A 144179-nucleotide genomic window follows, 5' to 3' on the forward strand; every position below is an offset into this window, starting at 1 on the left:
CGGAACCCGTTGATTACAAGGCGACGACACTACCACTGCGCCATCGGGGAGGCCCGAATATGTTTTAAGTTCTATTATTATGACGCAAGTGGTGTTCCCAGGGTCTTTTTACGGTCCCCATTTTGTCATCTTTTCCTTCCTTTGACGTTTTTTCTTAGATATACTGGGCCAAAAGGGGGTTATGTCTACCATCCATCCCCCCCTTCGCACTGGGCACGCCATTGAATGACACTTTATTACTTAAATATTAATGTACATACTCGTTCTGCTGAAATGATTCTGATTCCTCCGCGTAATTTTTATCTCCAAACTGATATATCTTTCCTTTGTGATGGATAAAATTAAGGAAATAGGTTGGTATCACTTTCTGTTGTTTCAGAGATTTTCAAAGTGATCTTGTGTGGATTCTTGCATTTGCAGTTGTGGAAAGCGCGTGGGATAGTGTGAGTGTTTGTTGCTTCGTGTTTTGTGCTGTGAATTTATCGGAATGAACGCGTATTTAGGAACGGTTGATGTGAAGTGCGGGTGTATTATTGAGCAATTGAAAAATGCTTCGTTTAGCTCGAGAGAGATAAGTGTTAAAATGAAAATCGTGGAAGGGGGTCGACCAACACCAAGAGTTTGAAATTTATTGTGGTGAGTACATCGTCTATGCATGTGTTTCTTTGCTTTGAAATGATTTTTTTATTGTTTGTGTTTAACTTTTTATTTAGTGTTTAAGGTACTCCAATGCGGTTTTTAGGGTGCCCAAAAATACTAAATTACATCATGCAGCGTAAAATAAACAAATGATTCCCATTTTTTTTAATCTAAATCGGTTTGGTCACCGTTTGACCATATTCAATAATAATGAACAAATAAAGGTACTAATAAGTAAGTAAGAAATTCCGTCCACCTTTAGTCGTATGCGGAAAGTTCGCATATGCAAAACGTTTAATATCATATGAATAACGTTACCTGGATTTTTTTAAAAAGTAAATGTGACGTTTGCGGATCATATGGTTTATTTTTAGTACAGTCACTTTATTACGATATTTTGACAAATCCAGCGACTGGGTAAATGAGGCTATAAACCTTGAATCTTTCCCCTCGGCATGTCGTTGTACTACATGTTTTGTTGTACTGAAACATTGCTTGCCTCCTTCGTAAGACTACGCTACGCTACTGCTCTGCAGTAGTCACTTCATCAAATCAAATGAAGATATTTTACGTGTTTCGAAAATTGTAATTGTTTAACGCACATGTGTTGACTAAATTTAAAAGTTGGAACTATTTATAATCATAATATAACGCATTTGCCTTTTTGGTTGTTGATAAGCGCGCTCTCCATGGGCGTCGGTAGGTCGGTCGACCCCTCCTCCCCCTCCCCATCTTGGAAATTAGTATGCTTCATTCCAAGTTGCAAAAAAGCATGAAGTTTGTTATTTTTATTGTTAATAACAGAAATAAAGTTCATTTGGTCAGTATTTGAACAGAGTAATCAATGTAAAATATGTATTAGATCGAAAATATGAGTGAAAAATACAGGAACAATGTTATATTTTCATATTCTACAATTTAACCCAAAGAATAAATATGGTTCCACAGTTCTCAGAATTCGAAAAATTAAAATTTTAGATGACGTCACACAATATATACTTTGCGAGTATTTTTTCTAACTTCTAAAGTCCTTTCTTGAACGACACTTGCAAAAGTTAATAACAAAATACAATAACTGTGCATTTCAGTATAGTAACTATGAAATGTAAAAGTATTAATGGAATATAGTTGTGCTGGATATTCAATCGGCTTGTGGATCGAATAGCATGATAATAATAAACAACAACAATAATAACAAAATTCGAATAAAATTTATTTAATTAGGTATATATTATTAGAGTATAACAATAATTTTAACCGTAGTATTTATTATTATTTCTTTTACTGTTTGTAATCGAAGTGTTTCAATGTTTATAATTAATGTAAGCTTCATTTCAACCTGGAGAAGTCTTCAAAAACGAAACTGATGGTAGAAGATCAACATTGCCTTGGAAAATATTAGTATTGTCCCTTATATCTGCATCCAAAGGATACGGGAAATTGCCAATGTTTTCTATGTACTTTTGTTTCTCTATATCACTCAAAAATTTCAAGTGATCCATTTTGTTTCCGATCTTTTATAAGAAAATAAGCTCGGTGAGGATCTGTATTCCACTTGTTTACATTGGAAAATTCGCCAAACCGGAAGTTCTTTCCCCGCCATCAATAATCGAATTGTCTGATCGATAATTTTTTGTTTACCCTTCATAATCACTTCATCAAAACGCCAAACAAATGTTTCCCTATTTTGACCGTTTTTAATTAAAATTGCCACACCTGTACAGCATGATTCACAGGACAAGGAGTGGTAGTAGAGAGCGCATCTTTATTAATATTGAAAATTCTCTGTAGTTTTAGGCAGCGGCGGCTCTAAGGGGAGAGCCGCCGTGCCATGGCTCTACCCTCAGAAAAAGAAAAAGCACTTGCTTTGCCAAAATATAGTTAAATTAATACATTTACGAACGAGGAGATTCGAATCTCGTAAGCGGCCGCCTCAATTCCTGCGCCGCATCCCCAACTGGTCTCTGACTTGCTCTGGGCCAGCATAGTCTGGCCTGTGCGCAGAGGCATGCGCGGAGGCATGAAAAAGTCTCCGCAGGAAACGAACGATGAGGTGGTAGTCCTTTGGTTATTTGTCTATGGTGGTAGTCCCCTTTTCGGCTGGCACGACGCGAGAGCTTTCGCATTGTGTTGACATAGTTGCAAACTTCATACAGAAGTGACTAATCCTGACCGATTTTAATACTCGTTGGAGAAGTAATTCGCGAGAAAGATACTTTCCTGCTTACTTGGGAACAACAAAGTTAATATCTTCCCAAATGTATATAACCATTTAGATAGATGCGTCTAAAGAGCCATCCAGACTTTTTTGTTATCGATTTCTTTCTTAAGAAAAGATAGATCCCTTGCTCTCACGCATACAGACACTCGCGTGTTGCAACTGACGTTGACAATATTGAAGACACTTTCTGTACAAAAGAATTGTCTAAATATCAAAGGATATTCGCATCACCAGGGGATTTTTTACTTTAATGTTTGTAAAAAATCACACGAAAAATCTATCAGTATAAGAATTTCTCTTGGAGATATCATTCAATTTCTTGCATTGAATTTTAAAAATTGTAGATCTACAGTTCATTTAGCAGATAATCATATTTCAGTTGTTAGTAACACCGATTGTTGATGTACCGTCTGCCGTGCTGGGGTTGCAAATTATAAACAAAGCAAGGCGAGAATACCGTGTTCGACTTTGTGTCTCTAATTGTTCAGTGTTTTTCTTTTTAGTGAAGTGAAAGTGTCCGATGGTGTGTGAAAGGAAGGGTAGAGTAAAGATGAGTCAGATTAGAGCATTATTACATATACCGTTCTCCAAGGTACACTACTGTTCACAAGCTTTTTTCTTTCCCATTTGAAAATTACTCTTAAGGTGCGAGCATTTATCGAGTGGGTCACTTGTAAATATCTATCTATGTATAAAACGAGGAGAGTGACACGTGAATGACGGAACATCTTAAAATACATCTGCTGATGTTCCTCACAACTGACTCATTTAATTTCAGTGGTTTTCTTCTTGAGAACATTAACGGTGTGTTTTATCACACAACAATTTTCAATTTTAGCACTTGTTGTAAACATCGAGGCTTAGCAGCAACTAAAAAATGGTCAATACTATACTCTTTCCAAAAAAGGAGGACATTTACCGATTTCTAAGAAATCCGCCCGGACGCCGAACAGACACCTAAAAGGAGGACATGTCCGGATAAAAGAGGACGTCTGGTCACCCTACCTTGGCTAATCGTGAAGATAAGGATGAGTGAACACTCACAAAGAACACCGATGCCCAGGCCGAGATTCGAACCCGTGATCCCTGGCGTAGTAGCATGCTGTGCGGAGGTCGACCAGAGTTCCTAGGAAATAAATGCGACTATTAAAATTTCGACGCCTATCACCTTCGCCATTTCTTTGATATTTTTAAATAGAATTGACGTTTAAATCTGGCGTGGGACAGCCAAGTTGTTTAACTTTTAATTTAATATCGTATAGTACACTTCTGTTCACAAAAAATGTGGCACACTCGTTTTTGTTGAAGTCCAGCTTCTTGGCCGGAAGTACATACGAAGTAAGTGTTCGTAAAGCAGCAGTGTTGCTTGCTACCAATCAATTTAACCATATGCAGGGAATTTTGTGTCTCTCAGACTCAAAGAAAAGGACTAACGGAAAGATTGCAGCGTAAATATTTCATGCACAAGCATTACTTGTATTCTGTCAGCAATGTGCACAGCACACAAACACTATCTGATGAAGCGTATTGCTTTCAAATTAATGTAATTAGCGAGAAGCGACATCAAAAGTTTCGAGCTGGACAGGAAAAGATGCAATCTTAAGGATAAATTAGTCGAATAGCTTGGTTTCTTCCCCGTGGCTAAGCTCAAATCCTAGGTTCGACCTCCGTGTCTCCAAAATATTATTTCTTACCAAATGGGTGCTACATAATGTATTTTATTCTCGTCACACCAATTCCAGTCTGAAACTTTGTTATTGTTTGCGTGCTAATAAGAAAATATGTATTGAAGCTATTACTCGTTCAGAGAACGTGACTGTTACTCGAGACTACTTGAAATTGAGATTTTTTAGTTGCTGTTAAGCCTCGATATTTACAAGTGCTAAAATTGAAAATTGTTGTGTGATAAAACACACCGTTAATGTTCTCAAGAAGAAAACCACTGAAATTAAATGAGTCAGTTGTGAGGAACATCAGCAGATGTATTTTAAGATGTTCCGTCATTCACGTGTCACTCTCCTCGTTTTATACATAGATAGATATTTACAAGTGACCCACTCGATAAATGCTCGCACCTTAAGAGTAATTTTCAAATGGGAAAGAAAAAAGCTTGTGAACAGTAGTGTACCTTGGAGAACGGTATATGTAATAATGCTCTAATCTGACTCATCTTTACTCTACCCTTCCTTTCACACACCATCGGACACTTTCACTTCACTAAAAAGAAAAACACTGAACAATTAGAGACACAAAGTCGAACACGGTATTCTCGCCTTGCTTTGTTTATAATTTGCAACCCCAGCACGGCAGACGGTACATCAACAATCTGTGTTACTAACAACTGAAATATGATTATCTGCTAAATGAACTGTAGATCTACAATTTTTAAAATTCAATGCAAGAAATTGAATGATATCTCCAAGAGAAATTCTTATACTGATAGATTTTTCGTGTGATTTTTTACAAACATTAAAGTAAAAAATCCCCTGGTGATGCGAATATCCTTTGATATTTAGACAATTCTTTTGTACAGAAAGTGTCTTCAATATTGTCAACGTCAGTTGCAACACGCGAGTGTCTGTATGCGTGAGAGCAAGGGATCTATCTTTTCTTAAGAAAGAAATCGATAACAAAAAAGTCTGGATGGCTCTTTAGACGCATCTATCTAAATGGTTATATACATTTGGGAAGATATTAACTTTGTTGTTCCCAAGTAAGCAGGAAAGTATCTTTCTCGCGAATTACTTCTCCAACGAGTATTAAAATCGGTCAGGATTAGTCACTTCTGTATGAAGTTTGCAACTATGTCAACACAATGCCAAAGCTCTCGCGTCGTGCCAGCCGAAAAGGGGGCTACCACCGATTATTATTTTATGTATACGGATAAAAGTAGTCAAACTACTTTCGGAGGTATGCGCTTATGCCCTGGTACCTGAAAATTAACCCAGGGCGTGAGTTCCGTGAATTTTTTACGGATTCCCCCGCTTTTCTTTGATTCATCCTTGATTTCCATTTTTTTTATTACAATAATTCACTGTGACATTGGCAAGAATGTCCCAGTGTGAAGAACCAAATTTGTTCGGTTTTCCTGAACAAAGTTGGTTTCACATCATTCTACAAGGTAAGAAGATTAAGATAAAGGTTAGAAGTAGTAGGAAGTAAATAAGTGTTAGTGTTTAACATTAATATTATTTATGATCACAGATACGAAATTACATAAGTGTGTAGTTGGGTGGGTAATGTTTTCTTAGGATAAGTTTTATTGTGTGTCGTGTGCATTAGTGTTGATGGATGAGATGAGGAATAGACATTAACACGATTCTATGAATGTTAAGCAGGGTCTATGTTCTAGTATGTTATGTTTGAGATAGTGAGAGTATTATTGGCTTTGAGATGTACCTATTAATAGTAGGAAGAGATATGAAAGAACGAGTGGTACCTGATGCAAGGAGAGTTGCGGGAGACCAGCAAGAGTTGGTCGGACTGGGATGAACATCGGTACGACGGTTGGTACCCGGGACATCATCAGGAAGGAAAGAAGTAGGGAGGGATTTCCTGGGAAGTATCGGGTACATTAGTACGTTCGGTAGTGGAAATATAGAGAATTGTCAAGAATCAGTGAGAGAAGTTTGCAGTGTGTTTAGTAACGAGAATAAAGAAGGGGGTGTAAGATTACAGTTTAAAAAAGAAACGAAAAAGAAAAATCTGGGTTAAATTCGGTTGGTTCCTGGGTCGAGTCCTTGCAGTGTTATCCTTTGCCTTTCTCCGGGGAGGCGTAACCTTTTTTCGTTTTGGCGTATCACTGTCTTGTGTATTAGTGTCTCCTTCTTGATGTTCCTGTGGGAGGTTCTGCTTCATTATCCTCTTGGTGATCTTAGTCCTAAGGAGGGATGTCCTGTTGTTGAGTTTGTCGAAGGTGGATTCTTTGTGATCTTCTGGGGGGTATATTACATTCCGGAGGTAGGGGTTGAATGGGGAGGTGAGTAATGCCGGATTTGAAGAGGGAATGTTCCTCTTTCGGCACCAGGTTCGTTAAGTCGTTTAGTAACGTAAAGTGCTCGGGATTTCTTATTAACTGGTGCGTGTTGAAGTTTGGTAGCTTTTGTCTTAAATCTTCGATTTGTTTGTTTGATGTCTGGCAAAAGAAGGCCTTATGTTCTGGTGTGTCCGTCTCGGTTTTACATTTCAGGCATTTATCAGTCTGTCTGAGGTTGTGCTTATTTAGGTGTTGACCGTAGGGACCGTGTCCCGTTAGAAAATGTATGAGACCTCTCGTGGGATGGAAATGGTCCATCGAAAGTCGTTCTTTTATGTTTGGAAGGAAGCTGTGAAGTCTCCTTCCTTGCGTAGCTTGTGTCCATTCCTGTTGCCAGACTCTAAGCAAGTGGTTGTAAATTTCTGGTACCGTGGCAGGGCGTATTCCAATTAGTTTATAGATTTCGTCCTCTTGTCCATTTCTAAAGTAATATTTTGATGCTCTAGTTTTAATAACGATTTCAATAGGCTGTAGGCCCGCAATCATGAGAAGAGCCAGGGTTGAGGTTGTTCTGAATGCACCCGTGAGGCGAAGTATCACTTTGCGTTGTGAAGATCTCAATCTGTATTTAATGTACTGTTTACTGGTTTCTATGGCTCACAGGGGCGAGCCATAGGAAATAATAGAATTATATATGGTAATGAGATATGTTTTTATGTGTGATAGTGGAAGGTTGTAGTTTGCGGAACTCAATGTGGCTAGACTGTTTATAGTTGTTTCGGCCTGGGTTGATGCCAGGGCTATGTGTCTGTTAAAAAACATCTTCTCTTGAAGAGTAATACCAAGGTATTTAGCTTCTCTTACTCTTTTTAAGTTTCTTTCTCTGAGTTTGATTTGAGGGTTTCTTTGTAACTTCCCCTTAAGGATAATATAATGAGTCTTTTCCGAAGCTATTTTGAGTTTAGCATGATCACACCAATTGGATAGCATATTGATTGCAGTAGATGCTTTATCTTCGATTTCCCTTCTTGAGTTACCGGAAGTGAGTATGATAATGTCATCCGCATAAGCTATGATCTGGTCTATGTCTGGATGGTCTTGTAGTTTCATAAGCGCAGGCTCCAAGTTAGTATTCCAAAGCTCGGGTCCCAGAATGGAACCCTGAGGACAACCTTTTGACGTGATCTTACTCATTTGTAGATCCGGATCTTTGATGCTAACTTTTCTGTTAGAGAAATAACTTTTCAGAAGTAGGAAGAGTGTACCTGGGCAGTTCATATTTTTAAGTGTTTGAAAAAGGCTGGGCCACCGCAAGTTGTCAAATGCCCCGGCGATGTCCAACATAATTCCAACCATGCACTTGTTTGGAGTGTTTTGTGTTGTAGACGATAGCAGGCGTAATGCCACCATAGACAAATAACCAAAGGACTACCACCTCATCGCTCGTTTCCTGCGAAGACTTTTTCATGCCTCCGCGCATGCCTCTGCGCACAGGCCAGACTATGCTGGCCCAGAGCAAGTCAGAGAACAGCTGGGGATGCGGCGCAGGAATTGAGGCGGCCGTAAGCTCGAACGCTTACGAGATTCGAATCTCCTCGTTCGTAAATGTATTAATTTAACTATATTTTGGCAAAGCAAGTGCTTTTTCTTTTTCTGAGGGTAGAGCCATGGCACGGCGGCTCTCCCCTTAGAGCCGCCGCTGCCTAAAACTACAGAGAATTTTCAATATTAATAAAGATGCGCTCTCTACTACCACTCCTTGTCCTGTGAATCATGCTGTACAGGTATGGCAATTTTAATTAAAAACGGTCAAAATAGGGAAACATTTGTTTGGCGTTTTGATGAAGTGATTATGAAGGGTAAACAAAAAATTATCGATCAGACAATTCGATTATTGATGGCGGGGAAAGAACTTCCGGTTTGGCGAATTTTCCAATGTAAACAAGTGGAATACAGATCCTCACCGAGCTTATTTTCTTATAAAAGATCGGAAACAAAATGGATCACTTGAAATTTTTGAGTGATATAGAGAAACAAAAGTACCTAGAAAACATTGGCAATTTCCCGGATCCTTTGGATGCAGATATAAGGGACAATACTAATATTTTCCAAGGCAATGTTGATCTTCTACCATCAGTTTCGTTTTTGAAGACTTTTCCAGGTTGAAATGAAACTTACATTAATTATAAACATTGAAACATTTCGATTACAAACAGTAAAAGAAACAATAATAAATACTACGGATAAATTATTGTTATACACTAATAATATATACCTAATTAAATAAATTTTATTCGAATTTTGTTATTATTGTTGTTGTTTACTATTATCATGCTATTCGATCCACAAGCCGAGTGAATATCCAGCACAACTATTTTCCATTAATACTTTTACATTTCATAGTTACTATACTGAAATGCACAGTTACTGTATTTTGTTATTAACTTTTGCAAGTGTCGTTCAAGAAAGGACTTTAGAAGTTAAAAAAATACTCGCAAAGTATATATTGTGTGACGTCATCTAAAATCTTAATTTTTCGAATTCTGAGAACTGTGGAACCATATTTATTCTTTGGATTAAATTGTAGAATATGAAAATATAACATTGTTCCTGTATTTTTCACTCATATTTTCGATCTAATACATATTTTACATTGATTAATCTGTTCAAATACTAACCAAATGAACTTTATTTCTGTTATTAACAATAACTAACTAACTCCCTAGCCTTCTTCAACCCGAAGGTTCATGGCTGCAGCAACACAGGCCTTCCATCTTTCCCTATCTTGAGCAAGTTCTATATACTCTTTTCCATCCCTACCGATTTCCTTTAGGTCCATCTCAACGTTGTCCCTCCATCCTCGCTTTGGCCATCCTACAGGTCTCTTACCATCAGGTTTCCCAACAAGAATCCTGTAAACTCCTCTTTCCTCTCCCATTCGTGCCACATGGCCTGCCCACCTAAGTCTTCTTGATTTAATTATTCTAATAATATCTGGACATGAATACAAATTATGCAGTTCTAAATTATGTAACCTTCTCCACTCACCTGTCTCCTCATCCCTTTTAGGTCCAAAGATTTCCCTAAGAATTTTATTTTCAAATACTCTCAATTTATCTTACTCTTTCAATGTAAGGGACCAAGTTTCACATCCATATAATACTACAGGCAAAATTACTGTTTTGTATATTTTAACTTTTAGTTTCTTAGATATTAAACGAGAAGACAAAAGTTTATGAAGAGAGAAGTAACATGCATTTCCTGAATTAAGCCTACTTTTTATTTCCTCTTTAATATAATTTTCATTTGTTAATATTACTCCTAAATATTTGAATTTGGAAACTGGTTCAAACGAGTTGTTATCAATAATTAGATTTTGATGATTACCTAACACTTGGTTTCGGCCTGTAAGCATATATTTAGTTTTCTCTTTGTTAACTTCCAAACCTATCTCTTTAGCAGTTTTGAAAAATATTTTAGCATTATTCTTAAATATATTCACATCATCCCCCAGTAAGTCTACATCATCTGCATATGCTAACAATTGAGTCACACCATTTAATTTTAGTCCTTCTTTAGTTTCTTTTACCTTCCTAACAGCATATTCTAAGGCAAAATTAAAGAGCAATGGAGATAATGCATCTCCTTGTTTTAACCCATCATGAATTGTAAATTTGTCAGACATATTAATACCCACACGAATTTTACTTTCTGTTTCACTGGTGCATACTTTTATCATACTAACAAGCTTCTTAGGTATTCCAAACTCTACTAATATATATTATATAATTTATCTCTTTTGACCGAATCATATGCTTTTTTGAAATCAATGAATAGTTGATGGACATTTTGATTATATTCCCACTTTTTTTCAAGTGTCTGTCTGATGTGAAAAATTTGATCTGTAGTTCATCTGTTACGTTTAAATCCACATTGATAATCACCTATAATTTCATTAGCATATGGGGTTAGTCTTGTTAAAAGAATGTTAGATAATATTTTATATGTTGTTGAGAGTAGAGAAATTCCACGGTAATTATTGCTGTTAATTTTATCACCTTTTTTAAACACAGGAACAATTATGTAATCTTTCCACTGTTGAGGGATTTCTTCTTTATTCCATATTAAACAAATTAATTTATGAATTTGACATATTAATGAATTTCCACCATATTTAATTAACTCAGCTGGTATTAAATAACAAACTTCCTGCTTTTTTGCAACTTGAAATGAAGCATGTCAATTTCCAAGATGGGGGGGGGGGGAGGAGGGGTCGACTGACCTACCGACGCCCATGGAGAGCGCGCTTATCAACAACCAAAAAGGCAAATGCGTTATATTATGATTATAAATAGTTCCAACTTTTAAATTAAGTCAACACATGTGCGTTAAACAATTACAATTTTCGAAACACGTAAAATATCTTCATTTGATTTGATGAAGTGCCTACTACAGAGCCTACTCCCTCGTGCCTTTGCCTTTGCTTTTATAGTATATTCAGCGAATGAAAATATCTAGCACCTGGTCTAGATCTGATCATTTGTGGATATCCCTTTCAGATTTGTGCTGCATGGATGTGTGTGTGTAACTACATGCACATTCATTTAGGATCATACCACAATAGCAATTGAGTAGTTCTTACATGGGTAAATTAGATTTATATTGGCGTAATGTTTACATGCCATCATAAGAAAGACTGTTTTAAGGAAATGGAAAAAGACCGATAGAGAATGGGGAGAGACAGAGAGAAGGAAAGAGAAGAGAAACAGAGGAAACAGATAAAGTAAAAGAACTAAAAGATGCAAGACAACACTCACACACACACACACACACACACACACACACACACATATATATATACAGGGTGTTTCTAAAGGTCGTTTACAACGCTTGGGAGGTGATTCCTCACATGAAAACAAGCAAAAAGTCTAAGTTCCAGTTTTACGACTGAGGCTTCGTTTCCGAGATAGGAGCCTCGCAAAAGGTGGCAAAGTGAACGTCACACCTGACTGGGACGAATACTATAACAGATAGAGAGGCGGTTCCAAGGGAATCATAAAGGAATCGTATGTGCTCAGTCCGGAAGTCACTATGAAAAGTTCACTGCACGCATGCGCAATGGAGTCCTCAAAGGAATTGGGGATTTCCAGCAAGAACAATACATGGAAAGGGTATGTAACACAGCAAGAAGGACCGTGACAATGAGAAATGCGTTCAAGACAACACATCCCGACCTCAAACATCAAAACATGAGCACCGAACACAAAATCCGAAAAGTTGAGCACGGTTGCATACCCCAGTTACACGCGAGGAATGAACGAATCATGTCATGTGGCATACGAGAGACACATTACTCCACCAGGAGGAGGGAAAGAAAAACACAATATCAGATGATTGCGACAACGTGTATTTTTACACGCGACAACTACGTAATATCCCCCCCCACACACACACGCACAACAAACAACAAATGCTACAATGTCTTACGCACAGACAGTCCGTGTCACTGTACACCAACTGAAGATGTCACTTTCACCACACAAAGGGGGTGGGGAGCAATACCAAGAATGTTCTCACTGAGATTTGCCGAGGGCAATAATCACAGACGATTTTCAAAATGTCTGCCGTTTACTTCTACGCAGAGATGACAGCGACGAATCAAGGATTGTCGAGTACGAGCAAACAAGCCAAGTGTATCTGCTACCGTTACGGCGGCGACGTTGATGCGAGCAACGAGGTCCTCAGCTGATGTGACAGGTGTGTTGTATACGAGGGTTTTCATTTCTCCCCAGATGAAAAAACGAGAGGGTTAAGATCTGGCGACCTCGGTGGCCAAGGCACAGGCTCATCCCTACCAATGAACCTATTGCGAAACACGTCATGCAGGAAGTGTCGTACATTAGAATCGAAATGAGCTGGTGCACCATCGTGTTGGTACCACATTTCTTGCCGCAGTGCCAAAGGTACGGTCTCCAACAGTTCAGGCAGAACCTCACTAAGAAATGCATGATACGTGCGACCATTCAGGCAAACAGGGAGAATGTATGGTCCAATTAAATGATCATGTACTATCCCGCACCACACATTCACTGAAAACCTGTGCTGGTGATGGGCCACAAAAAGTGCATGTGGGTTGTCAAATTCCCAGACATGACTCTTTCTACTATTGAAGACATCCATCCTGGTGAAAATGGCTTCATCTGTCCACAATACGTTTGCCCCGAAGTGAGGGTTTGTGCTGATGCTGATGCAACAACCATTGGCAAAACTCCATACGAGGGCGAAAGTCACGAGGTAACAGTTCTTGTACTTTCTGCAGTTTAAAAGGGTGCATTCCTTCCTCTGACAACACTCGCCAAATATTCACATGAGACGTGTTTCGTGCCCGAGCGAGCACTCGCGTACTGGTGCCAGGATGTTATGCGACCGCTGTTGACACATCTTCTGCAAACTGATGTGTGCGTACACTTCGGGGTCTTCCAACTTCTTGCCGCGGTGGTAACACTGACCCTGTTTCACGCAGTCGACTGTCCACTACCTGAAAGAAGGTGTGAGACGGTAAACGTCTATGTGGAAAGCGTTCTCCATAAAGACGCCTTGCCTCACGGCTATTACCACGTGCCTCCCCATACATGAGATGCATGTCTGCTAGCTGCTGGGTCGTATACGCAGCCATCTGTGTAATAGGGAGCTGGAACTGCAAAGTATTGTTTTTGTTTAACACTGGCACACTGCACAAATTGGCCGTATCACCCTACGAACACCACAGACCAAATGTTGCGATACTTGACTTGCCCACTCCACCACGTCAACTTCTTTCAATACAACATACTAGTACTCTTCAATGCGTATGACAACCTAGAGCGAACTGCTGATCATATCCAAGCACCTGCAACACGACTGGAACGACTGCCGGAGAGAACCAACCCTTCGAGCTCCTCTCGCGGGAACAGCAGTTATGAAGGTCAAACGTAGACTAGGAGAGCCAGACTTGCCTGTGCAGCGCTTCCAAAACTGGTCTCTTTTACGTCACAATGATCGCGTGCGAACACTTTTGGTATTGCTCCCCACCCCCTTTGTGTGGTGAAAGTGACATCTTCAGTTGGTGTACAGTGACACGGACTGTCTGTGCGTAAGATATTGTAGCATTTGTTGTTTGTTGTGTGTGTGTGTGGGGGGGATATTACGTAGTTGTCGCGTGTAAAAATACACGTTGTCGCAATCATCTGATATTGTGTTTTTCTTTCCCTCCTCCTGGTGGAGTAATGTGTCTCTCGTATGCCACATGACATGATTCGTTCATTCCTCGCGTGTAACTGGGGTATGCAACCGTGCTCAACTTTTCGGATTTTGTGTTCGGTGCTCATGTTTTGATGTTTGAGGTCGGGATGTGTTGTCTTGAACGCATTTCTCATTGTCACGGTCCTTCTTGCTGCGTTACATACCCTTTCCATGTATTGTTCTTGCTGGAAATCCCCAATTCCTTTGAGGACTCCATTGCGCATGCGTGCAGTGAACTTTTCATAGTGACTTCCGGACTGAGCACATACGATTCCTTTATGATTCCCTTGGAACCGCCTCTCTATCTGTTATAGTATTCGTCCCAGTCAGGTGTGACGTTCACTTTGCCACCTTTTGCGAGGCTCCTATCTCGGAAACGAAGCCTCAGTCGTAAAACTGGAACTTAGACTTTTTGCTTGTTTTCATGTGAGGAATCACCTCCCAAGCGTTGTAAACGACCTTTAGAAACACCCTGTATATATACAGATGGGGACAAAATAATACGAACACCTGAGAAATTAGAGAAAATCTTTATTAATATGGGGTTGGACCACCCTGTGACTGAAGTACACTTTGTATGCGATGTGGGATGGATGCATAGAGGTCATGCACAATGTTTAAGGGAATATGGAGCCATTCTTTCTCCAGAGCAGTCTCCAATTCCAAAAGTATGGCTGGAAGCAGACTTCGAGCATGCAGTTTGGACTCCAAATATCCCCACAAATGGTCTATAATGACAAATCAGGAGACTGTGGGGGCCATTCAAGATATCCTACTTCATCGTCATGTTCTTCGAACCGTGTTTGGACAGACCCAGCAGTGTGGATAGGAGCGTTGTCGTCTTGAAAAAGCAGCCGCTCCCCAGGAAATAAAGTCTGGACAAAAGGATGGAGATGATCCCCCAGAATGCCCCGATAGTGATTGGCGTTGATCGTCCCATGCAGAAAAACAAGTGGTCCCACACTATCGCATCCCATACCATAATGGACCCACCTCCATGTTTACAGTCTGCAAGATGCAGTCTGGATGAAACTCATCTCGGGGCGTTCTCCACACATAAACACACCCGGTGGTCTGAAATAACGTGAATGTTAATTCATTAGACCAGATGACTTGTTGCCACTGATGTGGGGACCAACTTCTCTGAGCTCTGCACCATTGGCGTCGCTTGACAGCATTACGTGATTTCACCAATGGCTTACAAATTGCCACTCTGCCAGGAATGTTTGCAGCATGGAGTTTCCTTTTGATAGTTTTGGTTGAACTGGGGTCCTGGAGATGCCTGTTCATTTCAGATGTTATCTCGGATAACGATTGCTTGTGCTTTCGGACCACTATGCGCTTCAACACCCTCCTATCCTGAGCAGCAAGCTTTGTCTGTCATCCACTGTTGTGCTTTGAAGACGCCATCTTACTTTGTGGTGTGTATGCTGTCATAACGGCTGATACTGTGCTCTTTGCACACCCCACAAGGTTTGCGGTTTCCGTCACCGTGCCTCCAGCTGAACGTGCTCCAACAATCATGTCTCTTTGGAACTCTGTCAGGTCTGACATTGCAGTGTCTCTTGAGAGCGTACAATAGACGAATGCACCACCAATGACTGCTGTTGACAGACTAATACCTTCCCCTTCACGGCCACTAGGTGGCAGACTTCAGTGCCAGGTGGTGCTGCTATATTGCCGGTGTGAAATGTGACATACTTTTCCACAGGTGTTCGTATTATTTTGTCCCCCATCTGTATATATATATATATATATATATATATATAGAGAGAGAGAGAGAGAGAGAGAGAGAGAGAGATATATATAGATAGATAGATAGAGGAAAAAGATAAATAGGAAAGTGCGCGCGAGAGAGAAAGAAATAGAGATCGAAGCCAAAAGAAAGAGAGACAGAAAGAGGCATAGAAGAGAGAGAGAGAAGGAAGAGGAACAGAAGAATATCTATAGAAAGAATAAAGAAGAAACACATAGAATGTTAAGGAACATATAGAAAAAAGAGATGAAGTAAACACGAAAAAAGATACAAGGAGAGAATAGAGACAAAAGATTTACAAATAAAAGTGAGGAAGGAAGACGAGTTAGGCAATTTTTCCTAATTCCAAGGGGACGCACATGAATTCTTACGATGAACGCAATAACAAACCAAGTTGAAGAGCCTCGGAACCAGAATATATAATGGTTTCATTTGTAAGTCCACTATGTGCACAGACAGGCTAATCGGAACTGGACCTACAGTTTAAAGTGGGACCCGAATCAACACATGCCTGCAGCTGCAGGTGTTAACCTGGCGACTACATTACAATGTGATGACATATCACCAGAGCGTATAGAAGGAATAGTGTGCGCACTCCCTGAGTTGCCGTGGTCCACCGCCTAGAAGGCAGTGGTGACGTTTGAGACGGCGCGGAAGATGCTCGCGTTGCTTACATAACTAACTACATAAGAAACAAAAATGCATGTTACTTACGTTTGGAGAAGAGCTCAGCAGCTGGATTGTTTCGAGAATTTCAGAGATGATTTTGCTGTCTTCGAGGCACTTAATTCCTTTCTTATCCCCTTGGTGCGGAAGAAATATCGACATTTGAATTGAATTGAATTGACTTTATTGCTGGGCGAGGTTCAGCTGTTGCTGGTCTACAGATAGTGAAATACTCGTTTAGGTAGCGTACGCATCACATGATCTTCACAGCATCCTAATTGCGATGTTTTTACAGCAATTATATTTAAATTGTCCAAACACTCAAAAAATATATCACCCCATAAACTATTAGCACATGATAATTTTTCTGCAACAACTTCTTCCACTCGTAACAGCACATCATAAACACTTTTCGATGCATAGGTAAGGTATTTACAGCCGTCGCCCGAACCATAGTCTTGGATTAGCGCGTAAGTGAGGCAGGTACATTAGTTGGTTCCCCGTGCAGAAAAGTTGTACACAGTTTACAATCCGTCACTTTTGAAATATACCACACTATGTATCCTGCCAAATGATAAACCAAGTATTCTTTACCAACACTTTGATCATTTAAGTTCGGTATGTTGTTTTCCCAGTCCAGTACTTGAATTTCATCTTCAACAATGGACATTTTTTCCCTTATTTTATTTTCAGCTTGCTTCTTCACCGAAAGATTTTTATTTTCTGTTGATCTTGCCAGAGTTCGCATTTGATTAACAAAAGACGTCAGAGGAGATTCAGTCCTGTATTCACAGATTCTGTCCGAAAATAAAGCAAGTTTTGCTGGTACGTAAATTGATTGCAGCATATGTAAGCGCAGAAAATCCACAGTGGAGGGATGATCATCACAAGTGAACGACCGCAATATACCAAAATGCAAAATGGCGTTCTAGGGGATCTTGATTACATTTTCCTGTCAAAACGTACTTGTAATTGTTCTTCCACAAATATTCGGACACTTCTAAACTACTTTCTAAAGTCACTCTCTTAAGGACTCTAGCGTTTTTTCTGAAGCAAAGAAATTTCGATTATCTCTAAGGACAGAATTCCATTTTATTAAAGTTGTATGTGCTTCTGATCCTTTATATAGTGCCTGTGCAGGAGTGAATTAATTTAATACGTCAACCAGACCGTTTAGGTCCCTTGTGAATTTTCCGTTGTTTCACTGTCTTCTAACCGCTCTGCATTAATACTCCGATAAAATTTTATTCCATTAGCCACAGATCTGCTGAACATCTGCAGTGCGAGTCTTACATTCATTCGTTGGAATGAATTGTAATCCAAATGAGCAGAGGTCACTTTGTAGCAAGCTTTCATACCGGAAAATTCAGTAGATGAATCATGTTCATACACTTTTCTGTAAAATGAATAATCAACAATATCGCCATTATAGTACACCTGCACTTTATCATGGAAGTTATTCCTTATGCATTTAAATATGTGATGCGTCTGAAAATGCCCAAAGCTTTCTACTGGAGTCATCTGCATTAGGTATAGAGCACTTAAGATTGTTTCTGTTTCCGGAAATTCCTAAGCATTTCCATAACTTTTTGTTAGATTGGCTACCTTCAGATGTAAAACCAATAATTCTGACCCCTGCTTTTTCCGAATGTATGATAACCTGGATAAGTACTATTTTTGTGAGAATGTCACCAGGGGTGGCATTCCTGCTATGGGTCCTCCTCCGGGTTAAGGCGTTCACTCGTCTTGAGATCGTTCGCTGCGGGACGGCGTAGGTTCGAATCCGGCTCTGGTCGGAATTTATTCGGCCTACGTATAGTGCCGGTAGCAACCCACCATCGTGAGGAAATTGGGGAGCTTCGAATGAGTGAGCGTAATCCGGTCCCGGAAACCTACTATAACGGCTGGGGATACGTCGGGCTGACCCCTCAACTATTCCAATACTGGTTGGAGATCTCCACGCTTAGAGGTGACGAAGGAAAGCCTGGGAGGGAGACCGGCAGTCGGTAGGTAAGCCAAGGCCCTTCAGGGCAGTTGATCAAAGGATTATTATTATTATGGGTTGAATCCAATTATACAGAAAAGGAACAAACATAAAAACTAGAGCATGATTTGCTAAGTGATTCTTGCTTTCGTCTGGAGTAAGATTTCCTAAATCAACAAAGCCGTCTATTTTTAAGGAATTAGAGTTAAACTGAATTGCTTCCCTAAGTTTAACTTCATCAAAAATCAGCATTCCGCTACGCTCATTCTCATTCTTTTCACTAAAAAAATGTGTTATAGCGTCGATGGCATGGGAATTTACGCCATAAGGACATTTAAGACCCTTCACCAATTTTCTCAAGTGAGCTTCAGAAGACAAAGGTAGCAATTCGTAATGCAAACAGTGTCTATACTCCTTGGGGGACTTAATTTTTAAAAGAAGAGAATCCAGTATAAACTCAGAACTGTATCTCTATTCCTGTCTTACTTTTCAGTTGGCATTTCTTTAAGATTGTATCAATTACAATTTTTTGATTTTTGCTAAAAGACGCGAACTGTTTTGATTGTGTGACCGTTGCCTTTAATTTAGCATCTTCAACGCCTTTTTCAAGCAAATTTATTTTAGCCTGTGCGTCCTTTAGTTCATTCTGCGTTCTAATTAAATTGCGTTTCTGATTCTTTAAGTTTTTTTCTTTAGCAATGCTATTGTATTGCTAGCATCCGCAGTGCGAAGCAAATCATCCTCTACTGATAAGCTTAATGATACATTGCGACGAGTACTTACTTCATTATCTATCATCTGTTCGTAAGGATTGCCTTTTCATGGGAGATTTTCGGTTCTTAACTGTCTTAGAGAGGTATTTGGGCAGATTAGGAAATATATGAGGAACTGCTTCTGGTTTCAATTTCCAACTTTGTCGTGGAATTTCTAATGTTTCGCCATCCACTACGAACGAATCCACTTTCACTAAAAGGTCAGTGTAAAAATGAATATCACACACATAGCAATTATGACTTAGTTTTTTATCTTTTCTAGGGATGGCACACTCCCATTTTGAGAAACCATTACTGTCTTTAGGTGGCGTAAAAAAATGTCTACTACCCGAAGAACAGAGATCATATCCAGATCTACAGCCGGGTACGAAACACGTAGGCATCTTGTAGTTTTCGCTCGCTGCTGTCTCAAACACAATAATAATGCGTTGAACACAACAGAAACTAGTCACAACGACCTTAAACTAACGACCCTAAACTGAATAACGTAACAACGTTGTCATTAATAAAAGTACACAATGTTATTCTAGCACAACAAAACACAACGCACTACATAAAGCGCGGCCGCACTGCGAGCAGAAGACGCTCGTCGCAAGCGAAGGTGCTGCCATTGTTTCGGTGGGGCACCGCTCTATTCACTTGGCTTACGGGAAGAAACCCGAGTGTATGCTACCGGGAAGGCTTGGCATCCCTTCAGGACGTCCACGGATCGGGAGTTCGTTATTTCGTGTAGTTAAATGGATAAAGAATTAGTAAGTTGTAAGTTATGAGAATGGATGCCTCGGTATAAGGATTTTGTTTTGCAGAAGAGTCTGTGCTAACCAGGGCTATCGAATATACAGAAATGAGTTTTTGACAAGATAGGAAATGTTCTAATTTGTTAATAACAGAAAATAAGACTTCCATGTTTTCTTGGCCATGCAAACGAGCTAAACTTGTCAACAAAGCTCTAATTAGGCAAGAGGTTGGGGAAACTTCATGTTTCATGTTAAAAGTTTGATCAGAAAGAAATATGAAATATTTTTCAAGTGTTGTGTGTGAAGCTGATGAGTGATTCCTGGGTGTTCTAGTGGAAGTTAGTACGAAAATAAAAACTAGAAAAACAAGGAAATGAAGGAATTCTAAGAGTGGCATCAGATGTCACGTAAGTTGCATTTAGATCTGGTAATCATTACAGGAGAGAGATGTGATTCTCTAATTAACGAAGTAGCACATCCACAATTCTCTCACAGAAACAAGTGTGGGAGGCAGAGACGGCGCCAGAAACGGTTGACCGGGTGGGCAGAAGCTGTATCTGTATATTGATAGATTAATGTGGGCAGGTATAAATGTAAGGCCAAATATATACATATGCATGTAAAGACACATATATGTACGACATACATACATATGTATCCCCTTTAATTTCACACTCCCGATATCCCTTCACTTCTTTTCCCTTTCCTTTCATTCTTCTGTTTTACTCCCTAATGCCTTCTTATATCTTTCTTTCTCAGCTTGTTTCCTCTTTCTCCCTTTCATTTCTCTCGTTCCATTCGTTTCTCTTAACTGCCATGCACACACACACATCACATGTGTGTGTGTGTGTTTTTGGTGTCTTTCCTCTTTCTCTTCTAATCTATTCTCGCATCATGTTTCACTTCTTTGTCTCCAATGGACACAATTATTTCAAGGAAGTGTTTGTGTGTGCGCAGCCATACATTCTAATCATATTCTTTCCTTCATGTCAATGTAGTGAAATAAATGTGAATTGGTTGCATCACATTTTGTACTTCAAGTGCAAAAATACAAGGCACATACCTGCTCCACTTTATATATTAGGCGACAGTGATAGAAATTGTGATGGTAGACAATGGTGAAGGATTAAATTACTTTTTCGTAATTAAATGCATGCTCCTGATCATATTATTTTCATCATATGAGTTCTTGACTGAAACTTGGGGGTTAATTATCACTTTTCTTGGCTTACAAGGTTATTACAACTAACAAATGTAACTGAATGTTTGCAGTAACGGCTATCGGGTGCCAAAACTTGGGGGCAGGGACAGTTTACTTTCTTGGTAGAAAAGTCTAGTGCGGGTGCAACAAGTGGCAAAATGTGGCGGGGGGATTCCTCCTCGCTCCTCCTAATCGCCGCCACTGGATATTTGGATTAAAATTAATATCTTATTGGGAATGTAAACACACACACGGAAAAACCAATTCTTTGTTCATTCTGCATAAAGTATCCCCAGGCTTCAGGCTTATGAAACGCTATTTTGACAAAATATCGCTCAAAAGTAAAAATCAAGTAACATTGAAAAATCTGTTAGCCAAGTTGTTATTCGTTTTCTAAAGTAAGTCTTCGTTACTCATGCGGGAGAAGTGATGCACGTATGGTTAGATAAACACATGCACTGAGGTAACAAATAGTTTACATTTTGTAGAATGTGATTTTGGACACAAGGAATAATCGAAATTGATCACCATACCCGGTAATTCATCTCTCTTTCACAGATGACTTGGGTTGTATGGCACAACCTTCCCGAAAGCGCTCATATTTCAACCTCTATCCTGCGCAGTACACCCTGGAAACTTTAATCTTGCAGGTGAACGAATCTCTGGCGCCTGGAACCACAGTCAAAATAATAATTTGTGGGGGGTTGTATTTTCAGTGTCTGCGTGTATTTGTTTTCGCCCTTCGTCACTTTCACCTAATCACCATTGAACCTCATTGTCGCCATTAGCCAAATTAGCAGAAAAGTGACTTCACATAGAACAAATCAGTCGAATCAGCAACAACTTACTCTTCCAAAAGTGGAGTTTCATTAGTTCATACCACTTCGAAAGTTGAGGTGGTAGTTTCAATTTCACAGTGTTTCATTGTAGGATCAAGGCAGCTAACTCCGTGAACAATAACGTTGTTTTCCGAAACTCTCAAATATTTGTCTCTGGCAATACACCCTCTTAAATGAACGCATTTTCTGTGGTGATGAAATGACACGTTTCCTGTGAATTCTTTCACATGGCCATACCATGGTACACATTTTCACATGGCCGTATCTTCGTTCCTATGTGCAGTAGATGCATGAGACCAACGGCGTTGTGTTTCTCTGCGTGTGCTCTTTTATATTATGCATGTTATTGTATATCGTTCCGTTTAAAAAAAATATGACTTTGCTCCAGATGCCCCATTTGTCGATATTTTTCGACCCACTCCATACCTCCGATTTACGAGCCCCATTTGATGTTATTGTTTCCCGCAAACCTCACATCGCTACTGTTTCTATAGACACACACACACAGGGTGTTTCCGGGCTGATGATTCAAACTTTCAGGGATGATGGAGAAGAGCACATGTATCAATTTGAGATAAGGAACCGTGGTCCGGAAACGACTTAGTCTAAAGTTATAAGCGAAAATCGGTGTATGAAGATGTAATACTTTCATTACCTGCACAAGTTTCACAAGCTGCTACATTCACAACAGTTGTTCAAAGTGGCGTCTCCAAGCTTCGCTGCAGGCATGACATCGTCGCACAAAGTTCTGGCGTACCCGTTGGAACAACCCCGGAGTCGTTCGAACAATGCTACAGGCAGCGAGAATTTTTGCCAGGAGATCCTCTTCAGTCTACTATAGGTGACAGAACTTTGTGCGACGCCACTTTGAACATCTGTTATGAATGTAGCAGCTCGTGAAACTTGTGCAGGTAATGAAGGTATTCCTTGTGCATCTTCATACACCGATTTTCGCTTATAACTTTCGACTAAGTCGGACGTCTGGTAACCCTAGCAATGGTGGAAGATACCCAATATCCTTAACTTACCGTAATGAGAAGGAAGTCTCAGTAGGTTAGGTCCGGAGACCTTGCGGTCCACTTTCAAAACGCCTTATCGTCAGGCCCAACACGCAAGACGCCTATTGTTGTGCAGTTGTCATTTTCACACTGTCTTTTGCGCAGGCTCTAATATTACGTCTTGCGTGGAGCACTAGCGGTGAAAATCGAAAACTTGTGCGTTTACCCTACGTACATATGTGTTTGTTTTTACAGAGATGATCGCGTTAACAACAGACATGCTTGATGGCGGGAATAGGATTATCGTTTAGATGCCATCCGCATAACCAGACCATTTGTAAGGTGATCAAACAAAAATCTGGACGGTTTTCTTTATTCTACGAGCTGTATCGTCATAAACACAAATGCAGTCATTCGTAATCGGGTGAATCATTTGAATTACACTGTACAACAGAATAATTTTGACACTCCAAATTCGTGCGCCCACTCTAAATGTGGCACTGCTTATGATAGTAGCTATTACGCTACGACGCCAGGTGTCTCGAGTTCGGATCTCGGCCTGGTCATGGGTTTTCTTGGTGATTGTTTTCATAAATTTTATAATTCATCGTCGCGATTAGCCAAAAGAGGCGGATAAGCGACGCTAAATAACAAAAATCCATGAAGACAGATCTCCACTATCACCCCATTCACTTTCTTCCAAACAATTTCGCACAAGAATTTGCAGCATGTAGGCCTGATAGGTTCGCGAAGAATTCAGTAACAATACTTGGAAGAGAAAACGTCAATGTACACACATACCTTTCTATAGCAAGATTTCTTGTCACCTCAAAATCAATCGATAAAATTTCCTATCTCTTTCGTGTTTTACGTAGCAATGGTGCGATATCGTGTGATGGATTAGTGAAGCTCAATGTAATCTTATCTGTAGATGGAGTTAACACAAGCTATGCTTTTCGAATCCTTGTTTTTCACTTATGGACTACGTTCATTTATTATAGTTTTGTTCTCAACGCACCGGGAAGTGGTTAAATAGGATTGTAAATACTGTAAGTTGAATAGACAAGTTTAGATCTATTAGTGTGGGGCGTGTCAAAGTAGCATTATAATTCTTAGGGAACTTGAAAAATCTCAAATTGTGAATCACTACTTCTTAGTGTTCTTGCAAACGCATAAATGCAAAGCTAAGTTATATTGGAACTGAATGTTGATTTCAATAGTCTGTTTCATTTGTGGACAGTGGGTGGAAAGTAAGAGCTTTAGTCTGCCCGATAATTGTCCGTTCTCAGCTGTCGTGGTTAACCCAACGACACAAATGTGAGACGTAAAAGTAACCACGTAAGTAGACAATCCGTTAGATTATTAACTACGTTCTTTTACCTTGAAGAAATAAATTGAAGCATTTTAAGGAAGGTTCTGATATCTGATAACGTTTTGTTTCGTGGTTAACGTTTATAAATACTCGATATTGTTTAAGTTTTCAACATTTCACATAGTTTTGTGACTTTCTTATTTCGGTCTTATTCTTTGCAACCAACCTCCGTTTGTTATTTTTACAGTGGTGGATATGAGTCTCTCCCCAATATTCTTGTGGATTAATAAATGTATGTCTCCGTTTTTTGTTCATTGAATTTTGTGGAACGATTACCTTGGTTTATTACTGTAGAAATTTGTTCTATCGCAAACAATTAGGTCATCAAATTGAATGTATCTAACGATAATGGTCCAGGATTCAAACACAGAGCACTTCGCTTTACTGTTCATCATGCTAACGCCATCATACTGTATGTCACTTCAGGCCACAATCTCAACTAAATCTATTCTAGACTATTTTAACGTGCCGTGTATTTCTATTAAAACAATTAGTGTTGGCAAAAAGTTGTTGTCGTTGTTGAGTTGGTGTTTTAAGTCCACTTTATGCACAGTAAGGCTAATCGGGACTGAACCTACAGTTTAAAGTGCGATCCGAAAGACTGTGCAATGCGTATCTATCTCAACGTGAATCGAACCAGGAGCCCCTTCATTTCATTACAAGGTGATAACTAACTAACTAACTAACTATCTATCTAGCCTTCTTAAACCCGAAGGTTCATGGCTGCAGCAACACAGGCCTTCCATCTGTCCCTATCTTGAGCAAGATCTATATACTCTTTTCCATCCCTACCGATTTCCTTTAGGTCCATCTCAACGTTGTCCCTCCATCCTCGCCTTGGCCTTCCTACAGGTCTCTTACCATCAGGTTTCCCAACAAGAATTCTGTAAACTCCTCTTTCCCTCCCATTCGTGCCACATGGCCTGCCCACCTAAGCCTTCTTGATTTAATTATTCTAATAATATCTGGACATGAATACAAATTATGCAGTTCTAAATTATGTAACCTTCGCCACTCACCTGTCTCCTCATCCCTTTTAGGTCCAAAGATTTTCCTAAGGATCTTATTTTCAAATACTCTCAATTTATCTTCCTATTTCAATGTAAGGGACCAAGTTTCACACCCATATAATACTACAGGCAAAATTACTGTTTTGTATATTTTAATTTTTAGTTTCTTAGATATTAAACGAGAAGACAAAAGTTTATGAAGAGAGAAATAACATGCATTTCCTGAATTACGCCTGCTTTTTATTTCCTCTATAATATAATTTTCACTTGTTAATGTTACTCCTAAGAATTTGAATTTGGAAACTGGTTCAAATGAGTTGTTATCAATAATTAGATTTTGATTATTACCTAACACTTGGTTTCGGTCTGTAAGCATATATTTAGTTTTCTCTTTGTTAACTTCCAAACCTATCTCTTTAGCAGTTTTGAAAAATATTTTAACATTATTCTCAATTGTATTTATATCATCCCCTAATAAGTCTACATCATCTGCATATGCTAACAACTGAGTCATACCATTTAATTTTAGTCCTTCGTTAGTTTCTTTTACCTTCCTAACAGCATATTCTAAGGCAAAATTAAAGAACAATGGAGATAATGCATCTCATTGTTTTAACCCATCATGAATTGTAAATTTGTCAGACATATTAATACCCACACGAATTTTACTTTCTGTTTCACTGTTATCATACTAACAAGCTTCTTAGGTATTCCAAACTCTACTAATATATTATATAATTTATCTCTTTTGACCGAATCATATGCTTTTTTGCAATCAAAGAATAGCTGATTGACATTTTGATTATATTCCCACTTTTTTTCAAGTGTCTGTCTAATGTGAAAAATTTGATCTGTAGTTGATCTGTTACGTTTAAATCCACATTGATAATCACCTATAATTTCATTAGCATATGGGGTTAGTCTTGTTAAAAGAATGTTAGAAAATATTTTATATGTTGTTGAGAGTAGAGAAATTCCACGGTAATTATTGCAGTTCATTTTATCACCTTTTTTAAACACAGGAACAATTATGGATTCTTTCCACTGTTGAGGGATTTCTTCTTTATTCCATATTAAACAAATTAATTTATGAATTTGACATATTAACGAATTTCCACCATATTTAATTAACTCAGCTGGTATTAAATCAATGCCAGGTGCTTTGTTATTCTTTAGCCTAATTTATCTTGGAAGCCCTAAATTGTGTTTTTGGACTTGTAGAGCATCTAAATGTGAAAGAAATGCCTAGGAATATCGAATCATTTCCCTGAAATATTTTGCAAAAGATTAACGAAGAAATCTCAAGATAACTGGTTCCAAGTGTTTCAAACCGAGATATCTTGCGGAGGAATAAATAATTTAATTAGGTTATGAAAGTGGATTAAACCGAGAACCACTGAGGCAAGACGCACACCGGATCCGACAAGACACGACGCGACGCGACGCAACGAAACACGACGGGACACAAAGCGACACGACGAGTCACTTCGCTTCCGACAAAACGATACAAATGAAAGTGGGCTTGATTATTTTAATTCCAACCATGGCAGTGTTCCATGGTAACTTTACAAATTGTTAACAAAAATGAAGTTGGGAAATGTGTACCCATACAGTACACAAATGTCGAAAAAACATCAATTGGATATCCCTTGGATATTCGTGTTGGAAATTCTGGATATCCAATAGATATCCAGGGATATCCAAAACACATCCACTGGATGTCCCCTGGATATCCATTTGTCTGCATACGTGATATCCAGGGGATATCCAGAAATGGATATGTTATGGACGTTCCCGGATCAATTCTCGACATGTTTTGCACATCAAGTGCAACGTTATCTCGACATTATGTATTGATTTGGACATTTTTGTACGTACTTTGGACATACATTTTTAAAACTACATTTGGATCTTATCTGGACATAATTTAGATATGAAAAGAACATTTTTTAACGAGTAAAAATTCGATATCAGGTTACTTCGCTATGAATTATTCAGGTGGATGGTTCTAGTTAAATACATGATCGAGCCAGTAGTTCACAATGGTCCTGTCTAGTTCGTTGCACTTTTTGACACAAGGTGTAGTGCAGGTGTATTCTGGTGTCAGGCGGGTGCAAAGAAACCGTGTACGTACAATGAAGTAGACTATCGTTCATTTGATTGGTTAGCACGTACCACGTGACTATACATCACACTGTACACCCACTGTGCGAACTAAGCTGCTTGCTTTTTTGGGGGGGGGGATGCCCACTCAGTGGCGAATTTGTGATTTCATTTCGGGAGGGAGATTTTTTTTTTACATATTTGTGTATGTTACCAGTCAGTAAACTAAACTAGTGCCTTGCGATACTTTAGAAAATTGGTTCTAACCTATGTCATCAGATCTTATGATAACATTTACACGTAATTTAGAAACAGTATAATTACATTCTAAGAAAACTCAAACGAACACACAAAAAGAGATGTCAAATTCGTAACACCGAAAACTTGACTAAATGTCTTTTGCCAAGTTCAAACTTAATGACCATCTAATCTACATACAAGTTTCTTGTGAACACTTTTGTAAAATATCAGCACTCTGCCATGAAAAGGCAGGAGCGGCGCCGGAAATTTTGTACCGGGTGGGCAGAAGCTCCATATTGATAGATTAGGGTGGGCAGTATATATGTGTATGTATCTACTCCTCTTTTACACTCCCGATTTTCCTCTTACTTCCATTCCCTTTCCTTTTCTTGTTGTTCTCATTATTCTTTTTTAATTGATTCTCGCATCTTGTCCCACTTCCTTTCGCTTTGTCTCTGAGATGGACACAATTATTTCAAGGAAGTGTTTACCCATGCGCAGCCATGTATTCTAATCACATTCTTTCATGCTTGTTAACAGGGTGGTATTTGTAGGGGTGATGGGGGTTATTTCCCCCCTCTGGGTACTTGTTTCACCCCCTCTGCTTGATAAATTTTATCCATGGGGGAATGATGTTATATGATATAAAGTCATTATCTCATGCTGTCCCTAGACAGTCAGTAGAATCCCCCCCCCTGGAAATTTCTTAAATACTACACTGCATGTTAATACAGTGAAATAAATGTGAATTAGGTTTAAGCTTGTGTTGCAAATACAAGGCACATACTTGATTTTATGTATTCGGCGACAGTGATAGAAAGTGCGATGGTAGACAATCGTGAAGTTTATTGTAATTTAAATGAATGTTCCTGAGGATAGTATTTTCATCGTATGAGTTTTTGACTGAAAGAGATTTCTTACTCCTTGGGGGTCACTATTCTTAGCTTACAAGGTTTGTACAACTGACAAATCTATCTGAATTGTTGTAGTAGCAGCGATTGGGTGCCAACATTTAAGGGTGAAGGACAATATACTTTTCTTGGTAGAAAAGGCTTAGCATAAATAGGCCATAGTGCGGGGGCGAAAAGTGGCAAAATGTGGCGGGGGAAACTGCATCCCCACTTACTGCTCCTCCTAATCGCCGCCACTGAATGTTTGGTTTAAAATGAACGTCTTATTAGGATTGATTCAAAACACACACGGAAAATCAATTCTTTGTTCATTGTACATGAAGTATTCCTAGGCTAAAGAAAGACTATTTTGACAAAACATCACAAAATGGGGCTTGGAAGTTGAAGAACTATACATTGCCAAAAAAAGACCTATAAAAAGACCTAAAAATATAAAAAAAAGGACCTAAAAAGGAAAAAAGGACGTATAAATGTGATCCAAATTAATTAATAATTTCAGTTTTAATTACATATACATATTTAATGAATAAAAATTACAAAATTCTGGTGGTATGGAACACACAGTGCGAAAAAACTGAAAGCTTCAAAACAAGAGAAAGTTGCCACTTACAGCGCGACCTTCCAGACAAGTTACGGTTAAAGGACCTTGTACCGTACCTGCTTCAGTCGTCCAAAAATGTTTTTCTCTCGTTTCAGGGATGGTTCAAATATATTTCTTTCTTTCTTTCTTTTTATTTCTTTACTACAGAAAGGATGATTCGAATTTAGAATGGGCAGTAAAAACGTAGTCGAAAGAAGGTGAAGTTGCAAAAAAAAGCCGTTAAGACCTTTAAAAAGGCTAAAAAAGGACCAATAAAGCAAAAAAGGACAAATAAAACCCACCTTTTTCTGGCCTACAATGACCAAAAAATGAACATATATTATGTTGGGCTTCGGACACTAGGAAAAAAAAGGATTTTTCCTCAACTTCGGAGCCCTACTCATAAGTAATAAACAAGTAAGATTGAAAAATCTATTCAGAATTGAAGAGATTAATAGCTAAGTTGCTATTCGTTTTCTGTACTGCCATGTTACTAATGCGGGAGAAGCAATGCACGTATGGTTACAGGAACATATTTTTTGAGGTAACAAAATGATTTAGGACACAAGGAATTCATCGAAGTTGATCACCGCAGCAGTAATAATTCATCTATTTTCATAGATGACTTGGGTTGTATAGCGTGACCATTTCGAACACACTAGAATGTCAACCTCTATCCTGTGCAGAATACCACGGAAACTGTTTTCTTTCAGGGCAACGTCCCGGAGTGTAATATTATTTTTAAAGTAACATTAAGTTTATGAGCGACATAAGTAAGAAATAATTTAGACATTCCCATATCTGGGATTCTTGGCCTGCTTTAACGTTAAGTTTTCAATAAATAAAGTATTTCCAAAAAGAATAGACTGAGCGAGATAGCAATTTAATTTCCTATGAACCGGCCTCCGTGGTGAAGTGGTTAGCATATCGTGCTACAACGCCACAGCTCCCGGGTTCGAATCCTGGCCTGGACAAGGGTGTTCTATGTGAGTGTCTCTTCGTCAATTTTATCAGTCATCCTCATCGTCGCGATTAGCCAAAAGTGACAGAAAAGCAACGCTAAGTAACAAAAGTCAAATTAAATAATTTTGGATGACATGAAAAGAATAATTAATTCATTGTGTTGTTCTCGAAATTCTAAAGCGTCACATTTTATTTCAGTGTTAAATCTTATATCCATATAATATCTCAACTCTATGGTGCAACAGCCTCTAAGGGCCAGGGCCTACCAGAACGACTTTTTCATTGGGTGACGCGTGGTCAGAGCATGGAGTCCCATTGCCGCTGTTTACTGGCTTTCGATCCCGGAACCCGCAGCTTCTTTTCAAGTAGCTCTCCAATTGTCCTAACGACGCTGGGTCAACGTCAAAATTTTGGGACTCTAACCCGGAATCGAAGGCGGGACCGCCCGCACCAAAAACGAGAGCGCTACCATTTTTTAAAAAAGGAAAGCCCCTAAACGACAGCTTCCCCCGTCACTCTCTATCTCTCATATCATTTTTCACTCAATTCTCTATGTCATTTCTTTCAAGACTGACAACACAAACGGGACCCCTGGCGTCGTAGCGCAGTGTGCTAACCACTCCGCCACGGAGGTCGACTTAACAATTTGACGCAGGAGCCATAATCATCAACCTTGCCAAATATATTTTTCGAAATTTGGTTACGTCAGGTTTAAAGCCCACCTTATTGAATAACGTCGATCAATTTAGGTCAAAATCAAATCTTTATCAGTGCCCATGTATCTTCTTTCTCTATGATGGAACAACTCTTAAACAGGCCTGGATTTAGGGGAGCTTGAGGCGGGGATCTTCGGATCTCCATCTGCTAAAGGTGCGTAAGGGGTGTCATTTTGAGTAGGCACCCAAAAGTCAATGTTGCAGGCCAACGAAGCTCTGGAGTCTGGGCCTACGGCCAGTATAAGCATCTGTAAGGCTGTGTGTTGTCCTTACTATGTATTGAGAGCCACTTTACAGCCTCAGCTTTTAACGTAGCTAAGGAGGTTTTAGTCATCAGAGACGTGTGTTGTCTTTTGACCAAGTTCATTATATCACCTTTCATCTTCATCTTCGCGATTTGCTTAAAGTGGTAGAAAAGCAAAGTTAAATAAAACAAATCGATCAATCAACTTTTCATCGGTAACAAATTTAAATTGAGATTATTTATACATAAAATATACTATTAATTAAAATGTGTATTCTAGAGCAGCATTACAATGCTGTAACAGAATGTATATTATTATATTCAAAGCACATAAATTATTTTTTAAATGTTTTTTCTCTCTTACGAACGCTATTGTATTCTGTGTGCCATAGCAATTATACTCACCGTACCTCAGAGTAGCAGATTGTAAATTTCCCTTAGAAAAGAGAAATGAATGTCAAATCTGCATTTCGAAACTTTTGAGCAGAGATTTGTCACTGATATTAGACATTGGTCTTGTTGTAGAGGAGTACGAACGCCTGAAAATTGATGATATTTTTGTCTGTAAATCCTTATTGGGTGGGGGTGTTGCTCTCTACGCGCAAATAAGGTAAAAACGGAGAATAGTAACATTTGCTACAAGGGTGGGGACGCGAGTTCTATTCTTGCCCTGAAAGAACACATCTCCATTTGCGACTCTGTACAGCACTGATTACAAGTTAATACTGCAAGTTGGGTTACTACAGTGCGTCCATTTCGATCTTCAGCCGAGAGATCGGGAGAAGCGTGGCGGGCGGCGCTGACGGAGATGCCGACATTTGCGGCCTGTAATGCTCGCTTATTTTTATAGACATATGCAGACATTTATATAAATATTGCAAAACGAGCACTAACCTGTGTTATAAGAGTTGTTCAAACTGATGTCCACCTACATTCACACATTCCTGGCATCGTTTGATGATATTTTGATTCACACGCAAAAGTTCTTCTTCCGTAATTCTTCCAATTTCTGCCCTTATATTGTATTTTAGTTCGTCGATGCTATGAGGGTTATTTCGGTAGACTCTATTTTTCAAGGTTCCCCACAAATAATAGTCACATACGGTAAGATCTGGCGAACGTGAAGACCATAAACCTCTATAAATTATTCTGTCATCAAACACCTCCCTTATAGCGTCTAAAGAATCAGCGGCGGTATGGGCTGTGGCCGAATCTTGTTGAAAATACCCATATTGTCTCTCATTATCTGATAACAACTGAAACAAAGTGCCAAGTGTGTAGACCTTCCGGGAGAATACGTTGAATAGCCTGAAACTTTCGTGCCTGTAGCTAAAGTTCTTCTGGGTCGGTCCGAGAACTTATCAGCCCCCCTCGTAACGTAAACCTTGCGGCTGGCATTCCAATCGTCTCACTGACACAACACACATACACACTGCAATAACACAAACAAGAATAACACTCTTGCGCACAGTACGAAATTAATACGCTCTTGGTTTACATCTGCTCGCCACTATATTCACAGCTCTGTCTTCATCTAGTCGCGAAGGAACAAAAAACTCGAGCTCGGAGATTTCGGATTGCAAGGAAGCTCACGAAAACCATTGACTTAACGGTTTCGTCTGCAGCGTAATCTTGATAGAGTGTTGCACATTCGAAACCTCCAAACGATCCCCATCGACACAAAACTCTTTCAAGGATATAAACTTAAGCAGGACGTTACTGGTCAAAGCTATGAATAAAATGTTTATTATCTGTGGCTCTTAACATCGTTTCTAAAGCTTATTTTTTGTGTATATAAGGGCAGAACTTGGATGAATTACAGATGATGAATTCTAACACAGGTTAGTGCTCGTTTTGCAATATTTATATAAATATCTGGATATGTCCATAAAAATAAGCGGGCATTACAGGCCGCAAATGTCGGCATCTCCGTCAGCGCCGCCCGCCACGCTTCTCCCGATCTCTCGGCTGAAGATCGAAATGGACGCACGGTATTTTGCAATACTTAGAATAACAACCAAATAATCATGTCCATTTCCCCTATAATATTTCGAACGTCTCTTCTGTGCGTGTAGCCATTTACCAACGCCTATCTATATCTAGTGTTTTTTGTTGATTTTATTCTGGGAACAAAGGCTCGATATTCTTCAACTTGATTTTATTGTGTTCACCACACGAACTGATGAGTGTACGCAACGAGAGCCAAGAAGGAGGGGGGTTGCTCCTTTTATTTGTAACTCTTTTGTCTGTTACTTTACTTGTATCTTTCTTCTAGCATTCGTTCCATTTCTCAGTTTTAGTACCTATTCCTTCGTGTTTACTTCCTCTCTTACCAATTTTCTGTCAGTCTCTTTCTTCTTTATTGTTTCCCTCTGTAGATCTTCAGCTATTTGTCTACCTTCTCCCTCTCTTTCTACCTATTTTATTTTCTTTCTTCCTCTCTTCCCTTTTCTATTGTATTTCTTTCTCTCTCTCTCTCTCTTTCTCTGACATCTTTATTTCTATCTCCCCCTCTCGCTTCTCTTTCAGTTTTTCTCTTCTTCTCATTCCTATTTCTCTCTCTCATTCTTTTTCCTATTTCTTTCTGTCATTCTCATTCCTATTTCTCTCTCTCATTCGCTTTCCCATTTCCTATTTCTCTCTCTCATTCGCTTTCCAATTTCCTATTTCCCTCTCTCTTTCTTTCTGCATGTGTATATTGTCAGGCTTTCTTTTTTATCTTTCTTTGTCTCCTATTTATGCTTGCCTTTTCTTTTCTTTTCTCTCTCTCACCCTCTCTCTGTCTAGCACTTTTATAATTATTTTCCTTTCTCTCATTCTCTACCGCTTATTTCAATCAACTCACTTTTTTAATGCTTCTTTCTTATGATAACATGTAAACATGATGTCGATGTATCCAAGGGGCGACTTAAAGGCTGGGCGACTGGCCGGGGCGTTCCCTTTGAGTAGACAAAAATTAATTGAAGTTACTACTGCATAACATAATAAGTATATTTCAAAATCATGTAGCAATTTAAGCTAAGAGATTACTCTGATGTTTATCATTATGTAGGCCTAGTATTAAATAAATACATACCAAAAATAATACATTCTTTAACAATAATATATAAGTTTTTTAAAACATAAGGCAATTATTTTCCCTCGGTAAAACCGTAAATATATAACATGATAATGTTTTTCTATTGTTCAGGGGGTTGGAAGGTTAGGGGGGCATGCTGGAAATTAAGGGATTGGCAGGTTAGAAATTAGGGTGGGCGCCAAAATCCAGCTCGCCCGCGTATAAATTTTATCTTGAGCCTAGGGATGCAGCTTTTCGGTTTTGGCAGCCTCCTTGAAAACATTTCTGCGGGTGTCCATGTAAAAAGTACTCAAAATATTATGTTAGGTTCATAAATGAATGTGCATTCATGCAGTTACACGCGCGCACACACACAGACACATATTTCTTTCGTTAAAAGAAAATTTTATTAGTTTTTGATCTCACCTATAGAAAGGTGCCGGTACGGCGGAGCGTTGCGTACCACCAGAAAAAGCACTATATATATATATATATATATATATATATATATATATATATATATATATATATATATATATATATATATATATCTTACCATATATGCCGGCCCCTGTGGCGGAGTGGTTAGCACATCGCGCTACGACGCCAGGGGTCCCGGGTTCGAATCCTGGCCTGGGCATGGATATTTGTGAGTGTCCATTCATCAATTTCATCGTATCATCACTCATCCCCAGCTTCGTAAATTAGCCAAAAGTGGCACAAAAGGCGAAGTAAAATCAAGCAAATCAAATCAAATCACAAAATATTACCATATATATATATATATATATATATATATATATATATATATATATATATATATGGTAATAATTATACTCAATATACTATTTATAAGTTGCATGTATCAAATAAGGCATACCCCCACCCCTACCGCCGTCCTGAGGTCATCTTTGGAACAATACAGAACGTTTCCGGTAATGCTATAAGCTCCTAGCACCTGGAGGGTCGGGCAGTAGCAACATTCAATGTCAGTCGCGCGTTAGTCGGTGTGCAGACAATTAACCCGGTGACGAGCAAGAAAGAGCAACTCCCTTCTTCTTTGCAAGGTACGTGTATTTGTTTTCAAATGCATGCTAAAATGAAGTATTTTGTGCTTTAAATATCATTACAGGTAGTGTGCGTTTTGAGTTGCTGGTGTCAGTTTTGCAAAATACATTTCTTTGGGAAAAAAAACCAGTCGTACATGCGCTGCAAACACACTGTAACTATGAGGTTTCTAATTAGGCCCAGCGCCAGTGGGTCTTATTAAGGACAGACAATCTATCAAGAGACTAGTAGAAGTAACCGTTCTTGTCATTGTGACATCTTTGAGACAGAAGTGCTGAGATGAGACTTAAAAATTGAAAAAATACCTAGGTATGTTCATGAAGAATGTTTGGGTCTAAGAAGCAAATACATCTTTGAGACAGAAGTGCTGATATGAGACTTAAAAATTGAAAAAATACCTAGGTATGTTCATGAAGAATGTTTGGGTCTAAGAAGCAAAGACAAATTTTCAAACCTCATGTTACTCATGTAAACTGTTTTACATGAGTGACGTGAAGTTTGTAAACTGCTTAGTTTACAATGCATTCATGTAAAGCAATAAGACATTTTATGTTTAGGTTGAAATTTTTAGATTTTCTTGTGTTGTTTCACGGCAATCTATGTTTCAGAAAGTTAAAATATAATGTGTTTTTTGTTTAAAGATCTTTTTACACAGTATTATTTGAGTAACAAAACAATTCACTGCAGCTATGCTATTTACGTTATACAAATGTAAATATTTTCACTTTATAGTAAGATGTTGGGGTATATTTTAATATTCTTTCAACTTGTATCAACTCAGAAAATTACAAAAAATTACCAAAAGTTAGGTTGGCTTTACTTGGTTTATGTACCTTACACACACTCAGGAGCACACCCCCACATCACACGCACACACACTCACACACAGAGAGTGAGCTTCCCCGATGACGTAGTGGTAATGCAGTCGCCTTGTAATCAAGGGACCACGGGTTCGATACCCGGTGGAGGCACATGGCACAATGGTCCGGATCCCACTTTAAATTGTAGGTCCAGTCCCGATTAGCCTTTCTGTGCATAAAGTGGACTTAAACAACAATTCAATCAATCTCTCTCTCTCTTTCTCTCCTTCTTTCTCTCTCTAAATTAAAACCAACTTTAAACTGTAGGTCCAGTCCCGATTAGCCTATCTGTGCATAAAGTGGACTCAAAGCAAAACACAAACACTCAAACACACGCGCGCACGCATATTAGGAGGTCGGGGATTTCCTCTAATTTCCGCAGTGTTCGCCACTGATCGTGATAATGATTAAACCTGACACCACTAGGGATCGTTTGTATTCCTTCTCTAGATAACACCAGCCATTCATGGTGTCAATCTCATGATACAACGTTGGCAATGCAAAGCCAGCCGGAAGTCAGAAATTAGGAACTGACGATATGGTATACGGAATAAAATATTTTCACTGCTGCTTCCATATACTTTTTGTAATTAAATTATACAATATTTGTGTATAGGTGTTTCCAAATTCGTGAATGACCTGTCACTGATATTAGGCATGCGTGGGCATTCACACAGCTTTGGCGAACTTCGTAATCATAACATTGATTGAGTGATTGATTGATTTGGTCTATTTTACTTCGCATTTCTGCCACTTTTGGCTATTGCGAAGATGAGGATGAGTGAGTATATGCTAAAAGTGATGAAGGGACACACAAGGAACACCCCTGCTCAGGCTGGGATTCGAACCCGGGACCCCTGGCATCGTATCGCGGTGTCATAACCACTCTGCTACTGTAAAAGTAGATAGAACCACAATGTTCAACATTTAATGTATATTATGTTTGTCTTTAATTCATAGTACTATTATTATAACAACTAACAATCTTCCCATTTCGTGTTTAGAGCTGAAAAAGTTACACTGCCAAGGAATTAGTTGGAACAAAAATGCATAAAAGGTGTAGCCTCGAGATTGTGTATAATCACGCCAGATATTAGATATGCAGCAATATTAATCGATATATGTATGATTGTTTAACTCATTAAAATGCGCCGGCCCCCGTGGCGGAGTCGTTAGCAAATCGCGCTACGGCGCAAGGGGTCCCGGGTTCGAATTACCACTCTGCCGCGGGGGCCAGCACTTGATAGTGCATATCGAAGTCTTGTATACCATGTGGCACGTTATATACAATACTAAGTTTGGTTCTCGCTCTCGGTGAGAGCCAACAATTGTTATCACGTGGCCAATGGACCTCTCATGAACTGTAAGAACTAGAAATATGCATGACTCAGTCCGCTACCTCAATCAAACACTTCAAAGAAAAGATCATACTATACCTACTGAAAAAATAACGATTAAGTCACTTCTCATATGGCTAAACCTCCAAAATATACATACACCCGCCTGACATCACGATACATGCGTATTGTGTACACTTTTCTTTTTCTTTCGACACGATTTTGAATTTTGTATATGTGTGTGTGTGTGAATTGGTATGTGTGCTTCTATTTTTTATTTTTTTTCCTCATGTATCTAATTTATTCTAAACCATTTTGTTTAATGCTTTTCACATGTAATCCTACTATGTAATACCTGCCCTGAGTTAGGTGGTAGAGCAGCCCTAGACTGAACCTCGCTCAGTAGAAAATAAAAAGACTATGCTATTCTATTCTATAAGTATGGAAACCTAACATATCCTCTGATATACATTATCACATGCGCACTATACATTTGTAATGCAACTTTAGGACATTTCTTTATATCCTGCTGCCAGCTCACTCAAAATAATTTATAGGGAATATCACAATTGCGCATTTTCATGTCGAGCTAGAATTTCGTTTATGAATAGAAGAGTCGCTGACTTGGCGACTTGAGTTATGAAAGCCTGTAACTTTTCAGAACGTTCTTGTAGAGTCAAGATAAATTTAGTACTGATACGGAATTATCGAAACCCGCGTTGAAATTCCTATAATAACGGGTGATCTTTCGATTTGAACGGATGATTAAAACTTTATTTCAGCAGATAACTTCGACTTACAAATACACATTGTCAGGCATTCTTGCAAGTTTGACAAAGTATATTTCGTGTTTTGAAGATCACATCACGCAAGTGGTTGCCGTCATTCTTGGAGCGTTTCCGCAGTCGAACCACGAAGCTAACCTGCAAAACTTTCTGCAACATAGCGTCAAGAAAAGCAGCTATTTCATCGCAGGCGTTGACCTCCCGTTCCTTGGTTGTTGCTTTCCGCATTTCGAAGACTCGAGACTTCAGGTACCCCCAGAGGAAGAAGTCGGGAGCTGTCAGATCTGGGGAACGTTCCGGCCAAGCCACGCCGCCAAATCGGAAGATGAGGTGTCCTAAAAGCCACTGTCGTCTGGAAAGGAGTACGGATTGAGGTTCCCGGGTGTACTGATTCCACACCTTACACCTTCTGGTTCGCTACACTTTTTAACTCTCTCTGCAATTGTGCGTCTAGTTGGTTACACGGTGCAACACCAACTCGTCAACTTCGTTGATTTGGTGCCAGGTAGTGTATTTGGTGTCTACACCGTTTGCATTACGTTCTGGAGCGGTGTAATGTGTGGTGTATGGTCACGCGGTTGGTCACGTTGCTAACTAATGAAATGAACGTTTAAAGTAGCAGACAGGCATTTGTTGAATCTTCTGAACTTGAACACCGATATCCGTCTACGTGGTTGAACGTCATTTCCTTTCAATAGCCTGACACCGAGATACACCTCCACTACACCTAGTTCCAAAAAGTGCAGCGAACTATACGGGACTTATCTTCGGGCTTCCTGGTTCAATCATCGGGGGTTTTCGGTTTTCCAGAATCGGCAAATCTGTTTGTTGACTGGCCCGGGCAACCAAAAGTGTTCTCCTTTGAATGGATACCCTACCACGGTCGATGTTTATCTGTGCCCTGATGGTTCAGGGCAGGCCCGTAGCCAGGCATGGGCCAGGGGGGGGGGGGGCTGAGCCCCCATGGAACTGCCGTCAGCCCCCCTGGCACCGCCTTCAGCCTCCTTGATATTAGGCAAAACTATTTTCTGTAATTTGCAGTGAAGAGTGAAAATGTAGACAGCAGATATTATTTTGCTCACAACTTTGGCGAAGGATAAATTCACCGAACATGAACAACAGCTAATACATTTGTTCATCTTATTTATAAGAAGAAGTATAAGTAGCGGCAAGTATTTAGAAGATTTTCTTCTCTAGAAGGTTCTTTCACAGGGCAGCTTCTTTATCTGTACGTTCGCTGCCCCTGTTGCAACCTCCCTTTTAGACAGAAATGTGTGACTTTGTGATGACATCATGCAAATTCCCTCCGCATCTGCGTCAAAGGTCAACAGCTCCCATGTTTTGGAAACGAAGGGGAGTTTCATTGCTTCCGCCGGAGGTCGAATGTACTGTAGGCACTATGATTGAATATTGTGCATTTTTTCTTGTGTGATATAGATATCTGTATCATCAAAGTAGTATGGAGTGTGCAGTGAGGGATGTTGTCAGTAGCAGTCAACACTTCAGTCAGTATTTGTATGATATTTCTAAAATTCATATAACTTAATGACCCCACACACACATAATTTACATTCATTTAATACTGTTAAACTTTTGAAAATTGGACGTGGTTTACAAAGCCCCCCCCGGTGATCAATTCTAGCTACGGGCCTGGTTCAGGGTCGTCGTTGAGACGCCATATCACGTACGGACAATGAAGTTAGTAATAAGTTGTGTTTTATACAGCGTATATTGATACACTTGTAGGTTTAATTGTATCTTCTATCTTCTGCAAATATGCTGTATAAAGAAACAATCTGCCGGAGTACTAAGTGAGGTGAGTGTACTAGGCGGAAAGCGCGTTATGTCGCTACTATAGGCTTGGTTTTAATGAACATCTAGACCGTGGGAACACAGTTTTGCTCTTATCTACCAGTAAAGGATATAGATTGTAGGAATTTTAGTGCGTGTTTCTAGGAGCTTCTCACATCAAAGTTAATTATTCTTCAAGGAACGCCTAAATACAGTGAATACAAAAATAATTGGTGATAAATCCAAATGTTCTGTATAAGCGCATGCTGTATTTCCATAAATATTACATTATTTTGGAGATAATGCGATACAGAGATGCAAAAGCGCATCACCTCCTTAAAGTCCACTTTATGAACAGGGGACTTAGAGTTTGAAGTGAGATCCGAATCACTGTGCAATGTGCCTCGCCGGGTATCGAACCCGGGTCTTCTTGACTACAGGACGACGACGTTACCACTACGCCATCGGGGAGGACCTCAAAGGTGCTTGACTCATGGTGTCTTCACAGAAGGTTGAGTAGTGGTGCTTCTTTGTATTTCTTCCCCCTTCATTAATTTCATCCAGGTTATTAACTTAAAAGCCGACGAGAAATAAGTACAATATAAAGTCTTTTATTTTCTTTCTTTCTAGTGAGAGCAACGCCACTGTGATCACAATGCAGTCACCACACAGCCTTTCGAAGAGCAACCTGTTGCAAGACGATGAAAACCCACGTGAATCCAAGATAACGTTATCCTTTGCTGTTCTCACCACATTTGAGTTCCTCTCAATATTCTTAATGGGAACCGTCGCCTACTTCTTGAGGTAAGTGTGAAACTAACATTTGGAAATAGTGAGTTTCTTTGCATTCCTTATTTATCCTTCCCACTAATGACTGGGCAAATAACATCACTGTAATTCTAATACCAGTAAGAAAGTTTTGTAAGTCGGCACCAATGGATGGACGGTTAGTGTATAACAATGAAATGGCTATTTACGCAGATAAAAGAGAGCCAGTAGCCAAAATTTTATTTCGGGGGGGGCTCATATTTTATCAGCAATCGCCATCTAAAGAGGGGTTTATCTAGAATATTCCATCTGGGGGATTGCAAGTTCATATTAGGAGGTGTAATTGTACATTTAGAGCTTAAATGACCATCGATTGGGCCTTTATGAAAGATTTTAAGGGGTGTTGGGTAAATTGCGGGGGTGTTAGGGGGTGTTGGGTGTGTGTGGATAAATCAATGCTAAAGGCGAAAAAGTGGTGGATAGAAGTAATAATGTTGAATTTCTCAATATATTACAACTTAATATGTAAGATGTTTAATCCTACTAAGGAAGTAAAATTAATTACCACTATACACTATTTAAATTAGTTATTTCTAGGATTTCGGAAGGGGAGCTTCAGTCCCACGTGCCTGAAAGAGAGGTTAAATCCTAGTTATTGTTTAAGGAAGACAACGGTTCTGAACTATCTCACCCTAAAGAGCAGTTCAACATGCTGCTCTTATGGTTTGACCTGTAAACGCTGTGCCGTACAAGAAGCTAATAAGTTAATCGTTTCATGATTGTAGTTGCAGGCGTGGCCATGCATGTATATGAGCATCACATGAAGGTTTCCTTTGCTGTAGGGAGCCACGGTGATGCCTGCAGAAAGCCTGAAAGAAGTTATTGCCGAGAGAAGAAGCAAAAATCCCAAATTTCATCCCCCATTTTCAATTGGGCTTTTTTGGTTTCAAAACTTATTCCATTCACATTCTTATTTCCGAAAACTAGTGAAAACTCATACTTATTATATGTTCCGTCTAAAACACGATTAGAATGCTTTAATGATGATGATGATAATAATAATATATAGTATTTATTTAAGTGAGGAGCACGATTTGACAACCAGGTATGTACATCACAATGTCAAAATTGGTCATACAAAATTACAGAATTGAATACATAATTATAAAATAATACAGTGGATCCTATAATCCTATACATTATCTTAAATTCAAATGGTAGGTTTCAACAATTTCAGTTACTAAACCTCTGGCCTTATTTAGACATGTAAGAATTGAGATTTTCCCTTTGCAATATCTGATAATTTTATAATATATATTATTAAAAGAAAAATCACTGTCTATTTGGAAAGTTAAGATCTTCTGTACAAAATTTATCCTTTTCATTTTTCTTCTTTCTTCTAAGTTAAACATATTCAACTGTTTTAACCATTCAGTGTAATGTTGGTCATAGTATGTTTTTTTTTAAAACTTTGTGCATAATAACCTGATCGAAAGTTTTTGAACCGACTCAACTTTTTGAAGGTGACTGGTGGCTGTCAGAAACCATAATTCATTAGCATATTCAAGAATAGGACGAACTATCGTTTTATACAGGTATATTAAGGTATCTTCTTTTTGAAAAACTCTCCATGAGAAAAATATATAACCACGCATCTTCTTTGCTCTTTTGCAAGTTTCTGAAATGTGCTCATCAAATATGAGAGAGGAGTCTATTAATATTCCTAAGTCTTTATGGCTGTCGCACACTTGGATTTTATTTTGATAAACATGTAATGAACTTTCTTAGCACATCTTAAAACTTTACAGTTTTTCAAGTTAATTTCCATTTCATTAATCTTGCACCAATATGTCATTCTATCGAGATCACCCTGAAGTTGAACGACATAATAATAATAATAATAATATAATAATGATAATAATGGCGACAAAACTTATCTTGCCGACCTCGTTGGTAAAGCGCACTACGACGGGTTCGAATTCCAGTCTGGGCATGGATGTTCTTTGTGAGTGTCCCTTCATCAATTTCATCAAATAATTACTCATCCCCAACTTCACGATTAGTCAAAAGCGGCTGAAAATCGAAGCAAAGTAAATCAAATCAATCAATCAATCAAAAATTCTGTTCTGAGTGTGTAGGTGTTCGAAATCCAAAATTCTTGAAAATAATATTCTACTATTACCCATCTTGTGGCTGTTTCGTAAAAGTAGAAGCATACGGATTGATTCAAAAGTGTTCTATTTTCCACACATTTGAAATTAACTACGGTACTGATTAAGCCGTTTCTGCTGTGAAAATTTCATCATAATTTATACTTAAAGAAGTTTTCAATGAAAGTGATAACGATGAAATGCTGCGGATAAGAGCAACATTCGGGAACATAGGTAAGTTTAACCAACAGATTCATCGGAATGTTTCCTAGAAATGCATGAAAATGTTATTGGTATAATTGGCAAGTTCGATAATGGGCATTTCCGATAAAGTATTTTGTCGTGTGGGATACTAGTTATCTGACTGCTGAACAATATATATGGCATGTGGAAGAATTTGACCCTGATTGATAACAGAGCTATTCAACTTCTACAATGACACTCTGTTTCGGTTATTTCATATTTTTCTTTTTTAGACCTTATATTGAGAGTTATATTTTACATAGGATTAATTATTCATACTAAGTTACATTTTATCTCTAAAAATCCTTATATCTCGGAGGGGATGGGGTGGGGTGGGGTTACATAAATAGTTATTGAATTTGCATGAAGTTGGAACTGAGCTACCTTTTTCATTATATTGCAGGTTTACTGACTATTTTCCCATCTTCAATGACGACATCAACTGCATGGATCAAAGTATTAATTATGAACTTATTCCTGAAAGGGGAACTTACACGGTAACAGATGAGATATTCTACAGTGTTCTCATCATGGTTCCTGTTGGTTCTGTAAGTATTTTAACAATATAAACACTGCACATTTTTCTGCGTTGTAGGAAGTAACAGTCATATTTTTTACTTTAATTGATTTATTTCTTTGCAGTAACTTGTAATCCAATTAACAGTTACTTGTCGGTTTCACCTTTTAAAAACATAGGTAACTGGCAGAAAAATGGGAAAATAGATTTTAGCTTCTCTTAAGGCAAAATGAGAAAGTTGATTTAAATAAGTTAAAACTCTGTAGCTGTTGGAAACCTTAGTTTAAAAGTAATTACTAAATATTCACATTTTTTCTCTCAAGAAAAGCAATTTCATTTTTTATTGTACTTTAAGTTGTGGTTCTGAAGCTGCTTTCCTTTCGAGAAAACTGATTTTTTCTTACCACATGCCAACTCATGTTTATTTTATAATTATTTAATTTAATATAATTTACCAATAAAACCTGTGTCCCAATGATTGTCTTGGCCAAGCAGCTGTGTGTCTAAGTAAGTTACAAGTATTAAGCGCCTTGTGTCGCTTGGAAGTGAACCCTCAGTAATCAATGCAACCATTCGAACCAAAGGGACATATTTATACAGCTGCACGTGTAGCTTGTCGCTTGCGTGTCGCTCGGACTGGGCCGTTTTCTCAGTAGACGTGCATCGTGTCGTTGTCTCGGTCTATTGTTCGCGGATGGGCGAACAACAGACTTGCTCGTAGACTGAAAGTGGTCCTGTCGCTTGTCGCTTTTCTCTTCGGTGTGAACCCCCGCTGTTGCTTGTCGCTTCGGTCTGAAATCCACCTAAGGCTACAAGAACGTAATGCTGTCCTCACCACCTCAATATAATTTCAGCTTACGAAACAAATTTTTATATTGTAAATAATAGCATTAACATCAATGCGAGTTGACCAGTTTCCTAAAAGAAACGCCAGTGCAAGAAAAAAAAATCGCAAAATATAGGACTAAGTACTAAAAAAAGTAAGGCATAGCCCACTTGTCGTCCTCCACTGGTCCCATTGATGTAACGTTGTGTTTATTCTTTCTCCCATGGATATAATATGTACTGTACCGGTGAATTCAAAATTGATTTGAAACACACATCATTAATGTGAATTATTACATTTTTAGTATTCCGCTTTAATAAGAGGGTAGTTTTTAGAAGAGTTTGTATATTTTGCATGTGAGTCGGATTTGTACAAACAAAGGTTAATCGCTACGATAAGCATGGATGAAGCAGATTAAAACTACCGCGTTTTATCCGGGATTCTACCCAATAATTTCTGCTTGCGATTCGGTAAACACTATATTAAGAAAACGGGCAACATTTGTTTTATTTTCCCCTTGCTAGTCTTACAAAGAACAATACATTTTATGTATATATTCGTGGTCTGCAGAAGAATACCAAAACAATAGGTTAATTGTGCAAATTATTATACAAGACAGTTCCTTTACGAAAGTATTCAAAACATTTCTATGGCGCAGCTAACAGCACGATTAGTCATTTCGGAAACAATAGACATTGAATCTGAAGCCGTGGCACTGACAACAATGTGAATCATGTTTCCTGCAGAGTGCATAAGCAAAATAATTTTATTTCTGTTTTGGCTATTTTACGTCGCTTCCGTTAATTCAGACAATGAGGATGAATAATGATATTATGACATTGTGACGGCACCTGCATGGTGGACTAGGATCCGAACCTGAAACCTCTGACCCCGTAGCGCGTTCCACTGTGTTTGTCCCATTATCCATTTCATTAGTTCATCATCACCATAATTAATAATAAAAATATATTTATTCTTCGGACGAGGTTCAGCACATACTGTTCTCCCACCCCTTGTCAGGATACAGTTTATAATTTGCATATACTTCCTACAAACAGTATAAATGTATAATTATAAAATAAAAAATAAGACAGAAAGAACAATAATAAACAACTTGGCAGTTAGACAAACCACCTCTAAACATTACCTACTATACGGTGCTACATTGAAGTATAGGATTCTTTATAATAATAATAATATTAATAATAATAATAATTATGGACGTGAAGTTTTCATTTTATTTTTCCTTAAATTTCAATGTTATTTTTTACTGGAATTCGATATTATTTTTCGCGTTTTAAGGCGAAATTCGTGTTATTAATTTAAAATCGATGTTATTTTTACATGCATTTTTACTGTTCCTTCTTTGCTTAAGATTTTCACATTGTTTTAGTTCTGGAAAATTGAGATAAATTTTAGTTTTAATGACAAAAAATGATGGCTTAGCTTTGTGATAAATGACCAAATTGCTTCCATTTGGAAAACTATTTCATCTCATTAGCCACTAAATATGAAATCTTTATTGAATGATAACACCCAAATCTTTGAACACAATCATACATCACAGTTCCCTAACATTGCCAAAAAAATCCCTCTATGACCTCAAAATACCGTTTTGTGTACACACACATACACGCCTCCTCCCCCCCTTCGAAATACAACAGGTGCTTATCTCTGAATATTTTCCGTTCCATAGAAATTTACCTTCTGGAAAGATCCCCCCGAGCGAATTCTATCTATGTATTTCAGGACGAGGTTAAACACTATCAGTCATGTCTGCGCCAAACTGACTGCTACACTGTAAAAAATGGCCGTAACTTTACATTGATTACTCCTTAAAACTCACAGGTTATTCACCGTAGATTCATTCTACAGAATTTTCCCCGTAAATAAGAGAACGTTCAAAGCAGTGAATCCAACTTCTCTTTCACAAATACTGTATGCAATAACAAAGAAATGTATAAACACATTATTTAAATGTTATAAAACATTTATCTGTGCCGTGAATAGTTATGATTAATCCTAAAACGTATAAACAGGTTAATAAATACGCTCTTAAAAGTTGCTACTCAAACTAAAGTGGGTTGGTGCTACTGCTGTGAAAGAAATCTCTTTTGAATCGAACTATCACCAGCTAGACTACAAATGACAGAATAGCGCTTCAGGTAGATCTTTTTGAACAGAAGAAGTGTTATCCCCAGTTTATATTGCATATTTCGCGGTGTTTATCGCGTTAAAGTGTAAAATTCGGTGTTATTCTGAAAAATGGCAGAATTCGCGTTATTTCGAGATTCCGAAACACCGAAAACTTGCCTACTTTACCTACCCAAATACATTTTAAACACTTTATTTTGGTTTCCTCAACTTTTCGGTCTTATCGTTAAAACGAAAACTTTACGTCCCTAATAATAATATATTCATTTATTTCTGTTCAGCGGGTGAGGTTCAGTATATTGATCTTCATTGTTACGGTTAAACGTATAGGTAGAAAGCTGATGTAAAGTAATAGAGACATAAATAGAAGCAATAGAAATGTAAATAGAAACATAAAAATTGCTTTCATTCTTCATTTTGGCACTTCCTCTTTCTCACAGAATTTTCTTACAGCACGACTCACTGAGAAAGCATTCCTAGAAAATTGTATGTAAGCATGGCCGTATATATACTGAAATAAAGTGTGCGGTTCAACGTATAGCAGTTTAAGGATAATTACAATTAATTGTAATTAATTATTATAAATAATAAATTATAACCAACAACCAATACATTTTTATACACAATTTAGATTCAAATATTGCCTTGATGTACAGTCACCGGCAATAAAAATGGGACACCTAGATCCTGAAATACCCGCCTCTCTGCATGGAGTTATGTGTGTTGCCTAACTGCGGGGCGATAGCTGAAAAGTTACTATTAGCTTATCGCCTTAAAGTTAGGAAACACACACAACACCTTGCAGGGAATCCGGTATTTCAGGATCTAGGTGTCCCATTTTTATTGCCAGTGACTGTACATTTTATTAGACTATAGGTAGGTAAAGTTTCCCTTGCTTGCTTGATTGATTTGTTTGATTTTACTTCGCTTTTCTGCCACTTTTGGCTAATCGCGAAGATGGAGATGAGTGATAATATGATGAGATTGGTGAAGGGACACTTAGAAAGAACACCCATGCCAAGGCCAGGATTCAAACCCTGGACCACTGACGCCGTAGCGCCCTGTAATAAAGAGTTTCCCTTACATATTGCACCGTGCCATGAAGGAACATTCATGAGGGATTTGAGGGTGGGCTCCCATACATTCTCGATTGCGGTAATTTAGGAGTTGATGTAATCAGCACCATGTTCCGGCCGATTTTTTATCCCCATGGTTGCCCAACCCGAGAATCGAACCTAGGTCTCCCACGTGGCAGCCAGACGCCCTACTGACTAGACCACCACGGTTCTCACATTTATTATAATAACAGCAACAATATTATCTTTACACTTAACTTTATTATAATTGGGCTTTTATTTTCAAAATCTTACTTTGTGTGCCATGTTAATAACTTTCAAAATCTTTTCAACCAATGTAGTGGTATGATCAATTTTGAGCTTTGTTTGTTTGATTATACAATTAGTGCAAAATTGTTACTAAACCAATAGGAGGGATTAAACCCTTCCCTTATATATTGCCATGTGTGTAAGCATTTTTCTTATCAATCCATTAATAAAATGTCCAAATCTCACGATATGCACAGTTTAAAGTGTAATCCGAAGTTTGAAACTGTGACCTAAATCGAACTCGGCTATTTACAGTGCTACTTTGTATTTTAAAGTTATTTTTGCTTTTTAAGGTTCATAATGATGATGATCAGCGGCAGCAATTTTGCCACTTTTGCTCCACACTATGGCCTTTTTTCTACCACGAATCGAAAGGGTACAAAGAACTTTCTGGGGGAGCACTTGATGTTCCCCCACTTCTGCCACCCAATCGTCGCTACTAATGCTGCTCATTAATACAGGATCATCCATGTGTTGAAATCGATTTGAGCCCAAACCCCTATTTTCTCAGTAGGCTACTTTATCTAGTTGGTCATTGCTGTTACTTGTATTCCACCATTCATATTGCCTCTGTATAAAATATCTTTACTTATACATAGTCCCTTTCTCAAGACACACAAGTATCAACCTCCCTTCCACATAGTACACCCCGGACTGCATTTTGCAGACTAAAGAGGCTCTGGTGTCTGAACTTACGGCCAGTATAATCATCCCTGGGGCTCATGTTGCGTGCTGTCCTTGTGTGTTTGTGATTGTCCTTTAATCCATTTAATCTTATCACCACTCATTCTCATCTTTGCGATTAGCCAAAGTGGCAGAAAAGCGCAGTAAAATAAACTAAATCAATCAATTCTTACAGTCACGGACACTTCTGGGTTATGGGCTACGTCGCCATGGGCCCTGTGTTCGAGTCTCAGCCTGGGTGTTCTTTGTGATTGCCCATACATTTCATCACACCACACATCGTCGCGATTAGCCAAAAGTGGCAGACAAGCGACGCTAAATGACAAATCAAGTCATTGTTGCAACCCATAAGGGTCTGTGGCTGTTCATTAAGATCTTTCAGGAACTGATTATAATATACTTTCTAATATTGTTCTTGTTTCCTTACATGAATTGTTCCCATGAAGATTTTGCTGCTGGAAACGTTTCGTGGTCTGTTCATTCCACGTGAAGAAAAGATACTTGTTGGTCCATACGATATTCGTCTACATACACCTGTCCGTCGAGTCATACGCTTCATTGGTAAGTTCGAATTTCATTGTTCTTTCCTAAGTGTATCTGATCTCTATGATACTGATAGGAATGACGGAAGAGGCGCCCAATTTTACAGTGCAACCTGACAAGCTTTCTCAAAAGAAAGGTGGAGGCACATGGTGGTTCGGATCCCACTTTAAACTGTAGGTCCAGTCCAGATTAGCCTCAATGTGCATAAAGTGGACTTAAAACACCAAATCAACCAACCAATCAAAAGAAAGGTTGATTGATTGATGGACTTGCTTTATTTTACTTCGCTCTTTGTGCCACTTTTGGCTAATTTGCGAAGATGGGATGAGTGATGACATAATGAAATTGATGAATGGACACTCACCCGGGATTCCAACCCGGGACCCCTAGCGCGATATGCTAACCACTCCGCCACGGGGGCCGGCTCAAAAGAAATGGAGGGAGCGAGAACAGAGAATTCCAGTGCACACCTCCTTCTGATCATAAGCTACAAAATCGATTTACATTCACATGTACGTAGATTATCTAGGTAGATTAATTCCTTATTTTTTTCTCAACTTGACAGCTTGTTAGACGCTCTTGATTTTATCTGATAAGATTATAAATTATAACAGGTTATTTGTCGTGGCATAATTTTAAAGTACGGTACGAACCATTGGAGTGCATCCGCTATCTGGTTGGTTGGAACAACCTTGATAAAATTTCAGTCGGAAAAAGAAATATTTCATCTCACGTTTTTTCTGATTCCGTAATGATGAGTAAAAACAACAGGGGCGTATCTAGGATGGGTCAAGACTCCCGAAAATCCAATTTCTACATACATTTAGTGAAATTTTAGGCGTACTGATGGAGAAATAGAACTCACATTTCACCCAAGTTAAGGACAGCAGAATCTAAACAAAATTCATACGACTCTTCTTAAACTAAAACTTTCACTACACATATGTTTGCGAACTGAATGCACACATATTCACAAATGTTTGATAGCTGTTTACAAGAATTACGTCTCACGGATTTATCTCTTTATGTGCAACATTTATTTACACTTCTACCCTTCTCCGTACATACATCATTCCATAACAAATCCAATATCACCTGCTCCCGGTTGCCTTTTGCCCCATATCACAGAGAATTGCACTTATCAAGACTTGACTCTACGAGCGCACTATTTAGCACAGCGCTAACCTGGCCCCGCAGTTTATCACGCAGAGGTCCCCAAACTCCGGCGCTCACTCTGTGTGTATTTCTATGCATCCATAAAAACGGCCTCACTCCATCGGGCCTTGTATCGAAGTCTCTGCGAGCCGGGGGATTCTGAGATGTGAGAGACCGTAACAAGTTGGAACCGGTATTTATACCTCCGACAAATGACCCGCCCCCCAACCACCGGGGCAAGATCCTATTGTTACATTTCAAACGGGGAAGCCGTTGAGGGAACACAAACGTTGGCTTCCCCGACTACCGGACAAAAAGCAACCTAGTCAGAGCACGTACACAGAAATACACTTTTACATACATAGCCTATTTCCCTTTTTGCAGCTGTGTGCGTAAAAGCCACACAGCATAGCATATGAAACACTGTTGATCTAATAATAGAATGAACTTCTGCACTCTTACGAAAATATATTAGGATATACAAACATTTTAATATTAGAGGCCAACTCTCACCTCCCCCACCTTGCCCCCCGTGCATGCCTATGCTCCCAACGTATAGAATTATGTTTTAGTCAGTGGCGTCTCGTCCCTTGGGGCTTCCGGGGATTAGCCCCTAAAGAAAAACGGACGTATTCACGTAATTATCAATCACCATAACGCATAACTATCACGCAGTCTTTTAAAAGGCGATTTTTACCCACGTAAATTCATCGTCTGTTGCAATGGATACGACAGCGCTCCTAGCGGCATTCATGTCAATTATCGTTTTCCGGGGCACGTCGCAAAGGAAGGCGTGGCCTACACCCCCCTACGCTACAGTGAAGCTAACAGAGAGAGGAGGGGAGAGGCAATAGATTTGAGTGCTGATTCGGGGCTACTTCCGTTGCGTCGCGTTCGATCTTGCGTGTTGTTCTGTAGTGTTTTGGTGGCTTTCATTCGCTATGTTTGAGTGAGTTTGGCAGGGTTGATGTTCGAACACAAATTGATGAAGGACATAGGCTGTCAATTACAAGAGACAATGAATTTGTCCGGGAAAATAGGCATATATTAAATAGAATTATCGATTGCTTAAAATTCTGTGGTCTACATGAACTTGCTCTACGAGGACATAATGAAAGAGAACAATCTTTAAACACAGGCATCTTCCCCGATTTATTATCCCTTCATAGAAGAGGGAAAACTAAAGAGGGAACTTCGTGTTCTTTATTGTAGTGAAGAGTTGAAAAACATAAACTCTATCAGTACATTGCATTAATTTTTTATTTAAAATTATTTAGAGGGTACCTTTTCAGAAACAGTAAAAATGACAAACATAGTTTTAATAACTCCAGTGGCAACAGCTGAATCTGAACGATGTTTCAGCACATTGAAGCGTATTAAAACCTGCTTAAGAAATGCAATGGTACAAGACAGACCAAATGCCTTGGCACTTGCTTACAATAGAGATAGAATACATTTCAAACATAGAGGGCTTCAACGAAAAAGTAATAACAAAATTTGCTGAGCAGAAGAACAGGAGTCAACGTTCGTAGAAAGGTATGTTTCACAACAATACCTGTTTTTTTTTTTAATCAAGTGAATTGTCATTATATTTTAAATTCTTTTAAAAAATAAGTCCAGTTTTGTAGTTTAGAAGAAGATAAATACCCGTTTTTTTGTAATTCATGAAATTTACCATTACATTTTAAATTCTTTCAAAAACGTAAGTCCAGTTTTGTAGTCTAGAAGAAAAAAAATACCTTTTTTTGTAATTCATGTGAATTGTCATTATATTTTTAATTCTTTAAAAAATAAGCCCCGGCCAAATTTGAGGCCACGAGACGCCACTGGTTTTAGTCCACACCCATACCACTAGTTTCTAAGGGAAATTTCAAAATCAAATTTACCATCAGTCTTAAATGAATTCTCTTAACATTTGCACATCCCTTTAAAATAGTATTTGTCCGATGTAGCATCTTGCCTTAACATGTAATGATGTGTGTATTTATTACACTCTCTCTCTCGCTTCTCTTTCTTTCTCTCTCTCTCTCTCGCTCTCCCTCTCTTTTATTTTCTTATTTCTCACTCTCTCTTTCACTTTCCTATCTCTCTCTCTCTCTGTCTGTTTGTTGTCTCGCTTCTTTATTTATCTTTATTTGCTTCTCGTTTGTTTCCCTTCTCCTTCTCTCTATCTCTCTCTCACTTTCTCTCTCTCTCTCTCTCTCTCTCTCTCTCTCTGTGGCTTCCTTAATTCTCTTCTTTTCTATTATTTTCTACCGCTTCTTGCTTCGTTCTCTTTTCCATAACATTTATTTCTTATTGACTGATTAAGTTTACTTTACTTCGCTTTTCTGCCACTTTTGACTAATTGCGAAGGTGAGGATGAACGGTAATAAGATGAGATGGATGAGAGAACAATCACAAACATATAGTTTGGCGGTTTAGTGTTTATCTTATATTTATAGCTATTTTCAGTTCTTACGGCGGGCGCTCTAGAAGCTGTCAGGGGAAGTGGGGAGCGGGGAAGCAACCAATCCAGCGCGATAAGAAACGCAGCAGCCAGTAGAACGAGGTTTCGCGTAGTACTTTTTTCTGCCGCGTCGTGTCTCTTGGCGCCACCGCTGTTGTCTGGTTGGCCTGCGGCGTAATCCCCGCTCCCCACTTCCCCTGCTAGCTTCTAGAGCGCCCGCCGTAAGAACTGAAAAGAGCTATAGTGGCCGATGATTGATTGATTGATCGACTTGCTTTATTTTACTTATTTTATTGTGCCACTTGTGGCTAACTTGCAAAGATGAGGACGAGTGATAACATGATGAAATTGATGAATGGACACACAAACATCCACGCCCAGGCTGGAATTCAAACCCGGGACCACTGGTGTCGTAGCGCGATGTGCTAACCACTCCGCCACGCGGGCCGTAGTGGCCGATGAGATGAAATAGTTTTCTAAATGCAAGAAATTTGGTAATTTCTCACAAAGGTAAGCCTTAAATTTATTTTATTGTCAATGGAACTAAACTTTGTCTCAATTTACCAGAATTAAAGCAATGTGAAAATCTTGAGCATAAAAGGAACAGTAAAAACGCATGTAAAATTAACACGGAATTTAAGGGAAAATGAAAACTTCACGTCCCTATATATATATATATATATATATATATATATATATATATATATATATATATATATATATATATATATATATATATATATATATATATATATATATAGGGTCAAGTGCCCATATTTCGGATACTTAATTTCAAATTAGATTTTCAGTACCTAAATGTAAACAAAATAAGCCATAAATGTAAGAAATACTTGGTATATTTTATGAAACAAAGAATTGTATGCATATTTTTAGCCTGACAAAAAGGTTGCCTAATGTCGGATAGGGCATTTCCTAATTTCGGATAGGGTTACTAATGAGTATTTGGAAAGGGTGCACAATTTCGGATAGTCGAAATTAGGTACCCGTGTAGCATCCGAAATTAGGAAACCCAGTCGCATATTCAATATGGCAATTCTGTGCGTTCCCCCTCTGAAATAATGTGACTGAAACTACGTAATAATGTTTGCTGAATCTCTCAAGATTATATAAAATTTAGACAGAAGTGAGTAAATACTAATCTTCTAGTTGTAGGCCTTAAGTTTGGATGGTGAAATATTACATCAAAACTCCGGAAAATTGGCACTATCTGCACTTCGGCGCTGCTGTTCTAAGGTGGAAATTTCTTGGTATCCGAAATATGGGCACTTGACCCTATATATATATATATATATATATATATATATAATATATTGATTTATTTCAGCTGTGTTTACTGCGGGTCTGTTTGCTACTGCCATTCTCATTGATGTCCTGAAGCTGCTCGTAGGTCGACCTCGTCCCTATTATGCGACTGAGTTCTGTCCGCTTGAAGATGGGTCCTTCCTGAACAGGACATACGAAGAACGCATCGGTCGACTCTCTTTCCCGTCCTTCCACGCAGCCACCTCGGCGTACTCTGCGATCTTCACCGCGTTTTACGTCCACTTCATGTTGGAGATGCGAGGCAGTTACGTAGTGAGACCAATTCTCGTTACCATCCTCATAATTCTCGCTTTCTTGGCAGGATGCCACCGTCTCATGACGCACGAAAATCGGCAGGAGGATGTTGTAGTGGGGTATCTTTTTGGACTCGCTGTTGCTATTTACCAGGTGACATACAGAAATTCTGACTTCTTAGTAAATAAGATTTAGTTAAAATCCTAAAGTGATGACCAATTCTACCCCCTAACATGGCCTTTCTTCACAATTAATAAAGAATTTATTGTAAACCTTTGTCTGAAGGAGACCCTGTTAAAGGGTTGAAACGTTACGTTTAAGTGTCTTATTTTACAATAAATTTAAGGGCCTCTCCGATAGCGCAGTGGTAGCGTCGTCACCTTGTAATCAAGGGGTCACGGGTTTGATACTCGGTGGAGGCACATAGTGGTTCGGATCCCACTTTAAACTGTAGGTCCAGTCCCGATTAGCCTTACTGTGCATAAAGTGGACTTAAAACACCAACTCAATCAATTTACAATAAATTTTGCCTTGATCAGCATTTTAGTGTTTTATTGAACATGCAAACAAGGTTAATAGTGTAAGATTTATACTATAAGTAGAGTTGAGCCGTGTAAATTTGAACTGCTACCGATGCTTCAAAATTGTAACAATCAGAAGTTCAAAATATTGATTAATATTAGTGGATGAATATTTTAATCCAATTATAAGCATCAATTTACCAGAGTTTAGCGTTAAAATATTTTAAAAATTGCAACGGAATACAAAAATACCTGTTATGTAATCACAGAATATATTTTATTTAACATAATATTGGTATATAATAAATGGAAATTTCGAATGTTGCATAACTACCAGGTTAATTATACTTCCCGAAAATGTCGCGCATCATTTTTGCGAACCCCGCGAACGATGAAAAGGTCGGAAAATTATCGGCCGGTATCAGTAAATAAAATCCTACCTATACTTTCCGCTACCGATACATCGGCCTCGGCATCGGTTTCGGCTCAGCCCTAATTATAAGTTTGAGTTTTGAGTTTTTGTTTTAAGTCCACTTTATGCACAGAAAGGCTAATTGGGACTGGACCTACAGTTTAAAGTGGGATCGGAACTACTATGTGGCTCCACCGGGTATCGAACCCGGGACCCCTAATTATAAGTGAAATAAATGTTGCTGAATGCGGCAGTAGTCGATTCCGCTTTTAAACTGCTCGCAATTAAGAGCGAGTTATACAATTTATCATTAATAAACGTAATTTGACTGTGCCTCCAAGCATGTTTTTATTATTATTATTATTATTATTATTATTATTATCATTAATGTATCTTATGTGTAGTTTATAGAGTCCAAATCTTAGATTTTCATTACGGGGATGATTTTTCCCCTCCAGACTTTTCTCTCAAAAATATTTTTTTTTAACTTTTGGTCTTTTTCTTATGGTTTCAGAGAGGAAGAAAAGTCAAACGTGTAACAACAGTATAATGTAGTTTTCAGTAAATGAAAATTGGGTGAACTCCATAAATACATAAAACACAAACACAAACACAAACACAAACACACACACACACACACACACACTAGTATTTGTGAAGATTAAATTCAGGGCAGTATTTAAAATTTCGTATCAGGTGGTTGATAGTGTACATAACGATATCAACTCAATTATATTACAATCTTCTTCTTATTATTATTATTATTGAGATGACGAGCATTAGGCAGTGGCTTTTAATTTGCCTTCAGCATTACATATAAGTTACATATTAATTTTTTAATTTTTTTTTAAAGGAATTGAGACGTTTATACCGCCCCTGTTTCCTCTTTTATCTCATGGTGAGAAGATGAAAAATGTAACACTTATACATTCAAAATAAGAAGTCATTCTTTCCTTCAGTTATCTCAGTAAAACAAAGAATGATTGATTGATTGATGAGTTGGTGTTTTAAGTCCACTTTATGCACAGTAAGGCTAATCGGGACTGGACCTACAGTTTAAAGTGAGATCCGAACCACCATGTGCCTCCACCGGGTATCGAACACCCGGGGCCCCTTGATAAAACAAGGAATGCTTGAGAAGTATACATTGTGGCAAAATGGAAGGATTTTACTATTTTTATGTTATATTCATTCAGTGCAATGCCCAAGATTTCTGAAAGGGTGGTTACGCATACATTATATATATATATATATATTAGTCAGCCGTCATTTTGTCTCCCTTTGACCTCTTTCCTAAGGACTACTGGGCCAAAGGGGGAATATAATACCCAACTTTCCTTAGGCACGCCACTGTATGCACTGATGGCAATTAATTACTTGTCCCTTCTTCACAATATAGCGGGTACTACTATAATATAGTTTAAATACGAAATCACCTATCAAATTCTTCTAAACAGAATTGAATAAATAAAAGGGGATGAAATCAATTTATGTATTTATGTATTTACTATTCGTACTTATTCGTATTTACTATTTATGTATTCGTACTCTTTTCTTCGTTCCAGTGTGTGATCAACTGTGAACGATTCGAAGAGCGAGAACCAGAGATTGTGACTGTGACTTCGAGCATGAACATGAGCAATAACATCCAAAGCATTTCGATTCCTCGAGTCAATTCCACTACCTCGTTTTCTCAAGCTGTAAATACAGGATTGCAAGTTCCGACAATAGACAAAAGGCTACAACCGATAAATGCTTATGGCAACAACTATAATAGTCGTTGAGAATTCGCCGATATTTCTGTGAAGTGCATAAACGCTAGACAAGACTGCAATTCCAAATGCACTTTCTTGTGTAAACTTCTTTGTGATTCAATTGGATTAAATTGTGCTTTGAAAATCTGAAAGTTTGGTAATGAAGCAATACAAAGAATTGCGCATGTATACAAGATTACTTCAGCAGATAAAATTTTGCTAAGAATTATTTGTATTTATGTATTTTATGTTGTGGGCTGTATACAATTTTCACGCAGAGCAGCGAACAATGTAACCGTGAAGTAAAATAAAGACCATACCATTTAAAAACAATGTTAAACTTGATATACAGTTTATTTTGATACTGAACGCAATATTTGTATTTGTGATTTGATTATTTCAAATCTTAAAAAGAAAAAAATAGGTTAATTGTGAAGATGAGGATGAACGGCGAATTGATGAAGTAGGCTTTATCAAGGGCACCCGCAGGGAGGGGCCAGGGGGGCACTGCCCCCCTGAGATTTCTGGAATGAGTTAATGTAATTCGAATGGTGAAATTGTAGAGATATGTTATTAAAAAAATGTTGTTTTCTGTGACTTACATGTCGTAAATTACAGCAACTATTATTTATAATTATTATTATTATTATTATTATTATATGAAGTAGAGTTACATTTAAGCTTACAGTCTATTTTATACTGATTTTTATCTAACTATAAAAAACAGCTTTTTGTCTGTATACAGTTATGCAAATTGTATATAGATATACAGAATATGGAAATTACAAATGTATGCTTTTTTATTTTATTAAATTTTTTGGGTGCGCCAGCACTGAGGCTATTTTGCACCAGTCACACTATATGGGGTCCAGCCCCTTATCATAACAAAAATATATGCGTGTCTGAAAACTAAAATTTCCTTACCTTGGTTAAAAACTGAGGCTAAAAAGAGCGCTCAGCACAAATAAGGACAAAACACAAGACGACACAGAATTATACTGGCCATGGTGCCAGTCGCCAGAACATCGTTAGTCTGCAGTCCAGGGTGTACTACGTGGAAGTGAGGTTGACTATTGGGTGCTCTACGTGGAAGAAGCACCCCTTACACCCCAAAAATATATGTAATTAAAAAAAAAAAACATTAGAGGAGAAGGTCTAAATATGGGCGAAGGTTTAAATATGGGTTTTGGAGTTATCAGCGCTCCCGAGTGATGCAGCCTGGCAGAGGCTATGGGAACTGGTTATCTGTCAAGGACAAAGGTTGCGGCGCCAATTTGCAAGAGAAAGTGGTGGTTAGTTTCGGCCTTGGACGCTGTTATAGAATTGCGACCTCCGAAAACTCAACGTTTTCTGAATTCTCATCTGCTTTGCATAGGTTATGATATTAGCGGTACATAAAACAAATGTGAGCTTTTATAATGCCATGATTTGTTTGTGAAATATGTACCACACAGAGCGAAAATAAACCGAAGAAGAAAAATGGCGTGATGGTTTAAATATGGGCTATGTTTTTCTAAATTTCGATTTTTCCCATTCCGCGTGATTTTCAAAACAACAGATTATTCATAAATATGAATTTTATAATGTTTTAGCGATAAATGACTGTTTTTTAAATTTTAATTGCTTTTTGTGATATTGCCAATAGTAGCCCATATTTAGACCGCAATTTTGAAATACTACATCATTTTACCATTTTTTGGAAATTGCTTTTTTTAAAAAAAAACGTAGACCTTCTGTAATTTAACATGCTATTACATTTAAGTATATATTTCATAGATATACATTTTAAAGGCAGGTGCTTGATATATTAATTTTTTCCTCCGAAAATGACAATATAAAAAGGGGGGCCCATATTTAGACCTTTTCCTCTAATAGTAGGCTAGTAGTAGTAGTAGTAGTAGTAGTAGTAGTAGTAGTAGTAGTAGTAGTAGTAGTAGTAGTAGTAATAATAATAATAATAATCGTTTATTTTTTAAGTGTTGAGCACAGTATGAAACCTAATACAGCACTAAGTCAAATACAAAAGTACAAAGTTACACGAATAAAATACATAAGCTGTAGAAAAACATAACATAAAAAGTTTGCACATTTACACTTCAAGTTACAGTTTTCAACGAGATCTATTATATCTCTGATACTAATAATTGTTTATTGTTATATAGTATTGTGCAATTAACTGTGTATTGTTCTAATAATAATAATAATAATAATAATAATAATAATATTTATTTAAGTGATGATAACGATTAAACAACCAGGTATATCACTATGTCAAAATTGGTTCTACAAAATTAAAAAATTGAATACATAATTATAAAATAAAACAGTGGATCATACAATCTTATACATAAAAATAAATTCAAATTGTAGGTTTCAACAAGGTCAACAAGGTCTAATAACAAAAGTAATAATAACAAAAATAATAGCAACAATAAAAGCAGCAATAATAAAATAATAATAATCATAATAATAAAAGTTGCTATGACCCTGGCCCCTCCCTCTGAGAAAGAATCCTGCGGGCGCCCTTGGTACTCTGTGCTATACTTCACCATCTCTATTTATCAGTGCAGTAGCCTATATCAGGGGTTTCCAAACATTTTCGTTTCACGGCGCCCTTTGTGTTTCAAGATTTTTCCGCGGCGCCAAAGTCAGAATTTAGGTCTATCTAACACTTGCAACGTTCTGTTAGTGTGATTAGGTTGCTTGTCTTAAGTTTTTACATGTAAGAAGTACTAAATAAGCACATATTTGGAACAATTATATACGGTAATTGATTGAATTTCAGTGAAAATATTGGAACATTTCGCAACAACCATCCAGCCACAGCCCATGGCGCTGCGGTGCACAATTTGAGAACCACTGGCTTATATGGTTTTAATTGACACACTTTAATGCACTGTTTCCTTACTGCATCATAGTTATTTATGAAGTAGCAATAATTATGTATGATTTGTGGCAAACACTAATTATGAAGGGTAAAGAATCTCGTAATTAAAAGAAAACAATATGTCAAAAATATAATTCGTTCCATTTTAATGAAATGGAATGGATGAGAACAAACACAGTGAAACAACCATACCTTAACCACGGATCTAAGACCCTAATACAAATAATTGTAGCCAAGGGTGTCCGCAGAGGGGAGCAGGGGCACTTCCCCTCTCATGAGATACCTGGAAAGGTACTTTATATAATTCGAATGATGAATCCCGGGTTGGAATCCCGGCCTGGGAGTTTGTGAGTGTCCATTCATCAATTTCATCACATTATCACTCATCCCCATCTTCGCAATTAACCAAAAGTGGCAGAAAAGCGAAGTAAAATAAACTATATCAATCAATCAATAAATCAATCGAATGATGAAATTGTAGTGTGAAACGTGGACGAGGTGAATTATGAAAGACAGCAGATTAAGTGCCTATGCAAATTATACTATAGTTGTGGGGATGCTTTATGAGAATTTTCTTAACTGGGGGAAAGCATCACTCGACGTTTACCCCACTTTGAGCACTGCTACCTCCCTGAGAAAAAATCTTGCGTGCGGCCTTGATTGTAGCCGACTTCCGTGCTTGTAGCTTGTGATTGTAGCCGAACCAGGATCCCCGGGTTCGAATTGCATCATGGTTGTTCTTTGTGAGTGTCCCTTTATCAATTTCATCCAATCATCACTCATCCTCACCGTCGCGAATAGCCAAAAGTGGCATAAAAGCGACGCTAAGAAACAAAAAATCAACAATTAATTGCAAGATAAAAGAAAAATGAAGGTACCATGTCATTTTGTACTCCTTCTGCTTTATTGATTCATTGACTGATTTGGTTTATTTAACTTCGCTTTTCTGCCACTTTTGGCTTTCTGTTTTATTATGTAGTATATAATGTCCAATTTTTCATTGCAATCAGAACGTCAAGAACAGACGGTGTCCAATATTAGGTTCGCAAATAGGAAGACTTATTTCGAATTTTGATGATTTGGTGTTAATGAAAATTAGATTGCAGCTTATGAACAGTACACCATTGGACGGAAGTTTGACCACAGAGAGTAAATACTCTCTGGTTGAACTACGTTATCATTTAAGCACCACTGTTACATAAATAGGAATCTGTAGACTGCCATGGAAATTAAAATAGGTAATAAACTAATAACTAGACCTCGGATTTTAGGTTTTTTACCTATTTTTACCTTTGAAGGTAAGTAAGAAATATAAAGTTATGTAAGCATTTAATTTAAGAACTCAACAACTGATGAAGTTTTATAGTACCTAAAATAAACTATTTTGCTTGTTACAACCTATTGTAGGTTTATGCGCCTAAGTTAATCTTTTTTAGGTATATATATATTTTTTAGGTTTTACAGAATTTTTATATCTCATAGAGGTATTTGGTGACGAAACAATTCAATGACTGGCGTGTTTCAAACATGTTTTCTGTCGATTTCCCTCCCTCCAAGTCTATGATGGACTTTCAAAGCTCCAAACAAAACATCTGACGCCACTGTTACACTTTATGCCCTCGCACTATGAACTCTTAATGCTAAGCCTTGTCTACTAAGAGAAATTATACTGTCCTTGCCCCTCCCTCTCCCAATTTTGGCACCCAATCGCCTTTACTGCCTGCACAGTCCAAAGTGCAAACTTCTGATCCGTGTGGTTTTACTAACTTTCGCGTCAATTCGGTCCTTTTGTGACATTCACTCCTTGCAAAGTAACGCAGCAGCATTCAAATTTGCACTACTGACCATGTTTCTGTTGAAATATAATTTTTGAGCACATAAAATGATCCTCCTAACAGACAAAAGGCAGAGTTTGATTGTGGATAAAATGAAAAAAAGATTCAGGGTGGTCACTAGGACCATGATAAAATTCAAGAGTATAAGCAGATGCTTTCTCTATTCCAACCTTACGTATGACAGACTCTCACCACTCACACACACAAATATATTAACATTATAAAGGGTCTGTTTGATTCCAATGCACCCCAAAATTTACCTAATCAACTTCAAGATATCTTATTTTGCAATAATCTTCCGTCTGTCAGACAGATTTTTCTGCAAAAGACACTAACCACGTAAACAGAGTGAGAATATTCTGTTATATTTTCCATGTAACTTTATTTTTCTTCCTCGACAAAAATAAAGCTAAACTGAGAGAAACTTGCCTCAGGGCATTTATAAGTATGTATAAATGTTATGGTATTTGGATTAATAAAAGTTGCAATTTTTCACTTCTACGGAGGAAAAAATGGAATAGAGAAAACATCTGCTCGTACACTTTTTTCATGTTTTACCAAAATTCACGCGTAATTCACAGAGCCAATAACACAGGTCGACGTGGGTTCTGTGGTTTTGAAAGTAAGGGGTTTTCTTTACTAATTTGGCACCCCTGAACACGAAAATGACATCAGTTTTTTTCCATCACCTACAATTTTCTCTGCACAGCTACCCCCTCCCAACCTACTGTAGGCTATTTACCACAAGCAACTGGCTGCAAATTCTACGTTACAGTAGAGCGTATGATGTGCATCGGAGTAGGAGAGAGTGGCCTAAGAGGGAAAACCTGCTAGCGGGATCGAAGAACATCGTGAATGAGCATTTGGTTGACCCACAACACATTTTATTGCCTCCATTGCACATAAAATTAGGACTCATGAAGTAATATGTGAAAGCTTTGGACAAAACAGGAAACTGTTTCCAATACCTGTGTAGGCGATTCCCAAATCTTTCAACTGCAAAGTTGAAAGAAGGGATATTTGTTGGACCGGATATACGTAAGTTGATGTCTGATGAAGAATTCGAAAGTACAATGACGGAAATAGAACAGCATGCTTGGAGAAGTTTCAAGAATGTTGTGGATCATTTTCTAGGCCAGAATAGGCACCCTGAATACAAAGAAATAGTGGAAGATATGTTACAGACATTTAAATAGTTAGGATGCAAGGTAGCTTGAAATTACATTATCTAATGTCACGCCTAGACAATTTTCCATATAATTTGGCTGATACATCTGAGGAACATGGTGAACGGTTCCATCAGGAGCTTAAAACTCTCGAACATCGATATCAAGGTCGTTGGGGAATAAACATGATGTCTGACTATTCGCGATTAAAATTACCACCTGAGCGCTAGTGTCGCTTCCAATATGGCCGCTCTAAGTAGGATAGATCTTTGTTTACATTCAGCAGTAGTACAAAAGAGCAGCGTGTTGTCATGACTGGTATGGTAGAAAACGTTTAAATTACGCATTATTTTTAAATATTGCGAATGCGATGTGAATTCCAGGTACTCTAACAAACGTGAAGCTGTACTGAGAACGAAGCATTTAATTATGATAGGCAAAAAATAACACGAAAAATGCAGACGAAACTATGTATACGCACTGGTTGTCCAAAGCAGTGCTGTATCATCTGCACGTCATGTAACTGGGGTTCTCGGAAATTATTTGAAAATAAAGGAATTGAAATTGACCTGTACTTGAAAAGCTGGGACAGGAGAAAATTGCGAACATATTGTTGCAGTTCTTTCTCGAAAGAGAAAGGCTGGTTTAATAATAATAATAATCACGATTTCATGACCAGGCTATACTCACTGAAAAAGGACATCGTACTGAATGAAACAGTAACATTAGCATGTCCATTTTTTTCTGGTTACATTTGACATTAATTCATTCTCAAACTATTTTCATCTTCCCTCTTAATCGAGTTGCACCTGTTCCAAATTTCACACATACGTAACACCGGTAATACATGGACGCATTGGGTAAGACGCTTCATGATTTTTCGAAAAAAAAAGAAGCTTTATATATAAAGTACAATTTAAAACTTTACTTTCATGGAAATATATATTTATCTCTCGAAAAATAAAGTAAGCAGACTCGTGCATTCTTCGTAATTTCCTTGCCGAATTACAGTGTTATATCCCCCATACCAATCTTCTGTCAATTACGTTTTCCCTGATTTATTAACAAATTTCATTTTGTTGATTCCAAGGGGTGGAAACACATGAAAACTTTTAATTTGTTCTGACGCATAAAACTATTTAGAGCAAAAAAAAAAAAAAAACCTGAACAGTAGACCTTACTCTCTCGCATATTCACCATGCTTTAAACGACTTCAACACAACGTATCCTACTTAGAGTACTTCCTGAAAACCCCGGCAGATGGCATATCGGTTAATTTTAATCGCGAATTGCTGGTGTATCACACGTAAAGGAGAAGTGACACACTAAAGAAAATGCATCAGGTGTTCACTCACTGGCAAACGGCAACAAACGTAATACCTCCGCCTGGTAAGTTTCGAACTTCTCATTGTGTATATTGTGTTGTCTTCGGAGGCGGCCCTGCGTTGGACCAATCCTCTACATATAGCCTAGTCTATATCTCCCTATTTTAGCTTCTTGTAATATTATATGTCTCTCATGTTGCCTTTTTAACGTTTTAACTGTACCATTGTGCCTCCATCTTCATGTACTTGCGTTCCGATTTCATTTGGTACAGATTATGATGATGATTGTGCAAAAATCTGACGTCATGTAGAGAAACAGGCATCATTTTCGTGATCAGCACACTAGATTTATTCGGAAAATCACATTTTTATGCAGACCCCAGACAAAAAATCTAAATTTGTCGGCCTGTGTAATTCACACATAATTCCCAGCAGTGGGGGTTGGCAGCTAGTATGATGGGTAGTGCCAACGTGATCAAGAAATCGAAAAATTTTTGCTAGCATATGTCATAGAAATCTAATGAAAGAGGTAATTTTAATGGAACTTTGTTTACTAAAATTGCAGACAAAAATTCAGAATTCCTAAGATTGGTTTATTTTACTTCGCATTTGTACTACTTTTGGCTAATCGCGAAGATAAGGATGAGTGAAAACTCACAAAGAACACCGATGCCCAGGCCGAGATTCGAACCCGCAATCCCTGGCGTCGTATCATGCTGTGCGGAGGTCGACCAGAGTTTCTAGGAAATAAATGCGACTATTAAAATCTCGACGCCTGTCACCTTTACCACTTTTTTTTGTTAATAGAATTGATGTTTAAATCTGGCGTGGGACGGCCAAGTTGTTTAACTTTTTCTTTAGTATCGTATAATACCTTGGAAAACGGTGTATGTAATAATGCTCTAATCTGATTCATCTTCACTCACTACCCTTCCTTTCACACACCATCGGACACTTTCACGTCACTAAAAAGAAAGACACTGAACAATTAAAGACACCGAGTGGATCACGGTATTCTCGCCTTGCTTTGTTTATAATTTGCAACCCCAGTACGGCAGACGGTACTAACAACTGAAATATGATTATCTGCTAAATGAACTGTAGATATACAATTTTTAGAATTCAATGCAAGAAATTGAATTATATCTCCAAGTGAAATTCTTATACTGATAGATTTTCCGTGTGATTTTTTACAAATATTAAAGTAAAAAAATCCCCTGGTGATGCGAATTCCCTTTGATATTTAGGCAATTCTTTTGTACAGAAAATGTCTTCAATGTTGTCAACGTCAGTTGCAACACATGAGTCATGAGTGTCTGTGTGCGTGAGAGCAAGGGATCTATCTTTTCTTAAGGAAGAAATCGATAACAAAAAAGTCTGGATGGCTTTTTAGACGCATCTATCTAAATGGTTATACAAATTTGGGGAAGATATTACGTTCGTTCTTGCCAAGTATGCAAGTATGTATATTAACTTTGTTGTTCCCAAGTAGGCAGGAAAATATCTTTCTCGCGAATTACATCTCCAACGAGTATTACAAATCGGTCAGGATTAATCACTTCTCTGTGAAGTTTGCAACTATATCAACACAATGCGAAAGCTCTCGCGTCGTGCCATCCGAAAAGGGGCACGGCTGGTTGTCTTATGGCTACCACTGGGCTACCACCTCCTCTCTCGTTAACTGCGGAGACGTTTTCATGCCTCCGCGCATGCCTCTGCGCACAGGCCAGACTATGCTGGCCCAGAGCAAGTGAGAGAACAGCTGGGGATGAGGCGCAGGAATTGAGGCGGCCGTAAGCTCGAACACTTACGAGATTCGAATCTCCTCGTTCGTAAATGTATTAATTTAACTATATTTTGGCAAAGCAAGTGCTTTTTCTTTTTCTGAGGGTAGAGCCATGGCACGGCGGCTCTCTCCTTAGAGCCGCCACTGATTCCCAGAGCAATTAATTCACGTATAATTCTCGGAATTCCAAGTGAGTAGCCACCATGATATTGTGCACCAAATTATACATACGTAATTCCTTTTTCATATCAGCAAGTAACTGCACAAACATAGTATTATATACACAAATACTACTACTATATACAGGGTGTTTCTGTGACCGTGTTACAGACTTGCAGGGATGATGGAAGGGAACAAACGCAACAAAATGAAATAGGGAACCCTGGTCCGGAAATTCCCCAGACAAAAGTTACAAGTCGAAACCTTCGAAGGGCAGGCAACCACGCACAACGCGGAGGGTAACCATAAACGAAAGGGGAAAGAATCCACCGCGCATGCCCTGGAGTCGGTATCTTTTACCGACACTATTAACTGGACCAGTGTACACTGTGTTTCTGAGAGACATCCTACCCGAGCTATTGGAACATGTCCCACTGCTCGTTCGTTGGTTTCAGCATGATGGGGCCCCAGCCCACTTCGTAGCTGGTGCTCGGGATATTCTGACGCAGATCTTCCCACAGCGATGGATAGGGAGAGGCGAGCCCGTTGCTTGGCCTGCCCGTTCACCTGAGCTGACCCCACTTGATTTTTTTTGTGGGGTCATGTCAAAAGTGTTGTCTACGAGACACCTGTGAGTAATGTAGAGGAACTCTTGGCAAGAATCCTTGCAGCCTGTGATCTGGTCCGAACGACTCATGGGATATTAGAGCGGATGCGACAAAGCTTATTGCGACGCTGTCATGCCTGTATCGACGCAGGGGGCGTCACCTTGAACAACTGCTGTAATGATGGCTGCATTACTACTCATTAAAGCCACTACAGTGATTCTTCTGTGTTTGTTTTCCACTTCCCCAGAGCACATGGCACAGTGGTTCCCACTTTAAAAATGTATGTCCAGTCCCGATTAGCCTTTCTGTGCATAAAGTGGACTTAAAAACAACAAAATCAATCAATCGATCAATCCACTTCCTCAGACATCTTTTTGGTTCTCCTCCGCGTTGTGCGTGGTTGCCTGTCCTTCGAAAATTTTGGCTTGTAACTTTTGACAGATTTAAAATTTCAAAAATGCTTAAATGCTGCGATTATGAAGTAAAACGTGACTAATTTCATATATGTTTGACCTTCATGGCATTATAATGGCTATTTTTCGCGATCCGCTTGCAACGCTCCACTCTCAACACTCGTTCTAGCATCTCTTTTCAATGCCTTTCCCGGCCGGACGCCGAGCAGGTTCGGCGTACAGGACTCCTATATTCCTTGCTGCCTTTATGGAGGAAAAGCTTCCATTTCTACAGCACGCGCGTAAATAGGCTCTCTTACGCCGGAGTACGAGAGGTCTACCGTGATTGGTTCATGTGACCCTTCCTGCCTTCTGAAGCAGACCACAGCGGCAGAATTCCTACCCGGTTCTTCGCTCTTCGCGCTCATGCAACTCGTGCTGTGTGATGCTACAATACGCAATATTGACTGACGTAACTTTACCAATCTCAAATATACTGCTTCTTAATGGCCACTGCATTGTATAATTTATCGCACGAACAGCGATGTGTATTAGAAACAAAAGGATCAACACAGTTTTTGTCAAATAAGTTGGTGAAGTCCTCGTGATAGAAATTCAGCCTGTGGCTGCTCTACCACTTAACCCGCAAAACTATTATTTTTTATTGTATTTTTTTCGTTATTATCTACTTTACTTTTACTTAGTCGATCCTCTTCTACCGTCAGGTGTAGAGGTTTTGCAAAGAGCACTCCATCCTTCTCGGTCCCTGGCTAACATTTTTGCCCTGTTGGTATCCAATCCTCTTCTCCTCAAAACTTCTTCCATCCAGCCGTCCCAGGTCTGCCTTGGTCTTCCCTTTGGTCTCTTTCCATCTACTTTAGCTTGCCATATCTTTTTAGGTATCCTTTCTTCACTCATTCTGTGAACATGACCAAACCACCTCAACTGCGACGCTTCTATTTGTTGTTGTAAAGGTTGGGTCTTAAGGCTCATTCGAATTGTCTGATTCCTTACTCTATCTCGTTTTGTTTTTCCTTCTATTTTTCTTAGGTATCTCATTTCAGTTGCTTGAAGTTTGCTAGAATAATTAGTTGTTAGTGGCCATGATTCACACCCGTAAATTAGTGTAGGTGCATAAGTTGTTTTGTAAACTGTCAACTTTGTTTTCTTCGTAATTTCCTTTTTATTTATGAAGTTTCTATTTAGAGCATGATATAATCTTCCTGCTGCAGCAATTCTATTATTTACTTCTTCATCTATTTTCCCACTGCTGCTTATTATAGACCCTAAATACTTGAACTTTGTTACTTGTTCCAAGCTCTCACCTCCTATCTTAATGGTATGAGTTCCATGTTCACTACTTATTATCATTGTTTTTGTTTTACTGGTGTTAATTCTCATATTTACCTATTGTAGTTCTCTGTTCCATATATCTAAATTATATTGTAAGTCCTTTTCAGTTTTAGCAAATAAAACGAGATCGTCTGCAAAAGCTAGTTCTGATATTTGTACAGGTCTCATGAGCCAATTCCCAACAGTAAAGGGTTTAATTTTTCTTTTGCAAGTTTTTGTAATTTCATCAATTAAAATTATGAACAGAAGTGGACTTAAAATGCAGCCTTGTCTTACTCCAGTTGATGTATAAAATTCATCGGATTTTATGTTACTTGTACGGATGTAGTTACAACAGTTATTGTAAAAGCTCTGTATGCTAGCGATCAGGTTATCATTCACTTTTCTTCTTTGCAGCACTTCCCATAATTTAATCCAAGGTACCCTGTCAAATGCTTTTTCCAAATCTATGAAACACATATGAATTTCTTTATTATATTCTATCACTTTTCCTGATATTTGTCTTAGTGTAAAAATTAAGTCCTGGCAGCTTCGATTTGGTCTAAATCCACTTTGGCTTTCTTCTAGTTGGTGTTCAATTTCTTGCCTGAGTCTGTATTCCAATATTCTTGCATAGATTTTACCTGGGACACTCAACAATGAAATTCCTCTGTGATTTGAACATAATCGGTTGTCTCCTTTTTTGAATATTGGTGTGATCACTGCAATTCTCCAGTCTTTTGGTGTCTTTTTGTATTTCCAAGCAAGGTTAATAGTATGGAGTAATAATTTCTTTCCTGTACTTCCCATATATTTAACCATTTCTGGTGTAATCCTGTCATGACCTGCAGCTTTACCGATTTTTACCTTTTTAATGGCATTATTAAGTTCTTCTTCCTTAATTGTGTCATCTTCTTCCAATATAACTTCTAGAGTTGTTTCATCAGCTTGTTCCTCCATATTTGTACCTTCTAACAATTCCTTCCACCGATTCATAACTTCTGTTCCTTCTGTTAACATTTTCCCATTTTTATCTTTGATGAATTTCAGTGGACATTCTTTATCTTTCCTCATATTTTTTAACACTTTATAAAACAGTTTCTTGTTTTCTTTATAATTATTTTCCATAAATTTACCAAATTCTTCCCATGCTTCTTTCTTTGCAAGAATGAACATTTCTTTAGTACGTTGTCTTTCCAATTTGTATTTTTGGTAGTCTTCTTTGTCTTTTGTTGTTAAATATTTATGCCATGCTCGTTTCTTTTGTTTCACTTGTTCTCTTACTTCCTCTGTCCACCATGGGGTTCTCTTCTTCTTTATTCCTATTCTGTATGTGCCACATACTTCCTTTGTTGCATCTAGCACTATTTTCTTGAAATTCATCCAACTTTCTTCCAAATCTATTGTATCCCTTCATGTCCCTAGCTTTTCTATTTTATCCTTGACTTTCTCTTTATAGATATCCTGATATTTCTTCTCCTTCAACTTATAACTTTTGAGAGATTCTGACACATGCTTTTTCTTTGTCTTAAGATTCTTTTCTTTAACTTGTGTTACTAATTTCATTATAAGAAGATAGTGGTCACTGCCAATTTCCGGGCCTCTCCAAACTCTTGCATCTCTTACATATTTCATTTGGTGTCTGTTTATAATTATGTAGTCGATTATTGATTTTTCGTTCTTAGAGGGTTCAGCTCTTGTATATAGGTGTATCTTTTTATGGTCGAATTTTGTATTTGTAATTATAAGATCATTTGCAATACAAAGATTTATCAGTCTTTGTCCATTGTCTGAACAGTGTTCTTCGCCGTATTTGCCAATAACCATCTCAGCCTCTTCTGGATTGTTGCCTACTCTTGCATTAAGATCTCCCAGAATGATGATATTTCCTATTGTGATATCATCTATGGTACTCTGGAGTTCTTCATAAAAAGTCTCTCTTTTCTCAACTGTTTCATCTTCGTTAGGTCCATACACTATTATTAAATTCCTTTCATGGTTATCGTCGTTGATGGATCCTATCATAATTCTTTCGTTAATAGCTGTCCAGTTGGTTATGTTTTTAATATTATCCTTATGAATGATACAACCTACTCCTGCTCTTGCCCTCTCAGATCTTGGTACTCCACTATATATTAGCATATATCCATCCTCTAATGTTATACATCCCTGTCCTTTCTTCTTAGTTTCTGTTACTGCCAAGTATTTCACTCCTGTCTTTTTCATTTCAGAGACAATTTCTACCTCTTTTCCATTTAAACTCCTTACATTCCAAGTTCCATATATCATTGTCCTTTTCTTTCACCAGTTCGTCGTCAAATGTTTCCGTCCGGGGATAGCTCTTTGATTACTTTTAACGAGATAAATTTTTCCAGGGTGGGGGTGTTGGCCCCACGCCCAACCCCCAACCCCCAACCTGGGGGACCAGGATTTTCTTTCAGGGTTTACTCCCTTAGCCTTTGGGTCAACACCCTTTCCTCAAGGCAGAGGACTTTTGGTTCTTCCGCCTCCTTCGCCGTTGAGATCAGTGTTGCCAATCTCCGAATGCAGGATTTCCCTTTTACCCGTGTAAAATTTCCCTTTTTCGACCTTAATTTCCCTCGATCTGAAGCTGTATCGATCTGATACATCTGAAGCTGTATCTTTGTATTACTATAACTGTTAATCAGGACCGTATATAAGGGGGTTTAGTGGGTTCAAACCCCCTATTGAATAAAATACTAGAAACTGATCATAGTTTCATAATATAATTATCCTAAAATAAACATTTGAATTTTAAAATAAGGCCGAGTCTGCTGCCACGCACATGTCAGCAGTAAGAATAAGCGTCAAATTTGCTGCTGCCACGTAATTCGTCTGCTAAGATGATGTTACAAATCTTAAGAACAGATTAAGACGAGATAAATGCAAGTTTATGATTAGTGGGAATGAATGTACAGGTAATTTAGAACCCTTATCTTTAGAAAACATTTAGCGATATTATTTTAATGCTAACAGAACTTAACCTAACTACGAAAGCATTTAGGTTTATTATTAGAAGAATGCTGAGGGACCTAATCTTAAAACATTTTTGTGAAAGTAATCGCTACAACTTCACAGTATGTGTTACAGACGTAATTGCATACATAGCATGATGAAATCACGATAAAACAAAGACCGAGTCTGCTGCCACGCGCATCTTTTTTGAGGTTCCAGCAGAAAAAGAACGTGGCAGCAGACACTGCCTTAAAAATAAAACACTCATGTATTGAATAAATCCCCGAACAAAAAAAAAAATCGTCTGGGGCGCAATGATTGTCGGACTTTGAAACCCACCCATTCTCAAAGCTTAGCTAGGGGCCTGCTGTTAATATTTTTCTTTTGACGCCTGTTTTGCTTGAGGAACAAACTTTATTATAATTATTATTATTAAATATTTATGAAAATCATAAAAGTGTGAAGTAATGGGCAGACTCAATACGAATTTTTTTCACATGTTTCCCAGATATCTTTTCATCCGCAGATAAATCCCCACGACGTTTTCTAACCTTTTTGGGAGTTGCAGGTAGCTTCCTATCAGTCACCTCTTCCATTCTCCTTTCAACGACACAGGACACACGAAGTCACACACACAGCCACTAAGACACGTTCTGAAATGATGGATGGAACAAGGAAAGAAGTTGAAAATCGCGTCCCAAATTCTTTCCAGGTGCAGCGCGGCTCGTGCCTTGAGGCCTTTCTAGGAAACACTACAAATATAAGACTGACCGGTCAAGGTCATCTATAACAGGGAGAAAGAAAGCTTACTGAAAAGTGTCACTGTTGCTAACTATTCATTTGGAAAAAGTACACGCTGAAAAAATATTTTCGAACTTTTTAAAAGAATGAAACGAAAATGTGAGTTTAAATTTCCCTGGTTTTTAGCTATTTTTCATTAAATTTCCCTTTTCCCTTTTCACCCTTAAATTTCCCTGTGCCGAGGGAAATTTCCCTGCTTTTGGCATCACTGGTTGAGATGTATATGCATCTTCATCCGTCGTCAGAGCCGTTGACCGATTGGTTGCTTCTTTGTCTGGCTCCTCCCCTCTAGTCTGTCTGGCATGGGTGACCCTACCGGTAGCTGTGCTACCGCCAGTATAGCCCAGGGGGTGCTATTCCGGCTTCCCGCGCTACGGCGGCACGTGAAGGTCTTCTGCTAGAGTGACGTCAAAAAGGGGATCCCTCAGCTGCGGGCCGCTTAATAACATGTAAAATCATACAAGTTTATCGCCTCATAGAGGCGATTATAACTCTTGGGAAGCAATGTTTATAACATGTAGTTCTTCTTCACTGCTTTCCCGTGCCTTCTCAAGTTAACTGAGGATGGCAAACGAACAAATTCATGCTGAATTCAGCAAAAAGGGAATCAATGTCTTTGGTTCTTTAACACTATTTGTCTACACTTCTACACGCAGCAATAAAGTTGGTTGGTTGGTTGATTGGTTGATTGGTTGATTTGGTGTTTTAAGTCCACTTTATGCACAGTAAGGCTAATCGGGACTGGGCCTACAGGTTAAAGTGGAATCCGAACCACCATGTGCCTTCACCGGGTATCGACCCGGAGACCCCTTGATTACGAGACACAGCAATGAAGTTAAATGATTATTAGATGAGAGTCTCATCTTGAGACGAGCACAATAGAGAACACCCGAAAAATCCTAAAGTGAAACAATTTGAAATGCCTGTGTGTGCTGGAGAGGGGGGGGGTAGAGTCTCATGCAAATAGTTTACTAATTTAATTAATTATAGCGTGGACATAACTGCAACAGGATCGAGAGAGTAAGATTGAACGGAAAGAATTAAATAAGTCCCTCTACATGTATACGAACGGGTCTCCATGACAGCATAACGCTTTAGGAAGCCAGAGGCCCCAGTTTGAACCATAGTAAGGCATATAGCAATGTTTGTCTCATTCTCCACTCATTAGTTCATCATTCATCCTCATAGTAGCGATCAACCCAGTAGAAATTCGTCTTTAAATGAACGACACATACAGACGTATTGATTTATTATTATTTCGTTTTTCTGCTTCTTCTGGCTAATCGCGAAGATGAGGATGAATCGTGATAAGATGAGGCGGATGAAGGGACAATCATAAACATGTAAGGACAACACAATGGCCACGAGTCCAGACGCCAGAGCCTCGCTAGTCACTAGTATGTAAAATGCAGTGGTATGAGTCCTGTCGAGTTGCATCCACGGGAAGCTCCAAAATTTCGGTGTTGTGTGCGTGTCAATAAAACTATTATTATTATCAAGTTACAGTTACGCAATAATAAACGTCTAAGCCGTATGAATGCAAATATTGCCATCAGTTTCAATAATACGAATGTCTATAACAGTATCCTTCTTATTTAATTTTTATTTAACACGTAGTGGTTTTTTTTTTATATACGGAAGAAACATGCATCAAATTATGTCAATATATTCTACATATATTCAGGTAGTGTTGTATTTTAAAAATTTCCAGCAGTAGAATTTCAGCAACTTCTTTGCAGGGGCGACTTATTGTTGAGAAGAATCAATTGAAGTTACTGCTGCATAACATAATAAGTACGAGTATATTGCAAAATCATAGAGAAAATGTAGTGGGCGGAGGATGTCTATGCAATTTATCCTAGTGGGGGAATTGTCCAAAACCTTTCCCTCTTTGAGCACTGCTGCCTCTCCTGTGAAAACATCTTGCGGTCGTCCTTGTCAAATTGCGTCATTACGAGGCAAATATTATTTTTGGGTTGCTTTCCTGTAACTTTTACCTAATTGGAAGGCGAGGATGAGTAATGAATAGATTAAATATATGGACACCAGCAAAGGGACACAATGTCCAGGCGGGACTCGAGCCTTAAACCTTCGCTGGGTAGCGAGATCGTTACTGAACCAATTAACGTTCTCATCTATTTCTATGTTGAGGGCCTCCCGGATGGCGTAGTGGTGGCGTCATCGCCTTATAATCGAGGGATCCCGGGTTCGGTACCCGGTGGAGGCACGTAGTGGTTCGGATCCCACTTTAAACTGTAGGTACAATTAGCCTCAATGTACATAAACTGGACTTAAAACGCCAATTCAATCAATCTGTTTTATTATTTCACGTCGCTTTTTGACATATAGAGCAAACTAGGGCAATGAAATAAAAATGAAAGATGAAATAGATAAGACACACAATGATACACACCCATGCCTCAACCAAGGTTCGCTTTTGAGTTCATAGAGCGTTACGCTAGCGATTCCTCCAGATAAGGGATATACGATAGACGATTTGACGTACACCGAGGGGGTTCATACCTGCAGTTGGGAACATTCAAATGGAAAGTAATTGCTTCCAGTTTCCGAAAGCGACATGGCTTTCATTGTTCGGTATAAGCCAACTTCGAGGCACAGATTTCTCCCAGATGTCAGAAAAATCTGCAGGTCCAGTAGTAGCGATCCGGTATTCGTTTACAGAAGTGCTTGTGCTGTTTGTCTTCAATATTAAAGCGAGTAATTTTAGGTCGTATTACGTGTATTCGGTGTCTGTACCATGAATAAGCGTGCCAAAGGTAAACATTCTTGTGCTGTTGCAGAGTGTACCAATTGGGGCTGTAAGGAATCTGGCACCACATCTATTTCTATTTTGAGGGCCTCCCCGATGGCGTAGTGGTGGCGTCATCGCCTTATAATCGAGGGATTCCGGTTCGAAACCCGGTGGAGGCACGTAGTGGTTCGGATATGGAAAAAGTTATTCAATTTGAGATTGTGTTTGCATCCTTCCATGGGTCAACTGTTTCCAAGCAACATAAAGTTATGGATACTCTAAAGACAGTCAAAATTTCCTGAAGTTAACGAAAAGATTATTTCCCTGTATGTCAGAACAAGAACTTTTATTAGAATTCGACATTTGAATAAACTAATGAAACTCAAGTCCATGGAAGCAAGTGCAGCGAGAAAAAGACGACAGTGGGTAGCATCGTCTTCAAAATCATAAGTCTCCAGGAAGGGTAAGTTGTAATGAATTTTTATTCTTACTGATATTTATTTCCGCCTCAGCCTCTATCGTATAGTGATTAACAAATCACATTGCTAAACCAAGACAGAGGCCAGGCCTATTGTTCATGTATTTGTTATTTGACGTCGCTTTTTTACCACTTTTGGTTAATCGCGGCGATGAGTGTTGATCACATAAAATTGATGAAAGGGCAGGTACAAAGAACATCAATGACCACGACGTGACTCCAAGTCGGGAACTTCAGTGATGGGATTCAAAGTCGAACACGCGGTTGACCAGATTCGCCATCGAGCTGGCACGAGTTTCCTTGAATTTATTAAGGGATTACGCTTTCCCACGACATTGCATTTTATCCATTTATTATTTATTTATTAATTTCTAAAAAACATATTTTGATGTTACGGTATTTTAAACACAAATCAGTTTAGGTAGAATATTTCTGCAATTTTACCATAGTGTAAACTTTAATGTAAGCGAAAGCATGTTTGCATCACTAGCTAAAGATTTTCACATCTACAAAAAAAAAAATATCCAAAACCCATTTCCACCTCACTCAAGGATTATGTTAATTCAATTCAAATTGTACGCGGGTTCAGGGCCATGAATCTAACCTTTACTGAAAAGAATGAGATTGGTTCATAGAATGTATCGCCGAAAATCAATTTCGCTGATATCCCGTTGTCGCTGTTCTATTTTCATTAGATACGAGCTCCAATTACCATTTTAATCCTTCGTTTTAAAAGTTATTCAAACACAAAAATAGTTATCGGGGGTCATTTTAAAGTTGTTTTTTTTTACTTCATTACTGTCTTCATTTGATTTTTTATTTTCTAAGAATTTCGACGGGCTGCAGCCCCTTAAGCCCCACCCTGCGTACACCAGTGCTTGCCACACTCATCTAGCCCATCAAATTTATCATTTCATCATTCATTTTTAATGTTGCTGTTACCCTAAATACGTAGAAAAACGACGTCATATAACAACAGCGACAGCGACATCCTATGTATACTAGATATATAAATTATAATGAACAAATTATTAATAACAAACATCTGTGAAAATTTGAAGGTATGAAGGATAATAAGTATTAGTGTGGTAGCGAAATATTTAATACGTAAAATTGTATTTATTTACCCATACGCAACTTCAGATTTCAATGTAGGGGCGATATAAGAGGATAGTCGTGATTACTTTTTGTTTGATTTGTATAACGCCATTTATTGTAATTACATGCTGTAAACTTCTTCATATTATTGCCTAGGTCTTATTCCTTGCGTTTTTCTTATTATTCTGCTGCAAATGGTTAATTGAACCAAGATATGGACAATTAAAAATGAAAATATTTCCCGTAAGCTTCCATTGCTACGCGAGCCACGCCTCTTGACAGATCCCCTTGGTCACGTCAGAGCTCGTTGCGGCTTCTGGCCAATGGGAGAGCTCCGTGTCTCGGAATGCTCTTCCTAAAATACTTCTATATTCCTTGAGTATAGCCTAGAGGATCTTTAGAGCACGCAAGCCCCACCACCAGCGACAAGGTCATGCAACCACTATACCGCGTTTGGTAGAACCTGTCCCGCTTCCCGCGCTAGGGAGCGCTCAACAGTTTCCGTGCTGGGGAAAGTCAAAGCCAGGCAGCCAATTAAAATACGCAACGTCGCAACAGCGTCTACGTAAACGCCTCTCTTCTGGCTTTCATTCGCTCCTCGCTGCCCAGCAGACGATTTTTTTCCTCGTTTCTCATTCACACCGAAACTGTTGAGCGCTCCCTAGCGCGGGAAGCGGGACAGGTTCTACCAAACGCGGTTTTTTTTTTTTTTTTTTATAGGTGGGGTCGTTATTATCTAACTACTTAATATTGTGTGAATGGAAATGTTTAGCATTCATTTGAAAACTCTTAACATCGAATGGTCTCTGGAGAAAATTATTTTAAAATGTTTATCAGCATTCTCAAGATGTAATAAACAGTGGTCTGAATTACTAATCGGCACTGTTACGTCAGTAGAGTGTACGATATTTGGATTATCCACTCTGCTTTTCACAGTGCGCCAAGACGACAGAGGTCCCTGGTTCGAATCCCGGCGTGAGCACGGGTGTTCTTTGTCAGTGTCCCTTCATCAATATCATCACTCATATTCATATTCGCAATTAACCAAAAGTGGTAGAAAAGCGAAGTAAAATAAACCAAATCAATCAGTAGTTGGATCGCCCACAACAATGACATCTACTGTTGTGCAGAAGCGCTTGTGATTCAGGTAGGTTTTTAATGACTTGCGTCATGCAGAAAGATATAAAAAAAGGTATAGAACACCAGAGTTCAAAACATCTGTGGCATAGTGAGGCATCTAATTTTCTAGCTAAAACATGCAATGATGATGTTTTATTGAAAACCCAGCTTACTTCAGGCAAATAATACCTGTGGCGACTAATACCATAAGTAAATTATTAAGCAAGAAAGGGCCGACTCTTCCTTCGGACTTGGCGTTCCCACCCGAAATGTCAATACTACGCCACTGATAAATAGTATCCTGAGAGACAAACCACAAGTGTCGCTTGGAAGCGAGCAGTTGGTAATCAATGCAGCCTTTCGAACCGTAGGGACACAAGCTCTGACTACACCGTTTCCTCAAGGAGATTTTAGACCAAAGCGACACGCGACAAACGATACAGGGATTTCACACCGAAGCGACACGGATCCCTCTGTCCAAGGCAACTTTCATACCGAAGCGACACGCGACACATGTCACTTGGAAACGAGCCAATCAAGAACAGGGGCAAGGAAGATTTATTTTTCAAGGGGGGCAAACAAGGTACATTTTCCTCAATAATAGTGTTGTTCCCTCAAAAAACATTGCTTAAATTTGAATTTATCATATTCATGCTATAATTAACACATATTATTGTGGCTATAATGAAATTATATGTGAAAAATATATAATTTTTGGTTGACTTTCATTTTCCAGCCCCCCCCCATTCCGGACGCCCATGCGCATGCGCGAACAACACACCACGGCAACACATTGCAAGCTATTGAGGGAAAGGGCCCAGTATGAGCAACACGTGTGGCTTATCGTGTTGCCTAGATCTGTTGTTGTAACATGCGGTTTATCGTGTCGCGATCTGTTTTTCGCACAATTAGCAGAAAACGCTTGCTAATATCTAGACTGAAGACACCATGTCGCTTGTCACTTAGTTGGGAACTCCCCCTGTAGCGCGTCGTTTCGGTCTCAGCACCCTTCCTTTAAGGAGCTTTCAGACCGATGTAACAAGTAGCACGCGAATACGACATATGAACGTGTCGTTTGCTGTTTTGGACCCTCATGCGCAATGAATGCTATTTTACAGTCTGGAAGTGACTGTGTCACTAGTCACATCAGTGTGAACATCCCGTGTCGCTTGTCCCATTGGTCTGAAAGTTTACTTACACTCAAGTCGATGGCACAAAGGAAGTTTTGTAGGTTTCCCATTGTCGTTTCATGCAATCATCATTATCATCATCGCCGCGATTAATTTAAAGCGGAAGAAAAGAGACAGTAAATATTAAAAATACAAATGCTTCCGTGTGTGTATCTTTAAAAGAAATGATGATGATGATAATAATAATGAACCTAATTCATACAGAACAATTTAGTTACCAAGAGCATTCCACGCGTATTTTTTCTCCCGTATTATTAATGAAAGTATAACGATAACAGGACGTGGTCGACTGTCTAGAATGTTCGTTAATATCTTCGTGACCACTGTACCAAATATCACAGCAATTATCACATTCATAGAAATGCTTCATGTAAAAGAATCAGACGTTGCAGCGAAAACTCCACTTACTTCCATTATAAGCAGACGAATGCCATGCAGCTGTACCGACACCAGCGCCTCTAGCGGTATCATATTCGAGTGGAACCAACCAGTGATCCCTATCTCGTCTCCAATTCTCGAATCGCGTAATTCACAGGCGAGACACTGGAGACTGTGAAAATCTCTCTACGTAGTTCAGAAACCTCTCACGAGATGGCATAGTACGAAACTACGACAATTGAATAACATCAGGCAGTGAATTTTTCTGTGGGAGTTACTAATGTAACAACATAACGACAACTACGCAGCGTTATCTTAGCGGCAGCAAAATATTAATATCAATAAAACTTATTCTCTATATCTTACCTCAGTATTGAGTAGATTTGGACGTCTGAACTTATTCGCAAACATCAACGCCATCTGGTGAGTTTCTGGTAAGTTTACAGCTGATTGTTTACAATTACCACATGTTTGCTGTATCTGTTAGGGGATAAGAAGTTCGGTTCGAACAGCAAATTAATTACAGCAAATACAATAGTGACATTAACTTCAGGGTATACTACATGCTTATATGATTAAATGAATGCTTTTCACCTGCTTTGAAAAAGACATTTTGGAAACTATCAAATAAGCAAGGTAAGTCTTAAACTATGTTGCAATAACATGTGAACCTAGTTAAAATGATAAAACTCAGATGTTACAACGTGGTAAAGTCACATACGTTATCTAGATTACAGCGAAGTTTATGATAACTTGTGCATGAGATAAGCTCCACATGAACTTGAATGTTAAAATAAAGTAATTAACAGAAGATGAATTTAGAAAATTAATCAATCAATTATGGTTAACTAGCGACCCGGTTACGGTTTTCCCGCGTTATATTATATTTATATGTTTATTAGACGATATAAATCGTCGGAATCAATGATCCAAAACTAAATCGTCAAATTCAAGCTACGTTGGCAAGGTAGAATGAATGAGTTACACATAATTACGAAGCATTCATATAACAATTAGGAAGAATGAGTTTAGAATAATATCATTACGTATCAGAAACTAGAATTCATGAGAATATTCATTAGTCCGTTTATATAGATCTCTGCAAAAAAATATGCAATGCACACAGCGCCATCTGTTGATTTTCCCCTTAGAGGTTAGAGCTCCACAATGGTGTGTGGAGCTACAGGTGCATAACTAGTTTTACGACCCCAAATTTTAACTGTTTGCCTAACCTAACCTAACCTTACCGAGAATGGTCAGTATCGGTAACTGTTCCGATTGTTTTATGATTTCTCCTAGCACAAAGACTAATTATCGTAGAATTTTGGAAATCATTGTCACACGAAATTTGAACCTTCCTGAAAGTAATGAGCACTGTTTGGACTCGAAAAAAGTTATTTATGTTGAAAAAAACAACTTGAAAATTACCTTACGCACTTCTCATGGACAAGATATTCTCCGTCGACAGGCAACAGTAAATATCGTGGAAACATGGGAATGAATGTAGAAGTAAATCAGAACCTTAGTAGAATGCATTTAGGGACTTTAATGCTAGGAGAAACAAACCTAACCTGCCTAACCTAACCACAAAAGCATATATTGAAGAAAATCTTAAGTAATCGCTAAAACTCCGCAGTATGTGTTAAATGACGTATATCGAAATTGAAGCATGTAAAAATTGCATGATGAAATCGCAATAACACAAAAGGAACTTGGGCCATTTTCTGGCTTGTAAAGTTCCTGTCTGTCTAATGGCATCTTCCATGAAATGTGAAAATATACATGAGTGGTTAATTTGCAATCATTTGAAAGTCATTGCTATACTATACCCTGTCCCATATATCTCTTGAACAAGGCCACTCATAGTGTCAAAGAAGGGGAGAAAATTGAGTGGGCAGAGCAAAGCAGTACTTGCTGCTGTGAAGGCTGGTAACTGTAGTCATTCCCCCCCCCTCCACATCCTCCACTCAATCGAGTTTTCTTTCATGTGTTCATTGGTGGGGCCGTCTCGTGTTAACTACTTGCGCAGAGACTTCTTTTCATTTGCCTGCTCCAGAGATAGATGGGACAGGGTATGTAGATCATCTGTAAGGTGGGTAGACCAAATATTGTTGCTTTGCTAGGGTTGTCCACTACAAACAAAAGAAATGCCCTCGCCAAGAAGCTCTTGTGCGTGGCTTGATAAATGTTTGTGAACTGCTAGTTCACGAAAAGTTCCCAGAGCAAAGTGCTGAGAAGTTTAAGCAGGGAGTGTCAATTGGTCCATAGACATAGGTCCCGACTCCATGGAGCTTGGGGGGCTCGAGCCCCACAATGTTATCGATGTTGGGGCAGAGCCCCCCAAATAATTTTGCTTAAGAGAATATAATGTATTATTTTGCTTCTCTTGTAAAGTTTACTCTGAATTGTGCCACATGAACGTAACTTTAAATACACATTTGAAATGTTCTAGAGCATCAACTTTGGGAGGGCTATGACCAGAGACAGCAAAACACACAACTTATTACTATATATTAAGTATATAATTATGAGTATTGTTAACATTTTTACTAAAAAGAGTTTCAAAAGAAGATGTGCATGAACTAGGAGAGTGATGGGACGTTCGGGCTACAAATGGCTCTCACATGACATTCAGAACAAGATCATTGATATATCAGGGAGATCTGTTTTGCGCTCCGTGGTAGCAGATATTAAAAGTTGGGAATATTTTGCTATTATGGTTGACAAAACTTGTGACATATCCATCCGTGAACAATTGACATTTTGCATTCGAACTGTAAATGAAAATTTTAATATTTTTGAAGAATTCCTGGGCATTTACGAAATTCCAAAACTTAAAAAAGGAAGGGAGTGAGTCATTCATTAATTTATTTCAGTGATCAGAGCCCCCCCAATAATTTTGACAGGTCGGCGCCCCTGTCCATAGATGCACCAAGACCAGCACTGGGTGCTTTTTAATCATAATGACCACATTGCCTGCAGTTATTTCGGAAAGTATCCACATTGCTCTGTGGAAACAAAAGAGGTCAGAAATGTCAAATACAAGAGCTAATGGAGAATTTTGAATGTTATTTTTTGGATTCATGAGCCCAAAATCTATAAAGAAACCCCACTTTTGTTTTTGTACAAAACAAAAACTTAAAATTTATTGATCAGTGTTAACTTTCTGCTTTTCAACTCTAAACTGATATCATCCAATGATTTAAGGGATGGCGTGTGGTCAGCACGATGTACCCCCAGTCATTGTTGTAGGTTTTCTATGACCAGGTTACGTGACTCATTCATAATGCCCCAATGTCCTCATGATGGTGGGCATTATATCAGGAAAAGTTGTTACACTTCCCCTCGGAGACTTGAAGCTGTTCGCATAGTCGAAGCCCAAAGTTTGTGCCTTAGACCACACAGCCATGGTGCGGGACTCATCATCATCATCCTTTGCTGTTTTCCTGCCTCTGGCTGGGTCGCCATAGAAGTCAAGGCTCTCCATTTTTCCCTGGTCTTCCACCACTCCTCTCTTTCCACGATGTTCCAATCTTGTCCTCTTCTCCTAACACTCTCCGCTATCTGCTCTTTCCACCGACATCTTGGTCTCTCCCTCGGCCATATTCCCACTCCCTGTGCATAGTGAGCTATTACTGGTAGTCTTTCTGCATCCATCCTCTTCATGTGTCCGAACCATCTCATCTGTGCCTGATCTATCCTGTCCTGAAGCTTCACCACCCCCACTGTCTGTTGGATCTCCTCATTCCTTATTCTATCGCTTCTAGTTTTCCCCAATATACTCCTTAGAAATTTAATCACCACTGCCTGCTTCTTTCTTTTGTCTCTCTATGTCATTGTCCAAGTCTCTGCTCCATACATAATTATTGGCACATAGTATGTGTTATATATTACCTTCTTGCATTTTATAGGTACATCCCTGTTCCATATTAATCTTCGAACACTTTGTCCACCAGACATTTGGCCTCTTCTGTTTACCTCCTCGTCTATTCTTCCACTTTTCTCAATTATGCTTTGTAGATATTTGCAGGGCAGCCATTAGGGGTGTGCAACGCGTGCCACCACACAGGGTCTTGTGCTTCGAGATATTTAATATTATTGACCGTTGTATTCACATTCATTTCTCATGAAAAATTGATCCCATTAGATTGATTGATTGATTTGGTGTTTTAAGTCTACTTTATGCACAGTAAGGCTAATCGGGACTGGACCTACAGTCCGAACCACTTGTGCCACCACCGGGTATCAAACATGGGACCCTTTGTGATCACATTAGAATAGATAAAATAAAAGAGAAGAAGCTACATTACGAACACAGCTTTATTTGCAGTCATACTATAGAAAAGGAAACCGAAATAAAAAACGGGAACAGTGAGCCTGCTGTGAAAATAAAAATTTCAGCACTAACAGTGGAGTTCCTTGTTTGTGGTCCCAACTTTGTACCGATTCTCTGTCATAAACTCTATTGTTCGATAGAGTGCAGGCATCCTTGTGATTTGTTGCGTTGAAACAGAGCTCCCAGGCCCCAAATTTGAGGATGGGGAATTTACCTTGTCAGTAAATTGAGAACAGATGTCAAGATGAAGATAGACCATGACAGGGAAACTTGCCCCGGTCGGCATTTTGCCGTTTGTGTGAACCGATCCCCAGCTAAATGGAAATAAAGATTTGGAGATACTTTTATTTCTACTTTCTTGAAACCCAAGGAAGGGGCGGGATTTGCAGATATCGTGAATTTTACCACTATGCCAATGATCCAAAAAAGGCTAACCCTCGGGTGGTATTTGAAGAGTGGATGAGGGTGAATTGCCCCTTTGGTTTCTCTATCCCCCTGTGGTCAAAGTTGACCTAATTTCCACCCACTTCAGGAGAAAGTAGATGTCGAAGAACCTTGTCCTGTGGTTGCTAATGTTTTGCTCTTAGGGGAGAAAATGTTTGTTCTAATGTTTATAATGTCCCAATGCTTCAGGAGCAGTTAACTGAAATTACTTACATTGGAAATTTTTCAAATAGCACAATGGGCTCTCCTCCCTTGCCAGATTATTGACAGAAACTTATGTGGCATCAAAATTTGACTTTCATTATGGGATTGACCAGGGCGCAGACAGAGGTGGGCTGTAATGGTGAGGACCGCATTATCAAATTCGTGTATTTGGGGGTAATTTGTTTTTTTAAAATAATATAAAATTCAACAGTATACATTCTATCTTAAATATATGTAATATTGTAATATGTAAAAAAAAGTTTACAAGTTGGCACCATGCTGCAATATGTGCAATGAGGTGGGGGAGAGGGGAATCAGAATGTATGTCCTTAGTAATCCATTTACTTTAGCTGGTTTCAAGTCACTTTTACTACCAGGTGCAAACATATTTAGTTCGTTAGGTGAACGGAATGATGATTGCAGGGGAAGGCAGATCAATTAAAGTGTAAAGCTAAGTGATTTCAGTTATGAAATAGTTATGCTGTCTTAATTAAATGCTTTATGAGGATTATGACATGATGTGGGTGAACGCCATTGGCCTTGGGTAGGAGGGTATGGCGACCCCTGGGATTGACGACGTGTAGGATACATTTTATCTGAGAGGTAATCTACATTGTGCTCTCTAAAACAATTTCCCTCACTTATATCATACCAAATATTTATACTTCCACGACACACATGTAAAGAATACAATTTGTAGTAGAATGTGTTAGGTAGGGAATTTTGTTTGAGTCTTGGGGTAGTTGGGGGGTATTCTTTGCATAAACAAAGGGACCTAGCTGGGGAATACCCCATTCTCTCGCACCCCCCCCCCCCTCCTCACTGCACCTAGAGCATTGGTAAAGATTTAAGTAACACACAAATATTTATATTCGTATATGGATATATACATACGTACGCAGGCTGTGAATGAATTTTCTTGATAAAGTTTTGTTGATGTAAAGTCGATGAGGTTTCATTTCGACTTTACGACTCCTCAAAAATCGGCATTTTTATCGTATATGTTTGCAGTCACGAATCACATTTTCTACCGGAAAACTACAAAATCTTTAGTATGCTATGGATAGATAGGAAAGTGTCACCCTCAGCATATTAATATAACCTAGCGAGTCACTAAAGAACGATAAGCAACAGTACGTGAATTGAGCAAAAGTTAAAATCAGGAATGTCCTGCCAGCACAATCCCGCTTCCATAGAGTACTAATATGTCTATGTTGGTAAAGGTAAAGTTCCCGTGCATATAGCACCGTGGGCCTCCCCCATGGTGCAGTGGTAGCGTCATTGCCTTGTAATCAAGGGGTCCCGGGTTTGATACCCGGTGGAGGCACAAGTGGTTCGGATCCCACTTTAAACTGTAGGTCCAGTCCCGATTAGCCTTACTGTGCATAAAGTGGACTTAAAACAGCAACTCAAAACAGCATATAGCACCGTGTCATGAAGGCACAATTAGGAGATGTGGGGGTAGGCTCTTACACATTTCCGATCTCAGCCATTTTGGAGGTGATGTGATCAGCACAATGCTACAGCTGCCTTTAGCCCAGGGGTTGCCCCAGGGGTACTCATCTATTTCAGTTTGGGGAGCGGCTTTATGCGGGGACAAGGCCAGAAAAATTCCAACCTTACCCTGGTAATCAAAACCCGGTCTCTCACGTGGCAGTCAGATGCTCTACCGACTACACTACCGTGGCTCTTATGCAACGTTGAATCTCTAGTGCATGGCTACATATATACAGAGAAAAATGTGTTTCTTTCGAGAGCTGATAGAAGACTGAAAAAGGTCCTGAAGTAGCAAGAAGTTATTAATTACAGAAAGTTATTTGTCTTCATGTTCTCAACATGCTGCCAAATTTCGTTGGCGGCTCAAGGGAAATCCTTGTGTTGAAGGTGGGGTAATAATTATGGAATATTAATAACCATGTTGATTTTAGTGTAGAATTTTACGAGGAATTGAAGGTGTATATGGGTATAGTTCGCACAGGGCCTTGTGCTTCCTAACGGCAGCCCTGGATGTTTGAAGCTCTCCACTACCCCCAATTCTTCAGTGTCCATATTTATTCTTGGTTTGCTGCCCTGTTCTCCCATATTACTAAGTCATCTCTTCCTCTCCTATCTTCTTCCCCATCTCTTCGTTAATTGCACCCATTGTTATTATGAAGAGCAGTGGGGAAAGAGCACTTCCTTGTTTTAGTCCATTACTTATACCGAACCACTCCGTTCTTCCCACTGGTGTCTTCACACAGCTCTGGTTGGCTTTGTATGTTCTTTGCACTCTACACACTATCTATTCCTCGACTCCTTCCTCTCTTAGAGCCTTCCAAATCTTTGTTCTGTCCATGCTATTGTATGCCTTTTCTGTATCTAGGAATGCAATAATCAAATCATTTCCGTACTCGTAGTGCCTTTCCTGCATTTGCCTGATGGTGGGTGAATATCAGGTCTACTGTTGATCTGCCTCTTCTAAATCCATACTGTTCCTCTCTCATGTTCAGATCTGTTACTTCCCTTATTCTTTTCTCTAATATTTTCTCATACACCTTTGCTGAGTAGCACATAAGTGTTATTCCTCTGTAAGGAATATGTGATGTAAAAGTAAATTATATTTTAAGTTCACTTTAGGTTGAGATGAGCTAATTGGAACTGGACTTTGAGTTTAAAGTGGGCTCGTAACCACTGTGCAATGTGATTTTAACATTCTTTCCTCTCTTGATTGGTTTGAAATTTCCTTTTCCTAATTTTTTTAATGGTATTGAAATGTAGAAGTTTACATATAGGTAGATTGCACAAAGGTGCATAAAATATTTTCATTTAGTTGTTTGTGAAAGGGGTGGCAACGTAGATGCAAATGATTTATGTGGATTTATTTTCCATCAATATCTGGTGGAGACACATAGTGGTTTGGATCCCACTTTAAACTGTAGGTCCAGTTCCGATTAGCCTGTCTGTGCTTGGAGAGGACTTAAAATAAAATAAAAAATGATAACCTGCAAACAAACTAACAGTACAACAGTACAAGAAATAGTTTGTAAATACTATGATTGAATATTTTTTTGTTTACAGGAGAAACATGGCTTCTATCATAAGACCTTTTTTGATGTGCCAAGGGAAAGCTGAACTTTTTGGAAGCTGGATGAAGAGGGTAAACTATTTACTCAAAACACAGTTTCAGTGAGATGGAGAAATATGCACTTTTAGACTGAAGGCAATAAATAAAATCTGTATTGTGTTAGGATGAACTCATGATTTTGTTATTTTGCTGATACTGAGAAATTACTGACATAAAATTTGCCGATAATCGTCACACTACAGATCCAATATGAAATTGTAAATGTGCCATGAAGATCCTGAATTGTTTGTTTGCCTCCTTAATTAATAGCTGTAACCAGGTGTAGTTAACGGTTTTTGCTGCAGAAAAGAAACTTCATATGTTGGCAATTACCTGATGAAATAAGAGTGTATGATTTATACCTTAAAATTCATAAAAATGTTAAATATAAGAATTTTGCACTAAATGAAAAGGTATTTGTAGATACATCAGATCTGTAGGCAATTTGACTATTAAACTGATGCTCCAGTATGCTTGTACTGACCAATACTAATAGCAGTGGTGTCGCGTGGAGTACATCCTTGGGTGTTCACAGCCAGCCTAAAATCAGATAAAATCTACACCCTTTCTTTGTATGAGTTAATAACAATTGTAATTTCTTTTCCATAAATATGTAATTGGTAATTATCCATACTTGTTACTTGAACCAAAATTAATATTATTTTCTGCTAACAGTGTGTTCGTCTTCTTTCGTTTTGACTCATCTACATTATCTAAAGGTTAGCAACACATTTTAACTATCAATGTAAGTGTAAATCTGCTCATTTTGGTGACAATGTTTTAAAGCCTAAAACCTTTGCCATACAAGGTTTTGGGTACATGTCAACTATTTGCAATGGAGTTGTTGAGCAGGTTGGCAGTCTTAATTTTTGGTTAAATGTATTGCAAGAGAAAGGTATTAGGCTAAAACATCAAAGATCTTAGGAATTACTATAACTATGCAAACAGTGCTTGCATTATATCTTAACTACTGCATACTTTTCCCCAATACAGAAGCTAAACGAAAGGAAAAATAAAATACTTTGCACTTCCTCCGCTATCGACATTCTCTGAACAGTTGCTGTCATCTGTTGACAGTGTTCTTTCGGAAGGGGCATGTGCTCCGATTTTCAGTTTTCTCCCTTGGTTCTTTCGGCTTCTTCGGTAGAGCTACAGCGGATGGAGTTCACAGCACCAGATGTGCTCCGGGCTCTCGCTGCCTAATCTGGTGAGCTTTTCTTGTCAACAGTCGGGGAAAATTGAAGCATTGTGAAGACTTTATGAATGAAAAAAACTTCTGCTTTGTAAAATTAGTATATTGAAATGTAGTGTTTTATTGTGCAGAAAAGAAAACAAATCGAAAATTTTCCGTTTTTGGTTGTGGGTGCGTGTGCTCCGTGAACTCCCTTCAGGCGATGCCTCTGACTAATAGTGTTGTGGAACTTTGTGCATTTTGTTCCTGTAACTATAGTATGGTGATATTATTTTTTGAGAAATCCTGATTGTTAGGAGATTAATCAGTATGTTATCTCTCTTTATCAGTAGATGTTTGGGAAGTGTTTATATATAGTACATTTATGTGGTTATTTTGTGCCATTTTCCACTTCTTTAGTTAATTGCGATGCTAAATAAACAATAAAACACCAATGCCATGGATTGGTTCCAAAGGTTGACTTTCACATATGATTTAGCACTCAATACACTATGCCTTCAAGACATCTAAGTCTCTACTTTCTCCCATGTTTCAAGTTTTTCCTGTAGGATTTATCTACAGAAATGAATATTTGACCCTGTTGGTATTAGGATTTCCTTCACCATATAGACAATCTTTTCTTAAAATAATGACTAAATCAATTGCTCCTTATTGGTGAAAAATTTCTTTAATCTAGAGGATAATCATTTGAATGAGGAACCTATTTTACTGTTCATGGTTATCGGTAAAGACTTCATTTATGTTGCAAATGGACAACATTTCTAATGTGATAGAAGTGTTAATGCTGTCTTTTCAGGTAACATGTCAGCAGATCCGCCACTTAAATCTTCTTGAGTATCAGAGCAAATGTCTTCTTCAAGATAATGGTGTTAATGTGCAGAAGTTTGTTGTTGTGGGAGACATGCAGGAGGCTAAGTCTGTAACCCAGAAGTTTCGTAAGTATTAGAACTACTTTATTTTCCCCTTTGTGAAGTGGCATAATATAGTGATGAAATTTCATGTCATTAACTTCGGATCTTCCACTGAATGAAACTTGGTGTGAAGGTTTGCATCTTAAAAGGAACCGAATGGCTTAAACTCACAAAGGAAAGAACTATGAACAATTTTAAACTGCAATGTTAAAATACTTCAATGTAATTTGTATCTAGAGTCCAGTGTAGTTGGCACTCTCACCTTCGATACATGCAGTTCCGGGTGCGATCCCTACTAGAAGCAACATTCTTGTGTTGAGTTTGAGATGTTCACTTTATACACAGGTAGGCTAATTGGGACTGCACCTAGTTTAACCCTCCATCATCCGCATCCTCATAGCAGCACAAATAACCCACGCGCGGCACTCAGTGCCGCCTCATCAAAACCAATGTTATTTACGTGAATTATTGATGCAAATCAAGCTTGAATTACACTAGCACTTACTGGAAATCAGGGAAAATATACATGAATGCAAACACGGCCATTTCGGACATTTTTATTAGCTATTAGAAGACAAGTAAACAAAAATGACAGTGTCTCATACAATTACAAGCTTAGACTCTTGAAGCAAATGCATTAAAATATTATCCTAAAAGTAATTAAAACTTTTCCATATAATGAAGGCACTAAAAAGTGAACTCACCATTCACAAAAATATCAAAGTATTTTCCACAAATTTTCAAAGTATTTTTCAAAAAAATTCAACATATTTTTTTCAAATTTTTTAACGTATTTTTCAAAACGAATTGAAATCATACAACTTATATGGGCTTAGAAACAAATTATTTGTTCCAAAATTCTCTGTCAATATCTCTCCGACTCTCAGAAAAAACAACCGAATGTAGAAAACACACCTCGAAGAAACTTACAAATATTTTTAAAATGTTAAAATTTCAATTTGTTTCTTGTACTCTTATGAGGTATACCCAAGAAAAGACATACTGACTCAAATATAAGGAACCGAACGTTGTCACTTTTCAATATCGTTATTTTGATAACTCCAACATTTCGTGTGGGTACTGCAACAGTTTCTGCATACAAATAATTTGCATTCCGAGCAGCGTACATTGGTTTTATTCTTCTTATTTCTGCCAAATTCATGGCTGGCCTGCTGTGATTTAAGTTAGGAAATGTCCCGCGCGCGATACTGAGTCCCACCAAAGGGGGACCGGTCACTTGAGGGGTGTGTAATCAACTGAAAGAACGACAGAAAAAAGGTGCCAATGACTATATGTTTTTGGGGAAATAGTGAAGTTACCTGGTGCTTTCCTGACCATTATTGCGCTGGTAAGGAAAATAATTCAAAATTCTCAACACACAGGTTACAGAGGGTTAAAGTGGGATCTGAACCATTGTGTGTCTCCACCTGGTATCAAACCTGGGACCCCTTGATTACCTAATCTTACAAGGTGACAAAACTACTGCGCTATCGGGGTGGCCCCATTTTTTTTGTTGTCTCAGTATTTTGAGGAAAATCGAGGGACTGCTTGAAAAGAAGAAGCAGACTTCTGCTTAGAAATCCAGAAAACAGCTGTGATGGAGCTTGATATGGTAACGCATATCATCCAAGGAAAAGCTGCCTGGCAAGCCTTGGTGCTTGAAGAGATGTTGTGCCATGATGCTTATTTTTCTTGCTAGTTTAATTTAGTTTAGTTTGTATCAGGGTTTGATCATCATGATTTTTTTTGTTTATTATTGATGTAAAGATAAACCCCCTTCCTCCAGGGCTGTAGCAAAGATTTTTTTTCTTTTGTGGAGCTCAACTTTCGAGGAAAAAGAGTATTATTTTGGAATATTGTTGTAATGTAATATGTACATTAATCATGAGTACGGTATTTAACATAAGAGTAGAACTTGGATTTTACATTTTCCCACATTGTACATTCAATATTTAAGGTCCCAACATAGCAAAATGTTATAAAAGTTTCCTCGATTTTTCATTTTCTGATGGAGGCTCATATTGGTTCAGATCCCACTTTAGACTGTAGGTCCAGTCTCGATTAGCCTTACTGTGCACAAAGTGGACCCAAAACACAAAATCAATCAATTTTACATTTTCCTGAAAAACATATAATCGCGGTTCCACTGCCAGATTATTAAAAACATTTAACTCACGTAGCAGAAATTTTACAATTTTTAAGTTGTTTTTTTTGTATGTCTCAAATGTGGTGGTAGGAAAATCATGTAAACTACTACATTTGCATTCTTTTGCAACTTAATATTCTTGAATATGTTTTGGGCATGTAATTATATCCACTTATAACAAATGATTAACATTTGATGTTAATGTATGTGTGTGTGTGAGAGAGAGAGATACAGAATGAATGAATGTTCACTGTCTGAGACTTCAGTGTGCAAATCAAATGTGTATTTGCATGAAAGTATAATTCACCTTTGGTGTAAGCAGTTCTGGGTTCGATTCCTGGTGAGAGCTCAAAACTTTCGATGACAACATTGTGGGGACAATTTGGAAGCTATTTGCAAGAAGTAGTGGACTCTGGTCTGTAAAGCCAGATAAAAGCAGAGATAAGACTCGATGCCCTGAATACAGGCCTTGCCCTGGAGTTTAGTGTAGTAGCATACTTATCCTTGAGATATTGGGTCACCTTCCCAAGCTAACAAAGTGAAGGTCTTTTTCATTCGTTTCAAGATTGTTTGTCAAAATAATGTCAGGGATACAGTAAACAACAAAATAAGAACACACACATCAGATTTGATCTTGTGTTAAATGTAACAGCCGGTAATTATCATCATGGCTTATTTGTCACTTATGCAATGTGAGAAAAGATTAGACTAAAAATTGTATTTGGCATAAAATACTCGCAAATATAAGAGAAACCAATTGTTTACACAATGACAAATACTGGGATGAAATTTGGGAAAGCTATCCTGGAAAAGTTAGGGTGGCCATCTTGTGACTAAACAAGCTCCTGTTTCACTCTTGGCACATGGAGAATTAATTAACAGAGAAATTAATGAAACAAATGCAGAAAGATATTACAGGGGACAGTGGTTTGATCTAGTGACCATGCTTCAACCATTAAAATCCAGCTTGTAAAGTTGCCAGCTAAAAGCATGGCCATGAAATTAGGTGGGTGGCAGATGTTCAAGCTGGTGCCATATCGGAGCACAATCACAAGTGTTCGGAGGTTTAAGAGAATGAAAGATGTTGTTGTAGAGTTGGTCTTTGTAATCCATGTGATACAAACTGACTGTATTTGCTCGAAAGGTCAGGGGTGACACAAAAGTACCCTGGAGAGAGGTTGGTCTGATGCTCGCACTAGGCAATGCAGCTTGGTTGACGTTGCCACACAGTGTGCGAGAACCAGTGACTTTTGTTCCACTCTCGATTTGCTTTTCCCATATGTGGCACCAGCGCAATTGTGCCCAGCTGCCTATTTTCATGGCCGTGTGTTTAGGTGGCTGAGCACATTGTGTATCCAACTCACAATCTCACTAGTGAAGGATCCAGGTTTGAGTCCTGGTCTAGACATGAGTGTTTCTTTTGTGAAATCCCATCCTCTTCTGTGAGAGTTGCACAAAATTTGACAAATGCAAAGGGTTTTGCCCCTCAGAAGTTTAGTTTATCTCGAAACATATGTAAGGGAATAAAGGACTGAGACACAGATATTTTGATTATTTAATGGTATGTCATGAGTAAAGCATGAGAAGGAAATATTGTACCAGTAGTTAAACATTATTACTAATGGTTCTAGCAAATCACAAGGAAGCTGCTTCTAGAAAGGAGTTATGTGGTAAGTAAGTATAGCTTAGATCAAAGATATAAATAATTTCATCCCATCATAAAAGTTTGTTGCATACAAGCTTGCTTTTATTCACTATCCATTGTTCACGAGAATGAGCTTTCATTTCACCAAATTATACAAATGTAAATGATGGCATGACAATGTTTGGCATGGGTTTCTGCACTAAAGTAATGCATAATTATCAATAAGCAATTGATTGTGTTTTAAGATGCAAAAATATTGTGTAGCATTTATGTAATGGTCACTTACTGTAACTCTTTACTATGTTAGAGGGCCTCCCCGATGTCGTTGCCTTGTAATCAAGGGGTCCCGGGTTCGTTACCTGGTGGAGGCACATAGTGGTTCGGATCCCACTTTAAACTGTAGGTCCAGTCCCGATTAGCCTTACTGTGCATAAAGTGGACTTAAAACACCAAATCAATCCAATCCAATTTACTATGTTAGAATCCAAATATTATACATATTGTTGCTGGTGGTTGAACAGCATCTAAATAATATCCCAATATATTATTTAAGACATTAACCTGTTCATAAACTAAAGAAAGGGAAATAATAACATTGTTTTATTTTATTGTAGCAATTTCAGAAACATACAGTTTTTGAATGACTAAAACCTGGAAATTTCTTCATAAGTGAAAACAGTAGTCCGATTCATCATGTTACCTTCCTAAAACAACTCACTCCATTTCTACTGGACCTTATACAAGGTGACACATGTTGTATCTACCAATTTGAGTTGGCAACCTTGCCAGAATGCATGTGCGCATGTGTGGCATACCTTCGCCTGTGTATAGTTTTGAGTTAGGCTATTAGTATACCATGGAGTATTGGCCAGTGCAGACACGTTGTGAACAGAGTCACCGTGAAATATGCGCTATTTCACAGAACATGTTGAGATGTGCATCACGAAAGCCTTCCTGCATTACCTCGAACAGTGCATCCAAGGATGAGGAGGACATTTAGAGGACATTATTATTTTAAAGGTGGACTGAAGTCTGTATTGTCCATATTATACACTGTGTGTATATTTTTATTTCATAACCATGTAAAGTTACTACAAACACTCACCATCTTTCCATTGTCATTTGAAGTTGGTAGATACAATATGTGCCACCCTGTATATGATAATTCATTCTTGCAGCACACACCTTTGTTTGTATGCTGTAGCTGTTGGACTTCAACCTGCAACTGGTAGCTTCAAGTTCTTTACTCCGAGAAGAATAATTTTTTGTGTCCTCTTACAGGTGTATGATTTCACACACTCCCCATCACTTTATTGAATATATACGCACACTGATTGCAGCCCACAAGCCTGTTGCTTCTGAAAAACCGATGCATTGTCTCCACTGCTGTAAGTTTATGCACATAACTCATCTAGTAATGCTCTTGTGCAATCCTGAATGTGATTATGTATGAGAATGTGCATAAAATAATAGCACAAGCATGTGATTTACATTCCCGTTCAGACCACTGTGTAATTGTGAATTTTACTGCACTTATTAACAGAAATGTTTGATTTGAATTCAGTTGTGCATCAAGCTTTAAGTAAAAGTTGTCACCTTGCTGTCGGTTATGTTATGTATTGTAGAAACGTTTACCATTAATGTTACATTTTTCGAAATTTATTTCTAATGTAATATGGTTGTTATTTTGCAGAAGTGGATGAATATGTGATAAAAGCACAGGTTTTAGCCGGTGGACGAGGGCTTGGCCATTTTGACAATGGCTTCAAAGGTGGTGTTCACATTACAAAGGAGTAAGTACTATTTTTTCTTTGTTTCAATTACCAAGTACCTGAAATTTTTCTTCTAATACTTGACTTTGTCATCAGATTTATGTCTCTAATTTTTATACCAACTTTTAAAGTGAGTTATGAGGAAATAAACATCCTAACACACAATACTAGAAATCACAACTGGGTTTCTCAACACAGAAATCAAGCCTTTCCATGTTTATCTGTTGATCAACCACTCTTCCTGTGTTATATTTGGATCCTGCTCTTTTCTCATAGTCTTCTCTGCCTGATCTTTGCACCAGCATCTTGATCTTCCATGTGGCATTTCCCCCCATTCTCTCTCTCCCTCTGCATTGACTGACAGAAACATTACTGGAAGACTTTCTTATGTCATCCACCATATATCCAATCCACTTTAACCATAACAGGTGTGATCTGTCCTGCATGTTTGACCTTTCCTAATCACATGGTGGTTAACCCTTATAATCAAGGTGGGCTTCTGATGGGAACATGTACAATGGCTCGGTTCCTACTTTATACTCTGTCTGGCAAACAAATGAAAACAAGTCCTCTGTGCAAGTAGAACTTGAGAGGGGAAGTGTGACTGCAGCTACCAGCCATTTGCTGCAGTGTGTACTGCTTTGCTCTGCCCACTCAATTTCTCCTCTTCTCTACCATTATGTATGGCATTGCTAAGAGATTCCCGAGAGTGTAGATCTGGTCCCAATTAGGCTAATCATAAAATGTGCTCAAAATAAACTTTGCCGAAGTTTTTGAACATGCATTATCATTAGGGCCTGGGACTTTATGTCTTATAAAACTGTAAAATATGTATGTAATTATGTCATAGAAATTGGAAAATATGTCATGAAAAATTACAAATATGTCAGAAAAATGCAGAAATATTCCCAGTAAAGTCAAAAATATGTACAACAGTACTCTCGAATTTCTCCCATACCTGATAGAGTAGAGTAGGGGCTGTAATGTACCAAATGTTATTTTCACTTTTGACTGATTTTTGTGAAAAGCGAAAAAGGCAAAGAAATGAGAACGAAACTTCTTTACTTCCCATGCAACAATGAGAGAGAACATTTTTCCTCAATAATGTTTGCATGGCTATCAGTTGTTGGTGGGATAAAAAGAAGTGGGGTATTATTGTTCCTCTGTAATTTCCATATCCTGCCATCGACAATATGAACTATCCATTGTGCTAAAGTTACAAAGAAAAAATTATGAAATAACTGATTATGTGTGAGAGAATTACGAAATTATACAGAAATATGTCTTATTACAACAAAATTGAAGAAATATGTTGTAAAAATGCGAAATTGGTGAAATATGTCAAAATATGCTTTGTCAAGTTTGTCTATTTCAACTGATTTTCATCAGATATGTAAAGATCTCACCCCAATATTAAATCCAAAGCCAAATGAAAAATATGTTATAACTTAAAGTATTGTTGATATATTTTCCAAGTACAAAAATTTTAAGCATTTTTATGGACTGGAAAAATATTTTGGCCCACTCATTTCCTTGTACCAATTCCATAGCAAAAATGGCCCTTAAAGCTGATTTAAAGAATCTTTTGTCAAACGTTGCTTTAGATGGGGAACAAATGGCAATCACAGCATGCAAGATCACAACAGTTTGATGGGTATAAGAAACCATATCTTATTTGAATGTTCTCTGCATATCTCGGGCAGTTTCTTTTTGGAAGAATTTCTCATTTATAAAAACAGAGAATGCTTTGAATGAATAGTTTTTAATTTTCTAATTTTGTGACTCTTTTGATGAACCAATTCTTCTTCAGGTCATCAAATGTTACTTCAATAATAGAGAAAATGGTAGGACATCGCCTTATAACAAAACAAACTCCTAAGGAAGGAATTAAAGTCAACAAAGTGATGGTGGCAGAATCTGTGGACATTATAAGGGAGACATATCTTTGTATATTAATGGACAGGTTAGTGAGGGTTTTCCTTTCTTTTCTATTAGTGAAACTATGTAATTTTAAATTTAAAAGAGATGTAAATTGTTTTTTCTATATAATGCACAATTTTGTGAAATAAATCTTCATGATGTTAACTTTATAATATTATGTCGCTTAGAAAGTGCAGCGCAAAATTGCAGCTGATCCTAGAAAAAAGACAAGGAAAGAACATTCAGCATATGCATGCACAGTATAATTCATGGTGTATTTCACACCTTGAAGATAGTTAATGAGAGAGATGCAGGGAGAGGATTTTACTTGAGCAGCAATAGTTCACAAATGATGCTATATAGGGTGCGGAATTGAGATATCCTTCACTCGAGCAAATAATGCTCAAACAGGCAAAAAGAGCAGTATACACTCGAAGCCTAGTAGTATGCATATAACCGTAATTTGTCTGTGGGAGTGGGCCCTGAAATTGTAACTAAAGTGAACATACTAATCATCTCCTTGTTAAAAATGTAGTGTAGTCTATCGTACCAATACACAGTCATATATGAAAATGAAATAGATGATTGTGGGCTGAAACTACAGAAGTGGATATATTATATATATATGTCTCTACGATTATTGTTGCGTTAAAACAATATTCCATTGTATATGCTCAAGCGTAGCACACTTGATGGTGGGAGACTCAAAATGAGTACGTACCAACAAAAGTGGTTCGTCGCAGTACTCTAATAGTTAACCCTTCGTAACCTGCACGGCGCACTGAGTGCCGCCTTTTTTAAAGTTTTGAATAAGTGCAATAATGGTTGGGAAAGCACTAGGTAACCTATCTACACTATTCCAATGAAAAACATAGAAGCGGTCGCTACTTTTTTCTGGCGTTCTTTCAGTTGCTTACACGCCTCAGAAGTGACCGCTCTCCCTTTGGTTGCACTCGGTACTGCGTGCAAGAACATTTTCTACCTTAAATCATAGCACACCAGCCATGAATTTTGCAGAAATAAGAAAAATAAATCTAGGCTATGTTGTTCGGAATGAAAATTATATATATGCAGAAACCACTGCAGTACCCATACGGAAGGTCAAGAGTTGTCAAAATAACTATATTGAAAAGTGACATTAGTTTCTTTTATTTGAGTCAGCATGTCGTTTTTTATGTATATCTGGTAAAGTATGAGAAACATATTGAAATTTGAACATTTTAAATTTTTTTGCAAGTTTCTTTGAGTTGTGTTTTACACATTTGATTTCTTTCTCTCAGAGTCTGTAAGATTTTGACTGAGAATTTTGGAACAAATAGTTCCTTTCTAAGCCCATATAAGTTGTATGATTTCAATTCGTTTTGAAAAATACAATAAAACTTTTTGAAAAATACGTTGAAAATCGTGTAAATGGTGAGTTCATTTTTTATGTCCTTCATTACATGGTAAAGTTCTAATAATTTTTAGAATAATATTTTGGTTCATTTCCTTCAAGAGCATAAACTTATAATTTTATGAGATACTTTCTCTCATTTAATTTTTTTTAATAGCTAATAAAAATGTCCAAAATGGACATGTTTCCATTCCAATATATTTCACCTGATTTCAAGTTATTGGTAGTGTAATTCAACAATGATTTGCATCAATAATTCATGCTAATAACATTAGCCTTGGTATGCAGCACTAAGTGCCGCACGTGAGAGATTTGTGATGATATGGGGATGCAGATGGATTTTTTAGATTTTCTAACTGTTTGAAAATAAATTACATTGCTCTCTAGGGTGTTCCCAATATTTCTGTATTACTTTTGTTCATAAAAACATAAATGTAATGTAATTAGGAGGTAAAATGCACTTGGTGGGCATATCAGGCACAATCTTTGAATGCATCTCATTCGAGACGCTCATACCAGTGACAGAGTACAATTGGTTTGTAATTACGGTAATTATTGTAATTATTATATTTAATAAAGAACTGCACCTCTAGAAACAAAAAACAAAAAATTATTATGGAGTTTTAGTGAGACACTCGTGCAATAATTGGTTTATTATTTTTTGTTAATTATAGTAATTTTTGTAATTATTGTAATTAATAAATAACTGCACATATACAGAGCATTCCCTGACATTCACTACGAGACTCGGCGGCAAGCGGCCCGGCGTCAGCACTTGTCTTTCCCGGTAAACGGGGTCCACAACAGTCGCTAGAGTCGGCTATTAAAATTACAGTTTTCATATTGTGTACTAACCTTGACTACAGAAGATGTTGAAAATGATGTCCTTCCGCTGCAACACATTCCTGGCATCTCTGAAGGAAATTGGCATTTATACGTGCAACTTCATCTACTGTAATTCTCCCGATTTCTCGTACAATACTCTCTTTTAACTCACGGATGGTGTGCGGATTGTTTTTGTATACTTGGTTTTTCTTTCCACTTTTATTCAGAACTGACCCTGTTACTCTCAACTTTTTTACGAGATTTAATATGGTGGTCCTATGTGGAACTCGAACACCAGGAAATTTCGTTTGCAAAACATCGTCGCACTTCTCCACAATTCCTCTTTCCGAAGTAACACTCAACAAGATATATCTTTTGTTGTATTTTAAACTTTTGTGGTGCCATATTAAGCCACAATCTTCAACACACGGACACAACACAACACAACTTCCGACAACTGGCATCAGTCCGCAACGTCAACAGAAAGGGAAAGAGTGCGAAAGCAGGGAGAGCGAAAAAAACAGACTGTAGCATGCAACTGTCGCGGACCCGTTCACCAGGAAAGACAAGCCCTGACGCCGGGCCGCTTGCCGCTGAGTCTCGTAGCAAATGCCAGGGAATGCTCTGTATAATCAGTAGAGGCACATATTTTTGGTAAATAAAAAAGCAAAATTTCAGTACAAAAACAGAGTCGATTTCGGGTTCAAAAGTGGTAAATAAAATAAAATTTCGGTGTTATAGCAGTGATTAATCACATCAAAAGTGCTATATAAAATGACATTTTGGTTTTAAAATTGTGAATATAATCCTAAATTTGATTTAAAAACTGCACTTATTACACAAAATAAACTTATCCCTTCTAACAGCACATTTATGTAGTTACCTGAGTATTTAGTCTATTCCTGTGTAAAGGGGTTCATTTTTGCTTCTCCTCAAATATTTACAGCAGAATTAATCAATTTTCCGTGAATTGCATAACTCACAGGATACATCAGACTTTGGAAAGTGTCGCGTCGGTATATAAATGGTAAATTTCGTGTTTAAGAGTCAATTTCGCATTTTTCAGTTCATTTCGCATTATTTCGTGACAAAACAGGGTAGAAAAATGCACCTCAGACCTTTCAGAAACATGAAAAATGAACATTACAGCATGTTATTTCATATTTCGTGTTTTCGTCAAAAACGAAATTTGCATGCCTCTAATAATCAGCAAAGGAAGCATTGATTCAATAATAAAATGGGTTCTTGAATTTTAGTGATAAAAAAATTGTGGGCCTGTGAGCTGTTCTCCGGTATGTAAGTTTCTCATATGGCCCTGGTAAGCTAGGGTTAAAACTAAACCTATAGTCCTGATGAGCACATCTGACCATGAAATGGACTTAAAACAATCTTTTACATGTTTGTGTCTCAATTTAAATGCTGATGTCATAAAATATGAAACAGAAGTTAATATTCGATGTTTTGGGACAATTATAAATCTTTACTGTTCACAACATATATGCAAAAGTATACGCATTACATGAATGGTGAATATATACTGTTTAACGGAGCTTTTGAGACAGAAGCGACACGTGGCTCTTTAAAACCAATGCTTAGAAGTAGAAGTAAGTGCAACCTTTCCAACCAAAGCAACATTAGCTGCAAGTGTCACTTGCCACTTGGCCTGTAAAGTTTTCTCAGTGACCTTTCAGACCGAAGCAACAACTGACATGTGTCACTTGGAAGCAGACCCTTAGTAATCCATTCAACTTTTTGAACTTAAGTGCGACAACGAGCTGAACATGTCACTTGCATGTTGCTAGGACTATACAGTGGAACCTCAATTTTATGTTCTTCAGGGGACTAAGCTGAAGAAACTGAAGAAAAAAGTAAAATCGAGGAAAATTTTATAGAATATTCCTATGTTGGGACCATCAAGATTCAATGTAATTATAATGCGGGAAAATGCATAATCCGGATCCGGAAACGTAAAATCGGGGTTCCACTGTACTGTTTTCTCAATGGCATTCATTGTGCTGCTTTCGTCTGTTGCTTTGCATTTTTGGTGAATGTTTTGCTTTATAATAAAGGATGTGTCACTTGTCATCTGTGACTTCAGTGTGAAAACTCCTTCAATGGTGTGCATTATGTTGCCTCGGTCTTGTTTGTGCATGCGTGGTGGATGCTTGCTTAGTCTGAAGGGGCCCTTGTCACTTCAATGTGACACCCAGTTGCGTGCCCAAGGGTGGGTTGGTGAGGGTTATAACCCCCCCGCCCCACACACACACTTTTGGGGCCTGTATTATTAAAAAAAAGAACGTGAAAGGCAGAAAAAGATGGGACAATGAGAGCTAGTTACCAGAAAAAGTGTACGTAACCCCTCCCTTTCGAAAATCCTGTGCATGCCACTGGTGACACCCCTCACTGTCATGTTGCTTTGGTCTGAATGTTCTCTATACTTAACAAGATTCTTTGCTATTCATCAGAGATTAAGATTTAATTTAGCCTAGAGAACAAATTGCAAGTACTGTTGTTGGAAAAAGGCCGGCTTTTTGATAGAAGGTTCCTTTTATAATTATGAATGGGCCTCTGGAGTGGAATAAAGTAATGATGTTGCCTTTGTATTAAGAGGGGATCTGAGGTTCAATCCTCAGTGGAGGCAGAGTGCTTTGGATCTCATTTCAAACTGTAGGTCCAGTTCAGATTTCTTAAATAGATTATTATTATTTTGGCTATTTGCGGCCAGTTCTTATTTGCTTCTGCTTCAGTTTTAGTGCCAGTGTTTTTCAACAGCCGGGCCTGAAAAAAGGTCAGTTGCACCCAGGGGTTGACTAATAATTTAAATATAATTTTATATTTGACAGCAAGTCAATACGTAATTAAAATATGATTATACCATAGTTGATATATTAATATTAATTAAGGGTGCATATTAATTTCCATATAAACTTTAAAGATGAGAAAAGTATTTAGGAGTGAAATTTTTGGGTTCAGGGCATTGACTTGTAAGAAATAAATTTACTGCGCTGTGGTCTCACAAAAGTTGAGAACCACTGCAACAAGCAGGCAAAATACTAGTTGCTCCATGACCAGGTTTAGCGGCCCTTTTAACCAAATTATAGATGATGTACTGGAAAGTCAGAATACAAATGCACATGTTCATGTAACAAATTCAAACCTTGAATATCATGTCATACTATTAGATTATATTAAAAACACATACAAAACTACTCTAGTTATGTAAATATATTTTTACTACGTAGATATATCTAATAAGCATACCGAGCTGGACCCTGTGGCCGAGTGGTTAGCCCATTGCGCTGCAACGCTAAGGGTCTCGGGCTCGAATCCCACTCGGGCTTGGTTGTTTGTGAATGTCCATTCATCAATTTCATCATTTCATCACTCATCCCCATCTTTGCAAATTAGCCAAGATGCACAAAACGCGAAGTAAAATAAAATATATCAATCAATCAATAAGTGTACCGAAATATGAAGATAACACTCAGAAAGAACCACACATTCAAAAAAGACAGCTTTTTTGAAAACACTTTATGTCTAGCTATGAATTTCATATTGTAAATTGTATTTTATATTTAGAAATGAGTGTCTTATTTTACAGTAGGGAGATAAACAAAAACCATGGAACAGGAAAAATACTGCCGACTCCTGTATTTTCATTGATTTATGGCACTATTGTGAAAAAAGCTGAAAAGATTCCAACCAAAAAAGCTGCGGAAAAAAATACTACCATTTTGTTCTTAAAAAAGCAGGGTTTTTTCCGACCACTTCCAACTCTACTCTAACCAGAACTTGACTTGAGAATACGTAATATACAGTATTAACTGGGGCTAAGCCGATACCACTATTTGCTGATACTAATAACCTAACCGATTCCTACCGATACCAATACTTATATAATTCCAGTATAAAATATATACTATCTGTGACAAAAATATTGAGCCCTCGGTTTGCGTGCTTGTAAAACTGTACTCCTTGGGAGGAAAAAAGTCAAATATAGCTCATTGGAAAGCTTCAAGTGTCTGCTTTTAGACAAAAGCAAGACAAAGTGATTTTAAATCTGTCAGTTTTCTATTCCGACAAAAATGTTGGTAAAAGTGTAGTTTTTTTGTGTAATTTTTACATTAGTCGAATTCAATTGTGTGTAGCTTTGTGTAAAACCGTCATAAAAATATGATTTTTTTTGTGATTGAAGCTTGGTTATGTGGAAATATCTCAGCCAAATATAATGATACTATCTGCTGTGGAACAGCAACAATTAATGATTAATTATGATGTTGCAATCTCGAAAATTGTCAGTGCAATGGCCATGAAATGCATATCAAAATGATGGTCGTGGAATAAAAATCAAATTTACATATCTCATTCTTTCACACTGCGAATTGAAAACAACAGAGCAAATTGTTTTTCTTAGCAACCTGTTCCCGCGTGATTTACATCGTTGCTAAGAGCAAGTGAGCATTGTTGCCAAGCGTTTCCACTTGTCCTTTAAACTTCTCATCAAAGCAGCTTTGACACGGGAAATGAACCGAAACAATGTGTTGCACAAAGGAAAGCATTGTAGAGGTGCCGAAAGTTTCTTTTGTCACTTCTATGTTTACATTCCTGCCATGAATATTGCCTGAACACCCACATAGCCATAATAATTCTTACGTGCATTCTGTCCAGGTAGTCAGTCTCCCACAATTTCGAGTGTTTGTTCGTATGTACAGTATTGAGTGATAGTGGTTTTGTGAAGTGATTTTTTTGTTGCATGATAATGGCAAGACAGTAATATCATAGTGGTGCAAAAGAAATGATAGTCAGTGAAAAGAGATATTTCGACGAGGAGAAACAAATGGGCGCATCTCACGACATAAATCAAGGTGTCAAGTGCATGGCAGAGTGTTTGGGGGTTACATCAGCACAGTGAAAAAAGTATGTAAAGAAAAAGGGACCAAAAATTTGCATCGACCCAATATTTTATTGGGTGAGTTTTTGCAAGATGTGGTGAGAAGAAAGATACACGACTTTTATTTTAATTATCCAGTTCAAAAGAATCCATTATGAACAGCATTTTATACTTTTACCTTTCACTCATTATATTTATTGAAAATTTATTAGTTTTTTTGTCCTTCTCTCTAAATGAACCCACAACTCCTTGCTTATTACAACAGTTGCAGCTGTGTAAGACCAAAATATAAAAACAATATTTAAGGTGGAATGTATAGCAACATGTTAAATGCTGAAACCACCACCACTACTCGATACAATGCTTAAGTGAATTTTGTGAGATAAACACAATTTACATGCGTTTTTGCTCGAAATATTGCAACGTCCACCCACGCAGTGCTCAGCACCAAGGCGCAGGAGTACTGGTACTGGCTGCGTTCAACACGCTAAACACTGCAGTTGGAGGGTCGGCAAAAGTTACCCATATGTGCTAACTGATTCAGTCGTAGTACAAGGACTTAGAAATATCGCAGGGCTTGCTAGGTGCAAAGAAAGACTAAACCATGTTTATACATATATATGTAACAGTTTATTATAATCGTATCACAAAGATGTCCTTTAGCACACTTACTCAAGTGTCTTTACCTTTACCCTTACCACTCACTTGCATCAACAAATTGAACAGTATAAATGACAATAAAAATGGCTAACAATCTCATGTCATAAACCTTCACACTGTACTCAGAATTTGAACTCCAGGCCTTTCTGCCTAGTACTTACTGATTTCAAAGAGTGCTTCTCGCTGAGCTAATTTACAATTTTTTTTCATTTCACATTCCACTTTTCAGGTTTTTAACCTTTAATTCTCCTGTCACCATATTTGATAACATTTACCAAAAACAACGACCACGCAAGGTCTAACCATGAGCCAAGTTCCTCCACCTAGAGGTGGACCCGTTAACATTCACAGAATACAGCGACCACGTAGGGTCAAATAAAAATAAGCGAAAGTAATAACCGTAGAGGTGGATCCGTTAACACATTTTAAACATTTAGCATGCATTATTCATCCATACCTTCCCAACAAACACAATACTGCGACTTCGCAGGGCTGTTAAATGTGGCGACCTCGCAGGGTCGTTACATACGCCCCTTCCTCGGGCCAAAATTTTTGGTAGAAATTTAAAACTTACAATTTCTGAAAAATTTTTTACTGGAAATATTAAAGATCAACCTGGTAAGAGTCTCTGTCTCTTCTACACTAAAGTCACTTGGTCCTCTTCTTCCCCTACTACTTCTCTTCTTCGCTCCGGAGAACATCTGTAAAGGCGAAGGTTGTCGAAGTTGACTCTGTCGACTGGGTTCTTGTTCGTCGGGTTCAACAGCAGGGCAGTTTTGCTTCGAACATCCGTAGCGACAAATGGCCTAAATAAACCAATTCACCTTTAGCAAAGTTACATTTGCGAAGTTTCACCTTGAGTCCAACTTCTTCTAATCTATGGAGCACCTCTTCTATATGTTGGATATGGCTATCGAAATCCACATCAAAAATCAGAATATCGTCTATGTACACTGTCAGATAACTTTCAGTTTCAGGTCCAAAAACTGTATGCATAACTGACACAAAGGTAGACACAGCATTAGATAAGCCGTAAGGCATCTTCAAGAATTCGTACTGGCGACCTTTGTACGAAAAAGCAGTGTATTTTCGGCATTCTGGTTTCAAAGGAAACTGTAAATAGCCTGAAGCTAGATCTAAACTCAAAAAATACTGGGCTTGTTTAAATCTCTGCAATGACTCATCAATAGGTGGCACTGAGCTTTTAGGAACAATCATAATAGCATTTAATAGTCGAAAATCCAGGCACGGTCTTACACTACCATCGGGCTTATTCACCACTAGTAATGGATTTAGATATGGTGATACCGATGGTTGAATAATGTTCCAGCTTTTCCACAAGCTGAGTTCTTTTTCTAGAGCGGCCCTTTTCGAGAGCGGCACTGGATATGGCGGGCGATGAACTGGTTCGGTACTTTTTAAAAGGATCTCACATTCTGCACTTTCCATGGTACCGGGCTTCTCTGAGAACACTGCTATATATTGATTCAGCACTTGCAGCAACTCCTGTTTCTGGGAATCATTCAGAATGTCTATAGTTTCGACCTTCTCCTTGAGGTCTGTCGGTTTATACATCCACTCTTCGTCTCTTTCATGGACCTTTTGGATGTACCGCACAATTTCAACATCCAGTGGATTCCCTACATCTTGATCCGGAGTTTTTCCAAAATACAATTTTACCGAGTTTCTTCTGAAATTTATCTCGGCCTCGTGCTGCTTCAAGAATGGCATGCCCAAAAGAAGATCTGTAACAAACCCTCTCAATATAAAAACTTCAGTACTGAACACCATACCTTCAATCTCCAGTTCCACACGTCTGCTGCCAAAGACACGCTTCCTATGGCTCCCAGAAAAATCCACCAATCTTATCTCTGGAACCTTCTGCACTTGAATACCTGGAATTTGTTCCTTTAACTTAGTCCAAACTTCATATCTTAAAATAGAGCATTCGCTCCCAGTATCTATTACACAAGTCACTGGTATATCTATTAACTTTGCAGCCACTGCTGGTGATTTATATCTAATCCTCGATTCCCTTGCGGATTTCAGTTCACTCTGTAATTTTACTTCTTCTGTTTCAGTTAGTTGAAAGTTAACCTTTAGTTCTTGGATAGTTGTATCAGGTCGCTCCTCCGAGGCCCCTTGCCTAAATGGGAACGAAGCACCTAGACAAGGATCTAGTTTGTTTGGCAGGATTGCAGGAAGTCTCGGGTTGTTTCTAGGGCTTCCTCCTGCTCAGAGGTCATAACTTCTCTGGAGGGTGACTGCCTTCCACTTGGTCCCGTGTCTCTAGGTGAAGGTCGCCTAGGTGAATTAGGATCACTGCATTCTTGATTGTTTCTCCTCCTATCGGGAAATCTACGATCTGGCCCTTGATTAGGTCGATAAGGTTCCCATCGGCCATCCTGGTTACGGTTCTGTCCTCTGTTACCTCCACCCCTATTAAAATTTCGAGTTCTCCAAGAGTTTTCTGGTCTAGTGTTACTCCTGGTCTCAATGCTTCGCACTTTGAAATTCTTATTGGGAAGTTCTTTATTTTTGAAGTCCTCTTTATTTCTCCAGAAGTCGGGGTCATCATATATTTCAAAGTCCTTGAGGAAGCTGGTCAATTCGTCAACTGTTCGGGGAGAGTGCGCAAGGCAGAGATTTCGAGTTCTATAAGGTAACTGACCTATGATTAAATTCAGCACCTCGCTCTCGCTGAAGTTGTCACTTAGATTCCTATAGGCGGCGTAAATGCTCCAAGCGAAGCTCTCCATATTTTCATGTACTGGACGGGAATATCTTCTATTTCTTACTGCTGTTAATTGTCTCTGCTTAGCCTTCTCGGAGGCAAACTCTTCTTTAAACTTTATGCAGAAATCAGCATAGCTAACAAAACTGTCTATGTTACCTGCCAGCCAATGTTCAGCTTTACCTGTGAATACTCTAGGTAACAATTCGAGTCTGTAATTGACAGGTACTTGCATGAGCTCGAAGCTTACATTGAGCTCACGAAGATATTTCTCAGCTGACTGAGCTTCGATATCACCCTTGAACTTGGGGATGTGTGCGATGTCAGACATTCTAGGCATCTTAAATTCGGTTCTTCGCCGAGGAGATGTCCCGTCGGAACTATCTGTTTCTCTAGGCCGCTTACGCTTATCAGATTGAATGGTTCCCATATAGAATGGATTCTGCACCACTCTAGGAGGTTCATAAGAGGCTGCTTCAGGATTCAGACTTCTATTTCGTTCGATGGAATCTGGGAGAACATCAGAAGGCACTCCCGGTTGTAGCTGCAACCGTTCAATTTTATCTTGCAGTTCGCCTACTCTTCTGACCATAGACCCAGTCTGCTCCTGTATTTCTTGCCGAAGAGATACCTCCAATTTCTGTGTCTCTCCGCGAAGAGAGTTCACCTTTTCGCCGGTTGCTTTAGCCATCGTTTCTGCAGCTACTTTCTGTTCTTGGACAGCCTTCTCCATAACTACGGTCTGCTCACTCAGAGTCTTTACTGCTGAACTAATGGTTTCTATAGATGCTTCTATCTGCTTAACTCTCTCTGGTTCTTCACTTCCATTTTCCGTCGTAGACTGAGCTACCAATTGCAGACAGACCTCTAAATTTTTCTTCATTTGTTCCTGCTCTTGCTCCATTTCACCACGCCAGACAGCTAAAGGTTCTAATTGTTCTTCCACTACTTTCACTACTTCCAGCTGACAAGAGATCCTAATTTTATCTAATTCCTCCCTAAGACTTTCTAACTGGTCTGTCTTATGTTGGGAGAACAGTGTTCGCATCTCTGTTCTGCTTCTTTCAGCTTCTTGCTGTCTCCTCTCTTCTTGACCTTGAACTAAGGCATGGAGAGTCTCTAATTCTCTTTCTCTCTTCTCTTCTGCTTCTCGTTTTTCCATTTCTCTTTTCTCTTCTGCTTCACGTTTTTCCATTTCTCTCTTCTCTTCTAGAGACTCTATTAGCGACCTAAATTCTTGTGTCTCTAGTTTTCTTTTAGCTTCTTCTTCTGCTTTCTCTTTCTTTCTAGCTTTCTCTAATTGAGCCATATCTTTCTTTCTCTGCTTCTCCTCCTCCGCTTTTTCTTTCTTTCTCTCTTCTTTATCTCTCATCAGCCATTCTAATAACCAATGGTCTGATGGGGTCGTACTAGGAGCACTTGGTTCTTGTCCTAAAACCATCAAGGGTACCGATGAGCAAGTCTTGCATCTGGACTCTGCAGTGGAGACTGAGGTCTCTTCTTGCCCCTCACATTTCCAATGAAACTTCTGTAGACATTGGCAACACTGGAAAGACTCCCTCTCTCCTCCGGTATCCTCACAGCATCCGAACTCAGTTTCTTCATCTACGGTTTTCCTCCCTCTGCTTCTTAAGCTCATACTTGACGCATCCCTTTCCATTTTGGCACACCGTCTATGGTTTCTTCCACTACCGACACTATATCTTCACCTTCGTGAATTCTTTGGAAGAACACCAGCACTGACACTTATGAGCCCTTTCTAGTCCTTGTAGCTAAAAGGCTCCCACTGGCTTGCTGGTTTCAGTCTTTACAATCTCTCGGGCCCCACGTTAAGACGCCAAAACTTTATGCAACGTCCACCCACGCAGTGCTCAGCACCAAGGCGCAGGAGTACTGGTACTGGCTGCGTTCAACACGCTAAACACTGCAGTTGGAGGGTCGGCAAAAGTTACCCATATGTGCTAACTGATTCAGTCGTAGTACAAGGACTTAGAAATATCGCAGGGCTTGCTAGGTGCAAAGAAAGACTAAACCATGTTTATACATATATATGTAACAGTTTATTATAATCGTATCACAAAGATGTCCTTTAGCACACTTACTCAAGTGTCTTTACCTTTACCCTTACCACTCACTTGCATCAACAAATTGAACAGTATAAATGACAATAAAAATGGCTAACAATCTCATGTCATAAACCTTCACACTGTACTCAGAATTTGAACTCCAGGCCTTTCTGCCTAGTACTTACTGATTTCAAAGAGTGCTTCTCGCTGAGCTAATTTACAATTTTTTTTCATTTCACATTCCACTTTTCAGGTTTTTAACCTTTAATTCTCCTGTCACCATATTTGATAACATTTACCAAAAACAACGACCACGCAAGGTCTAACCATGAGCCAAGTTCCTCCACCTAGAGGTGGACCCGTTAACATTCACAGAATACAGCGACCACGTAGGGTCAAATAAAAATAAGCGAAAGTAATAACCGTAGAGGTGGATCCGTTAACACATTTTAAACATTTAGCATGCATTATTCATCCATACCTTCCCAACAAACACAATACTGCGACTTCGCAGGGCTGTTAAATGTGGCGACCTCGCAGGGTCGTTACAATATATTTTAACATGTTAGTTGGCGTGAAGGCTTCAAGTGCAAAATTTAATCATTGCTATCGCTAGTATGCACCTCGCTCTGTTTTCCTTGCTTATGAAATCGCTGTACACAGCAGGTGCATTATTATTTTACAGGGTGGGGCAAAATAATGTTACCACTTATATGGTGTTTCGGTCAACGATGGATTGGTCGGCGTGGTCCACTACCATGGGCAGCAAGATCACCAGACCTCAGCCCGTGCAATTTCTGGTTATGAGGGATGGTAAAGGAGCGTGTTTACACAACAAAACCGTGGGACATACACGACCTTAAACAAAGAATTTCGACAATTGAATTTGAATTTTGAATTTGATTTTAAAATTGTGGGAGCATCAGCACTTAGGCTATTTTGCTCCTGTCACATTATACGGGGGCCAGCCCCTTATCATTACAAGGAACAACTCTAACGTTGCATAATTAAAAATCTTAAAATGTTCTGACTTCCGTCAAAAACTGAGGCAGCAAACGGGCACTCAGCACACATAAGGACAACAGGACAATACAAACAAAATTATACTGACCATGGGGCCAGTCGCCAGAGCCTCGTTAGTCTTCCAGGGTGCACTAACGTGGAAGTGAGGTTGATATTTGGGTGTACTATGTGGAAGGTCACCCCTTACACCCCGAATTTCGACAGTGATACACTCTATACCGCAAGACATGTGTTCAAGGGTCATGGACTCAATGGTTGACAGAATGCTCAAATGTATTCACATTTCTGGTTCACAGGTTGAAGGGGTATATTAAATGTGTATGTTTCCCTTTCGGTGGTAACATTTTTTTTGCCCCACCGAAACACCATATAAGTGGCAACATTATTTTGCCCCACCCTGTATACAGAGAAGACTGGATCGATCTCTCATTGAACATCGTTGCACTCAATATATCTGATTAAATGTATGACATAAAATAATACTGGGAAAAATGATGTTCATATAAAACTGAGTGGAGTTGTTTTCGATTTCTTTAAGTTCACTTTATGCACAGGTAGGCTAATTGGGACTGGACTTACAGTTTAAAGTGGGATCCGAACCACTATGTACCTCCACTGGGTATCGAAGAAGATGACGTTCATATGAAGTTAACAGCTAGAAGAAATCCCCCCCCAAAAAAAAAACAACTGCAGTACAGCAGTACTCCATTTGCAATATGAGAAATATTTTTCATTATTTTATGCTGTGACAATACTTAGGATCGCCTACACGGAACACACTTGTTCAATTCTCGCAGCGAAACTGCAACGCTGTGGAAGTCGCCTGCAGCCCGCGGAGTCTGAGATTGGCCGCACCCAGCCTATGTCATGCACCCGTTTGCCATATTAGGAGTGCAAAAGAATAATTAATATCTGGAACCATATTTGAGGTACACACGTCAAACTTCTGGAATTTGATCATATGCATTATATCAACATTTTCTTGCAATTTCATTGAATTTGTAATTATGCATTTCAAGTTTGCACGTTTCCCTAAAATGCCAATTTCTGAAGCATCTAGTAAAAATATGCATTTGATTTTTTCTACAGAGGTGCAGAAATAATCAAACTTCAAGTACACAAAATCTTAAAATTATATGTACAGTCGATTATGAACTGTATGGTATTAAGTTCCCCGTTCGTGAAAATTGGAAGAAAAAACTACACTTTTCAGTGATTTTTTTATTATAGTAAGATATCAAAGTTAAGATTAATTTTCAGATAACGCTTATTAAAAAGTAGATACTTTAAGCTTTCCAATGAGGTATATTTGAATCTTTTCCTCCCACGGAGTACAATTTTACAAGCGCGTAAACTGAGGGCTCAATATTTTTGTCAAGGATAGTAAGGCTAGTTACAGAGTCATACTAACTTGTCACATCACCAGGCATGTATCTAGAAATATAATTTGGGGAGCTGGTCTGAGCCAAGTGTCTCAGAAATATATTAATAAAAGTGTCTCTATTTAATACGTTAATATAATACGTAGGTCTATTCGTAATAATTTGCAAATTAATTAATTCGTTCTTAGTTACTGTGATGCATACAGAGTAATGTTGTATATGTAACCACAGACTAAGAAACACGGAAAGACAACGTTCTTTGTTCCTTGACCAAAAATATTGTTATTGGTATTATTACATGAATATGTAAAAAGACACTTAAGAATAGAGATATAATAGCATGTATTCATTATCTAGCTGACGTGTAGTTAAGACTGCTAAATTTGTGTAAAAACAACTGTCTGGCAAGGTTTAAAAAATGAATATTTATAAATAACAAAGAAAATGATGTTTTGTCCAGTTGAGGAAAAGTAAAGTTCTTGATTAATATTTTATGTTCAATGTTATAAGTAGTTTTTACATAAATCTTTAGAGGGGTCTCCCTGATGGCATAGTGGTAATGTTGTCACCTTGTAACCAATAGATCCTGGGCTCGATACTTGGTGGAGGCACATAGTGGTTCGGATCCCACTTTAAGCTGTAGGTGAAGTCCCAATTAGCCTATTTGTGCATAAAGTGGACTTGAAACAAAAACTCATACTCAAACTCATTCTTCTCTAGTACTGTCATTCAAAGCCATATGGTCCCAATCTAATCTTGGCAGAGACCAGCAGTCACACAAAAGACTGGCATAGAAGATAAGAGGACAAGAAGAAATTGCTGAATCCACTTCCCGCTTGAACGTAGATAAAACAAAGCTAATTACACAAAGTCATCCCTCTTTAGCAAAAACTCCGCAACTACCTGACCTGGCATTAGCATGGTGTGTGGTTTACTAATAACACCCCCATGAGCTTTCAAGCAAGAATTGCTATTCTACAGTGTTAACTAAGCAGTTCCATGCCTTTGATCTTGTTATCTGCTTTCCAGATGGGTGAGGGTTTATGATCCAGTGTTCCGAGGAAAATCTATGGAACTTTTTGTGCTGGTCTCCCAATCTGTCGCAAGGAAGGGTGAACAAATTTTTAAAAAGGACAAATGTTGAGATGAGTTGTTGCTTTTGCCTGCTCGTCTAGTCACTGAAAATCTGTGGTATCGGTAGGAAAAATTTTAACCGGTACTTACTGCTGCTCAGCCCAGCCCTAGTATTAACTTACGTATTGATCAGAATATTTAAAATAGCAATTCATGTACTGGAATGACATACTTCCTACTCTGAAACTATTTATCATTCACATCTCATGGAACAGAAAACACAGTAGTATTTTTTTTTTGCTGCAGTAGAAAATTTATTGTTTACAATACAATTATAACTATTACACAGTTTTGTCGTAAAATTGACTAATTCTATATTCAAAAAATTCACAGGATATGCAGTCCCTGGAAAGGTGTGAGTAGTTAAGTTGTAAGTAACATTATTTAATACCATGTTATTATCAGCCACTACCGACATCAGTATCAGGTCAACACAAAGTTTATTTGGACTTAAAGCAAAACAAAAAGTTTTTTTTTTTTTTTTTTTTGTAAAAATACACTTTGAGAACAAAATGTGCCTGAATAAAGTATATTCCATTCCAATTGATTGACATTAAATGAGTTTACCATTCTATCTTATATCACTGTTTGTATATGTATTTGTAAGTTTATAAAATCACTGTTTATCTCCAGGTCACATAATGGGCCTGTTGTTATGGCTTCGCCAGCTGGTGGTACTGATATTGAGGATGTGGCTAAGAAAACACCTCACTTGATAAAAACATATCCTATAGACATTTTTAAAGGCATTAGTGATAATGAGGCTGACAGCATAGCTAACTTTCTGGAATTCAAGGGAGAATTAAGGAAAAAGGTAAGCTACAACTTTTATCCACAAAAAGCACATGAGTGACAATATGATGAAATTGATGAAGGGACACTTACAAAGAACACCCATGCCCAGGCTGGGATTCGAACCTGGGACCCCTGGCATCGTAGAATGCCTTGCTAACCACTCCACTAAGGAGGATGGCATACAAATGGTTCACGTATACAGACATGAGCGACTAACACGGGAACTTTCTTCTTGGTACTCGGCGCAGCAAAAGCACAAACAATTATTTACTTTGTTAAAAAGTGTGACACGCATGATCAGTGACTTCTAACTTGCAACTATTGCTTTCCAGTTTTCAGTGCCATGTGAAATCATGAGTGAAATTCATATTGTATAGTGAAACAATTAATCCAGAGTTGTAAATGTCCACATCTGATTTTTACAACCCGGTGATTGAGATTCTATTGCAACAAAGGTGTGCACAAAATCAAAAGACTTTTACATTCAAAAGCATTGACACTAGTATTTCAAATCCCTTTAACTCTTAAAGGATGGGCTATGACATGGGTGTCGAAACAGGTATTTTCCTTAATTACTGCTTGGGACACCAGTGTCACAAGCAGCTTTTTCTCGTAGTATGTTACTTTTTTAATATACTGCCACTTGGATAATGATTGGAGATACATGTTTTGAGTTCTACATGAGTCTAGAGGTAAGTAATTAACAATTAGTAAAGTTTAATTTCATTGTTACTATTTGGGGGGAAGGGCCGATGTCCGAAAAATTGTGATTTTTTTCTTTTAGCGATTTATTTTCATTGGTTTTGAAAACATTGCTTCTTTCTCAATTTTGGTGTTTCAAAACACTTTTGGCAATAGAAGTTTGACATTTCTGGTGCCAAAAGCACGGGTGGAGGTGGCAGGAGGGGGAAGAGGGAGGTGGCAGAGAAAGAAAGCCAAAAGCCTCCAGCCACCAACAAAGGGTTGGAAAACAGTCGACTGCTCTTTGCTGTTTCACAATACTGCGCCATAGGATTACAAAGGATGTATTGTTGAATGATTTGCCTTGTTTTTTGTCGGTCATGCTATTTTTATCCCCTAGCATCACTTGTTTACTTAGGTAAGTTGATGTGGAGGGTATGACAGACTAACAAAGCGAGTTGGACAAATTGAAATTATTCGAGTTTAAACTTTCGTTCAGTGTGTGTGTTCCCAAGCTTGTGGCATGTGACCAGTGGCCAGCTGTGGCATTGAGGCTTTTTTCTCCTCTGACAAGAGTAAATGGCATATAAGATGGCAAGAAGACCCAGTTTGGCACTGAGTGAAATTGACAAACATACCAAACATTATGCAGGTACCTTTTGGAGATTCACGTCTTGGTGTAGCCTGCCTGAGGGTCCGATGAATTTCAAATTTTGTGTAAAAAAAAATAGTTACTTTTCCTTTTTTTTCTTCTTCTTTAACTGATTATGGAAAATTTATTTTTTTCCAGTAGGATTATATCCCAAAGTATACTGAACAGAATGAGGTATCATTTGTACCTCTAACATTCTTAGTCCCAGAAATATACAATTTCATTTAGAAGCATGCAGATTTTCAAATTTCCTGCTGAAATAATGCTCGGCATTAGTGCAAATACCTGGAAAATCAGCCTTGGCATCTAAGGTTAAGGGATTGCTATCTGTGAATAAAGTCCACTTTATACACAGATAGGCTTATCAGGACTGGACCTACTGTTTAAAGTGGGATCTGAGTCACTATGCATTGTGCTTTCACTGGGATATTGAACCTACAACCTCTTTATTACAAGGCAACAGTGTAAATTTACATTGCTCAGTAGTCATAGAAGTGTGTACGAAATCTCTCTCTCTATCCAATTAAATGTAGTATAAGTTATACATTAAGGATGTCACCAGTTAATGTGTTGACAGTGAGTATCAGATAATAATATCATAAATTTATTTATTATTGATGTGATAAGAGTTTACAATTATATCACTTGTTGAATGTTAAGGAAAAAACATACGAAACTCAAAAAAATTACGGTATTAAACAAAAAAACATATGTAGTCTCTGTAGCATGCATTTTGAAGTCTGGGAACATGGGTTCAATTTCTAGATGAGGCGGACTCCCCGCTGGTGCAGTGGTAGCGTCGTCATCTTGTAATCAACTGGTCCCGGGTTCGATTCCCGGTGGAGGCACATAGTGGTTCGGATCTCACTTTGAAACTGTAGGTCCAGACCAGATTAGCCTGCCTGTGCATAAAGTGGACTTAAAATACCAACTCAATCAATCAATCTAGATGAGGCATGGGCCTTTCTGGAAACCGTTGCAGACCTGACAAGAAAAATCTCTTTATCATGTGCTCCAAGGAGTGTTACGAGATAGTTTTAGATATGTGTGTAACAGTAAAAAAAAGAAAAAAATATTGTTTCTGGTGTAGAAATTTTTCCATGTGGCTTTTTTAATTTTTTTTTATATGCAGTGGAATGTTGATATATATTTTTCAGGAACTGTAGTTAAAGAACTTGTAATTCAGAAAAATGTATAATCTGAAAAAAGAAAAATCTGATGGTTTGCTTCACTGGGAAAAGGTAAGATTAGGGAGTGTAAAATCGGGGTTCCACTGTATTTGTGCTATTCATGTTGTTTCTATTAAAAAGATCTGTAAATTGTGTGTTTATTTTCAGGCAAGTGCACAAATCAAGAAAATATGGAACCTTTTTGTTGCGATTGATGCAACACAGGTGGAAATAAACCCTTTTGTTGAAATACAAACTGGTGATGTGATATCTGTAGATGCAAAAATTCAATTTGATGATAATTCAGCTTTCCGACAGAAGGCAATATTTGATATGCATGACCCATCAGAAGAAGATGCGCATGAACTGGAGGCAGCCAAACATAATCTTAATTACATAAGAATGTCTGGCAACATTGGTTGTCTTGGTAAGCTCATAGCATAGCTTGGAAAATATTTATCTGAAGATTCAAAATTACTATCAAAATTCTCTTTAAATTTGACTCGTATGATATACGTAATATGACAATCTTCAATTCAAAATAACATATATTTATTTTTACCTTTTTTCTCTTATTTGAATTTAACAATTTAATTTTAAAAAGTCTCAATCATTAAATGAACTGTGATTGCTAGCCATTCCTTAAATAAATAAAAAACTTCTGTGAATCTTGTGCAGTTTTTGAATAGTATTACAAAGCTCACTTCTGTAAGTTTCATGATGTTTATTCTCACACAAATCACGGTGTTTCTTCAGAACTAACTATATTTTTAAAATTCTTGTACTTTTGTTACAGTAAATGGTGCTGGTCTTGCAATGGCAACAATGGACATAATTAAGCTTCATGGTGGCGAACCCGCAAACTTCCTTGACGTTGGTGGTGGAGTACGAGAAGAACAAGTTCACCATGCATTCAATATCCTAACTTCAGGTTTGTGAACATTGTTTGGTATTAATTTTTCTGTCATTTGTGAAAACTCCATATTTGAGACTTTATCGTACAAAAATAGTTATAGTTAGAGCCCGGATTTATAAGCACAATCACAATCAAACAGTAAAATAAGCAAGTTAATAAGCACAAAAAATGAAAAAAATAAGCACCAAAATAAGCATAAACAAATACAGGAAAATCTGAACAGAATATTTGTTTATTAGATCTCTTATCTTATTCAAAGCTGTTACAGTATGTAAGGAAGGTTATCCTGAGATTTTCTTGTGTGAAGCTCCTGTGCCTGTCAGTGAAGAATGATGTGTACAGTGAAAATGTTCTTTCCACGTAGCATGACATCACAGGCGCATGTGAAAATCACCACAGTTCTTGTTCAGTGAATTCCTCTTCAATGTGTATTTCTTCACCAGAAATATTGTTATAAATTTGACACACGGTAACCGGAATTTTTCAGTAATACCTGACTGAGCTTGTCTGACACAATTTTAGCAACACCATGAGTTTCTGAAGACAACGTTATTGAAATTTCATCAATGAGAGAAAGTAAATGTTGCAATGGCTTATTTCGAGCTTTTAACTGTGTTATAATATGAAAAATGATTTTGGATGTACTGTATCTTTTCTTGGATGCCGTTTCTCCCATGCGGCTATTTAGAAGCATTGATCTCATCATCCCAATGCCGTCGTGAGATTGAAATATGATTGAAATATGACAGATTTGGGTAAAATATGCTATTTTAAACCAAAATCATAAAATAAGCAAGCATAACAGTTTCCTGCAGAAATAAGCATTGATAAGCACTTTCAACCTTAGTTAAATAGCTCATCAAGGTATGTAATACAAAGTATAACCTTTCTCCTTACCATTAGAAGTCTGGAAAAGAATATGCATTTCGCTTACAAATCCAGGCTCTAGTTATAGTATACATACATTCCTTTGTTTTCAGAAACACACACACACACAGAGAAATAATAATATTCTTCTGCCTGTGTGTCTTTGTGTGTGAGATCATCATTGGTAAAATATATTTGAGGTCAGTCCTTGTTGTTATAAAAAGTAACTCTCCCTACCAGAAATTTTTAGTTGGGAAAGGGGAGGAATATTGCACCCTAGTTTGTCTAACAATTTCATTTATTTCTTACAGATAAAAATGTAAAGGCTATTTTGGTGAATGTTTTTGGTGGAATAGTAAATTGTGCAACAATAGCAAACGGAATTGTAAGTGCTTCCAGAAACTTGAAACTGAATATTCCAATTATAGCACGCTTAGAAGGTAAGTCAGTATTGCATGCACACTACTATTTAGTGGTAATCCATGATATTGTATTTCCCTGGGTATTTACTGGTTTTGGTTTTGAGTGCGGCCTCCCAGATGGCATAATGGTAACGTTGTCACATTGGAATCAAGGTGTCCTGGGTTTGAAACCCGGTGGAAGCACATTGCACAGTGGTTTGGATCCCACTTTTAAAACTGTAGGTCCAGTCCCAATTAACCTTTTTGTGCATAAAGTTGACTTAAGCAACAATTCAATTCAATTTTGAGTGGAGTTTGAACTGTGTGTAATAATACAGCTTGTTTCAAAAAGAAAATACGTATTTTGCATGCATATATTTATTAAACTTTAAGACATACGAAGATGAAACTTGACACACATACTTACGAACCTCTCAAGTTCAGATTACAGATGTTCAATATGTCCTCCAGCAGTGACACGAACAATATCATCGATACTCAAATTCCTCCCATACTCGGGCAAGCATGTCCTTCGTCACTGATGTTACGGCAGCACGGATCCGGTTCTTCAACTCTTCCAGGTTCTGTGGGAGTGGTGGTACATAAACATTGTCTTTAATGAAACCCCACAGGAAGAAGTCACAGGGTGTCAAATCCGGTGACCATGGAGCCCAGCTGATACATGCTAAGTCGCCAGCTCCTTGATGACCAATCCAACGGTTCGGTAGAGTTTCATTCAGATAATCACGCACTTGGCGACTCCAGTGAGGAGGTGCCCCGTCTTGTTGAAAAATGAAGTTGTCTTCGTGCAGCCTCGGAAACAACCAGTTTTGTGACATAGAGAGATACTGCTGACCATTAACCGTGTTTCCATCAAAGAAGAATGGGCCGTAAACAGATGATCGGGATATCGCGCAAAACACATTCACTTTGGGCGAATCTCGTACATGTTCAATGAATGCATGTGGGTTCTGTAGGCCCCAAATGCGAACATTCTGTTTGTTTACCTGACCACTGACATGAAACGCAGCTTCATCACTAAACACGATGCGTTGTGCGAAAGTGTTGTCATTGTCAATAGCATCAAGAATCTCGTTACAAAATGCCACACGTTTGCGTTTGTCATCAGGACGCAGAGCTTGTAACAGCTGTACCTTGTATGGCTTCATAACCAGCCGACGTCTCAAAACATGCCAAATTGTTGTTGTAGGAAGTTGTAACTCCCGACTGACACGACGAGTTGATTTTGAAGGGCTACGTTGGAAAGCAGTTTGAATTCGTGCAACATTTTCTTCAAGAACACGAGGGCGGCCAGGACTCTTTCCTTTACATACACATCCTGTATCTACAAACTGTCGATACCATCTGCGAATGTTCCACCCATTCGGAGGATAAATTTGGTACATCAACCTGAAACGTCTTTGCACTGTAATCACGGAATTGCACTTCGCAAACTCGAGAACACAAAATGATTTCTGCTGCGGAGTAGCCATTTCAAACAACTGACGGTTACCAAGCAAAACAGAACACAACTGACATCTAGCGGCTATTATATAAACTAGACTATGTATTCGTTTTTCTAATAGCCGAGCCGGGGCGCAGCGATCGATAGTTTGGACAAAATAATACTTTGTAATACGTATATTCTTTTTGAAACACGCTGTACACAGAATAATTCCGACAGCTAACATAAAACCATGTGTATATTCACTTTGTCACTGTATTAACATTAGGGCTGAGCCGATACCACTTTGAACCGATACCAATACTTGTAAAATTCAAATACAATATAAAATAACAAAGGCTAGTTACAGAGTCATACTAACTCATCACATCACATTCTGTTAATGACATTAAATAACTCCCAAATTTTAGCATTATAATATTTTTAAATGTTTTGTGACATTTGGTATTTTTTTTATGTGAACTTCTCTATAGACAAAGAGGATGCAAAGAAAGAGGTTTTTGAAATGTTGCAAGGCTTTTTAACGTGTTGCAGTTACACCAAAAAATCAGTGGATTGTGTCTCTTTCAATGTCATGTAAACGCTATTCATTGTTTTTGGGTGAGTTAATCTGGAGAGGGTGAAAAGCGACGTAAAAACATATGCAAATATGGTTATTAAAATAATGCGTATCTGGCAGAATCTCTTTATGCTATCCTGTCCATCATTCTCTGTCATTTGCAATAGTTGTGCTATCAGCCGATACCAGCAGTCACATGAGAAACTTACACGAGACAAAACTCCAGTGCAAAGAGAATCAATCCCCAGAATCCCATTGTGTTTGGAGTCCAGTAGCGTTACTTTCCCCTCCCACTCTGCTTTGAAAAGTACCAACACCCCCCTTCATGTTACGCCCTCGTTTTGCCTTCCTCCCTACACATTTACTAAAACCCATAAATTTCAGATTCTCAGGAATGTCTTCGGCTGCCTCCCAGCTTTCCTGAAGAACAACAGTATCAAATGACTGTAAGTATTCTCTAAGCTCTTCTTGGTGCAACTTTCTCTTCAGCCCCTCAACATCTTTGTCCATCACTCTTGAACGTCTGCAACCCAGGACATCATACACATCAGCATTAATTCAATCTGAATCCCTGGAATGCACCTGTTGTTACCATCGGGTCCATTGCCCTTTCCCTACAGAGTCCGAGGGTCATTCTGTGCCTTTCTGAGCCACAGATCTCTGCTATTTCCGGCTGTGTCTTGACTCGACAATTGTGGTCTCTCGTTCAAAGCTCCCCCATGACCACCCATGACACTTTTGTTCTGGGAAACAACCATTTCCTGGCCATTGACCTTTCGTAATCCATCCATCCTGCTGCCCCTGTGTTTGCCTTTGTCCACCTCCCGTCCTTGGTTGCCAGATATCTGTCCTCTGTGTCCTCACCGATTTTGACCCATACAGATGATGTCTGAGCAATCATTGTTTGTAACAGAATTTGCCATCAACTATTAATTTATTATAGTTAATGAAGACTCGTCTTCCCTCTCTCCTGGCATCCTGCATCTGCTTCGTTAGAAGTTGTCTCTGCCTCAGGACCTGCAGGAAGAAGTCTTCTCTGAGGAATACTGCCCCCTTACACAGAAGGGAAGAGTACAAGAAGAAATTGTTCCATCTTTCTTACCCCACAAGTTTGGAAATGAATGATTTATTTTATTTTCACACAGCCTTTGCCAGGTACTTACATGCCTTCGAGAAGTTTGGTCCCAGCTTTCACTTAGAACTTGCCTTTGATCTTGTCGCGCTGGCCTACAAATCTGCCATAGGTTTGTAAAGGACAAATGTTCTTAGTCGCGGGTCTAGTGACACAAAAACAGTGGTACCAGACAGTATTGGTGGATAAATTTTAACCGATACCACTGGTATCGGCCAACCCCAATACATCAGTATTAACTCAGCCCTGATTAACATGTACATATCAGCAAGTGCAAACACAAATTACGCCTATGGCGTTTTCAACCTTCGCAGGAAAATACTGTAAAGATCTTTATTAAAAATTGATTCTGTGGTGTAAAACTATTACTGCCAGGTGTTTTTACCTTCCTTCCTTTATAATGTTATACATGTAGGTTAGGTTAGGCAGCCAGGTTGGCTTTCTTTAGTAGTAATAATTTTAAAAATTTATATTAAAGTGAAATGCCTGCTTTTCTGATATATATTATAAAATGTATTATTGTATATAGTAAACTAGCAGTTATGGCCAATGTACATAGTCTGTGCATAGCAACGATTATGCATCTTGTTTATGTGTCCTGATGTATGATTTTAAGTTTTAAAAATGTATTCCACCGTGTTATAACTTATTCATGAAGTTCCAATCTTGACATGTTATTATGTTTGTCATAAATATTAGGACATAACATTCTCATAATTTTTCACCTTCTGTTGAAATGTTTTCATCACAAAACAAAGTTCAAATAGCACATCAAATTCGCACTTCCCACAAGAAATAATGGAAAATAACTTCCTCAAAAATCGTTTCCGCATCTGAAACTGTCACTAGCCAGTGCTAGCTACTCCTGGTCACTATGCATAACATGTATATATAAACAAGTGCAAATACAAATTATGGCCATAAGTTTTTCAACATTAGCATTGAAAAATCGTAAACAACTGCATTAAAAATTGCTCCCGCTGTGTAAAACCTTTTCTAGCCAGTGTCTATCTTCCTTTATAATTTTGTGCATGTACGTTAGGTTAGACAGCCAGGTTGGTTTCTTTAGCAGTAATTTTTTTAAAAAAAGGCATGTACAAAAGTGAGTCCCACACCATGGCCGTGTAGTCTAAGGCATCATGCTTTGGGCTCCGGATACGGCACGTGCGCAGGTTCAAATCTTTGGGGAGAAGGGTAACAAGGATTTTGGGCTGTGTATGGGACCAGTAGCCACCCACCATCGTGAGGAAATTGGGGAGCTATGAACGAGTAGCGTAACCTGGTCATGGAAACCTACAAGAACGACCGGGGGTTTGGTGTGCTGACCACAGGTCAGTCCGTAACTTAGTTGATGGTCTGTAGGGAAGCCCTGGGCCTCACGAGCTGTTGCGCTATGGGTTATTTACAGGGTGATTCTTATAGAACCGGCCCGATAAAATGTGCTGTGATATGAAATATACCATACAGATATGGTGGCCACAGTGGCTCAGTCGGTAACGCGTCTGACTACCATGCTAAAGGTCCTGGGTTCAATCCTCGGCCGGTTCAAATGCGGGAACTTTTCTAACGTTGGAAGCGGCCCCGGTACCCACCCAGCGTCGAATGACATGGGTACTTGGGGGAAACCCTGTGGGGGTAAAGGCAGTCAGGGGCATGATGCTGATCACATCACCCCCACTCACGACCGGATCAAGAAAGTGTGGGGTGTTACCCCACCACACCCCCCTATACACCTTCATTGTATGGTGCTAAGCACAGGGGAGCACTTTACCTTTTTTACCATACAGATATTAACGTAATTTATACATGACATACTTTGGATAGTGTTCTGTTGATTGTTCATTGTGATCAGAGCATGTGCTGAAAGTGTCCGCCGTTTTCAAGGAGGCACGCATTTGCATATTCGCCATGACTCGCCGCAGTATTTCTCTGGTGAAGTTCCTGATTTCAGCCAAAATGTTGTTCTTTAAAGCTTGTAACATATGCAGTTTGTTTGCATACACCCTGTCCTTCAGAAAACTGCACAAGAAAAAGTCTGAGCTGGTATGCAACTACTTGGGGGCCTGATGCCTTGACACTGCAAACACGTTCATGCATGCTCCACTATGTGTCCTTTACCTTGCAAAACAAGTGCTGCCACCTATCAGACCATCTGCACACCATTCGACTCAGCACAGCCCATGGATTGGATTATTATGTCGTAATTGTGAATTGTTTTATGCATCACCTGCAGCATTATTAGCAAATTCATCAGGACGGTTCTATAAGAATCACCCTGTATAAAAGTGAAATGGCTGTTTCCCATGATTTTTCACTTTCCTTCGGAATGTTTTGCTGGCAGAGATAAATTGCACATCGCCTGTCACATGGGAGACATGGTGGTAATGTGACATCAAAATGGGCTAGAATGCTTTTCGGTTTCAAAAATGTTGGTATTAATAACAAACATTCATTCTCTTGCATGCAGAATGGCAATTTTCAAGAAATTAACACTTTTTTTTTACAGACCAGTAATAACGAGATGCTTGAACGGAGGAAAATCAAATGTTGCAAGTGGGTATTGGTGCAGAAACTGCATTGAATGGGGATGTGGCCATCATGGCAGCCATCTTGGATTCTGCCATATTGGATATCACACAATATTTTCAAATGGAAAGGGGTATGTATGACATATCAATTTAGGCTAGAATTGTCCCACAAACGACAATCCGAAATCATTTTCGACCTATCGCCATTCGTGGAAGAGATAGGGTGTGCTACGTTTGACTGCAAGAAATTAGATTTGTTTGAAAAAAATATTTTACTGTATTCCTGTGGGTAACTGTGCACTGCAAATTACAGAGAGCATGAACAAGAAAACCTGATATTGACTTATGGAATGCTTCAAAGCAAGTGCTCAAACTGCTTCCCGCCGACTGTTTGACAATATGCCAACCGATCATAAAAACTGCAAAGTGCACGTTGTAGCATATCCCTAGAAAGTCCTCTTGTTTTGTCCACAATGCGATTCCGTTGATCATTCAGGGAGTGTGGTTAGGTGCGATACACTTTGGCCTTCATGTTCCCCAATAATATAATCGAAGGGTGATATATATCGGGAGGTCGGTTTTCCTCAGTACCTACAGGCGAATGTCAGGATGGTATCTTACTTCGAGGCCGTGCTTTCTACTTCTCTTTGTTTCTTCCTTTCCTGCCACTAGTAGTTTCCCCAGGTTGTTTTGATAGTTTGTTGAAAACAGCATAATATCGCAATTACCGAATTAAAGAATGTCAGTTGAAAGTGCACTAAACTCACTTTGTAGGGTTTAAACTTACTCCGCAATAAAATACGTTGCACTGAACTCTGGGAAATGTCCAGCGTGTTGGCAATGGTCTTTAACACTTCCACTTGTTGTAAAACGTCGAATGGTTCTTTCGACAGTTGACTTTGAAATTGGGTTACGTTCAGGGAATGTAGCATTAAATAATTGTCGCACCTCGGTAAACTATCGTAATCTCCATTGCCAAGCATGATTAAAAACAAATACGTTCTCGTTCACTGAGCTGCATTTTGACTACTGACATGGACACAAATCACCTTCCTTTGGCACAACACTCACCAATATGAGCGACATGCAGAACGTTCGCAAGGACGATAACAAATGCAACTGACCTTCGAGGAAGTTGACTACAGTCTACAAGGGATGTGTACAGGTAGCGTCCATATCCAGACGAACACTGTTATTGCTGTCCGTGGGAGGGATAGTAAAACAAATACGTACCTGATGCTCTTAATTCATCGAATAGGATTGTTAGATACCATAGAGTATGTTACTCTGTTGTAAGGAAGGATTGTTTAGACTGGCATTCTTTAATTCGGTAATTTGCGATATTATGTTATTTTCAAAAAACTATCAAAACAACCTGGGGAAAGGACTGGAGGCAGGAAAGGAAGAAACAAAGAGAAGTAGAATTCACTGTCTCAAAGTAAGGTACCATCCCGGCATTCACCTGGGGGAATTGAATAAAACTGATCTCCTGATCTATCACCCCTGGATTACTTTATGGTGGCACATGAAGGCCAAAGTGTATCACACCTAACCACACTCCCTGAATGATCTACGGAATCGCATTGTAGATGAAACAAGAGGACATTCTCGGGATATGCTACAATGTGAACTTTGCAGTTTTTACTATCGGTTGGCATATTGTCAGACAGTGGACGGGAAGCAGTTTGAGCACTTGCTTTGAGGCATTCTGCAAGTCAATGTCAGGGTTTCTTGTTCATGTTCTCTGTAATTTGCAGTGTACTATTACCCACAGGAATACAGTAAATTTCAGACAAATCTCATTTCTTGCAGTCAAACGTAACACACCCTATATCTTCCACGATTGGCGATAGGTCCAAAATGATTTCAGATTGTCGTTTGTGGGATGATTCTATCCTAAATTGATGTGTTATACATACCCCTTTCCATTTGCAAATATAGTGTGATATCCAGTATGGCGGAATCCAAGATGGCTGCCATGATGGCCACACCCACATTCAATGCAGTTTCCTCGCATCTTGTTATTACTGGCCTGTATCGATACTTTTGACTAACCCTGTATACTGGGTGACCTGTAATTAGATGTATTCCCTAAAAGGGGTTAAAGTAGAGGCAATTTGCAATAAATTTGACCATATGATACCCCATCTGAAAATTAGTAGTTTTCAAGATAATCAAATTTCTATTGTTTTTTTAAATGACAATTTTCCACATAAAAATACAAATTGAGAAAAAAACTGCTCATTGTAGGGCACATATTTCAGCGTTTTCTGATAATTAACAAATAAGTGGTTCGTTGAAAAAAGTTTGTCCCAAATAGCAATCACATGTAAGGAACGGGTGGGTCTAAACTTACAAGTGGTGATAAAAAATCCAATCTTAGTTTACTTGGCAACATATTAATAACAAAAATAGTATGACAGGAAGCGTACAAATTACTTAAATTACTTCCTTGTGTCATCAGCTATTCAACAAGGTACAAATGTTGCTAACATTCACATTTGTATACAAGAAATAATACTTGATTCATCTTCATGTGAATGGAATCAATGAACAATACAATTAAAGAACATTATACATCTTGCTCAAAGTGGGCACCTCCATTACGAATGCAGGCACGCAGGTTTTTACAGACATTTTGTCTCGTAACTCGTGATGTGATGGTGTCCTTGATGTGTTGACCAGCTGTTAAGATCCTCTCCCTGAGCTCTTCTTGCGAGTTTATCGGTGTCTTGTAAACTAAGCCACTTTCATGTATGTAGTTAATAACTCATGGTGTATTTAATTGTATGTATTGAATAGTAAAATTAAAATGACTTTGATTTGCTTTTATATTTAGGTACCAATGTTCATGAAGCTAAAAGAATTTTGGCAGAATCTGGTCTTCCAATCAAATCTGCTGCAAACCTTGAGGAGGCAGCACAGAAAGCAGTTGGTAGTTTAGCTTAATTGTTCACCAAGTGCAATGGTAATTTGTTTCTTGTTTACACATTTTAATAGTACAAAGTATGTACATGCCATTGTGAGAAATGTATGTTTCATTTTATATACTCTTTTTGTATATATAAAAGACTGATTTGTATCAGGGAGATATATATATGTGAATTTATGCAAGAGCTCCTTAGAATTGCAAACTTTGTTATGTTTATTTTATATGTGCAATAAATTGTTTTTAAAAAGACATTTGCAGTCACTATTATTTTAATTACAGAACAAATTTATAATATTCATAGTCACCTGGAAAGAAAAAAATATAGATTTTCATTCTGTGTGTTTTTAAATGACAAAATTGTAATTATTCTTGTACAGATGTTGTCCTCTGCTTCAGTGAAATTCCTGCTGTTCAAGAACACCAGATGTGGAGTGATGAGCACAATACTCCGATGCCAAGGTTCCCAGGTGCGAATCCCAGCCTGGACATGGGTGTTATGAGTGTCCAGCAATTTCACCGTATCTTTCGTATTGCGAGAAAGAGGATGGGTGATTATATGATGAACATATTGAAGGGACACTCACAAAGAACATTCATGCCCAGGCTGGGATAAACCCAGAACTCCTAGTACCATAATGCACTGTGCTAACCACTTCACCATGGAAAAAAATTCCTTTCATGTCTGTGCAAGCTTGTTACATGGGTGCAAGCATAAGGTTTTGAATGCATAAGGTTGCTGAAAAAGTATTTTGAATGCCATTAATTTGGGCAAAATGATTATAATGACTTTTTTTTTCAAGAAAATTAAGTCCATAGGATGATGATTCTTTTGTGTGTATGTTTGTGTGAAAGTATAGCAAATGTGTGAAACAGTTGGCTTCTGTGATACGTTCTTGCTATTAGACACGTCGTATTATTCTACTATTAATATTAACTTAATAATACTCAGCAGTGAACTATGAGACTCGGTGAAGTACACAGACTCCTCTCAGGTACAGGGATAGTGTTAGGCAAAGACAATATTCACAGCACAGAGAAATAAAACCACATTACTGCAGTATGTATAAACTGAAAGGTTTTATTCTTTATTTAATGCAATTATAGTGCAAATATACTTGAGACGAAGGCAAGGATTTCGCTTTGTCGATGAATTGACTCAATTAAAACGCATAAACTCAATGTGTGGCTATCGGCAAGTCTATGATCACATAGACCTATCTTGCGCCCCGAACTACCACACCAAGAGATATGCAATGATAACTGAGTCAATATTTGCTCTTTAGCCTTTTATTTCCAAATTAATCCTTTGGCTAGCTTTATTATTTAACGTAGAATGGTTGCAGTATTGTGCATATCATCAATGCATGGTAATTGGCGTACCTATGATCACATACGCCTAGTTTGCACCCCGAACTACCATACCAAGATGTATGCACAACACCAAGGAATTCTTTTTAAGTTTAAAAGCTTTGTCGATCCGTGGCGAAAAAGTGTGTTATTTCTTACGTGATATCCTCGCTTTTATACTATTTTCGAGAACACAGATTAAAGTACAGATGAATCACTCACTATCTACAAAAGGATACTATCAACAAAACTGACATCTATACATCTTTAGAATACAAATTTGTATAGTGCACTCTCGCAAACATGAAGATAACATTAAAGTACTCGTAACAGAGCATAAAATACAATAAACATTAAACAAAAGATATACATTACAAACAGGGTGCAATACTACATATAATAACACAACATTTATGTGTCCTTTCATAAAAGTATATTATACAGGGTCTGTATTTTAAGTAATGAGAACATTTTTTTTCTGCCGCGACTAGACGTCAGAGCCCGCTGGGACCAGTTGGAGTTGGTAGTGGGGTGTGTGACCTTGAAAACGCTCCAAGCGGCAGTTGCCTGCTGGCGTCCGTTGAGGCATGATCACGCATGGCGTGGACGTCTGCAAAGTAGTGTGTGCAAGAGCAAAATGCAGCAAAACATGGAACAGCGGTACGCGATCAAATTTTGTGTGCGCCTTGGAAAATCTGGTGCAGCAACGCTGGAAATGATTCGGAAAGCGTACGGCAGTGACAGTTTATCACAAGCGCAAGTGTTTCGGTGGCACAAAATGTTCAAAGAAGGCCAGGAGAGCGTGGAGAACCCCGCGCAGGGCACCCGTCAACCTCAAGAACCAGAGACAATGAACTTTGAAGAATTCTAAAGATTTGTAGCGATATCTGTAATAAATTTTGTTTTCTGGATTTATTCTCATTACTTAAAATACAGACCCTGTATCAGTAACATATTTTAAAGTTGTGACGTCACATATCATCTGCCCTTCCTTTCAGAAACTAAGTTTCAGGAAGGAAGTCATCTACCTGGAGGAAACTTAGTTTTAAAGTACAAACTCTTTCTTTTTATCCTCCGAAAAACGCACCAGTTTTCCTTACCATATAATTCTTTAGACCTTGGAATTAGCAATGTCACAACATTATTTTCCACTTTGTCCACTAGATAAGGTCCTATCCACAACATAAATAACTTTTGAATGGTCCTATCTAGTGAGGAGCTTAAGGAATAGTTTTTAACCATCACGAAGTCTCCAACTGTCAATTGTCTTGGCGTTTCCCTTCTGTTTTATATTCTTCGACAGTTTCTTCTTCTTCCTGACTTGGGCTAAGAATAATTTGGATTTCCAATCCGGTTGGGCTTCTTCCCGTTCGGGCCAATTGAAATGTGTTAGGATCTCTCTGGGTATAGGATGATTGAAGAATAGTTCAGCAGGTGAATATCCAGTAGTTTCGGAAATAGAATAATTAATTAACCAAACCACCTTTTGATATGTATTGCGACCAAGTCTGATGTTCTCGATAACAAAATAAATGAAGTAATCTGACTATCTCTTGATTTGCTCGTTCTACCATGTTCCCCTTTGGATTGTAAGCTGTTGTGCAAACATGATGGATACCAAGCTTTTTCGTAAATTCGTGCCACTGCTTAGAGGTAAACTGAGCTCCTCTGTCGCTCAGGGTAAACGTAACGTTTGGATAGTGAGCAAAATATCCTCTATGAAGCGTGTTTATAATTTCTGTGGTGCTGGCAGTCCATAAAGCATATGCGGAGACAAAACGTGTACCCACATCAATAGGCTCAAGATGTACTGGTATCCATTAGACAGAGGAAGCTTCCCAATCAAGTCCAGAGAAAGCATCTCATGAGGTTCCTTGGGACTGATATGAAGGGTCTCCTTGAGTATCCCCAATTTGTCTGGTTTACTCTGGTCACAAATTTCACAATCTCGGATGTACTGTATCACGTCATCCTTCATGCCTTTCCAGAAGTATCGTACTGCAAGTCGCTTCAATGTCTTGGATACTCCAAAATGTCCAGCTTCATCATGAATTACTTTCAAGAGAGGTTGCTTCATTACCACCGGAACACACAATTTCCAAAGGAACTGATTATCCGATCCTTTCTTAAATAAAATCCCTTCCTGAATGCAATAGGAACGATGCAATCTGAGATTAGGTTCCTGAGAATTTAGATTGGAGTAAATTTTTGCAGAATTCATCTTCAGATTGTGCCTCTCTCCACTTGTCGACGTCATCCATTTCTCCTCTTTCGGCCCACAGGTAGTTTATTCTGAATGTCTGCTGGCTATTTTCAGGATGAATCTGGGGTATATCATCAGCAGGATACTGAGATAAAATATCTACCAGATCGTTTTGGCGACCAGAGACGTATACTATAATATACTGGTACTGTTGGAGTTTTAGAGACCAGCAAGTCAAACAACTGTTCCAGTTACGGGCATCTTGTAACCATACCAACTTTTTATGATCACTGTAGATAGTGAAGGGCCTACCTTTCAAATAAACAACATACTTCTCAAATCCAAAGATTATGGCCAACCATTCTAACTCATGGATGGAGTAATGGCGTTCGTTCTCCATCAGTTTTCGGCTTGCATACTGAATGACCTTTCTTTCTTCACCATCCATTTGGAAAAGAATACTACTAAATCCTTTCCCAGAAGCATCGCATTGGATACAGAATTCCTGTTCAAAATCATGCTGTTCTAATTCAGCATCTCTTACAAGTTCATTCTTCAGTAGCTGGAAACTTTGTTCTTCCTCGTCTCGCCAAATCCAACGTTGATTTTTACCTAACAGCTTGGTGACGGTTCAGATTTAGCTGCAAAATTTTCAATGAACTTCCACCTCCAGTTGGCGAGGCCAAGAAATTTCCAAACATCCTTTCTAGTTTTAGGTTTAGGAAATAACTTAACAGCTGAATTTTTGTCTGGTTGGATTTTGATAGCATTTCCAGAAACAATGTGACCCAAGTAGGTAATATCGTTTTTGACAAATTCACACTTTCGCAGCTTTACAGTCATCCCCACTTCTTGGAGTCGCTGCAACACTTCGTCCAGATGTTCGAGATGCTTGGAGAGTTCTTTGTCGAAAATCAGCACGTCATCCATATATTGAGTTAGATACTCTTCGGTTTCAGGACCAAATACAGCATGCATGGCAGCTATGAAAATTGACAGAGCACTAGAGATACCAAAAGGCATTCGAGCAAACATCCACTGATGTCCTTTATAGGAGAAGGCAGTACATGGTTGGCAGTCAGTTTTTACAGGGATCTGTAAATATCCAGAAGCCAGATCCAGATTTGTAAAATAACGAGCACCTTTAAATTTTTGTAAGGCATCCGAAATGGGTTCAACTGAATTCCGTGGAACACGTACAATTTTATTCAAATTTCTGAAGTCAAGCATGGACATATTGTACCGTCAGGCTTGTCGACTACAATTAAAGGGTTCAAGTAAGGGGAATTACAAGGCATTATAACACCCCATTGTCTCCACTTTTCTAATTCTTCCTCCAGGAGTTTCCTTTTTGCTATAGGTATGGGATATGGAGATCGATACACAGGTTCTGTGGTGGTGAGTTCAATCTCACACTGGAAGTTTTTAATAGTACCTGGTCTCCCGGAAAATACATCTCTATGCTTCAATAAGACTTCTTTCAATTGGCTTCTACCCCTTTCGCATAAAATCTCATTTGCATTGACCTTCTGAAGAATGTCGTCAGGACTAGCCATCCACTGATCGACATGGGAATCTTCGCGGACTTTTCTTACATACGTCCCTGTCGAAGATCCATTATTCACGAGGTCCTGCTCTACCGGAACTATGTCTACGGTGAGGGATAACTTCTCGCGCTGTAGGTCAATTCCTGCTTCATATTTCCTGAGGAATGGGTAGCCCAAAATAAAGTCAGCTTCGAGACCTTTCAAGACAAACATGTCCTCCAATAAATTTCTTCCAGCAATCTCTAGATATACTTGTCTACATCCCACAACTTTAGTTTTGTTTCTCCCAGTGAAATCAGTCAGCCTAACATCTGGACATGTTTGTAACTGCAATGATGGCAGCTTCTCTTTAATCTTCTTCCAAATGGCGTAGCTCATGAGATTACATTCGCTGCCAGTGTCCAGAACACAAATAAACTCAACGCCTATTACAGTTGCTTTTATTAACGAAGCCCTGGGTAAATTTTCCTTTCTAACTGCCTGTTGTAGTGCTCTATCTAAACTTTGTTCTCCTTCATTGAGAGTCAGCACAACAAAAAGATGATTATCTTCACTATTTATAACCTTGTCATCTGTTCCCAGAGAAGTCCAAGATTTTAGCCCAACCGTGATCGGGAATGAAGAATTCACGTTGGGCGACTGGCTAAATCCGACTGCATACCACTCGGATTAGCACTAGTCGATGGTGCCCAACAAAAGTCTCTTGTTATGTCGACTCTTTGACGTTGCTCGTTCGTCAAACGTGAAGCAGAAGGTTCAAACGGAGGTGCCGTCGCTCTGAAGTTACTGGGTTCAGAGGCGTTACGTGAGGAGTCACGGGAATGGTCTTCTGGATCAGATCTGGAACGACGCAGCCCACATTCGTAGTTGTTCCTGCCATTCCTTCTCTGAGGATTACGTCACCTGTTGTAATTGGAATATCCATTCCTCTGGTTCTGCATAACTTGTCTGACTTTGGGTTGTTGGTTTCCCATTCTCTCTATTCGACACAGGCTTCCAGCTGTCCTGCTCCTCAAGCACCTCGAATCTTTTCAAAAAATCAACAAGCTGTCGTACAGTTCGAGGAGAATTAGCCAAACTCAGACTGCGGGCTCTATCTCGAAGCTGAGAGATTATTAAGTTCACTATCTCTGGTTCTACATAACGGGCAGACAGATTGCGGTAGGCTGAGTAAATGGACCATGCGTATTCTTCCGTACTCATATCAGACTGCTTTGAATATCGGCGAGATCTCACTGCTGTCAGCTGCCTCTCTTTGGCCTCTTCAGAAGCATATTGCTTGCGAAAACGGCGGCAGAAATCAGAATAGGATCTGAACTCCAACTGATTTGCTTGAAACCAATGCTCAGCCTGGCCTTTGAATAACAGAGGAATAATTTCCAATCAGTATTTGTATGGAACTTGCATTAAATCAAAGTTGATATTGAGTTCTTTTAAATACTGTTCAGCATTCTGGGCTTCCAGGTCTCCCTTGAACTTGGACAAGGAATTAAGGTCTGCCATCCTTGGGGTTCCTGTCGTTGCTGATCGCTGAGTTCGCAGTGGTGACTCACCTGACCCGCTTCTCACATTTCCATGCCTTCGTGTTCGCTTCCTGATTTTTGCTTGATATTGAGAGTCAGAGCTGGTGCTGGAAGATGAGGAACTGCGATCTTTCTTCCTTTCTGGATGTTTCCGCTTTGCCCCTTCTTCATAAGGACGACGCAGTGCCCTGCGAGATTCACGCTCTTTGTAACCTCAGTCAGTCATCACCCGAAAGACTAAAGGTAGGTGGAACAGCAGACGCCACTTCATTAGCTCTTGAATCAGCAGTAACTCGTGGGCAACAGACTTGTTTGTCTTCTCTAGTTCTCTCTCCACCGGCTCTGTCCATCGCTTCATTTAGTTCAATGTTCATGGTTGGCAACGCTGCACTCTCAGCAACTGCAGACGGATGTCCATCTGTTCGTGATCCAGTTTCTATTTCTGTTTGCCGGGTGATGTGCATGGTCTCTAACTGATTCGTAAGCTGTTCTACTGGAGTCTTTATTTCCTCAACGTCCTTACTTCTTTGAGATACAACCACGGAAATCTGATCAATATTTTCTTGAACCTCAGATCGGAACCGTATTTTGTCAGTCTCGGACTCGGCCAATATCTGTTCCACTGTCAGCTGTTTTTCAATAATCTTATGGCACTCCTCAGTGAATCTCGAATTAATATCCTCTACATCGATGCGAATACTTTCCATGGCTTTATTAACATCGGCTGCCAAGCTACGCCGGAAGTCATCAAAATCTATCTCTCTAGCCTGCCGGATTTCTTCAGAGAATTGCGCACTAGTTTCCTCATTCTCAGACTTCAGTTGTTGAATCTCACAGGCCATCTCGCCTATTTCAGCTCTTAATACTTTTATAGATTCATCGTGCTGCTTACCGATATCATCCTTTAGCAACGCACATTGTCTGAGGATATCTTCCTTTAATATGTCAGATTGTCTACAGATATCAGCCTTCAGTGCTTCAGACTGTTTACACATATCAGCCTGCAATGTTTCAGACTGTTTGCAGATATCAGCTTTCAAGCTGGTAATGGAATCAGCTTGCTGTTCAATATCAGCCTGCAGTGTTTCAGACTGTTTGCAGATATCAGCTTTCAGTGCTTGAGACTGTTTACACATCTCAGCCTGCAATGTTTCCATACTTTCGACTTGTTGCTTGCTAATTCCTTCATGCTTTTAATGCTTTGAACATATTTAATGGATCAGATGAACTATCCGTAGACAACGATTTACAATCTTTACAAACCAAATCGGTAGACTTGTGGCTTTCAGTTTGAATATCTAGGCCACAACATTCATAGAAGCTTTGTAAATTTCTTGCACACAAATGTGGTTCTTTCATTATCAATGTCCCGACAACAATCGAGAACATTAAGTCCTGAACTCGAAGTAAGATTTTTATTTGCGCTACGCAAATGCTTCTTGTCCATATCGAAACAAAATATAACTGCTTTTCTATAAATATGAAAGTTCAGTGCTCTTGCACAATTAATATCAACTTTAAACAATTGTCTTGCCCTTGTACACTACAATATCGAGCCAACACGTTGAGCTGCCACTTGATACGTTCTTGCTATTAGACGCGTCGTACTATTCTACTATTAATATTAACTTAATAATACTCAGCGGTAAACGATGAGACTCAGTGAAGTACACAGACTCCTCTCAGGTACAGGGATAGTGTTAGGCAAAGACAATATTCACAGCACAGAGAAATAAAACCACATTACTGCAGTATGTATAAACTGAAAGGTTTTATTCTTTATTTATTGCAATTATAATGCAAATATACTTGAGACGAAGGCGAGGATTTCGCTTTGTCGATGAATTGACTCAACTAAAACGCATAAACTCAATGCGTGGATATCGGCAAGCCTATGATCACATAGACCTATCTTGCGCCCCGAACTACCACACCAAGAGATATGCAATGATAACTGAGCCAATATTTGCTCTTTAGCCTTTTATTTCCAAATTAATCCTTAGACTAGCTTTATTATTTAACGTAGAATGGTTGCAGTATTGTGCATATCATCAATGCATGGCTATCGGCGTACCTATGATCACATAGGCCTAGCTTGCTCCCTGAACTACCGTACCAAGATGTATGCACAACACCGAGGAGTTCTTTTTAAGTTTAAAAGCTTTGTCGATCCGTGGCGAAAAAGTGTGTTATTTCTTAGGTGATATCCTTGCTTTTATACTATTTTTCGAGAACACAGATTAAAGTACAGATGAATCACTCACTATCTACAAAAGGATACTATCAACAAAACTGACATCTATACATCTTTAGAATACAAATTTGTATAGTGCACTCTCGCAAACATGAAGATAACATTAAACTACTCATAACAGAGCATAAAATACAATAAACATTAAACAAAAGATATACATTACAAACAGGGTGCAATATTACATATAATAACACAACATTTATGTGTCCTTTCATAAAAGTATATTATATCAGTGACATATTTTAAAGTTATGACATTACATATCATCTGCCTATTTGCATGTGCACATTCAAATAACTCTGTAATGCAAATCATTATTATTATACTTATTCATTGAACAACATCTCTTTCAAATCATCAAATGTTCCCACACAGCTTCACCTGCCATTTACTTTGCTTCACCAGCATCTGCCTGGCCTTTCTCATAGACTGTGACACACACAATTCAATGTGTTTTCCACTGTTTGCAGCATAAGAGGAGAGAAAACTAATTTGCTCATCTGGCTTGCATCATTATGGACTTCACTCGCACAGCAGCTTGTGTGTTACAACCACCAACCATGTGCCAGAATGTAGTGTTGTAAACCTATTCCATTCAAGACTGTGTGCTGGAGTGGAGGCAACCCATACAGAGTTTTTTTTTTATTTAGTTAAGATAAATTTCACCATCTAACAATGTTCCAAGCATGGCAGGGACACTGGAAGTGAAATCAATGTTTTAAACAATATCTTGCATTCTAAGAATAAGGTGCAAAATTCCACTGTGGTGCTGTCATCCAATTATTAACCTGAGCAGAGGGAGCATGGATGAGGCAATACTGTTTTCATTGTTCCCCCATTCCTGAATTGCCAAATTGTGCAGCACTGTCTTTCATTGCTCTTTCAGTGCCAAGTGTTCGATTTCATCATGAAAGGGAACACTGTACACATGGAAAGCACAGACATAATATTTAACATTGTTGATTTTCTTTGACAATGAAGCGAAGGAGGAAAGTTAGCTACAAAGCATGCAGCAACTTCAGTTACCTTTAGGGAGGCCTTGCTGTGTACTGTAGATGTATTGATTGAGTTATTTTACTTTGCTTTTTGTGCCAATTTTGGCTAATTTGCGAAGATGGAGATGAGTGATGATTTGATTACACTGATAAATTGACACTCACTGGGATTCGAATCCATGACCCCCGGCGTCATAGCACGATGTGCTATACCTGCTGCAAAATTAGTTTGGTATTGACGCTTGTGAAGCACGTGGAGAAACCGGGTCTACTACACTGCGGGAGGGTAGGTTGCTGGCATGCGAGCCAATCAAAATCTTCCCAGTGCTCCACTCAAGCACTGGTTACCTAGCAACAGAAAACGTTTATCTCGGTGTTGCCGCTTATCGAGCTATTCTTCCTGCGATCAGTTTTCATGTTGGGACAGGACGTGTTGTTTGTTGCATTGCTGTGATATTTTAACCGGTCCGTTTGTTTAGTGTTTATTGAATTTAGAGTATTCTTTGTTGTATATAGTGTGTTGTTTTAGTGTGTTTTTTTTTGTACATAATTTTCTGTGTTCTGCTTGAGTATGTCATGTGCTTGTGTGAAGAATGTCAAGCACAGGAGGCAATACTCGAGATGACAATGTACCAAAGAGGCCATGCACTAAAAGAAGAAGGAATTCCTCTCAAAGCCAAACGCGGGAGATAATTTGTTCTGAGCGCAAATAATTTGAGCAAGAGAAAAACAATGGGGGTCCAATCATTTCTGTAAATAAAGTTCTGGACAGGACTGCTGCTGCTGTCGGCGTGTCTAAGAACACTATTGTTACATAGGGAAAGAAAAATATAATGTGGTAGAAATAAATAAATAAATGCAAGGCTTCAAAACTGGAAACCCCAGGAAAGAAGACGAATATCAGTAAACGCGTGACAAATTTAGATACCTTTCAGCAATACGCTATTTGCCACCATATTTACTCTTAGGAGGAAAGGTCATCACACTGTTGGGAAACTGCACGTTTCGTTGAAAGATTCGGTACTTTTTCAAGGTGGGAAAACATCTTTAAGGACAGTCATAAAATCTATGGGATTCTCATACAAAAAATTAATGGACGCAATAATATAGTAAAGTATGGAGGCATATGGGGATGTGGAGGTAGGGCTCCACACATTCTCGACCTCGACCTTGGCCATCATATGGAGGTGGTGCAGTGATGTGGTTCACCAATCACCTTTACCCCAGGTTTGCCTCAGGTACTCACTTGGGCTGAGTCGAGCCCGGAGGCGCTCGGGATATTTGATTGATTGGTTTGTTGTTTTAAGTCCACTTTATGCATGGGAAGGCTAATCGGGATTGGACCTACAGTTTAAAGTGGGATCCAAACCACTGTGCCATGTGCCTCCACCGGGTATCGAACCCGGGACCCCTTGATTTCAAGGCAACGATGTTGCCACTATGCCATCGGGGAGGCCTGGTACGGATATTTGAAAAAGTTCCACAAACCACCGTGGGTCTCCTGCGTGAAAGTCAGATGCCCCACCAACTGGAAACTGTGCAATTCAGTTGCGGTATAGTTGAAAGATGGGCAGACTTTAACGGTGACTTCGGAAAGAAATGATTATTGAAAGTGTATATATTCCGTATTTTCAGAATGGATTGAAAAGGTAACCTGTAAACAATGCTCGTTTCATTAATTCGTTCATGTTGTAAGGGAAATGGAAATGAAGAGAGAAAACCATAACACATTTCTTCATTGTTGTTCCTTTTCATAACACATTTTCCTCGACACAGCGTCAGATGGCTGCCCTGCATACCATACCGTACCGCATGATATGGCAACATCGTGACGCATGTTCCTTCAGCTCTCAATACCAAACTAATTTTGCAGCAGGTATAACCACTCCGCCACGAGGGCTGTACTATAAATGGAAGTGCAACTATTACATTGTGTATGCAACTATTACATTGTGTAACAGTCATCTTGCATCAGAGAAGTGAACATGTGTTCTTCACTAATTTCAGTTGATTTCAAATACACAATCCGTTATTTTGCCTACACATACAGGTTCAGAGATAGATGTGTGATGTCATATATTGGTATGGGGAAATTTTCTCATTTTGAGCTGGCAATACTGCAGGAATATTGGCACCTATATTGTTAGATCTTTGTTTACCTTGGATGTGTGAAGTTGCATCAGGCTGTGTACTTTGTTCTTGCGTAAGAAAATCAGTAGATTATATATTTTCACTGGCATATTCGGTGTGTGTAATGCACTTCGTACCAACTATACCATCAACTTCAATCAACAACAAAATGTTTTGTGGTGCCTCTTTGTGGATTCATACAAATTTAGTCTGAAGGTTTCATAATGGGAGTCAGTTGGCCTTCTCTCTCATGGTGCATGCTGTAGGACTCAAGCAAACCTACGACATTGGCAACACTACTGAAAGGGATCAACATGAAGCCCATACTTGGAACCTCTGCAGTGATTTGAAAGTTGTGGCACTAATTACTGGTTTGCAAGAAGGGTATACAAAGTACTGTTGGTTTTTATATCTCTCAGACAGCTCTGACGCAGCAAACCACTACATGAAGAAAGAATTACCAGAAGAAGAGAATGATAATGTTGTCGAGAACAATGGTTGCCAAACATTTAGTTCCTCCGGTAAAAATAATTTTACTTCCACTTCACATCCAACTTAGTTTGATGAGGGTTTCGGCGAAAATTTTGGACAAGGAAGGCAACACTTTTCTGTGCCTAAGAAAAAAGCTTCCAAAACTAAGTGAGCCTAAAGTAATAAGAAAAAAGTTTCTGAAACTAAGCGAGCCTCAAGTATAGGAAGGCATTTTCGTAGGACCTTAAGCAAGCAGTCTTCTTGATGGGGAAAAAATGAAAGCAGTAAAGAACCTAGTTGAATCAGCAGGATGGAAATCATTTCTCGCTGTGTATACTGACTTTTGGGGAAATATGAAGTAACCAAATTATGTGAACGTGTCAATGGTCATTGAAACATTCATTCTGTTAAGATAGTGCATGTCACTTAAGATGAACCTATTGCATTCACATATGGATTTATTTCCAAACAATCTGATAAGCAGGACTGTGCATAAAGTGGACTTAAAACACCAACTCAAACCATAAGTGAAATGGAAAGATGACTTGAGGGTAGTTGGGACACCTTGATGTTGACAGACTATAGGGATGGGCCAATATGAAATTTTGGCCAATACCGATATTCTACCAATCTGATATAAAATTTACTGATATTCTATCGCTCTGATATAAAATTGCAAATTGCCCTAGAATGACTCGTTGATCTCCCCACTAAATGTATGTTCCAAGATGACTACAATGCAAAAAAAGCTGTAGATTTAGATACATAAAAAAAAAGTAGAAAAAGGTAGTAGTATGTTTATATCCATAAAAATGATTTAAAGGTAGCACAATATTGAACTAACTTATGAGATATTTATAAATATACCGGACCAGTAAAATTATCAATAATTTTCACCAATACACTGATATGCCTACTAGGGTGGGCCGAAAATGGACGATTTTTATATATATATATATATATATATTCAAGTGGGGCTAGTATGGAAAAGTTGTGTCTATGGCTGCTTATGCTTGGGTGAAAAAATAGTTGAAAAAAAAAACAATTAGCCGGGCCCCTGGGGGATAGAATCTTTTGAAAAAAAAATAATTTTGAATTGTCGCAGGCTAGTCATTAGATGATCATTTGTTGGCTTTTAATGTGTATGTACTTTCGAAATTTAGAATTTTGTGCAACTTTTCGCTTGAATGAATATTCAAAATAAAATAAAAAACTTATTCGCGATTAAAATTATCCGATATGCCATCTGGTGAGATTTTCAGGAACCACTCCACGTAGGACTCCTTCGCCGTGTTGAAGCCGTTCAAAGCAAGGGGAGCATGCGAAAAAGTAGCGTATACTGTTCAGTTTTTTGCTCAAAATCGTTTTGTGGTTCAGGACAAGTGAAAAGCTTACATGTGTTTTCCACATGCGGAAAGGAAATTACGAAGAATGTACGAGTCTGTCCACTCTATTTTCAGAAATAATCTTTCGGAAAGATGATTTTATTGCCATGTAAGTAAGTTTTAAATTGTTCTTTATGAATATAACATTTTTTCGAAAACAATGTATTATGTATGTAATTTGGAACAGGTGCAAGTCGATTAAGTGCAAAGTTGAAAATAGTTTGAGAATTAATTAATGTCCGTAATCATAAAGGTAAGTCAGAAAAACATAATTGACATGCTAATGTTGCTGTTTGATTTAGTATGTCAATTTTCAGTGAAGACTGAAAATTGCCTCAATGAAATTGTTGTTGTTATTATTATTATAATTATCCGGTGTTATTATTAAACCAGCCTGCCTCTTTGGGGAAAAACCCGCAACAGCATGTTTTCATTTATTTCCTCCTAAGCTTTGCAATACAGGTGAATTGCTTTATTTTCAAATCATTTCTGAGAGCCCCAGTTAGGCAGTTACAACCGAGGGGCAGTGCAGATGAAACAGCACCGCTTTGAAAAACCAGTGCCTATACATTAGTTTCGTGCATTTTCCGTGTTATTTTTATTATTATAATTAAATGTTTCGCTCTCAGCTCAGCTTCACCTTCGTTATAGTTTCTGGAATTCACATCGCATTCGCAATACTTAAATATAACGCGTAATTTAAACGTTTCTTCCATACCAGCAATGACAACACGCTGCTATTATGTACTACTACTGAATGTAAACAAAGATCTATCCTACGTAGAGTGGCCATATTAGTAGCAACACTAGCGCTCAGGTGGTAATTTTAATCGCGAATAGGAAATCATTGACTTATTCAAATGCATTGAATATTGAATCAACCCAGAACTCACCACAGGAAGGTGGCTGCACCTCGAGTTCACCCTCCCACCCTCCAAGTCAAATTTCACTTACTAGCATTTTTTTTTCTAATGCCTTGCAGCGAAGTATAGACGGTGTTAAAGGCGGAGCTACTGCGGAGCATGCGCACTCGACTGGTCCCCCTCGAACATCCGGTTACGCTTAAGGTGCTATGGACGTTAATATGAAAGAGCAACGTGGAGATTCTTTTACAAGGAAATAGGGTGCCAACTGTGTAGGATATGGTTTCACAGTTCAATCGGGAACAAATTTATTGAGTCAAGTATCACTTCGTAGGTTTCCGAAGGACGTAGAGAGAGACGAAACCTGTTGATACAAGCAGAACAAATAAAGGATTGGTACCCGGAAAGTATTTGTACGACTTGCATTTTGTTAAGCATGTTGATCGTTTATCTGCGTATTGTGTTGTGAAAAGCACACCTCTTAGTGAGGTTTCAAACCGAAGCGACACGCGACAACAGTGGTTCGTACCGAAGTGACAAGCGACACAGGCCCATTTAGTCTATAAATAAGCATTTACCGCTCATGGGAAATCAAGTCTCAGGCGGCACAATACACGCCATTGGGAATCTGAGCGACACGTGCAGCTTGTTGTGTCGCTTCGGTTCGAAAAATTTCATTGATCACTTTTAAGTGGCACGGAGATTACACCCCGAAGCGACAAGCAACAGCCCCTTTACTCTAAAGGAAACAATTCACCTTGCATACGAGTACAACAGACCGAGGCGACACGTGCATTTTCTCGTGATGAATTGGTTCGAAAGGAAGCTTTCAGACTGCAGCGATACATGTTTCTTGGAAACCAACATTCAAAAATAAAAAACACATTCCGAATTAAAGCGACACGACAAATTGGAGGTGTCGCTTGTCGCTCGGACTGGGCCGTTTTATCAACACCGTGCATTGTGTTGCCCCGGTCTGTTATTTGCGCAAGCGTGGCTGGTGACTGGTTTGCTTTAGATCCAATGCTTCTGTACGAAATCCCGATATCGCTTGTCGCTTCAGTCTGAAAACTCCCTTGTTGTTTGAAGTATATTCGTGCAAGTGAAAGTGGCATGCCATATCATAGGTTTTCCCTAAATCCCTCAGGCGGAAAGGCGACGTTGAAAGCACATATATTTGCTTTAGCATTTGTTATGTGTCACTACTTCTGCAGATTTCTTGGCAAAGATTCACTTAAGCTTTACTTTATAATATAATAATATCACTAATTTTATACAATTATCTTTCCCTCACTTTTCCATTTACAAAATAATTGAATATATCTAAACTTTTTTACGTCTTGAGTTCGTCGTGCGTGTACATGAGACACTTGTATGTAGTATGCTATACAACTGGCGGCCACAAAGACACGTCATATCTTAATAATCTGCTCTGCAGTTGATCATCCGACGGATTCTAGACGTCCACTCCTTCATAGTAGAACTTTAACAAATACCTTTCTTGACTATCGTCGCACAACTGATGAAAACAAGCGCCCATTTCTTACTTCGTACGCTGGTGAATCTGCACTGGCAGCAACGGGGACTGGCCTAAACCGGAAGTTCCGGGGGGACCGGGCAAGACCTCACCAATGTTTATGTTTACATTTTTAACACGGTCTATTGCTTTTTATTTTCAAATTTTGGTAAGTTTTTTTTTGCGTTCAACTTGGCGCGTATATAACCATCCCTAGATTTTTCACCACACACTTTTGATGATGCATCCGTTATTAGCTTAACACACCTTTCGACTGCTTGAGTGTGGCAAGGAAAGTGGCCATGCGATATTGGATCTTTTGTTACTACGTCCAACAGTTGTTCTTCAGACAAATGTTTTGTTAGGGGGGGGGTCTGTCACTGTACAATTAAACCAGTCAATGAGGTCGACATAATCTTCAGCGTCAAAATTAATTTTGGGTATTTTGAAAAGTCTATTATTTACATTTTTTTTATTGGCATTAAGGATCCTTTTCACAGCTAAGTCCCTAAGTCTGTTAACATTGCTATAAGAAGA

The 144179-nt window shown here is 38.5% G+C and overlaps 2 protein-coding genes across 4 annotated transcripts; both read left to right on the forward strand.

The window, feature by feature from the left end:
- Positions 1 to 24006: 24006 nt before the first annotated feature.
- Positions 24007 to 57555, forward strand: LOC145980975 (phospholipid phosphatase-related protein type 5-like). The gene is made up of 6 exons (XM_083114068.1): positions 24007 to 24120; positions 40740 to 40913; positions 43674 to 43818; positions 49283 to 49397; positions 54329 to 54714; positions 57060 to 57555. Exons 2-6 carry the CDS (start codon positions 40765 to 40767, stop codon positions 57276 to 57278), a joined length of 1014 nt encoding a protein of 337 aa, XP_082970194.1. The 5' UTR covers positions 24007 to 24120; positions 40740 to 40764; the 3' UTR covers positions 57279 to 57555.
- A 22200-nt stretch (positions 57556 to 79755) lies between these two features.
- On the forward strand, positions 79756 to 127650 carry ScsbetaG (Succinyl-coenzyme A synthetase beta subunit, GDP-forming). 3 transcript variants are annotated; one of them, XM_083117870.1, is made up of 10 exons: positions 79756 to 79964; positions 87572 to 87650; positions 89606 to 89744; positions 95205 to 95304; positions 97094 to 97246; positions 113945 to 114125; positions 116777 to 117035; positions 117405 to 117539; positions 118703 to 118831; positions 127316 to 127650. In XM_083117870.1, the coding sequence occupies exons 2-10, from the start codon at positions 87579 to 87581 to the stop codon at positions 127423 to 127425; spliced, it is 1278 nt and encodes a 425-aa protein (XP_082973996.1). In that variant the 5' UTR covers positions 79756 to 79964; positions 87572 to 87578; the 3' UTR covers positions 127426 to 127650. The 3 variants fall into 3 exon arrangements, with proteins under 3 accessions (XP_082973996.1, XP_082973997.1, XP_082973995.1); XM_083117871.1 differs by having other exon boundaries at positions 79756 to 79953; XM_083117869.1 differs by lacking the exon at positions 79756 to 79964 and adding an exon at positions 79998 to 80166.
- Positions 127651 to 144179: the final 16529 nt, after the last annotated feature.

The sequence above is a fragment of the Lepisma saccharinum genome, chromosome 2 (genome assembly GCF_977018435.1).
Source record: "Lepisma saccharinum chromosome 2, izLepSacc3.1, whole genome shotgun sequence".
Taxonomy (NCBI): Eukaryota; Metazoa; Arthropoda; class Insecta; order Zygentoma; family Lepismatidae; genus Lepisma; species Lepisma saccharinum.

What these genes read in the sequence shown, in the direction of transcription:
- LOC145980975 (XM_083114068.1), top strand. Translation starts at nt 40,765, where the DNA reads ATGCAGTCACCACACAGCCTTTCGAAGAGCAACCTGTTGCAAGACGAT. An exon ending in ACCGTCGCCTACTTCTTGAG is followed by an intron (nt 40,914 to 43,673) that starts GTAAGTGTGAAA and finishes ATTATATTGCAG; the next exon opens with GTTTACTGACTATTTTCCCA. An exon ending in TCGCTGTTGCTATTTACCAG is followed by an intron (nt 54,715 to 57,059) that starts GTGACATACAGA and finishes TCTTCGTTCCAG; the next exon opens with TGTGTGATCAACTGTGAACG.
- ScsbetaG (XM_083117870.1), top strand. Translation starts at nt 87,579, where the DNA reads ATGGCTTCTATCATAAGACCTTTTTTGATGTGCCAAGGGAAAGCTGAA. An exon ending in CTTTGTATATTAATGGACAG is followed by an intron (nt 97,247 to 113,944) that starts GTTAGTGAGGGT and finishes GTTTATCTCCAG; the next exon opens with GTCACATAATGGGCCTGTTG. An exon ending in ATTCAATATCCTAACTTCAG is followed by an intron (nt 117,540 to 118,702) that starts GTTTGTGAACAT and finishes TATTTCTTACAG; the next exon opens with ATAAAAATGTAAAGGCTATT.